Here is a 139,735-nt window from a genome sequence, read left to right on the forward strand (position 1 = left end):
TGGGAACAGCTGCGGCTCACACTCTGGAACCAATGTCTGTGCTTTATAGTTAGAGCCACTATCACTAAAGGCAGGAGGTGGGGCGCTCGGCAGCCCCTTAATTGGCTTTCGATTTGGGTGCCTCCCTCTCCTCCGCTGTCACACACCAGCTGGAAGTGTTTACATAAGAAAGGCAGAGAAAGACGGTGCTGAAGGGTGAGAAGGCATCTCAGGGTCTGGCCCTGCTTAGGGACTGGCCAGCTCAAACATGGCCCTCACATCCCTGGCGCAGTGGGGGACAGCCTTCCCCTCTTCTCTCTTCCCTGTGGCTAATTAGTTATTAGGAGACAGCTTGCTTCTTTCTTTCCCATCTTCCCCCAGGGGTGACATCTTCATAGCTGGCGTCAAATAATGGTTTTAAGCAGATAATAAAAGGGTGTCGCCTATTTTGGGGGCAAATAAAAGAAACCACATAAATGTGCTCTTATGGTTTTTCAGATCTGTTGCCTAATTCCTAGGACATATTACAACCCTGTTTTTCCTATTTAATTGATTAAAAACAATGCTTTTCAAAGTGAGCTTTGTTGAGTCATAATAGAGTGATATGCACTCACAGTCACCATCCCTGGGACTTGAGAGAGAGCTTCCTGTATTGTGCTTCCTAGGGTGGCCGGGGGAGCATGGGGGTAGGAGGAGGGCTCATTCAACTGAGTCAAGAAAGCGAGGGGAGGAGACACATGCCTCTGGACTCCACAGGCTGGGGCGGTGAGTCTGTTCTCTTGGCGGCTGCCCTGTGACGTCCAAGGGGGAGCTCACCAGGGGTCTCTCTCGCCCTCTGCACTCGGGCCGGGCAGCTGACTTCCACCCCTCCTGCAGGACATGAAGGCACAGCGGGCTTCCCTCTGGCTCCTGGGCACAGTGTTCCTCCTGAGTGCAGCGTACGCCCGGGGTCTCAGGAGATGTCTGATTGCCATGGACATGCGCCACATAGGAGAGAGCTTCCAACAAATCAAAGGAACCATCGTGAGTACGGGCTCTGGGTGCAGGAGTGGGCAAGGGCGCATGCCTGACCTTACATCCAAACATGAAGAACAAGTACCTGCTCATTGTTTGTTCGTGTCTCCGGAAGACGTGGGATGCTCCTCACGTGCGTTCGTTCTTATGTTTTCCTCCCCAGCAAGCTAAGGACACCTTCCCAAATGTCACCATCCTGTCCACATCGGGGACCCTGCACAGCATCAAGGTATGGCCTGTGTCTGCTCTTGCCTGTGTTGTTATTTGTACGGTGAAGCGGCCCTGGGCTGAGAAAGAAGTCCTCACCCTGTCCCCGTCTCTTTCCTAATCTCGTGTGTCCTCTAAGTGCTCCCAGCTTCTTATAAATCACCATTGACATTAGGGCACACTCATGACTCAGGCACTCTGAACCCTGGGGAGCTACCATTCTGTTGTCTGTATCTGTGAGGTTTGTTTGTTGCTTTTTGTTTTATATCCCCATAGATATAAACCCACGGAGTAGTGGTTACCAGAGGGGGTGGGGTGGGGGAGGACAAAGAGGGTAGAGGGGGTCAAATGTATGGTGACGGAATGAGCTAGATCTTGGATGGCGAGCACACAGGTGTCATATTCTACAGTTGGACACCTGACATTTATATAATGTCATTAACCATTGTTACCCCAATACATTTAATTTTTTAAAAAAGAAGCCCCTGGAAGGAGTTAAAGAAGCGCCACTTACCCAGAGAGTGAGTGACGGGCCACGTGCTCAAAGGGGGCAGGATGTCTGCGGCTTAGGGTGGTTCTGGAAGCTTTCATGGGAAAGCCGGGAAAAGGAGCAGTGACCTACAGGCTGAGTAGGCCGCGGGTTAGTGGATAAAAGGAAGGAAGGGGTTTGGGCTGCATGGGAGAATGGGTGTACACGATCGATGGGTGTGTCAGGGGACGGTGAGGCAACCAGGCTTGTAGCGCAAGGGACAGGAAGGCGAGAGAAAGAGGATGAGGTGGAAAAATACACTGGAGTCATTTTCCCAAGAACCTTCCATGACAGGCTAAGCCTCGGGCTTATAGCAGAGGCAACAGGAGTCGCTGTAGGTTTCTGAGCCAAAGGCTGTATGACCACAAAACTTATAGGAAGGTGGTCTGATGGGGGTTCTTTGCAATGGACAGACCGAGGCAGGAAAGCCCGTGAGTCCCGTCCAATGGTCCAGACCAGAGCTGATGAGAGTGTATTACAAGACTTTTGAGGTGATCATTCACTTTACAGAAGGGGTCACTGAGAAATGCCTTTAAAAGTGAGCTCCTTCAGTTCTTGTAAGAATTCTAGGAAGATCTTATTTTTCAGTATGTATGTGGCAGAGAATACATTATATCTGCAATGATTTACTATTTCTCCTCAGGCTTCTCTGCACCGGATAATTCTTCCAGTCAGTACTGGGCCTGGTTTATTTGTGGTAACAGATGTGCAGCCTTTTACTGACTACTATTCCAGCCAGCTGTCCAAAAAACTCATTAGATATCACAGCTGGAAATGACCCTAAAGATTACCTATTCCGAAACCACAATTTTCAAATGACCAAATTGATACCTTGCGAGGGAGAATGACAAGTTCCTGGTGGGCCAGGAATAGAGCCCCACGTCTCATGCCTCTGTCTCCACATTCTTCTCTCAAGGTCTAGAAATAGCTGATGGGACGTGAGAAAAGGGTCCATGAGGATTCAGGTCTTTATCACATTTTTTTGTGTGTTAACTTTTAAATTTGTATTGATTTCAGAGAGGAAGGGAGAGGGAGAATCATTGAGAGGCTGCCTCCTGCACTCTCCAAACTGGGGATTGAGCCCACAACCCAGGCATAGGCCCTGACCGGGAATCGAACCATGCCCTTCTGGTTCATAGGTCCATGCTCAACCACTGAGCCATGCCGGCCGGGCTTCATCACATTTTTGTCTCCCTCTTTTCCTCCCTGATAAAGGAGAGGTGCCACTTTAGCCCCTTCGGTTAAGGGAACTGGCAGGGGTGCTGGAAGAGAAGCATTTTGTGTGTGTGTGTGTGGCAAGTAGAGTTTGCCATCCAGGAAAAGCTACCCCTGGGGCCAAGGAGGTTTTGCTGCATTGATGCTAATGCAGATGAAGGCTCTATCTCTGCTGTAGACCCCTCCCTCCTCAAACTCAGAGCTATAAGTCTCCTGCAGAGTAACTCACTGATCTCAGGCTGCTAGAAGGAAACTCAGCCTGGCCAGCTGCTCTGAGCTGTGCTCTGGGAGTTCAGGAGCCCTTCCTTAGAGAGATCTGCCCTCTGCCAGCTGCGGACCTGCCCAGATGCAGCATTGCCACAGCGGTCAGTTTCCATTCTTGCATATCCCAGTCCCATCAAATGATCCCTGCGGTTTAGAAAGGACAGACTGCAGGAGAGCCGAGTATTGCAATAGAAGGAATGCCATTGCGACAGAAGGAATATGTGCCCAGCATATGCCTGGTAAGCAACAGTCATTGAATAAATCCAGGTTGTCCGAAGGGAGACATTACAGAGGGGCAGACTTCTGCACAATATAAGGAAGTGCTTTTCAGGAAAGCTGCTTTCAAAAGATGCCTGGTTCCTGGAGGGGTCCAAACAGAACTGAGTGATAACCTGTTGGGGATGCTGTACAGAGAATCTAGTCTCTGACTGGGCTCCATCCCTTATTAATATATCTCCTGGCCCTATACAAAGAGTGGGTGAACCACAATCTCTCCTCAGTGCCTTCATCATTAGTAGCTTCAGTGTGCCAAGGGATGGACACTCTGAAACCAATATGAATTTAAAAAAATAACTTTTAGTTATCTTGGTCCTTGCTGCTCCTATTCAATCAAATAGGCCACGTTGGTCTCCAAGATAATAAAGAAGAGAGGACCCTGGACTTCTCTGATAATTCATATCTGTAGCCCTTAGATGTGTGCTGTGTGACCAAGAACCTCCTGGCGTTTTACGTGGACAGGGTGTTCAAGGACCACCAGGAGCTGAGCCCCCAGATCCTGAGAAAAATCAGCAGCATCGCCAACTCTTTCCTCTACATGCAGAAGGTTCTGCAGCAATGCGTGAGTCCCCACATCAGCACTCCCAGCATCTGCGCGCTGTCTGCTGGGGAGAGCCCAGGATGTGCTGGCCCCAGTCACCTTCTCACGTGGTTCCCTAAGGCAAGGGACATCCCCTCCCTCATCTGCCATGGGGAGACCTGTCAGGAGCCTCTTCCAGTGGTCACTCCTTGCCCAGGCGTCCTCCCTGCCAACACCTTACCAGACCCGAGTTTCCTTAAGGAGAGTCCTCCTGGGGTGACCACTTATGTCAACGTATCACTTAGGTGACCCCAGGACTGGCCTGTGAGAGGGGCATTCCAGTCTTATCCTAGGCCAGTGATGGCGAACCTATGATACGCGTGTCAGAGGTGACACGTGAACTCATTTTTTTGGTTGATTTTTCTTTGTTAAATGGCATTTAAATATATAAAATAAATATCAAAAATATAAGTCTTTGTTTTACTATGGTTGCAAATATCAAAAAATTTCTATATGTGACACGGCACCAGAGTTAAGTTAGGGTTTTTCAAAATGCTGACACGCCGAGCTCAAAAGGTTTGCCATCACTGTCCTAGGCACACCCCTGCTGTCTTTGTTTCTGGCCCTTCGGGGTTTTCATAACCTCTGGGTAGGTCCCCGGTATAGCCTTCCCCTAAGGATCCCCTGTAATTCATTATTATCTATTAAAATCAAACATCAGAAATAAAACCAAACTCAAATAAACCAACGAAAACGTAGGACAGCAGAAACCCTGGGCTGTAGCCCCATCCCTGCCAAGGGTTTCCTGTGTGATTGGTGGCAGGTTACTTCACCTCTGTGTGTCAGAGTCTAAAACTTAGGAATCATGACCCCTGTCCCACTTACAGTAAGATTCATTGAGTCAATTATTTAATTAACGAACCCAACAAATATCTATTGGGTGCCTGCCTTGTGGGGCACTGCATTCAGAGTGGGAACAAGACGGATTTGGCACCTACTCTCCTGACTCTTCCAGTCTGTCAACCCAGAGGAAGCCAAAGCTCTGGTCAAACACAGGGTGACTACAAACAGGCCTTGCTCCCCTGCTGCTCCACACTGAGTTTATTTACCTGGCGCTCACCTTGGGCGAAAGGAGAAACATCACAAGAGGGGAGGCGGTTGAAAGGGTGGGCCAGGATGGGAAGGTTCTCTCATGGGTGCTGCCTCCATTTTATCAGCAGGAGCAGAGGCTGTGTCACTGCGGGCAGGAAGCCGCCAATGCAACCAGAATCATCCATGACAACTACAATCAGGTGAGGACGGGGAAGAAGACGGGGACGATGGGGATGACAAGTGGGCGTGCACCACCCTCTGCCTCCACTCCACTCACACTCATCCACTCACCAGCAAGTATTTATCGCAGGTCTCCCGAGCTGTGTGTGTGGCTGAAAAGGGAGTGTTGGTCTGACCTGATTTGCTAAGGTCCTGGGCTCCCCTCCCCCACATCCCTCCCCTGTCTTCTTACGCCCTCACATATCAGGTCTAACCCATGTTAAGTTTGGGGGGAAAGCACATACTGCTTAAGATGGGGGTGATCCGGAGGAAGCGAGATCTCCAGTGAATTGGAAGCTGTTATGCATGAAGCATGTTACCTGCCAGGTGTCAGTGTGGCCAGGAACGGTCATGAGCATTCTGTGTGGTGCAGAAGAGCACCCTGCTCATACACAGGTGGAGGTGGAAGCGATGCTTCTTATGTGCATCATTTGGAGATTTTTGTGAAAATGCAGATTCTGGCTCCATTGGTTTGGAATGAGGCCCGAGATTTCGCATTTCAACCACACTCTCTAGAGATGCTAGTCATTGGAATAGCAAGGAGGTGGGGAGAGCTGTTAAAGCTCTGCTTCCTTATGGAGAGGCCCATAGGATAATGTTATAACAATGGCTAAGAGTCCTACTGTTCTTGTTATGAGTCAAGTATTGTTCTAAGCTCAGTGCTGGTATAAACACGTTTGGTGCTTACAACATTGAGATGAGCTGTTATCGGCGTTTGACAAATTAGGAAACTGAGGCACAAACAGGATAAGAAACTTCACTAAGTTTATATTGCAACGAAGTGGTGAAGGTAGGACTCGATCCCATGCCTTCTGGTTCTACAGGATATACTTTTAGTCTGCTGAAGAGGAGATGGAGGAGGTCAGGAGACTTGGGTTCTAGTCCCACTACCGGTTGTGTGACTTTGGGTAGGACACTACTTAGGGACTTTGGTGCTTTCATATGTCCAAAGGGGAAAACAAGCTCTCCCTACTCACTGCACAGCACCCTGGGATCGAGACCTCTTAAAGCTAATTTGAAAAAGCAAAAAGCAAAAGAACTCTCCAGAAAGGCAATTTTTTTCCCCCCGTGAAAAACAGGAAAAAGTCTGGCTGGCATGGCTCAGTGGTTGAGCGTCAACCTATGAAATAGGAACTCACAGTTTGATTCCTGGTCAGGGCACATGCCCAGGTGTGGGCGCGATCCCAAGTGTGGGGCATGCAGGAGGCAGCCTAGCAGTGTCTCTCTTTCCTCATTGATGTTTCTCTCTCTCTCTCTCCCTCTCCCTTCCTCTTTGAAATCAATAAAGATATCTACTTAAAAAAGAGGAAAAAGAAAAACAAGGGGCAAAGAATGAAGAATTTTTAATTTTGATAAGTTTCTGAGATGATTTAACTGTTTGTTTGTGGCAAACAATTTGGGTTGCCTGTTGGGAAAATTATTTGGGGTCTGTATACTCTGCAAATATAACGGATGAACTAAAAGAAAACCTCGTGGGGACCAGAACATGGGGATAGTGGTTTGAAATGATTATAGGGTCTGAAAGGCATGTTCTCATGGTCTCCTTGGTTCCAGCTGGAGGTCAGGTCTGCTGCCCTCAAGTCTCTGGGAGAGCTGGACGTCTTCCTGGCCTGGATCGACAAGAATCATCAAGGAACTCCTGCCGCCTGACACAGAGAATCTGGTTGCCCAGGTGAACAGCTTGGGAGGTTTCCAGGAGACAGCCTCAAGCATGTCAAACTTGTGGCCCGGGGGCCTCATGCCTCGTCTATTTGGCCCGTGGTAACCTTTGAGTTTGACATGCTTGGCCTACATTGAAGGGCAGGGAGATGGGGATGACCCCATTTTAATGCAAATGAGCATGATTTTGAAGCAACTTCTCTGCAGATTTGGAATTCTCTCCTCTGGGGCTGAGGGATTGTAGGGCAAAATCTAGGTTTGGACGGATCTCACCCTGTAGCCGGGAGTCCCAGGCTGTCTGACCCCACCTGACATAACCTACTAGTCTACTGTCATATTTATAATGAAATATGTTCCTTTGAAAGGTCTCATGGGCCATCCTGGAGGAAAAGGGCTGGCTTCCCCCTAATTTATTGTGAGCTTGTTTATCCCATGTCCGTGATGTGAGCTGAGCGATATCCTGTAGTGCATATTGTACTGACTGATTTTTCTTAATAAACTCTGTTTTTTTAATCAATTACTGAAAGTGACTTCTGATTGGGGTGGGGGGGGGGGAGCTCAGTTAAGGAATCATAAATGGCAACTATTAGAAATGAATGGGGCCTTAAAGAACATAACGAGGCCTAGAGAGGGATGAGACTAGAGAAGGGTTCCAAACTGGGTCTCTAAAGTCTCCATCCAGCACCCTGTCCTCTGCATAAGGATCGGGAAGATGGATGGAGGGCTTCTGACCACCGACTCCTGGACATCACTCTGCTTTTCCTCCTCTTTCTCTGTGTCATTGCCTTTTCTTTCTGCCTGACTTTGTCTTTGTCTCTCTCTGTCCTCTCTTTCTTACTGCTCTCAACCTAGAAACATCTTCTCTGACTCTAAGTCTCCATGGGTGTATATGTCGGGCTAGAGAAGAGTGTTTCTGACAGAGGGATGGTTGTCATGGTGACAAAGCTGGGGTATCCTGGGTAGAGGAGTTTGAGCCCAGGCTACAGTGGAGAGAGGACAAAATGGGCACCAACTTCTAGATGGATCCTCCTCAGATGGTTAAGGACAATGACAGCTGACACTTACTGGGCATCTGTCACGTGCCAGTTGCTGAGATAGGCACTTTATACTCGCCTTTCTGGGTCGGTATCTCTACTGTGACCGGTTGGCCGAAGCATCCTTTCTTATTCCACCTGAGAAGGAGATTTCACAGAGTGTGCTTTAGTGGACAGGGCAGGATTCCTGAAGTCAGAACAGCTTGGTTCCAATCTTATTGACTTTGAGCAAATTACGTATGCCCTTAAGTTTCCGGGTCCTCCTCTGTAGAATGGAGATAACACACCAGTCTCAATGTGATTCTGTGAGCACCAAGTGAGGAGAAGCCCCTCAACCACATGCCCCCCACAGTAGCCCCAGCAGGGGGAGGCTGCCTGGTGTAGTGTAAAGAGCTTCTGTCCTGAATTGATGGGGGCAGGTCACCTCTGAGTGCCTGGCACAGTCCTGCACGAGCTATGGGCTCCCTCCCCCTGCACCTTGGCGGTTAAAGGTGAGCCCTAGATTTCTCAAGGGTGCTGCTAGGAGCTGATGGAGGATGGAGAAGAAATGGTTTGGGAAAGAATTTTACACTTGGCTCCTTAGCAGGTATTTATTAAGCACCAACTCTGTGAAAACAAAAACAAGAAACAACAACACCAGTAGCTGAGTGTGGACCTCTGAACCTGGTCAGGGCACATGCCTGGGTTGCGGGATGGATCCCCAGTAGGGGACAGCCTACTGGCATGCAGGAGGCAGCCAATCAATGCTTCTCTCTCATCATTGATGTTTCTATCTCTCCCTCTCTTTTCCTCTCTGAAATCAATAAAAACAAACAAACAAACAAACAAACAAATAAGAAACACCACCAAAAACACAACTCTGTGGACAATCAGAGTCAGGACACATTCTTCAAGTCTGGATGGAGGGAAAGGACAGGTAGACAAGAGAAGTGGGCAAAGTGAGGTAGGCAGGCAAGAGATAATCCTTCCTCCCTCCCCCTCTTCTTTTTCTCCTCCCCCCTCTCTCCCCCTTCTTTGCCTTCCCTCTCCTCCCCTTCTCCTCCTCTACAGCCATCCATGTAACAACCTGCCCTTCATGCAGGCACAGCTCCTTCCACCAGTAAGGCTCCTCCCTCCCAAACTCCCATCATGCATGCAAGATGAGCAGGCCGCATTGCATCCTGATGGAGGACCCAGGCTTTGGAGCAGGACTCCCTGAGTTTGGAACTATTAAAAGGTAAATGGAGGCACATCAAAAACTTTACAAGTTTATTTGAGCAAATCAGTGTTTATTGGAATCAGGCAGTGCCGGACCAGAAGGAGCGCTCTGCCCACAGGATCCAGGAGAAAGACTCAGAGAGAGAAGGTGCAGAAGCCAAGAAAGGAAATTGACTGGCTACAGCGTAAAGCCCGAGTGGCTGTCAGGGACTGGCTGCCCTTGATTTCATGACTTGAGGCATTGCCAGGCTTAGGTTATAGATTGCTTATCAGGCTGCCATGGCATTAGCCTCACCTCAGTCTGACGACTTCCTTGTTTAATTTCACAGATCCCAGTTCCATAACTAGAGCTGTATGACTCTAGGTGTGTCGTTGGAACTTACTAAGCTTCACACTTCTTCATCCATTTAATTGGGCGGCCTTTACCTTATTATGAGGAGTAAAGGAGAAGGCGTGAGCAATGTTTTCACCTCAGTGCCTGGCGCATTCTGAGCGTCAACATGTGTACATTGTTGTTGACACTGTAGGTCCAGCATGTCAAACTCAAAGGCTAACACAGGCCAAATAAACGAGGCATGCGGCCCGTGGACCGCGAGTTTGACATGCTTGTTGTAGTTCATTCTGGCACTGTTATGGATTCACTCAGCGAGATAGACCACCGACTCAGAATTTAAATTTAAGAGCCTTTATTAAGCTGGCCAGCTGACTACAGTTACAGCACCCTGCCGAAGCAGAGGCTGAACTGCAGCGCTGACTGCAAGAGTTACATTTTATTATTCAATTCTGTGGAGGCCCAGAGAAAAATGTGTCTTTCAAATTCTGGGCCCCCAATATGGAGGAAACTCTCTTTATTTATACTTTTTCCAGTCTTTGGTCTCCCAAATTTGGAATGAGACTTCCGGGCCTTCTGAGAAAGAAGGCCTGCATGCTGGGAAGGGGCCATGAGACCATATCTCAAGGCCTGGCCTGATGTCAGTACCTTCCTATCTATGTGTTTTAGGAACAGACAGCACAGCATGACCAGTCTGGCCAAAGCGCCAGATATGCAGCCCAGCACAGCACCAGGTTGCCTGGATTCGAAGCCCCTGGCTTTGCTGCTGCTGAGCTGTGCGACTTCAGGTAAGTTATTTAACCTCTCTGTGTCCCAGTTTGGGGGACCCTGCTATGTTACCGGAATTCTCTGGAGAAAGAATGACAGCAGTGGGCCTATATACTACTGACATGTCTAAGTTGTAAGGAACATAATGATATTTTGGGGTGCCTGAAGCAGCTGGCATAGGATAGCAAATAGCTGTATTTCTAGCAGGGACAGGTTCACAGGTGCTGCGAATTCTATTGCGGTTTATGTTTGTTTCCCAGCCACATAATGGAAGGAAATGCTGTGAACAGAGGTTAGTGGAAAAAGCAAAAAAGGATGATTTTTTTCCCCATCCCCCTTTCCCAGGCTAAGAACCCCTGCGTTAGAGGGTCTGTTCCCCTACCATGCTCTGAGGTCCCAAGCGCCCATGTCTTGTCCACTTTGGTACCTTTGGGCCATTTTGTTCGGTGCGGGCACACGGAGAGTCTCCTTGCTTGTTTGTGGAATTAAAAGGAAAGGAATTGCCTATAGCCCCATCTTCCCAGGTAAGGAAAGTGCTCAATCAAGGCTAAGGCTGGAGTTTTGTTCCCAGACTTCATGTCTGGGAGAGGATTTTCCAGGGGCTCCCACTCTGCAGCTGGAGCGGGAGGAAGTGGCCAATTCTGGGGACTCCGCTAAGTTACAGGAATTCTCTGGAGAAAGAATGACAGCAAGTTGAGCTGGTTAAACAGAGCAAGATGGAAAAAACGCTGGAAAAGGAAATGACGTCACTCATTCTGTTGGCTTTGAGCACGGGGAACCGAAAAGTACGAAAAGTACACTCCTGATAGTCCGGCTGCTCCACCTATCCCCGCCCTGCAGGGAGGTGGCAGGGCTGCCAGGCAAGGCTCCCAGTGAGCGAGGTCCTTCCTCCTCAGAACGAGGATGCCAGGGTTTCCCTGCAAAGTGATGCAACTGGCAGGCAGCTCAGATGCCAGCAACGATGATGCCCTCCATGCAGACGGGGAAGACGCTGAACTGCGAGCTCAGGACTTGCCGTGGGGAAAAAGGAGTGGCCGGGCTTCCTTGGTTTCTAGACAACTGTTTCCTGCCCCAAAATGCCCTGGTGAGGAAGCCGAGTTTATTTCCTAAGAAGGGACTCTCCTTTCTCCTCCGCCCAGCTTATCTTTATAATTACCTGGCACTGGTTATAGGCTGACCCCCAGTTTTGAAACCCCACTTCCTAAAGTTAGCTTCGTGTGCTCACGAAATGCACCCTTATTTCTCCGCCCCTGCCCCCCCCCCCCCCCCCCCCCCCGCATCTCATTTGAGCCGTTTGCTTCTGCCACTCACAGGGTTTGCTTCTGCCACTCACAGGCAGACATTCGTTCACAGCTGCCTGGGGAAGGCCAAGCGATTCATGTGCCAGGGATCCTGCTGGCATGAGCGAAGCAAGATTCGGATAGGGTCAAGGGACAGTCCTCCACTGGGAAGAGTCTGTGATGGAGGGAGGACAGACTGCAGGAGAGCCTGTCGGAGGGGTGTCTGAGCAGCAGGGAGAGTCAGGGAGCTGCCTGGAGCCTGGCTGGCCGCACAGAAGCTGCAAGCGCCCCCAGCAGGGACTTGGCCCAGGGCCTCGTAGGGGTGCAGACCTAGAGGAAAGCTCTGTTGGCCTGGCCGGTGCCTTTTGCTTTGTCTCACTGGCTAGTTCCCACAACAGTGTTTCTGGGAAATAAGATTAGAAAAGTTGAGAATTATTAAATAGTAACACCATTTTTTTAAAAAATTAGAGATTGTTTTATATGTTCCATATACTTTGAAAAATATGTTTTTATTGATTTCAGAGAGGGAGAGAGAGGGAGAGAAAAATAAAACATCAATAATGAGAGAGAATCATTGATTGGCTGCCTCCTGCACGCCGCCTACTGGGGATCGAGCCCACACACAACCTGGGCATGCACTCTGATCTGAGTCAAACTGTGACCTCCTGGTTCCTGGGCTGATGCTCAAGCACTGAGCCACACTGGCAGGGCAACGCCATTTCTGCTAATCATTTCCAGTGCTGAATGAACTGGTTCTTAGACATGATGTGATTAAAATTAATTGTCCAAGGAGGCAGTGAATTCCATTATATTGGGAAGTTTGAAAACCTTCTGATTTCAGGACTTGAGGACAGGTTGCAACAACTCATTGTTTGCTCCATGGACTCCATCACTGCCTGAAAGTGCCCTGCCTAGCAGATGGATGCTTAGGCAGCTGGGTATTGCTTATGATAGGATAGAATCACCCCAGTGATTCCGGATTGCCGGGGTCCAGCCCCGGGGGTCCAGGGATTCCCAAAGGTGTGGATGGAGTCAGCGAAGAATGTTTTACACGGAGACAGCATTCAGAACTCCCATGGATCTTCCTGTGCCTGGCTGAGGCCACAGAGAAAGATCCGGAGGCAATCTGAGCCTTTATTTTATAGTCAGAGGTAAACAAGGTAGTGGTTTCCAAAGTTACACTGTTCTTGTGAGTTTCACTTGTTTTCACTTGTTTTTGTTCTTGTTGCACTTTCCTCAGCCCATTAGCTTCCCAGGTAAGATCTAGGGAGCGTCATAAGGTCAAGCCTAATTATGCTTAAGAGGACTGTGGCCGAAACCGGTTTGGCTCAGTGGATAGAGCATCGGCCTGCGGACTGAGGGGTCCCAGGTTCGATTCTGGTCAAGGGCATGTACCTGGGTTGCGGGCATTTCCCCAGTGGGGGATGTGCAGGAGACAGCTGATCGATGTTTCTCTCTCATTAATGTTTCTGGCTCTCTATCTCTCTCCCTTCCTCTCTGTAAAAAATCAATAAAATATATTTTTTAAAAAAAAGGAAAAAAAAAAAGAGGACTGTGCCCTTTAAGCTGGGACTTGTTTGTGACTTTGCCAACAGGTCAGTCCAAGGCTTAATCCTATATCGGCTCCCCACACCAGATTCCTGGGAGGATGATGGAAAGTGCTAGGTTCTTCCTATTATTATAGATTCAGTGTGAATTTCAGAGTTTCTCAGACAGATGAGATGCGTAGTCTCTTCTCACTGAACAGACTGTTGGGACTCTTATAAGTAGGCCCTGAAATAGAACGAGGAGCCCTGTTTCCTGGCACCCCCATTCCCACTGCTCTTCTAGGTCCTCTTGTCCCTGAAGACACACAGTTTAATGCACAGAGTAATGAATTAAAAATCAAGAGACTTAGATGGAAGTTTCCATTCTGCCACTAACTCACCTTAATCTTCATGTTGCCCCCTGGGCCTCGTTATCCTCACATCAACGGTAGGAGGAGAGGTTATATTTTCAGTACATTCCGTTACTACTGGCTGGGTGAACTTGGGCAACCCATTCAACTATTAAGCTTATGTTTCTTTGTCAGAAGATTGGGCTATAAGACCTGTCTCATAGGAAAAAAAATACCTGTCCCATAGAAAGAACAATATATTTAGCATACATTTATCCAAAACTTACCATAGACTAGGACCCATTCCAGGTGTTTGTAATATAGGGGTGGTAAGGCAGACACACTTATAGCCTTAAGGAGTTTATGTTCTTAGTGGGATTTTATGATAATATCTACATTAAATATGTATTAGCGTATATACATTATATGTTATATACTATATATACATTATATATTATATACATTATGTTATATACTATATATACATTATATATTATATATTATATATACATATATGCATACATTTATATACATACATATATATACATATACACACACATACACATACACATACAAAAATGATTATAGTGTACAGAATAATTAATAGTTACCCCAGGTACCAGGTTCAGGAAAATCTATACATTATTATAATAATTTTAGGTTGAACCATATGACAGTGCCAATATCAGATAGTTCTGACCTACACAGATGGAAAATGCATGTGGTCAGTCTAACTATATTTTTATGCCGGGCTGGGGTCTCTTCTCCGCGTCCCGCATTTATATACATACATATATATACTTATACACACACACATACACATACACATACAAAAATGATTATAGTGTACAGAGTAATTAATAGTTACTGGAGAGAGAGACATGAACCGGTTCGTTTAAGTAGGAGGCGCTTTTGGGATTAAAGAAAAATGAAAAGACAGACACAAAAATAGAATAGAAGCTTGGGCCGGGTGTGGCATCTGCCCTCTGATTCGAGGGACAGACAGAGAGAGAGCCTCAGCACCGCAAGCAGATTTATTTATACTCGAATAACAGGAAGTTACATCACATCTAGGTGGGCCTTGATTTCCTGGCAACATCATGAGATCCATCCCCTTAACACTGAGCGGGAAGGTTAAACTGAGTGGTGTCTCAGTCTGTTGACCTGGTCTGCCCTCAGGGCGTGGCTCTGCCTTCACTCTGTGTTTCAGCTGGCATAATTAAACCGAGTGTTTTTTTGCCAGCGGCCCTTAACACATACACACATATATCTATATACATATAAAAATGATTATAGTGTATAGAGTAATTAATAGTTACCCCAGGTTCAGGAAAATCCATACATAATAATAATAATAATAATAATAATAATAATAATGTTAGGTTGAACCATATGACAGTGCCAATATCAGATAGTTCTGACCTACACAGATGGAAAATGCATGTTGTCAGTCTAGCTATATTTTTACTTTCCTAGATTCCTCCTACATGTTTAATTGGCCTCTATTTTTTAAAAAATGTACTTAAATGCTCTTAAGTTCACCCACATCACTCTCTACTACCACTCATTGAGGCTATAGTTAAATATCTTTCTGGGAGGAATCATTTTTGCCTTGGGAATTGGTGGTGGAGATAGAGAGAATGGTTAGGGTGAGGTAGGAAAACTTTTATAGAGGAAGTGTGTGGAGAGCGGCTTCAGCTTTTGGACAGGTTAAACCTGGGATTAATGAGAGGGCAGGATCCTTTCTGGCAAAGCCACATGCAAGTCCCAGCTTGAAGGGCAAAGCCCTCCCAGCACAATTATAGCCAAAGGCTATGGTTGTAAGCTTGAGCTTATGGTCCGAACCTGTGGTCCCACATGGCTGAGTGATGATAGAGTTCAGGTGCATATAATTGAGTAGATTAGAACATTGTTAACATCTTGACCACACCCTTACTTTGTCTCGTGGAATCTGGCTATAAAATAAAGACTTGGCTTACATGCCATGATGCTGTCTCTCCATCAGAGAGGGCATCGTCCCACCCAGCCTCAGCTTTTATCTCTTGTCTGTCTTTTCTAAATCCTTCATCACCCCCTCTCAGGTTCACCCATGGCCATGCTGGCTCAGCACAGAAGTGAACAATAAATTGCTGTCTGTACGGAGAATGGAATGGGATCTATTCAATGGATTTTAAAAGAATAAAGCCTTTTGATACAGGAAAAGGAGACAATTGGTTATTCAAGTTAAATTGGGGGGATTGAACATGAATATGTTTAATTAATCATTGCAAGTAAGTTAACATAAAGCATTTGGGTTCTTCTTGGCTAATGAAAAGGAATTGACTGGCATGGGTCCTGCTTATATTTCCTGAAAGTCTTGATTTAAAGTATTCTTGTCAGATCATGTTTTTCAATTTTACTTTAATCACTTATGGCTGATCAAGAGAAATTGTTCACTTATCACCAATGATAAAAAAAAAAGACAGAGGGGAAGGTAGAGTAGAGGACTGGATGAAAGAAGGCGAAGGAGCCAGGTAACATATATGCATAGCCCATTGACACAGACAACAGTGTGGTCATGGCCAGAGGGAAGAGGAGGGTAGTAGGAGGTAGGCAAAGAAGGGAAAAATGGGGATATCTGTATAGTATCAACAATAAGAAATAAAGTAAAATAAAAAAAATAAAACAAGTATGAGCTCAAGAGATATTTAGATTAGATGTTCACACATATTTTTAATGTGTATCAAACATTAGGATGAAAAGTTATGGTCTTCATTTTGAGGAACTTCAGGAGACATTAAAAGACATGAAAGAGAGTGCCCTGACCCAAAAGGCAGAATAACAAAGAATCATGGTGACATTGAATGTCAGAACTGGAAAGGAATTTATACATTATCTCATGTACAATATTTTATAAAACATTATAAAATAAAATATTGCTCTCATTTTACAGATATGTAAACTGCAATCCAAAAAGATGAAATAATATGTCAAAGTCATTCTCTAAACTGTAGAATCCTGGGACTCAAATGCAGGACTTTAGAGTCATAGATATTGAGTAGAAAATAAGTTGGAAAGGGATATAGTATAATAATCTCTACCATCTTGAAAAATTTTGAAACATTAAACTGGATAGATTAGTCCCTGTATAAGAAAACCTTTCCACGTCCTCAGGGAGAAAAGGCGAAGGCCCATGAAACAGAAGGCAACATCACACTCTTTCACGTGCCAAAGAAAAACCTGCTCTTGGCAGTCAGAGAGGAAAGCGGTCGGCGTGGTTTAAAGTAGTTTATGAATAGTAGTTTATGTTGAGCGTCGACCTATGAACTAGGAGGTCAAGGTTCGATTCCCAGTGGGGGCACACGCAGGAGGCAGATGCTTGATGATTCTCTCTCATCATTGATGCCTCTATCTCCCTTACCCTCTCCCTTCCTCTCTGAAATCAATAAAATATATTAAAAAATAAAGTAGTTTAGGAATAAAGAATTGGGGCCCACTCTTTAATACTGAATGGAGAGAAACAAGGGTGGCCATGGTTGGAGGGAAATGGGAGAGAAACAAGTGTGGCCATGGTTGGAGGGAAATGGGAGAGAAACAAGGGTGGCCATGGTTGGAGGGAAATGGGAGAGAAACAAGGGTGGCCATGGTTGGAGGGAAATGGGGGGAATAGCAAGAGTAAAGGAGGAACAGCAGGAGGCAGCCCACCATGTCTGAGGTTGGGGAGAAGCCTGGTTAAGGAAAATTGGAATTAAAGGAGGGCAAAAACACCTTACAGTTCTGTAATTCGGTCATCTTTTTTTTTAGCCCTAATTATCTTTAGAAAGAAACCAGGAAAAAAAGAGCATATCTTTTATCCAATAATTACAACCAGTAACCTCATAAGAAGTGCTTTTTGGAAGTGTTGAGGTAATCCAGCCAACAATTAAACTGTCTTTGGATGGGAGGAAGTGCCATGCATCAGAGAATTTCCAAGGGAGTTTCACTTCTCACCTATGGGAGCTCACTTCCTTCCTGTGACACATCTATAAATAATTGGAAGCCTCTTAGCTTTGAAACAGACTCCTAGGAGATCAGCAGCAACAGCCGGTTCTGAGTTCAGGTAAGAGAACTTGCCCTCTATCAACACCATCTAACCAGCCCAGTTCTGCCAGTCATCTACCTCGATGTGTACAAGGTCACATCTAAAGGAGCCCTTTCCATTAGGACAAAATATACCCTGGAGGGTGGGAATTTCCATGTTTATCTTTGTACTTCAGTACCTAGCACAATATTCAAGACAGTAGGTGCTCAATAAATACTGGTTGAATTGTTTAATTTATCATATATTTACTATACACTTACTATGTTCAGGGCAAACTAACATCATTCTTTATTTAAAACGAATTAACCACTCACTATAGGCAGGTGTATAAATTAGGCTTTATTTTATTTAAATGTCAAAACAAGTTTCTGGGGTATGTTTAATTGTCATCATTTTGGGGCTGAGAAAACAAAACTCAGAGAGGTGAATGGACTTGCCTAAGGCCCAATAGATGTAGGGTGACTCACTGGTCCGGTTTACCTGTGACTTTTCCAGTTTTAAAACTGAAGTCCTGTGTTTTGGCAACTTTCTCGGTTCTGGGCAAACTGGAACAACCTACACTGATGGGAACTTGTAGGGAGGGACATGAACCCAGTTCTCTTGTCTCCAAACCCAGAGTTCTTTCAGATTTTGGGGGGTTCAGTTTGTTTATTTCTTTTGCCTACATTTGGCTGTATCTCAGGTGGACATGGATATAAAATATACCTGGCATATTGCCTGGTACATAGGAAAAATTCAATACGTGGTAATGATGATCAGTGTGTGCCAGCATATGGGAGCCTAAGGCAAGAGGAAAGATGTACACCCCATTACATATGTTTTTATGTGTTTTATGGATGTTATTTTCCCAAAACATTAAAGTAGTTGAAAAATATTGAAAAATTTAAAAGTAGCTATATTACAACTCACAACATTATGGTAAATTTAAATATTTATTTATGCCCCATACATAATTTATTATAATTTTACTTTCTTGGTGAAGACTCATCACCTGTATTTTCATCATATATGTACTTCTGGGGAAAAATTAATCACGAAAGATACATAAAAACATGTAGTGTAGCCTGGCTGGTGTGGTTCAGTGGTTGAGCATCGACCTATGAACCAGGAGGCCATGGTTTGATTCCCGGTCAGGGCACATGCCCGGGTTGCAGGCCCAATCCCCAGTAGGGGACGTGCAGGAGGCAGCTGACCAATGATTCTCTCACATCATTGATGTTTCTATCTCTCTCTCTCCCTCTCCCTTCCTCTCTGAAATAAATAAAAATGTATTTTAAAAAGCATATAGTATATATTAAGTAAATAGGAGTACTCATCTTCCCTTCTGTCTTGAGTTCCAATAGGGCTCAGCTTGGCACGGTCAGATTCTGTCTTTATTTAAAATAGTGATATTTTGTTTATCATGGATTTTTCATTAATTTTGATGTTAATATAAATTAAGTATATTTATAAAATTTAATTTATAAATATAATATTAAATATAATGATTAAAAGATTACAAGTATGATCCTAGATAATAAAAGCATAATATGCAAATCGACCAAATGGCTAAACAGTGGAACAACCATCTGGACGACCATCCGGGACCACGCTATGACACCCAGTGGCGCCAGCCAAGGCAGGGTGGATGCGATTGGTCAGGGGCCCAGCCATCGCCCCATGATAGCCCCACAGGGTGTGGCAGGTGGGCGGGGCCTCCCTCTGTGAAGGAAGCCCAGGTTCCAGGTACAGGAGGGAAGCCGGTGCTGGCATCCAGAGGAAGGAAGGCCTACTCTTGCACGAATTTCATGCATTGGGCCTCTAGTTATTTATATAATACTAGAGGCCCGGTGCACAAAATTTGTGCACTTGGAGGGGAGGGGGAGTCCCTCAGCCTGACTTGCAACCTCTCGCAGTCTGGGAGCCCCCAGGGATGTCCAGCTGAGGGCTTAGGCCCACTCTGGCAGCCGGACATCCTTAGCGCTGCTGCAGAGGCGGTGAGCCCGGCTTCTGGCTGAGCAGCTCTACCCCTGTGGGAGTGCACTGATCACCGGGGGGCAGCTCCTGTGTTGATATTCTGCCCCCTGGTGGTCAGGGTGCATCATAGCAACCAGTCATTCCACTGTTTGGTCAATTTGCATATTAGCCTTTTATTATATAGGATTAGGAGCCCAGCGTGCAATTTGAAATCGCACTGCCCCCCCTACCGTCCGGCCCTGCCTCCCTCTCTGGCCCTTGAGGCAGCTGTGGCTGCTGCTGATCAGGCCCTCCCCCAGCACAGGTGTGCGGAGGCCCCTGCCGCCCCACCCCTGATGCTGCATGTGCAACCTCCTGTCCAGTTGAACCGTTTCGAAGCCCCGGTTAATTGGCATTTTCTCTATTTTTTATATATATGCAAGCAATACTAATTTTCCACTTACATCAGAGACAAAGTTTCCTGTTTAAATAAATTTTGGGGTAAAATCAAGAAATGCGGAAAATATTAACTACTAGAAAGCTGGTACACAACATTTGTTTACTGAGGGGGAGGTGTCCCTCAGCCCAGCCTGAGCCCTCTCGTATTTCAGGACCCCTCAGGGGATGTCCACCTGCCGGCTTAGGCCGGCCCCTTGCCGCAAGCTGGGCTTCTGGCTGAGCGGTGCTCCACCCTGTGGGAGTGCACTGACCCCCAGGGAGCAGCTCCTGTGTTGAGCATCTGCTCCCTGGTGGTCAGTGCGTGTCATAGTGACTGGTCATTCCACTGTTTGGTTAATTTGCATATTAGGGTTTTATTATATAGGATTAAATATAATGATTAAAAGATTATTTAAATCTCAATTTATTATTATTGATATTTCTGAGACTTTCGGTGCTCCCTAACATTTTGTGCCTGAAGTAAGTGCTTCTTCACTCTAATCCAGCCGTGGGCAAACTACGGCCCGCAGGCCGGATCCGGCCCGTTTGAAATGAATAAAACAAACAAACAAAAAAAGACCGTACCCTTTTATGTAATGATGTTTACTTTGAATTTATATTAGTTCACACAAACACTCCATCCATGCTTTTGTTCCGGCCCTCCGGTCCAGTTTAAGAACCCATTGTGGCCCTCGAGTCAAAAAGTTTGCCCACCCCTGCTCTAATCCCAGCACATTATTATTTCTTCGTAAAACTCAGCAAACACTATAAAGTGCCACTACAGAGCAAGGCTCACCCCAAGAGGAAATTAGTTTTCTCCTGCCTTTTTCCTCTGTGTTTCAGATCCTACTTGATCTTCACCAGGAGTTAAAGGGCCAGGAAAGAGTGTGCTCTTGGATTCATCCCAGTTGTGCCTGACTAAAGTCTTCCTGCAGAGGGCGCTGGGGAGTCAACAGCTCAGGAGGGTGGAGAAGTGTTAGGTGGACTTGGGATGATTGCCTATCAGATCTCGCCTTTCCCTGGCAGTAGAATTATTATGAAGTCATTGACTTCCTATTTGCCTTCGGGGCTGAAATAAATCTGCTATCCTCAAATAACTGAGCTGATCTCAGACAAATGCCAATCAGAACTAAGCTTCTCTGCCCTGAGGTGGCCATAAAATTGAGACAATTTTCTCCAAGTGTTTTTGGTGGCTCAGCAACAGCTTCTGTGAGTTCTGGTTTTCCCTGCGGGTCTAGGGTGAGCTACACTGGCATCCTGGAAGCGAAGATGATTTACATCAAGGCACCCAAACAAGTTTTGACATTTTCCCTGAGATGCCATCCTCTGTCTACTCACTACAAGTGCCTGCTGCTCCAGGCCTTACCTGCTGGGCAGTGACGATGGGGCTGGGCTGGGAACAGAATAAAAGAGCTGGGAACTGTAGCACCAATTCACACTCAGACCTTGAACGAGCACCTGAAAGCTACTCTTTGAGGAGGCTCAGCAGTTTTCCTTAGTAAGTTAGATGAATGCATCCGACTGTCAGAAGTCAGATAAAGCTATGAGGTTTCACCCCCAAGAGACATCTGGGGGAGGCCCGTCCCTGATGACTAGATTGGCTTCTGAAAGCATGAGATGGGAAATCAGTAAGTCATGCTCTTTCCTTTGAATTCCTAGCTCCTGTGGTTTCCAGATTCTGGCACAAGATGAAAAGTTCTTGTCTCCCCCTCTGCCTTCTCTTGGCTGTGTTTTCTCTCTTCTGGACACCTTCTGCTGGGCTGAAGACACTCCATTTGGGAAGCTGTGTGATCGCCACAAACCTTCAAGAAATGCAAACTGAATTTTCTGAGATAAGGGACAGGATGGTATGTGAGGGAGGCACCCTCCCAATTTGTGACTGCTTCTCCCCTTCTCTACTTGTCTTTCTCTGTCCCCCAATAGTGTGACCATAAAAAGAGACAGGTTGGGGACTCCTTACCAGGAGGATGCATTCCCAGGAAACATCTGTAGTTCATAATTTAAAAGTGTTTTGGAAAGGGACACTGTCTGAGGGTCACGGCAAGGAGGGGCTAAGAGGTCTCTATGTCTAAGACCCTGACAGCCATCACTGACGGGTCATTTTCTTGTCTTTTTCTGTTTAGCAAGCCGAAGATGAAATCATGGACCTCAGAATCTTGAAAACTGAGTCCTTGCAAGACACAAAGGTATGTGTTTGGCCCATAGAAGTTCTGGGAGGAAATGTGAGCCAGGGGCATCTCTATTACTCTTGAGTCTTGTCCCTGGCCACCTTCTCCCCACCAACATACTAGTCTTCTTTGTAGCCTGCAGATCAGTGCTGCCTCCTTCGCCTTTATCTGAGACTCTACCTGGGCACGGTATTCAAAAACTATCAGCCCCTTGACCAACATACCCTCCGGAAGCTCAGCAGTCTCGCCAACTCTTTTCTTACTATCAAGAAGGACCTTCGGCTCTGTGTGAGTAAGGGTCTTGGGTAAAGGATTAATCTTAGTACACAGCTTCAATGACTTAGCAACCAAGCTCTTTTTTTTACTCCCATTAATAGATGGAAAAACTGAGTTCAAAAGTTCTAATAGTCTGTGTTGAGCCGTGTGACTAGGTAATAAGAACTCAGTTTTATTGACTTTTGGGTATAGGTTCCATCTAAAAAGTCTAAAGAACTATAAAATGCTAGCTATTGGATGTTAATGACAATTATCTTTTATCCACGAAATTAAGGTGAGGTATCTGATGGTGTGTGTTCTAGTACATCCGGGGTCCAGGCAGCCAGTCATTAGGCCATTGGACTCAATATCAAGATAGGGCCTCAGTAGGATCTAGGAATCCAACTCTTTCTTTCCATAGGGACTCTCTGGGAGGGGAGCAGACTAGAGCTGAGTAGGGGGTACAGGCCAGATGACACTGTGATCACAAATTCCTTCAGTGTTACTTGTTTCTAAAAGAAGCAATGAGCTCTGTATTTGAGCCTAAAGAGCTGGTTTTCTGATCTACTGATAACTAGGTTAATGATCTCAAATGATGAGGTTTGATAAGACTTGTCTATGAGAAAGGAGTACCTATAGAAAGAGTAGAATTCCCACTTACTTCATGTTAATGGCAGATAATCGAATACTTATAAAACCTATCATTCTTTGGCATTCTTTTCAGCATGCCCGTATGACATGCCCTTGTGGGGAGGAAGCGATGGAGAAATTCAACCAGATTCTGAGTCGCTTCGAAAAGGTATATGCAATTTTGGCCTTGGTTGGGATGAGTGTGTTTTCAGAACTGAGATCATAAATGAGTGGGATGGGTATTCACACTGGGAGAAATCCTGTAGCCCTCAGGGTAATAGCTCTCTGAAGTTATGTGGTCTGTCCCTCTGCTCTACCCCAGGGACTCCCAGGCAGGCTTAGAAGGGTGCTTTCTCTGAAAAATGCTTTAAGAATGAAAAGGGAATGGCCATCAAGTCACTTCAGAGACATGTGATCTTCCAGGTGCACGAAGGAGAGTCTATAGTCTTCCAAACATGCATGCACTCACACATGCCCTCAAAAACAGTCACTCACAATTTCACCGGTGCCCACCCCATGCTGTTTTTCGCCTCATGCCTTTGCACATCTGCTACCTCTCTGAGTTAAATGCTGTTGTCCTGTGTGGACTCCATCATTTATTCACCATGCTACATTTTAAAAAAATATATTTTTATTGATTCCAGAGAGGAAGGGAGAGGGGGAGAGCGATAGAAACATCAATGATGAGAGAGAATCATTGATCAGCTGCCTCCGGCATGCCTCACACTGGGGATTGAGCCCGCAACCCAGGCATGTGCTCTGACCGGGAATTGAACAGTGACCTCTTGGGTCATAGGTCAACGCTCAACCACTAAGCCAAGCCGGCCGGGCACCACACTACATTTTAACTGCCTGCTTCTGCCTGTCTCCTTCACTAGACTGTAAAGGCCCTGTGGGTAGAGGATGTACAATTCATCTCTGGATCCCGAGCCAGCCCAGTGCTTAGCACAATACATATTTGTTCAATTGAAGTATGCAGAGTAAGCAACCCCTGTGTGCATGAGCGCACGCGCACACACCCACACCCGCACACACCCACACCCACCCACACACACACCTTTAAAAAAACACAGCCAAATTACTTTGATCTCTGTGATGCAAGAGGCTTGGGCTATAGTCCTAATTCTGCTACCCCTCCGGCCTTAGTTTCCCTATTTGAGACCAGGGTGATGGACTCAATAATTTTCCTTCCTCTTGTGAGATCTTGAAGTTCCATAACTTCTTCAAGCTCTTCCATCTTGAAAAGAATGCTCTGCTTGTGATCCCCAACAGAACTGCCAATGAAAAAAGAGGATCAATCTTGGGGCGCATGTTGTCTCCTTTTGATTTGCTCATTACACAACTGTATGTCTTTCAGCTTAAACTTCAGGAAGCGGTGGTGAAAGCTTTGGGAGAGCTAGACATTCTCCTGCAATGGATGGAGGAGATGAGATAAGAGCAAAGTGATGATATCACTGACAGTATTTCTGGCCGAGTCCCGTCCTGAAAACTGTGGAGACATGACCCCAAACCACCATCTCTTTGCTTCATCATTTAGTGCTGGTCACTGTGTATATTACTTATTTAATATTTATTTCCTTATTGTAATTGTTTTCCTTTCTTAATCTACATCATGGGTTTATGGTTTGGGTGATATCTTTTGTACTGTTGGATGTATTTATTCGTTAATTTATTTATTTATTTCTGCTATTTAATCTATTTATTTTTGTACTTGTGCATGTCTTTAAAAATTCGTAGATAATATTTATGACTAGGGCACATTATATACTTTCAAACCGTGAACAAACTATAACTTCTAGACAAGTGGCTGGGGTGGGTAGTCACTTTTATTAAATTAAGGACATATTTACTGACTGCCACAATGGTTTTGTCAATGGAAACAATGGTTACTAAGTGGGAGCTGTGGAAGAAGTTCCAATGAAAAATGACAGATGTGCCTCACAATTACTGACCACCCCACCCAACTCCTCAACCCCATACTTGTGTATCTTCCAGCTGTGGCATCCTGTATGGTAAAAATTGTATTCTACGAATAAAGTTTTCTTTGCCTAATATTTGGTTGGTGTTGAAAAATGCTTCAGGAACAGAAACAATGACGGGGATGAGCTTGAATCTCATATTGCGAGGGACTGCTTGCTCCTTTGGGGAAGAAGAACGGAAGTGGGGACCCAGGCCTTCTTTCTGCTATGGAATACCTTCCCAGCTCTGATCTCTTAGTTCACTCACATCTCTGATCTCATGATTGTACCCTCCACATAAAGTGACTGTGACTGGAGGAGGGGCTTTACCCATCCTTACTTTCACCTTATTGGCTTGAGCAATGTCCTCTCTGTACCTCGGTTTTCTTCCTCATTTCAGGTTCCCATACGCTTGAGTTAGAGATCTTGATTACACCACAAATTACAATGGGCAGAAGTTTCTATTGTAGGTTAAGAGCACACACATGCGAGAGATAGTGATTGAGCCTTGCCCAGGAAAGTGCATGAGCCCTCTTTTGAGGCCGTTTCTTTTTGGATTCTGTCCACCCCAGGATCTAGGTTATTCCTGGATCAAGTATTTGTTGTCATGACCAACTAGTAAATCAGTGTTATTCAGCTTGAATTTCCCTGGGCTGTAAGGAGCCGGAATCCTGGCCTGGGCTGCTTGCATCCTTTCTCCCCACCTTGCTCTGAAAGGAACCTGAAGCTTAGGAGTTCAGTGTTTCCAATTTCAGAAACAGCAGACAGGCTGGTGCCCTGGCTTCTAGAGAGAGCTCTGCTAACTGCCTCTGGTTTCTGCTCCAAGCCCTCAGCCTGAGACCTGGTTTGTTTAAATTACTTTACTAGTTTTCTTCTTTTTTTCTTCTCATTATACAAGTAGCAACTACCTAATACAGAAAATTTGAAAAATACAGAGAAATATAAAGATAAATTAGAATCATCCATTAGTCTACTGCACATAGGTAACTACTCAAACATTTTGGTATCTTTTCTTTAAAAAAAATGTCTTTATTGACTATCTAGGAAGGAGGAGGGAGAAAGAAATAGAAACATCAATGATGAGAGAGAATCATCCATCAGCTGCCTCCTGCACACCCCTACTGTGGATCGGGCCAGCAACCCGGGCAAATACCCTGACTGGGAATCGAACCATGACCTCCTGGTTCATAGGTCAATGCTCAACCACTGAGCCACCGAGTCTGGGCAAGAGAAAGTCTTTTATGCTCCTCTGAAAACAAGGCACCTTCTGCTTTCATGCTCCCCATTGTAATCACCCATTTTCTGTGAGATTTTTCCTATCACCCTTCTTCTATCAGATTTTCTAGTCACATGTCTCTTGGTTTTCTCTGACAAGTCTGACGAAAACTTAGCTTCAACTCTCAAGAAAGAGTGGAGAAGTCAACTACACTGAAGTCAGTGTTAAAATTAGAAACACCACTTCTAAAAGACATTGGATGGCAATGAGGAGGCAGGTTTTACCTGCCAATGGGGTGAGTCTTCCAGATGGGCGTGTCTGAGGTTGGCGCACAGAGGTGAGGACAAAGCTCCTTTATTCATTTTACTGGGCCTTGCCAATAGGAGGCAGCGGAACAAATGGTGAGAGAATGACGCCGCTATTTCACTGGAAGTTGGGAGGAGAAAAGGTGACACTCTCTGTTCAGCCCAATTGTCAAGAGCACGGTGAGTCAGGCCTTAACTGGAAGAGGCGGGGCTCGGAGGCCAACAGGCAGGAAGCTGTGGATTACAACTGGGAGCACTAACCCCTTTCAGAGGGCATTGCTTCACTACTTGTTAGAAATGAGGGGAGGAACGTTCAGATCACTTTACAGTAACTCGGGTTCAGAGAGGGAAAGTGACTTGCCAAAGATTACATAGTGAGTGACGGCAGAGTTGGCACTGAAACTCAGGTTCCTATATCTCCAGGACATGAAACCTCAAGTCAGTGTAAGAAGAAACACAAGTCATCCTGGTTGGAAACGAAGAAGTAAAACTACCTGTATTCATAGAAGACATGCTCATCGAGGTGGGATCATCTGATGGAATTTACAAAAAGCTACTAGAGCCCTTACCGGTTTGGCTCAGTGGATAGAGCGTCGGCCTGTGCAATGAAGGGTCCCAGGTTCTATTCCAGTCAAGGGCATGTACCTTGGTTGCAGGCACATCCCCAGTAGGGGGTGTACAGGAGGCAGCCGATCGGTGTTTCTCTCTCATCGATGTTTCTAACTCTCTATTCCTCTCCCTTCCACTCTGTAAAAAATCAATAAAATATATATTTTTAAAAAAGCTACTAGAACTATTAAGGAAGCTCCATTTGGGAGCAGAATATAAGCTCGAGGTACACAGATCAATTGTAATTCCATTTACCACAAATTGGACATTTATTTTCTAAAAAAAGACTATAATAGCATCAAAGATTTTACATACTTGGGCATAAATTAGGGACAAAAGATGTGAAAGGTATCTCCACATCAGAAACTGTAAACCACTGTTGGGAGCAATGAAAGATGAAGGAATAATGAAGAGCTTTACTGCAAGATTCTTGGGTTGGAAGTCTCAGTATTATCAAGATGTCAGTTCTCTCTGAATTGATCTATAAATTCCAAGCAATCACAATGAAAACTTAGCAACCTTATTAAGGTAGAAATGGACAAATTCACTTTAAAACTCATATTAACATGCAACAGACCTAAAATAGACAAAATAACTTTGACAAAGAACCAAATTGGAGGATTAATATTTGATTTTAAGATTTATATAAGACTATGGCCATCAAGAAAGTGTGGTATTGGTGTAAAACTAGACAGATCAATCAGTGGGACATAACAGAAAGTCCAGAAAAAGACCCACACATGTATGAGCAACTGGTTTTTGACAAAGGTACAAAGGTGATTCAGTGGAGCTAGAATAATCTTTTCAAGAAATGGTGCTAAAATAATAAGATAGCATGGGAGGCAAAAATGAATGAATCCCCACCTTATTTCATGTGTAAAAATTAACTCAAAATGAATCACGAATCTCAATGTACAATCTATACTATAAAACTTCTCAAAGAAGCCCTGAGCAAATTCATTTGTGACTTTGAGTTAGCCAAATATTTTTGAGATATGACAGCAAAAGCACAGGCCACAGAAGAAACAAATCGATTATTTGAACTTCATTAAAGTGAAACTCTTCTTCTCTTCAAAAGACAGGCCATCGTCTGGGTGTAAGTATTTGCAAATCCTGTTTATGATAAGGAACTAGAGTCCAGAAAATATAGCGAATACTCAAAACTCAGTTATGTTCCACCTCCTATCAAAGTGAGTTAGAGTGGCTTGTAAAGATCCATGCAGAACAAAAGAGGTAAGGAAACGAGGGGAAACCCTTGGAACACAGACAATACCATGAAGCTGAACTAAGATTGTTCCACAAAGGACAGATGATAAGGTTCTGAATCATAAGTTGTTAGAAGGATCAGTATTTGGCTCTGAGCTTTTCAGAGTCTGGAACAAAGAAGAAAACTACGGAATCCACTGAGCACATCATCTAGGTTGTCTCACTCAGTCTTTACAGACCTGCCTGGTAGGTCTGTCTTTCCTTCCAATGGCAGAGTCCAGTGATTTTTCCGCAGCTGTTAGGGACCTGGTGAATGCGCAGAAGGATTTTTCCTCTTTACTCGTTTGCATGAAGGATGCTATTTTATTTCATTTGATTGATTTCAGAGAGAAAGGGAGAGGGAAAGAGAGCTAGAAACATCAATGATGTGAGAGAATCATTGATAGGCTGCTTTCTGCACACCCCCTACTGGGGATGGAGCCTGCAACCTGAGCATGTGCCCTGACTGGGAATCAAACCGTGACCTTCTGGTTCACAGGTCGATGCTCAACTGTTGAGCCACACTGACTGGGCTGAAGGAGGATTTGAAATGAAACTTCTCATTGAGAAGAAATCAAGAAAAGTTGGGGGAAAATCAGAAAATATGAAAAAAAAAAACCCCACACACCTGCTTGAAGATATTAGAGATATCAAGACAGGCATAATTACAGGGCCGAGATATGGGAGCCGGAATCCAGAGAAGTGAGCCCAGCATTGGGGACAGCTTTTCCCTGAGGGAAGTTACCTAAATTTAGAAAAGTTGATAAAAGGTTGGGAGATTGAGAAGATGTGCAGAACTTTCCACAGGTTTACAGGATCCGGGCAATAAAAATCAGTGTTCAGAGCCTGCTGAAGGGGGCCCTAGTAACCTCTCAGACAAGCTTCCTGTTGAAATCCCAAAGTGCTACCCCCTGGCAGTCATGGTCATCCCTGAATATGCCAGCCCCAGTTGTGGGCTCAATCCCCAAAAGGGGGCATGCTGGAGGCAGATGATTAATGATTCTCATCATTGATGTTTTTCTCTCTCTCCCCCTCTCCCCTCCTCTCTGAAATCAATAAAAATATATTTTAAAAATTGTGGAAGTGCTTTGTAAAATACTACACAATGGTCTGGCTTTTGGACTAGAACTGAGAGCTGCCCCTTAGCCCCCAACCCTCATGACATGTGAATTCTGGTCTCATGTTACCGGAAACTGCCCCAAACCAATCACTATGGAGGCACGTGGACATCCTGGGGCCAAGAATTGTTCTGAGTGTAAACTGGGAAAGCTGTTTCACTGAACTCTGTAATCCTTTGGGCCCAAACACCCTATAAAGGGAGAATGTGACTTCGTAACATCTTTTGGCTGCAGCAAGTTGGCACCAAGACCTGGTGAGGGGAGTCCCATTCTCAGCATCATTGGGCAGCTGTTGGAGCTTGCAGCAGCTGGCTCGCCAGCCCTGATGGCGAAGGTCAGTTCACGGACACACCTATGGAGACACTCTTCTGGGGATTCTCAAAAGACTCGAGGGAGTGAACTCTTTAAGAGCCTGTGCTGTTTACATGAGCAGATGGGGCTTCAGAATGTTGAGGTTTTTAATTTGCAATCATAGGCTACTGCAACCTGGACATTCAGGCAATCCTATTCCACATTATTATTTTATTGTGGGAAAGCAGAATTAACCAGGATTCAGCAATTAGATCCACTTTCTAATGGGACCATCTCTCTGGCCTGGGAAGAGGGATGGTGACTTTTCCAGGCGGTAAATACTCTGCAACAGGAAATGCCTTCTCTTCAATTTCATGAGCAATATTCAAGAGGGCATTTTTCGGAAATTGAAGGCAGAGTCTATGGAGAGAGCCCCGCCCACTGTGGCTGGAAGCAGCGTCTACTCTTCATCAGTCCTTTGACTTTTGAAGATCCCCTGGATTTGATCATTTACTTGTGGGCAAAGCCTGGAGATGAGGAGCGCCTCCCCCCCCCCCCCAAAAAAATGGTTAGGAGTGGTTCTCCACCTTCTGGCCCTTTAAATATAGTTCCTCATGTTGTGACCCAACCATAAAATTATTTTCGTTGCTACTTCATAACTGTAATGTTGCTACTGTTATGAATCATCATGTAAATATCTGATATGCAGGATGGTCTTAGGCGACCCCTGTGAAAGGGTAGTTTGACCGCCAAAGGGGTTGCGACCCACAGGTTGAGAACCGCTGGTGGTTCGGTAAGCCTTATCAGGAACAAAATCTCTAGTTTCTCAAGCTCAGACATATCAGGCCTTAGCCTGGTTTTCCTTGCCAGTTTTAAGATCCATACTAAGTAAGTATGTGTGGTGGAGTGTGATTGCGTGTGTGTGTGGGTGTGTGTGTGTGTGTGTGTGTGTGTGTGTGTGGCAGTTGGCTTGTTCAAAACATTTTGCTGGCATCTGCTAGGAGAAGGGTCCTTTCCATCTCCCCTTCCGAGAGCACAAAGCTCTCTCTGGTAGGTAGGGTGTCAGACTCCCATCCACCCTCCAGTCTGGAGCTATCGTCCCCATTGTGTGACTCTCGAGTGACTGTGCTCCGGTTGCTGGATGTCAAAGTGGTCAGCCTCATGCCATAACCTGATCTCATCCTGCTGAATGCATCGTTTACATTGTGTTCAAGGAGAAAGCAGTTCTTTCCATCAAAGAAGGATTCGGAGAATCTCTGTGATTACAATGAGTTGTCTAAATAGCATATCGGATCACAGTTTTGCCTATAGCAGAGTCTGAATTCATTATCTGAGGTTTCAAAGGGATTTTAAAGGGCTTTGAATCCTTCTCCCCACAACATTCCTTATGTATTAGTCAGGTTGGGCTAAGTTATGCTGCAGTAACAGATAATATCTCAATCTCTCTCAATGGCTGATTACAAGAGAAGTTATTTCTCACTTATTTTACATGTTCAATACATGTTAGCATGGGGGCTCTGCTCCTCTCTGATATTCAGAAACCCAGACTGATGGAAATCCTTCCACCTATAATGCTGCCATCTCCACACCAACAGGATTTGAGAACATGGCTTAATTCCTTCCACGTGCAATGACACATGTTTCTTCCACTTAGATTTAACTGGTCAGAATGGTCACATGGCCATGCCTAATTTCAGTGGGGCAAAGAAGTGCAGTTTTCCTGTGTTCCACGAAGAGGAAATGTGAGGAACAGTTGGGATGTCTACCATATTTTCAAGGGGAAAATCCAACCTAGAATACTTTCTGTTCCTTTGCTCTTTCAGGAGAGGGAGAGAGAGAGAGAGAGAGAGAGAGAGAGAGAGAGAGAGAGAGAGAGAGAGAAGAAGAAGAAGAAGAAGAAGAAGAAGAAGAAGAAGAAGAAGAAGAAGAAAGAAGAAGAAGAAAGAAGAAGAAGGAGGAGTAGGGGAGAGGGGGAGACGGAGAAGGAGGAGCGGGACGGGGAGGAGAAGGGAAGATAAGAAGAGGAGAAAGGAAGAGAGAGAAGGGGTGGGGTAGAGAAGGCAGGCAAGGGAAGGGATAAGATTTAGTGCCATACCCTGGCTGGTGTGGCTCAATTGGTTGTAATAGGTAAATTTTGTCCTAGAACATAAAAGTAATTCATTCACATATTGGGTCAGAGTGAAATCTCTAGAAAATTTAATATTATTTAAATCAGCTTTTAGTATCTAAGAGAAATAGGTGGGACTCTGTATATCCATGTAAACTCGTGATCTTCTCAGGTGAAAGCAAAGAGGTATTTATTTATTTTTTTCAGAAATGCTGAAAAAGGCATCATATAAATCTATTACTGACAAGTATTGGCAGTCCACAGGAATAGCAAATAATTGGTTATGTAAATTTTGAATAACAGGGTGTTTGAGAAGATTTATAGCTATGAGATTATGTACAAATCTTCCACCCTTTCCTATTGAGTTTCTTTACTGGAAGGATAGGAGAATTACAGGAGCTCATACATGGAATTATAAGCCCCTTTAAAAAAGTGATCGTGTATATTGGGCTTAATTTCATCTCATGCATAAAATTATATTGGCAACTGGAAAAGGCCTGAAGTTGTATTGGAATGTCCTGTAACAAATGTTAAGTTCCTCTTGTGGAGAAATGTTTCTTTAAAATCAATATTTTCCCAATTGGTTCAGTACCTTATTTGTTTACTTCTAAATACATTTCACTTTTCTGGAAAAAGGATATGTGGGCATCATTAGTTTTAAGAAAATTTTGCCCTATTAAGTGAATTGGGGCATATTTGATTAGCAAAAATATATACTGCCCCATATCATCCCCTAGTTGGAAGGAAACAGGTTCTGATTGAAAAACAGACATTGGTTGATTAGATCTCTCTACCATTTGTACAGAAGCTTCCCTCTGGGCCAACTTAGTTGGGTGTGCATGTCCCAGATGAGTCACGTAATTAATTGCTGGGGTTGGAATTCCCTGTGGGGCTCCTGCACGTCATGGGGGCATGCCCCCTGACACCTCCACAGAGATTCTCTGTCACCTAAGAATACCCGAGACTCAGGCTGGAGGACGGGCCCCTCATCTTCAGAGACAAGTGAGCTCAGGCTCTCATTTATCCAGCAAAAGGGGTTTGTTCAGACTCCCAGAAAGCGATTCTGATTAAAAAGCCAAAGTTAAAAACCAGGCACCCATTTTCCTCTCATCATGCCTTAGCTTGGGTTCTGTCAACCCTTAACCCTTAGTTCCACCTCAAGAATTAAAAACAAAGAACAGCTCAAATAAAATCAGGATCTCGTACCTTAAATCAGGGCAATGAATATTAAGAAAGGAATTTTATGTATAAACATCAGAACTTAATTATGGGACTGTGCTTACCCCTAATGGTTCCAGGGGTGGGGAAGTTCCAGCCGTATAAGGCCCAAGAAATCATGTGGTCTGGCCCTGCCAAGGCACTAGGGGTGAACTAATTAAATGTTTGATCAAATATAGCAGGCTTATTTTTAAGTTGATAATTTTGTATGGTCTGCAAATGATGTTATAAATATCCAAACAGTCTTTGGCAGAAATAAAACTTCCCACCTTGCCTAACCCAACAAGGACTACTAAGGATATTAATTCAGATAGAAGCTGAAATGGCTCTAAAAACATGGCCCTCTATAACCATTGCTGAGGCACAGGAAATTTACTTACAAAACTCTCACCTTAAAACCTCTCCCAAAACCTAACCGGTTTGGCTCTGTGGATAGAGCGTAGGCCTGCGGACGCCAAGGTCCCAGGTTCGATTCCGGTCAAGGGCATGTATCTTGGTTGTGGGCACATCCCCAGTAGGGAGTGTGCAGGAGGCAGCTGATCGATGTTTCTCTCCCATTGATGTTTCTAACTCTCTATCCCTCTCCCTTCCTCTCTGTAAAACAAATCAATAAAATATATATTTTTAAAAAAACCTCAAATCCTGGCCAGTGTGGCTCAGTTGGTTGGGCATTGTCCCATGAACCCAAGTTTTGGGCTCGATCCCTGGTAGAGGGCATGCAGGAGGCAGCCGATAGATGCTGTGCTCTCACATCAATGTTCCTCTCTCTATGTCCCTCTCCCTTCCCCCCCCCTCTCTCTAAAGAAAAACAAAAACGAAACAATAAACTATTCTTTAAAAACAAACAAACAAAAAAGCAACACCCCCCCCCAAAAAACAACAACAACAACCCTACAACAACAACAAAAAACCCCACACAAAAACTCACCCAAGTTCACCTGATGCAAAACAAGGAGCCAATGGCACACAATGGCCCCTGCTGGTGCCTAGCACGGGTCTGGGTCTGCAGGTGGTCCAAGTAAATGTCAACGTAAGAAACGTCCAAATCTGTAAGAATTTTATGAGTTTATGTGATCTAAACTGACCACCATTGCTGGGAAGCAAAATCTCAAAGGATTAAGAAAAGGCATCCCCAAATGGCAGTTTTACCACTTATTTTATACATCAGAGTCAAAGGGGAAGATGTAAAAGGGTTCCATGAAGTCCACTGGTGATAGACTACAGAGTCAGGAGAAAGCAAAGTGGGGAAACCTCTGGGATTGAATAAAAAGTGGAAGGAATAGACATATGCCTCTTTTACATAAGCGGGTACACAGGCTAGTGAACAGTTGACAGCATGGTGATTGTGCTCTGAGGGCTCTGGAGAAAAAGGAATTGCTTGATATTTGAAAGGTATGTTACCAGATATGCTATCTTAGATGCAAAAAGACAACCGACAGGCTCAGTTGAGGTGAAGGTTGGCATTTGTTAGGGAACAATACCTCCCCAGGACAGTGGTCGGCAAACCGCGGCTCTCGAGCCACATGCGGCTCTTTGGCCCCGTGGCATGGCCCACGAAGTTTCAATTGGTGGTATTTTGTGGAAGAGCCACACTCAAGGGGCCAGTTTGCCCACCACTGCCCTAGGACATGGCTACCCTCCTCGAACTGCTTTGAGTTAGAAAGTTTTCATTTCAGACCATCCTATGTGCTTATTGGAGGTCTCTGAGTTTGTACGGCCACCACGCAGGCCTCCCCTGAGCTTGTCAATGGCCCTTTTTGTGTCCACAGGTGTTAGTCAGCAAACGAGGGTCCTGGAAAACGTAAGGGTAGCCCCATCAAATGCTGACCCGGAACCAAAGTTCTAAGAAGAGTTCCACATGCTGGTGTAATTATGCAAGTGTCGGAGAGGATTGTCATAGCAGGAAATAATGAAGACATTTCATGTTCAAGACCAGCAGATCTTTACCTCATCCAGTCAACTTCCTTTAAACGTCTGGCACTACCAACACCTCCCCCTGTCCTTATGCTATGTGAAAGAGGACTGGACGTTCTGGATTTAGAAAGATCTCCTCAACCCTCAAGATGAAGAAACCCGTGCAGTTGGCAGGCTGAAAAGAGAGTGTTCTAGGAGGGAAAATGCTGTTGGCCAAATTGTTATCAGTTCTACCGCTGCCACTTCTGATCACCATCATGACAATGTCAGGTATGGCATTTCAAACGTAGAGTGTGGGGAGCCGGCACGGCCATGGCATGCTCATGCCAGCTCAGCCTGGTTCAGTGCCCCTGAGTGGGGGCGATGAAAGGCTTAGAAAAGACAGACAAGAGAATGAAAGCTGGGTCTCGGTGGGACGCTGCTTCTCTGAGAGACAGCGATGACGCCCACAAGCCACGTCTTTATTTTATAGCTGATGCCACGAGGCAAAGTAGGGGCGTGATCAAGATGTTTACAACATTCGCGTGGGTTTCGAGCCTACTCAATTACATGCACCTGAACTCTATCAAGCCCACATCACTCAGGCACGTAGGGCCACGTGTTCGGACCATAGGTTCAAGCTTACAACGACAGCTGTTGGCTATAATTGTGCTGGGAAGGCCCTGCCCTCCAGCTGGGACTTGCACGTGGCCATGAGACGACTGTGCCTTCTCATCAGTCCAAGGCTTGAACTTGTCCAAACACTGTAGCCGCACCCCACAATAGAGGCAACAGGTGAAGGGACTTCAGATGACAGGCCTGTGGGAGATGCAGCTTCTTTAAGACGACAGATAATCAAACGAAATCGATGTCTACCACTTCTAGAAGAGGAGAATAAAGAACATGCTAAAAGAGAGGTGGTCATGTACTGTTTTCAATTGCTGTAGCATTCTGGCCTCTGCTGCCTCTGGTTTGGCTGCTAGAGGTAACCTCAGCTCTCAAAAAAATATTGTCTCAACAGCTGGAAATATAAAGAATTAGCAAACTTCTTTGTTTCTGTATCTGCGTTATATGCTGCGTTATAGTCCACGCTCTGAAAATGAACTTCTTCCAGAAAATCGGGGGGCGGGGGGGGGGGGGGCCTCATCGGTGCAGAAGTAAAGGTACATTGTGTCACTTAGCAGCTGCATTCGCTTTTAACCAGTTCTGCAATAACACCTACTTACACTCTCCCTTTGCACTTTTGTACATAGCCTCTGATTTGTTTTTTAAAAGGAATTAAATTTTTTTTCCCTCAGCAGTCTGTACAAGTACTTCTCAGAATGGGGGAGGGGTAGAGAATTGACTTAGAAAAGTATCTGTAAAAGAAAACAACTTGATTTCTCAAACACCATTCAACAGTTTTGTTAACAGACATGTTTGCATCCACATTTCAACATTAACACTTCTGAAGTCATGGTCTGGTGTCAGGCCACTTTTATTAAGAGAATTCTTAACATTTTCAGCAGTTAGAGAACACGCGTTGTCTTTACCCCCAAAGAAACCCTGGACTCAGGAGCAGTCACTTCCGTTCTGCCCACCCACCCAGCCCCTGCCTAACTCCAAGCCCCAGGCAACCACTACTCTATTTTGTGTTTCTATAGATTTGTATTTTCTGGACCTTTTACATAAAAGTTATTATAGTAATTTTTTTGCATAGCCTCTTCTTTTTAAAAAATCAAGTATATTTTTATTGATTTCAGAGGGGCAGGGAGAGGGAAAGAGAGATAGAAACGTCAGTGATGGGAGAAAATCACTGATTGGCTGCCTCCTGCATGCCCCACGCTGGGGATCAAGCCCACAACCCGGGCATGTGCCCTGACTGGGAATTGAACCGTGACCTCTTGGTTCATAGGCTGACACTCAATCACTGAGCCATGCCAGCTGGGCTTGCACAGTCTCTTCTGACCCTCAGTGGGTGCTTAGGAAATATGTGTTTAGTAAATGAATGAATGGATGCAAGATTGAAAGGTTGCATAGAAGAGTGGCACTGGGGAAAGAATACTGTTCTAAAAGCCAGAAGACCTATACTCTAGTTCTGATTCTGTCATTTATTTAGGTGACTTGGGAAAAATTATTAGACTTTTCTGACTCTCAGCTTTCTAATATACAATGAAATAATATCGCAAAGGGTTATGGTAAATAGCAAGTGAGAAAATTCCCTTGGAAATATTTCTATAACTGAGCATGCTGTGCAAGTGTAAGAATAATTTGTGTTTGGTTTTCCTTTCATCCTTTGGAATGCCTGTAATAAGTCATTTAATAGACCAATGATGGAGGAGAAAGAGGCATGGCAGCATGCAAGTCTAAGGGGCCAACCGGTGGACATACACCTCTCCTCTCTGCTCCTGGAACAGTGGCAGCTGCTGTTATCGGTCAGAAGAGATCCCCACCCCCACCTATTGTTCATGGGAGTGGAATTCTTACGATATCCCGATAAAAGGAATTTTCTGAGACCCACACAGGAGGATGAGTGACTTTTATTTGCGTGGAATTAAATCCCTGAGTTGCGGTCCCATTTCCCTTTGTCACTCCAAGGAAGACATGTAGCTATGGCTCTCATTAGGGCTGGAATTCGAGCCAGTGTCCGGAGTTTCCGGTCCATGTTGATGCAGTTCAATCCAGCATCAGCCTAGCATAGTTTGTGTTTCCAGCTGTAATCCATCAGCCCATGGCATGCGGGGTTTGCAGGACTACATGGCTGTGGAGGAAACATGGGCAGGAGCAAAGCCAAAGGAGCCAGAGAGCAACCAGAAGGAGAGAGAGTACCTATTTTGAAGGATTATGTATCCCCAAATTTTGGCCGACTTGCAGTGGCCGGCCCACTTGGCCAACCCATGGTTCCCTAGGCTAGATTGACAGGCACCGTCCCTAACTTCACTGTGCACGCATAGATGTCCCCTTTGTGGGACCCTCTCCCCCAGTGTTTTGCAGGGAATGGGCCAGTGGTTCCCTGGGGAGTGTGAAACTGCAGCTTCCTGGTGAAGTTGCCCAAATGACCACGCTTCCAATGTCTGGCCTCGCTTTTGCTCCTTTCCTATTATGAATAACTAGCTCATTACAACGGCATCGCTACTATAATGAAAGGGGTTGACAAAATGCCCAGGTATCCTACATCCATGACTGCATGCGTTTCCCAGCCAAAAGGAAGATAAAAATCTCTTTTAGAGTGAAGATCAAAGTTAATGCACTGGAAGAAATTGATGATGTAACTTTCTTTTATCTCTTGGCTCTCAGGAAATCTTAATTAATATGTTCATCACTTCTTTTCTGGGTGGCATTTCCATCAACCAGAAAGAGGGGGCATTCAGATGTAAGAGTGAGCTCTTGATTGCTTCCCACAGCAATGGACAGCGGCCCTTCTCCATCTGTGTCAATCCCTTTCTCTAGACCAGTGGTTCTCAACCTTCCTAATGCCGCGGCCCTTTAATACAGTTCCTCATGTTGTGGTGACCCCCAATTTCATTGTTACAAATTGAACATAATTAAAGCATAGTGATTAATCACAAAAACAATATGTAATTATATATGTGTTTTCCGATGATCTTAGGTGACCCCTGTGAAAGGGTCATTCGACCCCCAAAGGGTCGTGACCCACAGGTTGAGAACTGCTGCTCTAGAGGTTCAGGGGAATTTGTAGGGGTGTGGGGCGGTAATAGATTGACTTCTCAAATGTAAAATTCCTTCTCTACAGATAGATGTACATGACAGAGGTGGCATGAGATTATCAGAATAACAGCCCGAAATCTCACAAGGGGCATGTTGGGAAAGAAAGTGGCCCTGTGAATCAAATTTATCCTCAGAGCACCTTTCTCTCACCCAATATGTTTGCAAAGGAAATCCCCCAAGTTCCAGAAGATTCAAGAGATTGGAAGAGCCTCAGGTTTTAGTCTGGTCCAGGATGACGTTTGGATAAAAATATATGGGTCTGGACTGGCTCCACTTTCTCCAGCCTCGAAGGCTGGATGTGGAGCTTCCCCAGGGGAAGCCAGGGGTCAGGCCTCGCCCATCCATTCCCACCCACAAGCATCTGGGCACCGTCTCCCCAATTTCTATCTTGTTTTTCCACTCCCCTGACCATTGCACCAGTCCGCTGCTCCTTTCCCTAACGCGGTTCCCTTCTTATCCTTCTCTGTTCCTATTTCACTCTTTTCCCCACAGCCACTGCTTTCCTCTCATCCAGGATTTCTGAGCCCCTGCACTATGGGCATTTGGGGTCACATAATTATTGGTGGTGAGGCGCCATCCTGTGCCATGTGGGATGTTTAGCAGCATTTGTAGCCCCTTCTACACATGTCAGTAGCACCTTCGCCCCACCCCCACCCCACTCCTCAGTTATGGCAACCAGCAATCTCTCCAGGCATTGTCAGAAGTCCCCTGGGAATGCCCCATTGAGAATCACTGCTCCAGCCCTTTCTTTCCCCTTTCACTTGAAGCTCTCGTTTGTTCAGCTTTTTACCTCGTGGAAGAAACTGGGTTAAATGTTTCATTTGTTTTATGTAGATGCTTCTCAAATTTCAATACACATGATCATCTGGGGAGTTTCTTAAAACACATTCTGATTCAGTCGTTTCGGGGGAGGGTTTGAGATGCTGAGTTTCTCACAAGCTCCCAGGTTGTGTTGGGGCTGGTCCCACAGACCACACTTTGAGGAGCAAGGCTCTATGTCATTGTGTCCTGGTGGCCCAGGGAGGACTTGATTTCACAGATGGGGAAGCTGAGGCTCAGAGAGCTCGTAGGTGGCTCAGTCACACTTGGAACCCACGTCTGCCAGCATGCAGAGCTGGTCCTCATAACCAACAATCACAGTTGATGTTGTGCCAAGGGTCTCGAGTTCTCTCCTCAGCCTCCCTTCCCAGGTCATCGTGTTACGGTCAGCTCAGTAGAGCCTGAGACTCAGGCACGTGTTTGCCTGGAACGTCCATGCTATATTAATCCTTCCTTAGACAGAAGGAGCTACTCATGATGCCAGGTGGATATCCTGGAGCCTAGTGAGCTGTATCCATGACCTCATGCCTCTGTTCTGGCCTGCCCTGCTAACAGCTCGTCCCTCCTGCCTAGCAGTAGACAGTCATCTAGGATTGCAGTCGCCCCCGAGGCTCAAGTCCCTCTCAGCTTCCTGATTTCACTATCTGTCTGGTCTTTCCAGCCCTCTTCTGCCTTCTTCTCATTTGTTGCCCCAACACTCTGACTTTGTCTTCTTCTTCTTTTGCTTTGTAAATATATTTTTATTGACTTCAGAGAGGGAGGGAGAGAGAGATAGAAACATTGATGATGAGAAACAAGTATTGATTGGCTGTCTCCTGCATGCCCCCTACTGGGGACGGAACCCAGGCATATGCCCTGACTGGGAATTGAACTGTGACCTCCTGGTTCAGAGGAGCCACACTGGCTGGGCTGACTTTGTCTTCTTTTCTGTCTTCTCAATACCTCTAGGCATCTTCTTCCCACAGTGGTTAGGGATTTTTAGTAATGCCCTCAACCCTGAAGGGGAAAAAAAGGGTGTGATGTGGGGCCCCACCTACACTAGAGGGCAAGACTCAGGCCCTCCCAGAGCAAAGCAAAGGACTCAAGCTTGGTCCTTGTAGAGGCAGCAGGAGCAGGCCAGGCTGCTGGCTGGGGACTGCAGATCTCTGTGTGTGATGGAGGAAGGGTGAGAGTGCCAGAGAGACTGGGAAGAGTCTGCCAATTGGAGAGATTGGGAAGGGCTGCTCCTCCCAGTGTCTGTCTTCTGCACTGAGCTGGAGAAAGTTCTCCTGCCCCTCACAGCACACCCTACTCCTAGACCGAGGTTTAAGAATGTTTGTGCAGGAAGGTGATTTGGAGCAGGGCTCTGCAATCTCCCCCTATAAAGGGCCGGAGAGTAGATATTTTAGGCTTTTGGGGCCACACAGTCTCAGTCACAACGACTCCTCTGTGTCACTGAAGCACGACAGCAGCATAGATCAGTGAACAAATGGGCATAAACTGTATTTATGAACACTGAAATGGGAATTTCACAAACTTTTCACGTCACAGAATATCATTCTTTTGATTTAAAAAAAAAGTATCTTAAAGTCTGAAAACCAGCACTGGCCAGTGTGGCTCAGTATTTAGAGCATCGGGCCCACATACCAAAGGATCTTGGGTCTGATTCACAGTCAAAGGCACATACCTGGGTTGCAGGTTTGATCCCTGCCCATTGAGACGTGTGCGGAAGGCAACCAATCGATGTGTCTTTCTCACATCGATGTTTCTCTCTCTCTTTCTCCTCCTCCCTCCCCCCTCCCTTCCACTCTCTCTAAAAATCAATGGAAAAAATATCATTGGGTGAAGATTAACCAACCAACCAACCAACCACAAACAAACAAAAATGTATAAACCATTCTTATATCACGGAGCTAAGCCATTCTTAGCTTATACTTGGCCCGGAATATGCCAAGTATAATAGACCCTGATTCAGAGTCTAGTGGTTTTTTTTTTTTTTTTTTTTTTTTTTTTTTTGGGGGGGGGGGGGAGTCTAGTGTTTTCCCAACTGTTTCCAAGGGGCGTGGTCAAACACTCAGGGGAAATGCTGGGCTAAGCAAAGCTAAACACCCGGCCTGGCCCTGCCCTCATGGGACTTCTCAGGTCAATATTCTCAGGAGCTGAACAGGTTTCCCAGAGAGGCTGGCACAGGCCAGGCCTCTAATTTACTGACAATGAATCTCTTGTTTTGTGGAGTGTCTTATAGATAAGCATCTCTCGGGGCTAGGTTCTGTGGAATGTGCTTTGGGAACTCTCTGCAGTCCACCCCTGTGTGTCTTGCCAGCTGGACATACAGTCAGGCCCTGTGACTACACTCATGCTCTGACATGCCACTGCGCGTCCCTGGTACAATCAGGCCCCGTGACTGCTTGATGCTCCTGACATGCCATTACTGCATCCTCTGAGGGATCCCAGCAGAGCAGCAGAGTCCGAAGCTGGTCCACAGGACACAGGTCTTTAGGTTCTGACCCAGCCTTGCACACACAGAACCCGGCCAACATATATTGGTTGAGTGTTTGTCACCCTGGTTGCATGTCAGGAAATCCCCCTAAAATTCCTGTCCCTGATCCATTGAAGAAGTACTTATAGGCTACCCTTAGCCTCTTGGCTACTGTCCCGTCATTAAAGGGCATAACTATTGAATGATTTGAGCAGTGAGGAGGCTGGTGTACTCTACACAGCAATAACGTACTTCCACGTGTATAGACTTTACAAAGCACCTCTGTGTCATTTGCTCTTTACACCTGCCTCTGGGGGAAGTAGGGCGGTTTCCTTTTTTTTTTTTCCTTTTTTCAAATTTTATAGGTACAAAAGCTGAGGCTCAGGGTCCCTAGGAGACTTGCCCCTGGTCACACAGACAAGGGCAAAGCCAGAACTCAGACCCAGATATCATCTCACCTCAGGGGCGACTTTCTCCTTGCCCCATTGTCTTCGAGTGAAGGGTGACTAGGCAATGAAGTAATTCTCTAGGAAAGCATGACCAATTTCCCTTTCTCCGCCTCCCTCTTCTTCCTCCTCCCCCCGCCCTAGCCCCCATATATATATGAATCTTCACAAAACTGGCCTGCACACCTTTACTTTTGAAATGACTTCCACAGCCCAGACAGGAACCTTCCACCCACAGTGACATCCTGACTGGTGAGTGGTGAGGGTGCCTCCCAACTTCCCCCCTCGGTAGCAGGAGCCAGACACCTCCAAACAGCGAACCTCAAGCATCGACTCCAGCCTGGAGGTGAGTGATGTGGGAATTCCTGAGTGCTTGGCTTTGAGCAGCTGACTGCCGCCTCCCTGGGAATGGGGGTTGGGATGGCAGTGCCAACTCTTTCACTGAGTATGGAAGGATAAGATCTAACCGTGGATGTGGTGCCGCCTCTTCTGATTTAACACCAAGAAGAATTTAGGCCGGATGGGAAGAAAAGCAGGAGGAGTATGAGGCCCAGAGATGAATTTTCCAGAGAGGCTTTGAAGTCTGTGGAGTTTGAGAGAACAGAATGGAGTTTGAGAAAGACCCGAGGGCATTGCTGAAGCTCAGACTTGCGTGGCGGAGAATACTGGGCGCTGGTCTTGGGTCCCACTACCCTGCCCGTATGTTGGCAGTCATTTCAGAAACAGGCCTTCTCCCATCTTCCTGTCCAGCCTTGGGGTGGAAGAATGAGTTTCTTCAGGTGGGAGACCACTGCCTGGAATATGAAAGGTTCTTCAATGGTTGTGGAAGGAAGGAAGAAAGGAAGGAAGGAAGGAAGGAAGGAAGGAAGGAAGGAAGGAAGGAAGGAAGGAAGAAGGAAAGAAGGACAGATGGAAAGGAGGGAGGAAGAGAGGGAGGGAGGAAAGGAAGAAGAGCAAGGGGCAAAGAAGGGAGGGAGAAGGAATGTTGTGGGTACACGTATGACAAATAGATAATGGTTCGCCTTTCTCTAGCTTGGGGCCTCTTCATAGTCATTCCCAATTGGCCCTCTAGTGCAAGTTTTCAAGGTGAGTCATCCAGAAATGTGATTCCTCCCTCCTGTTCAGTTACCTAAAAAGCCAATTCTTAGGGTCAAAAGTGAGTCGTCAGTTGAGGTAGCAGAGTGAGGGTGTGCCAGGATTAATCCCTCAGCTCCCTCGTGATGAGGAGTCAGAGGTGGTCTGGAGTGAGAAAAAGACCTGCCCAGATGTGCCTGGTGCCTGAGGGGCAGAACACAGGCAAGCAAACATCTAGTTCAGCTCTACCCTTGAGTTTGGGCTCCCTATACATGTTCTTTGGCACATTGTAAACACCACCCACTGCCCCCTCCCCCTGCCCATTTCTTCACTCTTCTTGGTCAAATTCTGACTAGCAGGTTGTTGGCTAGAGAGAAGGGTATGGAGTAAGGAAGAAGGTGCCCAGTATGTGTGACGTGGATGGGCATGAGGGGGTGGGCAGATAGTGAGACAGTGAGACCAGCGGGTATGAGATGAGGGGCAGAAAGACCCTCACCCCACCTTTGGGGCACCACATGTTTGCAATATTCTAACTCTAGCAGCCCACCGTAGTCTCAGGTTTCCTATCGGTTTGCCAGGCTGGCGAGGCAGAGCCAAGGAGCGTTATTTCTGGGTGTACCGGTCCTGGGCCAGAAGGCCGACCTCAGCGGCCGGTCTCCCTTCCTCCCAGCAGCATCCTCCCGGTCCTTCGTCTGCTGCAGATGAGCTCTCCAATGCAGAAGACAGCCCTCCCCTGCCTGAGTCTCATCCTGCTTATCTGGAGCCAAGGTCCCGGAGCCCAAGGCCAAGAATTCCAATTTGGGCCCTGCCGTGTGGAAGGGGTAGTTTTCCAGGAACTGTGGGAGGCCTCCCGGGCCGTGAAGGACATTGTGGTGAGTGAAGTGTCCCTCTGGACCCAGCTGCTGGGGTTACTGTCATGGAAAGGATAATAGTTTATGATTATGGAGCCCTTTGTGCCTTGCTAATCATCACCCTGGAATAACATTGTGAAGTGAGAGACATCGCAAGCGCACATTTCCTCTTGCACATGGGGAAACTGAGGCTCAGAAAGACATGGTCAGTCCATAGGAAAATAAACAGCTCACGAGGAATAAAGAACAGAGCCTGTTCATCCAGGCGGCCAGGAGACTCCAGCAATGGGAAGTCACGGGAAGTCCTTTGAGTCCCAATTACTGGAGTTTTCACCTACTGTTTAGCCAGGATCCTGCTAGTCTGCCACCACCTGCTTACACTTTGGCTAAAGGTAGAAAGAATGGTTAATGCTGAGTGAGGGGGCTGCTGGTGAAATGTGACCGGATTTCTCTTAGGCCTGCTCTAATATGTGCCCTCACAAATGCACTCACCTCCTTAAAGGACAATCCAGAGGCAAGGCAGAAAGTGGGCGCTCAATGGGGCAGCCTGGGAGGGGAGAGTGCTGCCCTGGAGACAGGACCCCTATGTGTGATCATGACCTTGAAACCAGCCCATAAAGTACCCTCATCCCCATCAGTTTCCTTATTTGCACAATGAGGATGTGGGACAAAGGAGCTCAAAAGCTCCTTCCTCTCTCGATGATTCTTTGAATCGAAATCCAAGAACTGAAATGAATGAATGTCTGGGCTGCAGGGAATGCCCCGTGGGTGAGAAAAGCAGGATTTCCCCACCTCTTGGCAAAGGGAGGTAAAATCTTGCCCTTAGGGGTTCTCAAACCAAATAGGGTTATTTCCTCTTGTCTCAGAGGAATCAAACAGGTTCCTGATCAAGGCTCTAAGAACTCCTGGGATTGCATCTGACCTTGGGGGCCAAGTTTAGTGATTGTCTGTGGCTGAAACCTGTATCTCCACCCCATGCATTTGCACGGTTGGTTTCTATGCTGCCTCCGAACGGAGACATCTTTTCTTCCTGTTCCCACAGCAAGCTCAGGATAACATCATGAGTGTCCAGCTGCTGCGAAGGGAGGTTCTGCAGAACGTCTCGGTAATCACACCTCCTCGGGGAAGGAGCATGGCTGGTCTTCTGTGGGTGGGGGTGAGGGGTTGTCTGGGGAGGCTGACAGAAGACTTCCCTTCTGCCCCCGGCTGGGCCTACCAGGACAGGGCTGGGCAGTGAGCCAAGGAAGTTCATGCACGGGGTTTGCACCCAGAACCTGGGTTATGTGGGCTTGCGTGTGATGGCGTGAGGCGAGGGTGGAGACGAAGGCTTGTAAACATCTGTCTCCACTTGCTCAGAGAGTCGCCATCAATCTTTCTCTTTTGCATCTGCTTGGGTCTCCTCCCATTTCCATCCTTTTTCTCTCACCCATCTCTGTCTTCTTGTCACCCAGCTAGTCAGCCAGCGAGCACACAGATACTGCCCCGATCCCTAAGACGCTGAGCTTTGCTCTGGGGCTCTCAAGGGGGCTGGAGTGCAAGCCCTGTGTTCAAGGATGCTGTTTTCCCTCCTCATTTCTTCTCCTTCCAGCCCATTTTCCTGCCAATTCACAACCACCAAGTTTTGGGTGCTTTTCAGGGTCTATCACCCCACATGGCTATTGAGCAGATGTTGGGGGCGGGGGGGGGGTCAGAAACTAGACCTGTGTGTGCCACTGATCAGCTGTGTGACCCTGGGCAAGCCCTTCTCTCTGGGCCTGTGGTTCCTGCCAGAAACCAAAGGTGCCACTGCCCATGCTGGTGAAGGCTCCTTCACGTGTAACGTTTAGCAGCATCTCCTGGAAGACCCCTGCTTCCTTTGTGCCTATCTTGCGTCGGCGACGTGTGGGTCATTCATCCAGGGCCAGGGTGGGCAGAGGCCTCGGCTCCCTCATGACCCAGACCCTCCTCAGGGCGCTGAGAGCTGCTACCTCCTCCGTGCCCTGCTGAACTTCTACCTGAATACCGTGTTCAGAAACTACCACAAGAAGGCAGCTGAACTCAGGATCCTGAAGTCATTCTCCACCCTGGCCAACAATTTCATTGTCATCCTGTCGAAACTGCAGCCCAGCGTGAGTAGAACAAAGCTGGGACCAGGCACCATGGGAAACGGTGTGTTTGGAGGAGACTCCGCTCCCCTTAGCTCAGCGGTTCTCAACCTGTGGGTCGCGACCCCTTTGGCGGTCCAACGACCCTTTCACAGGGGTCGCCTAAGACCATCCTGCATATCAGATATTTACAATATGATTCATAACAGCAGCAACATTACAGTGATGAAGTAGCAACGAAAATAATTTTATGGTTGGGTCACAGCATGAGGAGCTGTATTTAAAGGGCCAGAAGGTGGAGAACCACTGCCTTAGCTGGTCCTGGCTTTTACACCACGACAGGGAGTCGTGAGAAAAGAGCACAGCAGGCTTTGGACACCAGCAGTTCTGGGTTCCAGCCTAGCTCTGCGTCTAGCCAGCTGGTTGGCCCTCTGCAGGTTTCTTATGTATAAAACGGGATGATCGCCCCTACCTGGCAAGGCCGCTGTGGGAACTGGAGGCGGCCCTGCCACGCGGTGGGATTCAGCCTTGGCTCCTTGAGGACATGGACTCAGCGCTGTCCTCCGAGGCCCCGGGACCCTCTGGCATCACTAGGAAGGAGTGGGAGGGGGCTTGCCTCTGCCCCCACCCAACACCCGGCACAACCTTTTTTCTGTTCTCCAGCAGGAAAATGAGATGTTTCCCATCCGCGAGAGCGCACGCAGGCGGTTTCTGCTGTTCCAGGCAGCGTTTAAGCAGGTAAGCAGGGCTGGGAGCTCAGGGCTTGCTTAAGCTGTCGCAGTCAGATGCCTCAGAGACCTAAAGCAAATGCAATGCAATCGCCTCCTCCAGGCTTGCCCCAAAGCCACCTGACTTAGCAGGAGCACAGCCATGTTTACATGAAGTAGCATTTACTTTGCATAAACACCACAAACGACATACTATATTTTCCTGCCAGTTTTCAAATGAAAACGCTATTCTCTTTCCCTAGGGGATGATTTCACTCCTGAGCCCTTTTCCTGGGCAATTGGAGTCGGGAGTGAGGGAGAAAGAAGGGAGACTGGCTTGCACCCCCCCCCCCCCCCCCACACACATCTCCATATATCAGTGGTTCTCAACCTGTGGGTCGTGACCCCTTTGGTGGTCGAACGACCCTTTCACAGGGGTCGCCTAAGACCATCCTGCATGTCAGATATTTACATTATGATTCACAACAGTGGCAACATTACAGTTATGAAGTAGCAAATAATTTTATGGTTGGGTCACAACATGAGGAACTATATTTAAAGGGCCAGAAGGTTGAGAACCAGTGTCATACATGGTATTTTCCATAATGCTTATCTGGTTTAATTTGTGAGGAAAAACATCATGGGGAAATATATTACTTTTTCCCAAATTAATACAACAAAGAAATGCCAAATGTCATCCCCAGCTCCCCATCCCCAACATGGATGATTTTGATGACCTTTTGAAGGAACAGATACATCAGCCTAAAAATAAATGGAGAGCAATCACACACAAAGGAAAGGGGCCACCCAGGCCTCAGTGTTGGCTATACAGTGAACTCAGGAGGTGGACCAGACCCACCCACACCGGGATTCTAGGGTTCTTGTTGGCAGGGGCCACAGATGCTTTTCCCTGGCTCCTGACTCACTGTTACCCACTGTTTTCAACCCGAAAGTGGGCAACACACAGAGACGGGGGACAAGTGATGGGTGGGTGAGTTCCTCAGAGGCCATCCCAAAGGGGCTGCCGCCCTAAGGTGGAGTCAGCCAGGTCCGGGAGGGGTGGTTGGAAGGTAACTACGCTTGCGGCTAAGATGGCAGATCTTCAACTCTTCTTTCCCTTCAGCTGGACATAGAAGCAGCGCAGACCAAAGCCTTTGGGGAAGTGGACATTCTCCTGACGTGGATGCAGAAATTCTACCAGCTCTAATTTCCCAGACAGGAACGCCCTCCTCATTCTCCTTGTCATTTCAAGAGTGCCCTCCCTGTGATGTTCTCTGGGCACTTCCCACTCCGAACCATTCTTGGTCCAGGCGTATCCCCAAAGACTTCATTCTTTAAGTGGACCCAACAACAGCCACGGAAGTCTCCCTCGGATGCTGTGAAAAAGCTACAAAGCAGGCTCCTATATTTATTACATCTCTATTTAATTCCTGTCAGTGTTTTAACTGATGTTATATATTTATTTGTTTGACTAAGATCTGGGAAGACACCAGAGACAACGCCCCATGCTTCTCTTTTGTCCTCCATGATCCTTGGAACAATGTGGGGCAGTGATGGTGCTCAGTAAAGGCCTAATAAACTGGATATTTTTGCCTGTTTTGAATGGTTGGGGAACAATGAGGGATGCTGGGATATACAGTCGAATGTTTGGGCATGACTATCTCATTGTCCTGACATCTCCAGGAACAGAGCCGTGGGGAAGGGGTGAGGGGCACCAGTTTGAAATGTAAATGAGAAAAGATCTAATGCGTTAAGTGCCCAACACAAAGCAAACTCATGAAACACTGCATTTCGTGCCCACACTCCCCACCCCACTCCACCATCCGTTACCCTTGGGTGCCCTCCTTTCTTATCCTACTCATGCTTCTCTCATCTGCCACCAGAGAGGGTGCCAGGGGCAAGCTGACATTGCTGATGGTGTCATGGTAGCTGGGTGGACTCTCTGATCTGTGATGCAATTCCCTGCTAGTAAAAGGCAGGGAACTCAAGTCTGGCAGCCTTTCCTTTCTATTTCTGGACAAGGGCCCAGTGAGGCTGAGTTGTGTGTCTGGGAAAGACCTTCTTCCCAACGGCAAGACTGGGCATTCTCTAGTCTCAGGCTCTGGCTTGTCTCTGTAGTTGACATCAGTCTAAAGATACAATGTCTGACCATGCCCTTGCGCAGAAGACTTAAGGGTAAGAGTCTGTGGAGGAGATGGGATGTCTTCCTCCATGACTGAAGTGCTGCTGCAGAGCCCATGGCCCTCCAGGACCCCAGGCCACTTTCCTTCCCCACCTTGCTGGGTCCACTTGGAACTGGCCAAGAGATAAGGTGCATTTCTGAAAGCCGAGAGAGGTAACGGTTTGGATGGCTAAGATAGAGCCATGTTAGGATAAGAATGGAAGAAGGATAAGGAAGTGACACAAACGATTTTTAGAAGACTGCATATTCTGCAGCTTTGGGGTGAAATGTTCTATAAAAGTCAATTAAATCCATTTGATCCTGTGTGTCCTTTATTTTTTTAAAAAATATATTTTATTGATTTTTTTACAGAGGGGAAGGGAGAGGGATAGAGCGTTAGAAACATCAATGAGAGAGAAACATCGATGAGCTGCCTTCTGCACACCCCCTACTGGGGATGTGCCCGCAACCAAGGTACATGCCCTTGACTGGAATCGAACCTAGGACCCTTCAGTCCGCAGGCCGATGCTCTATCCACTGAGCCAAACCGGTCAGGGCCTGTGTGTCCTTTAGAGTCACTGTTTCCTTTGTTAATTTTTTGTCTGGAAGATCTATCCAGTGATGTCAGCAGTGTTAAAGTCTCCTACTATGACTGTATTGTTGTCAATCTCTCCCTTAAAGTCCTCTAGAAGTGACAAAAACTATATTTAAAAGAGGGGAAATGCTAGGGTTAGGATCCTTATGAGCATCAAGGAAGGGAGACTTAAAGAAGATTTAGGGACATAGGGAAATATATATGGTTCTGAAAATTTGGAATCCTTCATCACATCAAAATTAATGCCACATGGTCTAGAGCTGAGGCAGCAAAAACCCTGTGATCAAAGAGAGTCTGCAAATCCCACAGCCTGTTATAGGGCTTGAAAGGGAAGCAGGTGGCATCGGGACAAATGCCCTGCATGGCCAGAAGCCACCTGAAGGCCACAGGGGTTTGCAGAAGAGCCATGGGAACTGAGCTATGCTCAGGGCAATGAGGCAGAGACAGGATGGAAGGTGGGATGTGGGATGTCACGAGGGGCTCTAAAAGTAGACGAAGCGAGTGTTGGAAACCAGCAGACAAACCAGACTCATTGGCGCAGAGGCCTGGGCCCAGGGGGACAGCTGGAGGGGTGAGTCAGGCAGTAGATATTGACGTATTCGTCTGAATCAGCATCCCCCATCATGGCGGCAGGCTGGCGGTAAACGGTCATATATTCACAGCTGGTCTTCAGAGACGGCACGTGGGGCCAGGGAGCTTCCGACACCTGGGAAAACCAAGGAAGCATGACTGGGTCTGGGTAGAGTGACTTGCTATTTCTCCAGCTGGATTCCCACAGCGGGCAACGGCGGGCATGCAAATGGTTGCTGACTTCCAGAAGGCAACGACACAGAGGTGGCTGCGCTCCATCAAGCAGCTCCGCCCTGGGGATTTTCGGGGCGGCATCTCACCTGAGATAACTGGAAAACACTTAGATCTAACGTGGGCAGGAAATGCCTTACATGGGGCTCCGACTACAGTCACGTGGTTAAGCACCCGTCTGGAGGAGACTTGCCTGCCAGAGGAGTTTCCCCTCTGGGATTGGATGCTGTGACTTGTGGAATGAATATACATCCTCAAGGGAGTTATTCAGAGGCAGGTGAGTCACCCCTGCGCCTCTGGAAGGCTCGGAGAGCCAGTGACGTGATGTGACAGAACATTCCAGGAAGGCGCTGGGTGGTGAAGGGGAGAAAGGCAGCAGGACCTGTGGGCACAGGGGTGCTCCTTTCCCCAGAATCACCTGCCTTCAGGATGGGTCAGTTCTCGGGGGACAAGGCTGAACCATGACCCAAGAAGGCTGTGGTGGTGATGGGCCACATGTTTATTTATGTATTTATTTTAGATATATTTTTATTGATTTCAGAGAGGAAAAGAAAGAGAGAGAGAAACATCAATGATAAGAGAGAATCATTGATCAGCTGCCTCCTGCACACCCCACTCTGGGGATCAAGCCCACAACCTGAGCATGTGCCCTTGCTCAACTGCTGAGAATTAGAAGTCCAGCCCCCTGAACACAGTAGGCACTCAGTAACTGCTCATTGAAAAGACCTGCTACTTTTGGTACTTAGCTCCCATTGCCTGTTATAATTTGCCATTTGAGATTAATTTGTCTTTAAAAATTAAAATATTCCCTGTGAAGGCTACAATATTCAGTCATTAATCATATACACCTTATTGAGAACTTGTTCCATCAAGATTTTTGTCCCTAATGGTAGGAATGAGAGTTTCAAGCAAGGAGGAAGGATAAAAGTTGAGCAAGCTGATGAGGTGAGGGTTGTATGGCCACAGGGCAGTTCTAGACAAAAGGGTGAGAATAAGGGTAGAGTGAGTAGAGTCTGGGCACTGCTGGACCTGCCTAAGCTACCGTGAACCCTCTCCAGCAGGGGCGAGTGACCGCAAACTCAAGAAGCTGGAGGTGACTGTGGCAGAGCTGTCACTGGCTGTTGGGCATCGCTCTCCCCTTTTTAGCACATGATTGCCCAGCCAGTGACTACATTTCTCAGCCAGTGGATGGGAAGGAAGTGATGCGTCTTAAAGAAGCAGGGTTCTTTTCCTCCCTCTATGGGCTGGAATGTGGCTATTGAGCACTGACCATGGTCCAGGCAAGACACCAGGGGTGGGGGACCAACAAGACAGAAGGTGTTTTAGTCCCTGGACGGCCGCCTGCCCTTACTTGGGAGGAAACAGGTTTCCATCTTGTGAGCCCTCTGGTTTAAGGTCTGCTGCTTTAGATTAGTCTACACCAGCGGTTCTCAACCTGTGGGTCGCGACCCCTTTGGGGGTCGAACGACCCTTTCACAGGGGTCGCCTAAGACCATCGGAAAACACATATATAATTACATATTGTTTTTGTGATTCATCACTATGCTTTAATTATGTTCAATTTGTAACAATGAAATTGGGGGTCACCACAACATGAGGAACTGTATTAAAGGGTCGCGGCATTAGGAAGGTTGAGAACCACTGGTCTACACCCTAATTTATAAAACAGACTTTGGCCACCCTAGCCAGTTTGGCACAGTGGATAGAGCGTTGGCCTGCGGACTGAAGGGTACCAGGTTCGATTCTGGTCAGGGGCATGTACCTTGGTTGTGGGCACATCCCAGTAGGGGGTGTGCAGGAGGCAGTTGGTCGATGTTTCTTCCCTCTCCCTTCCTCTCTGTAAAAAAAAAAAATCAATAAAATATATTTTAAAAATAAAAAAAGACTTTGGCCATGCTTCGTTTTTCCTGGTCCCTAAGCAAATAGTGTTTTAGCTACTGTGGGCTACTTTAGAGAATAAAGTCTTTTCCTCCCTGACTTTGGGAAAACAAAGATGAGTCGATGGTTTGCCCACCTGCCAATGGCAACGGACAGAAACCCGAGTTCCTATGTCCATTCCTAGATTTCAGGAGGAACCCTCCTCACCCCAGGTGTTGAGTCCTCTCTACATCTTGCCAGCAGGTCATCCTCGGGGCTTCACTGCCTCCAGGGATGGGTAAAGAACTCCTCTCACCTTGGAGAGCCCACTTGGAAGTTCTCCCTCATATTAAGATGAAAGTGTGTGCTTCCACCCCCTTCAGGCCTCCTAGAAATCGAATCTCTCCCCCGAGAGCCCCTCGTGTGCTGGATTACCACCCAGCAGCCTCTACTTAGCACCCACGGAAATGCTAGGCTAAAAGCCAGGTAACTAAGTCTACCCCGTCGTTGGGCAGGCCCTGCACAGGCACTGAGACTAGTTCCCGGACTCCGCGCCGGAGCAGCTGGGAAAGCCCAGCCCGCGAGCGACACGTGGCTGGGGCCATGGCGCTGGGTCCGCGCCCAGCTCTGGGACCGCCCCGTCGGGCCACCGCGGCTGTTCTTACCTGGGCCGGGGCAGGGCGCACCTGCGGCGGGGCGGGCGGCGCCGACGCTCCGGGCCTTGGGGTCGGTGCCTCCAGGTCACCTGGGGGAAGGGACCCGAGGCCGGGATGAGGGTGTGGCCGGGGGTCCGGCCCCACCCTAGCTCTGCGACCAGCCCTGGGGAGGAGGAGCCGGCCCTGCCCTCCAGCTCACCCGATGGAACGCTGGGCCTCGCAATCCTGCCCTCATCCGCCCCACCCCCCACTGCCCCGCACCCACCCCCTGATCCCCGTACCCACCCACCCCCCCATCACCGTGTCCTCCCCGCTCCCCCGCACCCCCCCCTTACCCTGTGGTCCCTCTGGCCCCCCGCCAGCCAGCTCACCCACCGCCCCTGCTTACCCGCAGCGTGCGCCTCCGGGTCGCGCCGGGGACAGGCGCTGTAGACGTTGTTTTGGGAGCGTGGCCGCTGGGACACGCGGGGCCGCTGTGCCTGGGGCCGCTGGGAGGCCGCCAGGGCGCTCATCCTCAGGGCCAGTCGGCTCGCCCGCCTGGAAAGGGCTTCTCGGCAAAAAGCCCCGGGGAGGGGGGGGGCGGGGACGGCTTAGGGTTCGCGGCGCCGGCCTACCCTCCACGGAAGGCCAAAGCGCCCCGGCGGCTGCGACCCCACTTCCAGGCGATTCACTCCCCCCCCATCCCTGGTTCCCCGTAACCCCGGACGCTCATCGAAAGCTCCCGGGATCCAGCGGGGGAGGGGGGGTAGGGGTGGAGGGAGGGGGTGCTCTGGGCTCTTTGGGCCGCTCAGTTCTCTCTAACCCAGCCCAACCGCTCACCTTTCTTCCTCTGAATGATCCTGGTCACCAGCAGCCCCAGAAGGGTCAGCAGGATGAGGCTCAGGAAGGTGGGGATCAGGAGATGAAACCCCTGGTCTTCCATTCGGGACCCCGGGCTGTGGTGGGAGGCTCTGAGGGGGGCAGGAGAGGGAGAGGGGAGAGGGCGGGAAGGGAGGAGGCTTAAGGAAGCACTTTTGAGTGGCCACTGTTTGGAGATGGTTCAGGTTGTCCCTTTGTTAACCGATTCCCCCCCCCCCCCCAACAAAGAGCCTTGTTTCTGGAGCCAGGAAACCTGGGTTCAAATTTAGATTCAGATTTTCACTGGCTGTGTGATCTGGAACCAGTCTCTAACTTCTCTGAGCCTCATTTCCCTGTCCATGGGTCTAGTAAAACCGATTTCACAGAACCGTTTAAGGGCAAACCACAGAGTGGATGAAAAGAACTTCACGCACCGGGTCCACGCGGCAGTCAGCAAATGTCAGATTCCCTTTCTGGACCTCAGTTTCCTCAAGCTTATTGCAAATGTTCAATGAGTTAGTTTCTTCTCGTTGTGGGAAAGAGGATGTTGTTTTTTATGGTGCTCCCTCTGCCTAGGAGGCCTCCCCTCTCTTTCCCCTGCATGTGGAAATTTTACTTTCCACAAGGAGCCAATGGGTTAAGTCCTCTTCCCTGAACATGGCAAACCAGAACCGATTCTTTTCTCCCTTTTCCTAATTCTGGTGATCATAGCCTTTACAACCTTTGTCACGGTCAGACTTGCATTAGTGAGATAGGACCTATATACCGCACGGCTTCGTTTTTTCTACATCTTCAGGACATAGCGCCATGCTTGACACATAGTAAGAAAATGTTGATTGACTTGCCTTGAATTCTTCCCTAAGGAGGCTGTTGTCATTTCCTGAACTAATAATCAGGAATCCTGGTTCCGTTTGAAACTACTTCCCTCTCATGGTCTCAGTTTCCTCATCTATACGACCTAAGTGAAGGTCCCCTTTCTCACTCACATGGTGATCTTTGCTTAGGTAAAAATAATTCCGATTATTGTAGCTTTTCCTTGGCGGCTGCTGTAATACTGCCCCCTAGTGGTCTATTGCAGCACTTTCTTAGCATCTATTCTAGCCTTTCTAGCAGTGCTGTCCAGTAGAAACATAGCGTGAGTCATACATGTAATTTAAAATTTCCTAATAGCTAGATTGAAAAAGTAAAAGGAAACACGTGAAAGTAGTTATAATCCTTAGTAGTTTAGTCGTTGATTTTATTCTCGTTTAGTTTCTCCCCATCGAAATAGATGTGAATGAATGCGGAGGGACTGAAAATTTGGGGTCTGGCTTCTACAGGGTCGCCTGCTGGGGCGTTGGCAAGTATATTCATGTTAAGGGCACTAAAGAGTTAATGTGCTATACTCACAGGTCGTCTGTGTCACAGTGGCCTTCTAGAGACAAAGCCAAGAAGGGCCTTGGTTGGTAGACATTTCAGTGGGTCTCCGAATCCTAGACTATTTTGCCTGGGTTCTAGCCCATCCCGGGTGGTGGAGGCCTCTCACCTCTGCCTGTGAAGCCTGGTGTGCTGGTTGTAGCTGGCTGTCTGGGGCCTGAGCAGCCTCTCCAGGGCTGAGGTCTTTGAGCTTGTGGTGGATGGCAGGCGGGTTGTGGGCTTGGCCGCCACCACTGCCGAGGACCTGGAAACTCGAGGGCGGTGGGTGACTGGGGGGGTGGGGGAGGAGGGGTGTGCTGGAGGGGCCTCTGTCCTTGGAGCTGGTGAGGTCACTGCAGGAGACAGAGGGAAAAAGTGATCTTCCGTCCACACTCTGGTCTCCAGCAGGGGTGGGCTGTGACCACCTCTTTCCTGAACACACTCCCCTTTCACCTAGGCCAGTGGTCGGCAAACTGCGGCTCGGCAAACCACGGCTCGTGAGCCACATGCGGCTCTTTGGCCCCTTCAGTGTGGCTCTTCCACAAAATACCGACTTCTGCGCATGGGCCACGAAGTTTCAATCACACTGTACGTGCGCGCCCACACGTGGTATTTTGTGGAAGAGCCACACTGAAGGGGCCAAAGAGCCGCATGTGGCTCGGGAGCCGCGGTTTGCCAACCACGGACCTAGGCTACCTTTGTTCTTGCACTCCTCGGGGCCTGGAATGCCTTCCTAGCATTCTTAGTGCCGTCCACACCCAGTAAATTCTACCCAGATTTCCTTCAAATGCCATTTTCTCCAGGCAGCCTTCCCCGACTTCCCAAGCAGATCAGCCTCCCCTCCTCTGAGCATGGAGAAAACCTTGTGTTCTGCCATGTGCTTGTCTATTCTCCCCCCTCCCACACCTGTCAGTCACAACCAGGGGCACATAATGAGCTCAGCTGCACTCTCCCTCTTGGCACCCAGCAGGGTCCTCGAGTGACACCATGTTCAATTAATGTATCTACCCCACAGGGTAGACGGAATGGCAATATTGCATGTCAAAATGCATTTAAAACAGGGAAATGATAGAGAATGTAAAGGTATCATTAGTATAATCATTCTTTTTTCTTTTCATTGCAAAATAGAGTTGTTAAGATCACTGTATGCCAGCAAGTATGACAGCCCTGTGGGCAGCAGGAGTCATAATGAGCTCCAGCTGGGAACCTTCTGCCCCATTTCGGTTTCAGCAGTCATTCATAAAAGGGCTGGATTTTGTGAATGGAGCACAAACTCCATTGCTTGCGTTGCCACCTAGTGGTGATGTCAGTTCTGCGACTAGAGCCGAGTGTCCAGGCTGTAGGCTGGGCTTGAAGGACACAGAAACAGACCTCAGGATGGGTACCCTCTCCTGAGTTAGGGAAACACACATCGGAGACTCCGCTATGCTCTGCCAATCACTCTATGAACGAACACAACTTCCTTCCCTTCTCACAACACCCTATCACCTCCACCACCCCTCCCACCCCAGCTTTGGGGAACTGACCTTGGGAAAGGACTTCGAGGGAGCTGGCAAGTACAGGTTTCTGGAACCAAGGGAGCATCTCCATGGGTGGAACTCTCCATGGTGGAAACGGCTCCTCTTCCCAGAATGGGTCATACTCTGCTGGAGGCATGAGGAATGCACTGGTGGGCTCTGGGAGGAGCCGGAAGTCTGGGGAAGGGGCAGTAGTAGGAGCTGAAGCTGACTCAGCCAGGATGGATGGCAGCGAGGGGATGAGGGCAGGGTCCCCCAAGAGGAGCAGAAAAAGAACCCCTTTCACCCCAACCCAATTAACCCAGAGGCCTCTGGGTTTCTAGGCTGTTGAATTAGTGCTGCTGGCGTGTGAGGGAGTCGGTGGAGAAAGACAGGACTCCGCAGAAATATGGAAAGGATCAGATCCTAAAGCAACACGTTTGGCCTACAAATGTGGCTTGAGAAAGACTGTCTTTCCTTTATATTCACCCCTGATATTTCTCATGGGAGAATTATGTCTCTTTGTTCCCAATTTCCTCCACTCTCAGAGCCTCTCCTCAATCTCAGCCCCTGCTCCTCCCCTCATGCCCTGGGTAGGATGGGTACAATTCAACACAAGGAGAGCGCCAACCTTGCTTGCATAGACAATTCTGTGGACCCTGAATTTAGTTGACTCTACAGGGTCCACCAATCCAAATCCAAGTTATTATTGGACTGACTATTATGGCACTAGCATAGTCTGGGGGACTGCCATAGTCCGATGCTGTCCTAACCTTCCTGAGTGGAAAGGTTTGCTGGCTGGGCGGAGCCTCCATCAGGTCGGGCACCTACCACTGTGGACATCCAGGGTGACTTTCTGGGTCTTGCCCCGGTCTGTGTGCAGGCCTGTCCCACAGGCATAGACTCCGCTGTCACTCTGGGTCAGCTCTGTCACCTCCACTAGGAACAGGTTCTGGTCTGGACACAGCTTCAGGGTGACACGGCGCTTGTATTCCTTCCTGACAAAGCTCATGCTGGACACCACGGTGAAACACGCTTGAGATTTGTCTATCTCGCGGCACAGATACACTCTCGTATACGTTTCAGGAAGCGGGCACTCAATGGTAATAGATCCGCCCAGCATCCCCTCCAACTTGACTTCTGGGAGCACCAGGGCTCCAGATACTGCAGGAAGAGGGAGTTAATGGACAGGAAGCCTCATCTCCAGCCATACTCCCACCTCCATCCCTCTTTCCAGCCCAGGCCCCAGTCCAGCCTCGTGCCCTTCCCCAGAACAGCCCATCCCCTTTATCAGCCCGGGCCTCGGCCAGCCCTCAGCTTCAGTGCTATCCTCATCTCTAGCCCTAGCCTCATCCCCAACCTGTTCCCAGACCCTCCCCTCTTTTCATCCTCAGCCCTACTCTATGTTCATCTCTGTGTCCAAACTTGTCTCAGCCGCGCTTCTCCCCAGCCCAAGCCTGAGCATAACCCTCAGCTCATCACCAAACCCATGTCCACCAGGACACCAACCCCCTAAGAATATAGTAAAAAAATACTGCACTCCAAGGAGAGAGAATATTCCATGGAAATCGCAAACAGCACGTAACCCCCAGGTGACTTCAGTGTGGCATTGGGAGGCATGGAACCATTTTGCTGCAACAGGTTTGTCTGTCTAGTTTTGCTTTGCTCAGATCCAGTCAGCCGAAACAACCATCCCCACCCAGTTCTAGTTGTTAAATCACTCAATAAGCATGAATTGAATGCCTTTCAAGGGACAATAAGATAGTTGATATTCCTCCCCTCACAGAAAGACTCATTCAGTAGGTGGTACACATGGATAGCCACTGCCTGGCTGGTGTGGCTCAGTGGTTGAGTGTTGACCCATGAGCCAGGAGGTCACGGTTTGATTCCTGGTCAGGGCACATACTTGAGTTGTAGCTTTCATTCCCAGTAGGGGGGGGTGCAGGAAGTGGCCGACCGATGATTCTTTCTCACCATTGATGTTTCTATCTCTCTCTCCCTCTCCTTTCCTCTCTGAAATCAATAAAAAAAAAAGAACCTTGATCTCTTGACTGCAACTCTATATTCTTCTTAAAATGAACAAATCCACACAAATGGACAGCCGCTATAGCACAGTGTCAAAGATCCCACGAAGAGACAGACCAGTTAGCAAGATGACAATGACCAGACCCCAGCTCTCCTTGGAGTTCAGAGTAGCTTCTAACTGTCATCCAAGGCTTAGAAAAGCAGATATCCCCAACAGAAGAAAGATAGATGTACTAGTAACTTCCTGGTTTAGAACTTATGCACAGTGTGCTAAGATTCATGTGGAGAGGACTTGCAGACAACCTTGATCCAGGTTGGGTCTAGGCACCTGCATGGTAAATAAGCATCCCAGCTGTCCTTAGAGTTTTGTAATTCTGGGCTATAACTATATTTCCAAATGGTTCTTGGGAGAAAGGGAGGGGTGCAAGAAGCTATATAAAGGAGCCAAGCTGTTTAATGGCATTTTAGCTACTAAACTAAGTAAGTGACATTAATCTATAATTTGGCAACTTGACTTATAGTGGCGCTGTAGGGGAGGATTTCAAAAGTTACTAATTATATAATTAGATATAAATGGATGTTTGGAACATGAAAATAATATAATTTTCATAATGCAAAATAAGGTAAGGGGTCACATGGCCTTGGCTGGTGACGGAGCTCAGGAGATAGATTCTGGATTCCACAAAGCGATGATTTTCAGGGGCAAGGGGTGATAATGAGGAGCTTATAACTCAAGCCATAGCAGAATCTCTGAAAGAAGGAAGCTCGCCTGAGACATTTACGTTTATAAGATAGAGCGTGGCTTTGTTAAAAGGATGAGAAACATCCAAATCAACTTTTCACTTCCGTGTACACTAACCTATGTGTGTCCAGGCCTGCAGCCTGCCCTTCGTGCCTTCACAGTGAATGGAGTGTCCCCCTTCCTATCAAACGCTAGTGCCTTCATCTGTACCCTGAAACCCATCCTGCTCACCTTCCCCAGAACCTCTCTCCTGCAATTATCCTTTTCTCTCCCTGCCTCTTGCGCTCTCCTCTTCCCACATCGGCGTGGCTTCCACACACGCTCCGTTGTGCCGTATTGAAACCCCTCGGTGACTTTTGCCTCCCCTTCAGCTGCCACCCGTCTCTGTTCTCTTTCTCAAATGAGCCATCAAACTCACTGAATCCACTTCCACGCCTCCCAGTTCCTCTTCTACCTACACCTGTCAGAATTTTGTCTCCAATACTCCACTGAAAGTGCTCTAATCAAGGCCACCCAGCGTCTTCTATTGCCATGTTTAATGGCCGCTTCTCTGTCTTCCTTTTACTCACCCTCCTGGCAGCATTTGATGAAATTGAGTCCTTGAAACACTTTCTTCTCTTGTCTTCCCTGACACCGCACTCTCAATAGCTATTCTTTTTCAATCTTCTTATTTACTTCTTCTCTACTCACCTCCCAATGTTGGGCCACCCCGGGGCCTCATACTTGGGTGTGTTCCTTTCTCTGTCCTCCATCACTCTCCCCCCACACACACTAGCTTATTTATTCCTGTTGCTTTTCATGACAACTCTATACAGAGTTCACCCAAACATGTATCTCCAGTCTTGTCTTTATCTCTGGGCTCTAGAATTGCCTTCCCAATGTTTAAATTTGGATTCCATGTGAATGTCTACTATGTGTTTCAAACAAACAATGGCAAAAAAGGACTCTTGATTTCTTTTCCAAAACCCATTTCTACCCTTGCCTTTTGGGTCAAATTTATAAAATGTTTTCTACAACCAAGGTCTATAAGTTTAGTACCTATGTTTCCTATGTAATTTATTGTTTCAGATCTTATATGTAGGTCTTTGGTCCATTTTGAATTCATTTTTTAGATGGGGATAAACTGTAATTTAGTTTCATTCTTTTGCATGTGGGAAGTAAAGACAAAAAGAAATGAATGGAACTATATCAAACTAAAAAGCTTCTGCAAAGCAAAAGAAACCAACAACAGAACAAAAGGGCAACCAACCAAATGGGAGATATTAGCAAACAATAGCTCAGACAAGTGGTTAATTTTCAAAATATATAAAGAACTCATACAACTCATCACCAAACAAACAATTCATTTAAAAAATGGCCAGAGGATCTGAACAGACAACTCTCTCAAGAAGACATACAAAAGGCCAACAGATATATGAAAAGATGTTCAACTTGACTAGCTATTAGGGAAATGCAAATCAAAACTACAATGAGCTGCCACCTCACACCTGTTACCAACAAGACAAGTAAAAACAGGGTTGGGGAAGTTGAGAAAAGGGGACCTTTTTCACTGCTGGTGGGAATGTAGAATGGTACAGCCACTATGGGAAACAGAATGGCCATTCCTTAAGAAATTAAGAATAGAGCTACCTTATGACCCAGCAACCCCTCTTCTGGGTATCTACCCCCCAAATTTGAAAACCTTTAGTCACAAAAATACATGCGCCCCTATATTCATTGCAGCATTATTCACCACGGCCAAGACATGGAGGCAACCAAAGTGTCCTTTGATAGAGGACTGGATAAAGAAGATGTGGTACATAAATACAATGGATACTACTCAGCCTTCAGAAAAGATGAAATACTGCCATCTATGACAACGTGGGTGGACCTTGAAAATGCTAAGTGAAATAAATCAGTCAGAAAAAGCTAAGAACAATATGATTTCACTCATATGTGGAATATAGAACTAAAATTCGTATAAACAGATAAAATTATGGTGGATACCAGTGGGAAGGGGGTGGGAGAGTAGTGAGTGGGGAAAGGGGGCTCAATATCTGGTGAAGGAAGATGATTTAACTTTGGGTGGTGGGCACACAGTGCAATATACAGATCATGTATCATAGAAATGCACACTTGAAACCTATATGATCCTATTAACCATCCCCCAATAAATTTAATGAAAAACAAAACAACAGTAAAGAACAAAACAAAACTGATTTCTTTATAAGCTCTTCCCATCTCAGTAAAGAGCACCAACATTCATCCAACTGCTGAAGCCCAAAACTCATTCCCATATGAAAGAATCAAGAACAAATTGTAGGGGTGTCGTGTGTGTGTGTGTGTGTGTGTGTGTGTCTGTGTGTGTGTGTGTGTGTGTGTGTGTGTGTATTGGATCATAACATCTAGTGTATGCATGTATTATTATTATTATTATTGTTATTGGTAAAAATGGCTTGAAACTCTACACCTTGTGATACTGCCTTACTTTACTAGGCAAAGCCACCTAAGGCTTCAGGCAGTGTGGCCTGTAGCTTGGGCCTCATGCATTGGGCCCTGGGGACCAGGACCTGGGACATGAATGCAAATAAAGGCCCATATATTATATGTCTAAATATTTTAAAGGTATAAATAAAGCTAATAAACTGTTAAATAAAGTTTGTTCTATCCCCTTCTCTTTACAAATTCACACATTCCTTGGATATTCACTCTAAAACATGGCTATAAGGTAAAGGAAGGCCCCACGTCCCTGTCTCAGCCTCTTGCTTATCTCCCTGCTTCTCTCATCCCTGGCTCCTGCCACCATAGGGTGCTGGTATATACACGATGGATTCCCCAGTTTGCAGGTATAATAAGCTCCATCTATCTCCGTTCCAGGCAGACTCCTGTGCCGCCCTTTCATAGGCCAAAGGTTAGAAGACCCTGAGATGGAAGTGCACACAGTCATTGAAAGTGTGCCTGCAGACATTTGGACAAAGAACTCAAGGCCTAGAAGAGGGGGTTAGGGGTGAGCTTGGCATGGACACATCCCATTGGGCTTGTGAATTCCTCACCCTGTGGGTATGGGCACAAATGGGGAAGAACCAGGCCCAGAGCCTGGACTCCTCTGGCCCAGAGAATGATGGTATTGCTTAGAACAGATGGCCGTGGTACAATTTACGTACCCTTCACTCCTGGAGGCCTTCCTTTCCCACCCAACCCCTCTTCCCCCTGAGGTCTGAGTTTAATTTTACTCACATTGTGCTCACTTATGTTCCACTACCTCTCACCCAGTCTGACGCTTCATTAAAACTCTGTTCCCTTGGGCTTTTTAGGGGTTTTTGATCTTCAACTTGATAAACATTTGACTTTCTTCCATACTCAAGCCATCAGAAAGAAAGCAAGTATGAACAAAAAATCCAAATTGACCCTCAAGGACAGCCGTAGGCAAACTATGGCCCACGGGCCAGATCCGGCCTGTTTGAAATGAATAAAACTATTGAAAAAAAAGACCATACCCTTTATGTAATGATGTTTACTTTGAATTTATATTAGTTCACACAAACACTCCACTCATGCTTTTGTTCCGGCCCTCTGGTCCAGTTTAAGAACCCATTGTGGCCCTCGAGTCAAAAAGTTTGCCCACCTTTGCTCAAGGAGGTTACCATTTAATCAATAAAATGAGGTGGGCAATACCCCAAACCTCAATACAAGGCAGAATGGGATCAGCTATTGGGTTTCAAAAGAGAAGGTTCTGGAAAGTGTATAGGAAGGAGGCGATGGTTGAAGGACCCATAGAAGGTAAAGGTGAGCAGAAGAATGTTCCAGGCAGAAGAAATGGGATGATCAAGGGCTGGTGGCAGTAAGTCCAGCACATGCTCAAGAAATCCTGTTTAGCTGGAGGTTAGGGAAGTGCTGGGGAATGTATAAGCTCAGAAATACAGAGAAGCAGAAGGGAGAGGTATATAATTCAGTAGGCAGTGGGAGGACAACCCTATGATTGGAGTCAAGCTTTTAGGAAAATTAATTTGGAATTATAGGTAGGCCAAATTGCAGGAAGAGGGAAAAATAGGTACGAGATGACTGTGTGTTCTTTTCTTTTCCATTCCTTCCCCCCCTGTTACGTCTCTAGTAGAGGCTGCCATTGCTTCTTATCCCGGTACATGGAAATCTGGAAAGCACATGAATTGGCCATTGATTGTATCGAAGTATGGCTGGGGACAAATGGAAAGAGGTTGTGAAGAGCCATTCTAACATTTTGCAGCTCATATCAGTGATAGTTTAGAGAGATTAGCTGGTTTGGATGGTGACCAATGAAACAGCTGTAAACTGAGATGCCGAGTTTGGGAAACGGACTAGGCCTACTGAATGGATTAGGGAGTCTTCAGTTAGAGTTGAAAGTTAAAAATCAGGAGTGAAGGAGATCCAAAGAAAAAGAGTGAAGAGGTAAGAAGAAAGAACTTTGGTGGCACTTACTATAAGGTTCCAAATTAATAGGCTCTACATCTGGGCAAAGTGACACTTTCAGCCCTTGTGAACCCAACAGGAGATGTGTCTGGAGTGGAGGGAGGGGCGCTAGCAGGGAGTGGGGAGGTTCTCCAATGCCTCATCTGGCTTCCATCCATGTCCTGCCCTAGTATTGTTCTGCACCTCATTCTGTCTAGAAACCTCAGAGCTGGAGACACCAGCCACTTCTCTACCCATGGCCAATTCAAACCTCATCTGACATGTAAGCTCTTTCCCCACAGCACTTACCTGTGGGCAGGAAGTAAATTAACCAAAGCCAGGGGTCCATGGCTCCTTCCAGGACAAGGGCCCATTCAAGAGCCTCAGGAGAGGGGGACAAGGATCCACTGCTCACCCAGGAACTGCCACAATCTGGGGTTTGAAAGAGATTTCTGGTCCATGTGAGGATGAAGACTTGAAAATGAGGAAATGACTGCCCCTCTTATTTGCTTGCTAGTCTTAGACCAAAAAAGAAAACATCAGCAAACCACACCGGAAGTCAGGAGTTGAGAAAACATGTGTTGCACGAGATTGGGTCACCAGGGTTCAAAGTGCTTCTACGCAGATCCTAAAGACCACCAGAAACTATCAGTCATGATATTTCTTTGTCTTGGGCACTTTCTCTTGGAGGGGCCTCCCATGCCTTATGTGTATTCATTGATGCCTTAGCCAGAGTCCTTCTACTTTTTTCTTGTCTTCAGGATATAAGAGCCTCATCACCACTTTTCTTGGTCTGAGGGAGGCTGTGTGGACAGAAGCTTGTGCCTGAGTCAGAGGTGCTGGTTGTAGCCCTTGAACTTATTTGACAATTATTTGAGCATCTGCTATATGGGAATACTATGGGTTTTGAACCTCGATTTCTTTATCTCGAAATGAAGGTGGGACTAGATGATCCCTGGCATTCCCTCCAACAAAACATTGTTCCTGGGGTCTTAACCTCACATCAGCCACCCTTCATATCTCCTATATCTCCCTAAGGGGCTGGCTCTGGCAGGAGCCCAGGTAACTGTCCAATGACCTCAAGGTTGATGACAGGAGAGGGTGTGAAAGGTCACACAGAACTCTGCCTAAAGTCACAGCAACTTGGTACAGCTATACCTTCAGGACCTCAAGTGTCCAAGGGCACAGCCCAGGAACTGAAGGTAGAGACACTGAGGTGATCAGCCACGAGGTATCATGGGTTCCAGTCAGAAGTCCTGAGTTCTGGTCCTGCCTTGGCACTTTCTAGCTTTGAGCCTCAGTTTTGTCATTGATAAAATAGGGATGGTCCCTGCCCTGCCTACCTCACAAGCTTTCATGAGACCCAGCAGGAACCGAACTCATGGAAGGGCTTTAAGAGCCCTTGAACATGGCAATGTGCGGGGCTGTCACTTATCAGAGAATTTCCAAAACTTCATTCCTGGATGTTGCATCCCAGGTCGGTTCCCAGGGCCACGCCTCTGGGCGCTGCTGCCTCTGGTGCCCACAGGGGACTGAGGCTTCTTCCCACATCCTTCTGGGTGGATGTGGCTCACGGCCTCCAGGCTCCTCAGTGGTCCTGTGCACACCCCTCCCCCTGGCCCCTACACACCAGATTTATCACAAGCTCTCCAAAACACAAAACAATGACGTCCGTAGTGGAAATCGAGAGTGAGGCTCAGAGCAGGTGCAGAGGAAGCGTGTGTGGGGGCGGGCAACCTGCCCCGCCCACCCTATCTGTGTCTCCACCGGCCCAGAGCAGCTGTACTCATGACTTCCTGCAACCACACTCGGCCAACGTGTCAGTGGGCAGCCTCAGGCCTCTGATTAGAGTGAAGGCCAGAGGCCACAGGTCCCCTTAGCCTCCATTCTTCCTGACTTCGAGGGCTCTGCCACATAGCTGGGCAGCTATGGGTTCCATGTCTGGGACTGCCTTGGAGAGAGAGAACAAATGAAGGAATGTGTCGTAGGTGTGATTGTGGGCGTGAGTGTGTGTGAGCATGAATGTGTAGTGTGTAATGTGTGAGAGCTGAGTGACATACAGCTGTAATGTGTAAGTGTGTGACAGTGTGAGGTGTGCAGTGGGAATGTTATGTGTGATGTTAGTGTGTGAATGTATGATGTGTGGCATAATGATGTGTGTGTGTGAGATGTGTGAATATGTGACGTGTGGCTGAGTGTGTATATTGTGTTGTATGACACGTGAATGTGTGCTGTGTAGTGTGAGTGTGTGATGTGTGAACATGTGGTGTGTGAAGATGAGAATTGGCTTTGCTGTGGCTGGGGCCTGCCAGGAGGTGCTGAGGATGTGTGGGATGAGTGGGTAGGAGAGATTTTCACATCTTGTGTGGCCCAAATAAAACCCTCAGAAAAACCACATTGGGGTGTTATGAGCAAGAATTAGGGGTCTGAGGACATGTAGACAGGAAGTGAATGTTTCCAGTCTCAAAGCTTCGAGACCTTGGCTTGTCCAGTGTCTGCCTCCACATTGCTGCCCCAGGGTCTCAGGGTTCAGCCCCAGGGAAGGCTGGTGCCTGGCTAAATTGCAAAGTGGGAAACACTGTTTTTCTCTTTCCCCTCTCTTATTTATCTCCCATTTAACCTCATTTCTCCTTCCTGATTCAGGGCTGCCGAATTGCCCTGGTGCTCCTGCTCCCAGGAGGAGATCTGATCAGCTGAAACACACTAATGGAAGGGGGCTCGATGGTCAAACATCCTCTAGGAGCAATGGGTGATCAGAAGGGATGGACAGGATGGAAACATTCAGAGCCGGATGACAGGTAGGTGGAGGCAATAAATAATACCACATACACTGGTACCGAGGACTTCGAACACTTCTCCTCTGGTCAAATTAAATCTTTAGTAACTTAGGCTTCATTATCCTTCCTATGTTACAGATGGGCGAAGAAGAATATTTCTCAGAAGGTTGTTGTGAGGATTGCATGGGTCAGCATTGCAAAGGGCTTCGCACGGGGCCTGGAGTAATGTCTGAGAGCAGTGGAGGTTAGCCATGGCCATCAGGTGGAGATGGTCGGTATTGGCTCTGCTTGACTAATGCATCACCCTGCTTTGGCCTCCCTGTGACCAGGCTCCCAAGGGCCATCTTCTGGGCCTTTTCAGACTGAAGGCTGAGGTCCTCAAGTGGCCCTTTCCATGATCCAGTCAGAAGTCCTGGTTCTGGTCCTGCCTTGGCACTTTCTAGCTTTGAGCCTTATTAGTATCCCAGGTTGGCTATTAACCCATTTTCTTCTTCATTGAAGGGTTTCTTTGTCCAACAAGCTGCATAGAAGCAAGTGCACTTTGGGGAGTACATTGTTTTACTTGCTATCACCTATTGACAGTATTAGTCAAGAATAATATAGGATTGCCTGCAGCTTTAGCGACATATCTTGGCTTTTGATTGTAGGGACTGATACAGGCTGCACAAGCTTAGGATTGGCTGCAGGTTATTGGCATTAATACGGAAGCTGCACCTTAAGCCTCTGGCCCAGTCATGACCCTTTGGTGAGTCAGAGAGCAGTTTCCCAGGGGTAAAACTGTGATAGGGTTTGACACACACCTGTAGCATTGGGGCTCCAGGACTGATTTGCTCTCATTCCGGAGAGGCTAGGTATGTATTCCCGTTGTAGAGGACAGAGAAATATTCCAGACAACCACCCCTCCTGGCCAGGGAGGAGCCCAAGGCTCAGGACTGGGCACTGCGGTTGGTGGGGCTGGAGGGGAGACGAGGAGGACTGATGTCTGAGTCCTGTCAAGGGCAGGCTGAGGAAGCATGTGGCATCAGAAGCATCATGTTCAAGGCCTGGGTGGAAGCGAAGGTTGTGCCCCACCTCAGGCAGGATCGAAGGCTGGGAAGAACTCTCTCCCAGAGAGAACTCTCCATACACAGAGCCCGGAGGAGGAGTCTGGGCTGGTGTGGGGGCTTATAGGTTCGGACACGTTTCAGTGCTAGAACCTAGGAATGGCCTTAGTAGACAATGGTGGGTTTTTGGTGTGTTTTTTAATCTAATCACTATCCTCCAAGTGACTTTGGATCAGCTATTCTAAAAGCCAAGCTATTCTTTAAGTAGCTTCTAGGTGATAGTCCTGTGGAGGGAGTTTACTTATTTGGTAACTTGAGTTTTGATGAACGGTTTCTTGTTCTTGGAGGATACCCCATTAAGGTATGAAATTCAAGGTCAAGTATTCTAGGGATGCTTCACCAAGATTTTTTTTTAATGCCCAAGAGGAGCACTGATTGTACCTGCTTTCAGTTTGTTCTGTTATAAACAGTTTTAATTATGTTCTATTACACAGAGGTTTGGGGTCTTGACCATTGGTGGTGACCAAATTATTCTTTTATTGAATATAATCTTGGTCCCATTTGGAGGGAGTTTCATAGCCCTCCTCAGCCCAGTGATGGAGATAGAAGAGGCTTTGTTTTAGATACATGTTATGGGGTGCCTGAAAGTGGGGTCCAAGCAAACTGCTCTGAAAGTATTGTCTGGGAAACAGAAGGTATGGGGGACAAATGCAGTCTAAGGCTCTTTCATGGAAATCATAGTCTTTAATTATTAAGTCACATTTTTATTTGTTAGCAAGTGCCAGCTGGTTGAGGTACAGAGCTCAGAGGGAGAAAGACCTTAAACCTTAGCTCTTTGGAGACCAGACCCTCCCTTGGCACCATCAAATGCCCTCTTATCTTCCCTTCCACTCGGTACGCTTCTAATACAGGGGCTGTGAGTGTTGGACCATCCTCTTATCCTCTTAGATTCATGTGAGTGACAGAAAGGGAACCGGTTGTCTTACCAGAGGTGGGGCTTGGGAAAGACCAGCCTCCATTTGCAATTTTGTCTTCCTCCCCACCTCCCTCCCCTTCTGCTTGTTCTAGAATCCTGTTTTCACGAGGAGAGCAGGGGCTCTTGTAGAGAGATCCCTGGACAAGAAAACAGGAGTCACCAAATCAGTGTAACTCATTTGGTGCCCCTGAGCAAACCTCTTCACCTCTCAGGACCTCAATTTTCTACCCTGTAAAGTGTTAAGAACATGTATTTAAGGTTTGTTGTATATATGCCCATGATACGGGATCCCTAAGGCCTCAGGACTCCAGACATTTTCTGATTTGTCCCAAGGTGGACAGAGAGGTGAGTATACCTGATGAGGATTTAGGTCGTAGTGAGCACAATACACTGAGAGGAGCTGTGGCTTCCAAGGACTCAGTGATGTTTACACAAAGGCTGCAGGCTGGGTGTGCAGCATCTCTGTTCATTCTGCTCGATGCCTGGGTTCTGGTGAGGATTAATGTGTGTGTGTGTGTGTGTGTGTGTGTGTGTGTGTGTGTGTTTTCATTTTTATTTATTGATCGATTTGAGAGAGAGAGAGAAAGAGAGAAAGAGAGAGAAACATTGATTTATTGTTCCTTTCATTGGTTGCGTCCTATATGTGTCCTGTCCAGGGATGGAACCTGCAGCCTTGTAGTATCAGGATGACGCTCTATCCAACTGAGCTACCTGGCCAGAGTTCGTATATGTATTTTCAATGAAGGAAAGAAGAAGAGAGGATGGATGGGAGGGAGGGGATAAGAGATGAAGAGATGGAGTAAAGAGGAGAATCCCATTGACATCCCATAATAAGGGTACAGAGAAGCCCTGAATGGCCCTCCTTTCTAAAATTACCTCCCACCCTTCCTGAGCTATTTTTCTTTTCTTTTCTTTTTCTTTTTTTTTCTTTTTTCTTTTTTTTTTTTGAGGAGGCCCTTTCTAAAAATTCCTTCTCCTTCCACACCTTAGTTGTCTCATTAGAAAGAAGTTCCCTCAGGCAGGAACTCCTCACATCACCTCGCCCCCAACAGGAACAATGAAGCCAGGATTGGATGCCACTGAAGAGGGACTAGGCAGGAAAAGCCTGGGTGGGGTTGCATGCAGGCAGCGCTGAGGGCCCTAAGGATCAGTGTGATTCTGAAGGTGATTGTCAAGGGTGGAAGGAGGAGGCAGGGCGCTTGGCCTAGGCTTTGCTGGGGCCATCTTGGACGTTGGTCGCCATGTTGTTGGCCTGGAGCAGGAAGGCAGTGTGGGCCATGTCAGCTTCCTCCTTGGAGGACTGAGGGGGAACGAGAGAGGAGTCAGTGTTTGGAGAATTCGCTCAGCAGGTGGGGTTGGAAGGAGAGGATGGACTAAATATCCTGCGTCCATCATCCTGGCCCCGCAGCCCAAGCCTGTGTTGACTGCCTGTTCTTATGCCAGCCCCCATGCTTACCAACAGAAACGGAAAGTCACAGCTTCTAAAAATATCTCCCTCTGGTCTCACTACCTCCTTCCGACACATGGAGTGGAACCCTCTGCTGCCTGGGCCTGTCCCCGGAAGCTCTGCCCACACAGTTCATGAGGGCAGGGGGTCTAGGCTGGCAGCAGCCACATTGGGTGAGTGGTCCAGGCTTCCTCTACCCGCCCAGGGACACAACACAAGACTGGAGGGGAAAGGCTGTCTCCAGAACTAACTGGTTCCCATCATTGTTCCAAATGCTGGGCTTGGCTGCTGTGAGGGAGAGCAGACCTGATAAACGCTGTCAGCTTGGGGTCAGGGAGGCTGAGGGGAGGGTGATAGTGACCCAAAGGCAGGAGTCCCCTCTGATAGGATTTCAAGTGAAGTCGCACTTGGTTGGGGTGAGGAGGGACATCTAGTGACTATCAGATTGCCCACCAGCCTTAAATGTCTTCCAGGCCCAGGCAGAAGGCCCGTCATGAGCAAACTCTCAAGGGAGGGTGGGTGACATGAAGCCCATGGGCCCCCAGCCCAGGAGGAGCATCTGCCTAATCACCAGCCTTTCATATTTGACCTTCCCATGCTGCGGCCAAACTTCATGCACTTGCCTTGCTCCTCCCCAGCCTCCCTCCCTCCTGTGTGCATTCAGCCTATAAACATAGTGCGTCTACCTGCCCAGTGCCACGCCGGTAAAATGCGTCTCAACCTCAGGCATGTCTCCTGAACACTGCTCATCCCGCCTTCCCTGCTCTGACACAGCCCTACTCCGAGGTAGTTTTTCCTAATGTCTAACTGCAGTCCCTCATGCTGTGTTTCTTTGTCACCCAAGGGAGGCCTCCTTCCCCCTCCTCACCCTTACCCTCTTGGCCTTCTTGGGCTCTTGGGTCTCCACAGTGTCCTTGGTGGTGGCCGTGAACTCTGTGTGAAGAGAAGGGGGTGAATTAGCCCTCACTAGTCTCCCATTCCCACCCCACACAGAGTCAGCTCAAGTTCTTTTTTAAAAAATATGTTTTCATTGATTTTTAGAAAGGGAGGAAGGGAGAGGGAGAGAGAGGTAGAAACATCAATGGTGAGAGAGAATCATTGATTGGCTGTCTCCTGCACACCCCACACTGGGGACCGAGCCTGCAACCCGGGCATGTGCCCTGACTGGGAAGCGAACCAGCGACCTCCTGGTGCATAGGTCTATGCTCAACCACTGAGCCACACCTGCCGGGCAGAATCAGCTCTAATTCTTGCTCTCCCAGGGGTCAGGCATCCTCTCAAGTGAGGGACGTACCATCTTCTCCTCCGAGAGATGTCTCCTGAGTGATAGTGGTCATAGAGGCTCCCATGTTGTCATTGGTTCCAAAATCCCTGGAGTTCTCCAAGTCCGTCATGCTGAAGTCTGTCCTGTAGCTTCCAATCGAAACCCGGTCTGTCAGGGGAAAGGGGTTGATGTAGGGATGGGATTGAGGACATATGAGAGCAGGGCGTGCTGCTTCTCTCAGAGGGAGCCCCCCAGGACAGCTGCGGGGAGGGGCAGGGTCTCTGGCTGCTCATCTCTATGACCCAAAGCAGACTGGAAGTGTTATGAGTCTCCTCCCAGTCTCTGTTCATGAATAATCAAGACTCACTAATCCCTGGTCTGTTTGTCACTCTGAGACCTTTCTTTGCACAGTGCCTCGTGTTGTCTTCTCATCAGCCCTCTGAGGTGGTATGATGATCCCTGTCCTTAACCATGAGGTGTGAAATGGGACACCCAAAGTCACACATCCAATCAGTTCTCAAGTTAGGCTGGAAGTGCAGGTGCCCGAGCACCCTGCTGTCCTCTTTAGCAGCTCTGCCTCTGAACTTGGACCTGAGCCAGTGGGGTTGGCCTTCCAGAGATAGCAGCACTTCATGTAAGTTTGGGGCCCCTGCTCTTTCCCCACCCTGCTTCCCCCGAACCTCTTCTTGAGTTTATGAAAGAGCAGAGAACATGGTAGCCCCCCACCCAAGGGGTGGGAGGTGGGGGGCAGGGAGCATCCCAGGACTCACCAACGTTCCTCCTATGCCGGGCCCTAACCACCGCCACCGCCATGGCCCCCAGTGCTAGCACCAGGGCCAGGGGCACCAGCGTGGAGACCAGCACTGTGGAGCTGCCTCCTTGTCCCGCCGAGCTGGAAGAGAGATTGGGTGCATTCGTCATGGAAAAGGAAACCTGGGTGCCCGCGTTGTGCTGGCTTTGGCTAGATCTTCCTCTCAGGTTGATGCAGACCTTCCTCCTGATAGAACCCTCCAGCTCCATTGTGCTAAGAAACCTTCCCAGCCACGGCAAAGACAAGGGCTGGGCCTTCTCTGCATCCCAGGCCTGGGAAATTGACCTGGGCGGTAAACACTGCCCCAGTACCTGGAGAAGGGCTGAGACCACCAATGGCCTCTCCCAGGCACCACAGTGGCAGTGAGGGCTTCCCCATGATCAGGAAGCGGACAGGCTCTCCTGCTCAGACCTGGGGGCCCAGCCTCAGGTCCTTGTCCTCTGCGATGCTCTCTGAGTGAGAGCCCCAAATCCTTCCTCACCTGCCAGAGTCTGCAGATGCTTTGCTCCTGTCCTCTGGGTTTCCATTATCCTTCACTGGTTTGTCCTCTGCAAAAAGGCTGGGATCTTTAATGACTTGGTTCTCGATCACCTTGACACGTGGCTCTATCACCTTGACAGGTGGCTCTATCACCTTGACAGGTGGCTCTATCACCTTGACAGGTGGCTCTATCACCTCCTTGCCTGGAGCCGCCGCGTTCACTTGGCTGACATCTTGGGATGCTGGAGAGAGCAGAGTGGGGCTGAATTGTGGCTCTTTACCTTTGCACTTCTGAGGCTAGGGAGTCTGAGGAGTGGGACTTTATTGTGACTCACAGGGTCAGAGTGAGATTTCAAAGCTGTTAGGGTAGGGACCAGGATGACATTAGACGTAGAGGAATGATGGTCTCTTGTTTGTCACAAATGACCTCTGCCCCATTAATGCCAAATTCATTCTTAATTCTCATCTACAAGGCTCCGTATCATAGATCCAACTGTGCATAAGGGCTGACCCACCCATCATTTGAGGACAAGGAGATTTTTCACAGCTTTAAAACGCTGCCCAACGCCTCCTGACTGTAGGGCTGGGTGCGATCGTGCTGCCCCCTGGTGGGAGCATGGCACTTGGTTCCTCAGCGAGGCAGAACAGTAGGCCCCAGACAATTGCATTTCTAGAGGGACTAAAAATACCCGCGTTAGGGATAAAACATTTCAGGTGACATTTAAGACAGAGGTGTAAAAGGCAAACTTACTAGAAGAGGTGGCCTTAACTTTCTTTCTCAGACCTTGCAGGAGAAGGCATCTGGCTGTCTATAGAGACCCGGCTTTGGCAGAGTGTATTGCATATGACAATGACTTAGACATTTCTATATAAAAAGGAAGATCTCTACATATAGAAAGGTTTTCAAATGGCCCAGAGGGGCAACTATGGGACTTGTCTTGAGGTAAAATGGCAGGCCTGCTATTTTTTTTCTTGGTTTGTGTGTTTATTTGGGATGCCCCTTTTGGAGGGCTGAGACTCTGTGCGGGCTAAACCTCTTCTATCCCAGCCTCTTGGGGCCAAACCTGGGCCCCCACCCAGCAGGAGCCTTTCTCTGGGGTCCCGGGGGAAGCAGGCCTTGGCCTTGAAGACTCACCCTTCGCCTTCTCCTTGACCTCCACGTAGACAGCCACGGTGTCTCCGAATTGGGGCCCATCCTTCACCCCACACCAGTACCAGCCCGCATCCTCCGTGGTGACTGGGTTCAGGATCAGGGAGGTGAGCTGGTTGTTCGGGTCGCAGTTCACAGAGGCCTGCCTGGAGGCCTCGTTTTGGCTGGGCAGGACCTTGCAACCTTTGTTGCTCCACTTGCACCAGTATTTCTCGTAGGAGAAGAACTTGCATGGTGAGTGGCAGGGCACCTTGAGAGTGTCTCCCAGCCAAGCAATGGCTTTCTCGGGTGCCTTGAGGTTTGGCTCTCCTGGAGCAGGAAGGGACGGAGGGAGAGAGAAATAGGCACAGAAGTTGGCACTGGTGATGATGCTGCATGAAAATGGCTGTCGTGGGGACCTTGGTACAGCTCATTTCCTTTTTGGACAGCATTATAAATAATGGCATTATAAGACATGTAATTATGCACCCAGGTAATAAGTTTTAGGAGTGACCACCAGGAAGTAGTCTATCACAGAACAGAGAACCTCGCACACTGGCTTCAGTTGGCTTTCCTTGCTTTTCTTTCCTGTACTCAATACAAAGGCTGGGCTCACTTCAGGTAGGATGAGCCATGTGTGCGGTAGTCTGGAGTGAAGGCCAAGTGCTGGGAAGGGTGCTTACTGCAGGTCTGAAAGCATGACCTCTGCACAGGCGGGCTCTCTCCTGGGGTCTATCCCACCAGCATGGAGGTGGGTGAAGTAGAAGAAGAGTGGTAGGGGGTGATGCTATTGCTGACTAGAGGAGCCCTGGGCTGCCTCCCTTCCCACTTGCCCAGTTCAGCTCCTTTTTTTTTTTTTTAATCCTCATCTGAGAATATGTTTTTCTATTGATTTTTTAGAGAGAAAGAAAAACATTGATAGGTTGCCTCCTATATATGCCCCAACTGGGGGTTGAATCAGCAACGTGGGTATGTACCCTGACCAGGAATCAAACTCACTACCTTTTGGTGCCCGGGCTGATGCTCCAATCAATTGAGCCACCCAACCAGGGCTTACCTTCCACAATCTTGAGCTCCATTGTGAACCACCAGCGAGTATCACCGCTGGTCAGACACCAGTAGAAGCCAGCATCCTTGGTGGTGAGCTGGTTGAGAATGACCGTGTAGGTGCCATTGCCTGGCTCTTCGTGCAGGACGAGCCTGCCCTCGTAGGATTTGCTCTGCTCCTTAACCAGCCCCTCGTTGCTCACCAGCTGTGGGCAGCCACTGTTTTGCTCATTCCAGCGACACCAGTACTTCTGGCTATTTTTATCCTTAGGGTGGTAGGGGCAGAGCATGGCCACAGAGCCTCCTACCACACCTTTCATCACAGAGACAATACGCGGAATCGTCGTCTCTAGAAGGACAGAGATGGCATGGAAGAAAGTCAACATGATCTGAGCAGGCTCTTCCCTGGTCTCATTCAGGGTGAGGTTCATACTAATGACCTCACCTGCCCCAGAAAGTGAGAAAGACTTTCCTAATGTCACAGAGCCTGTAGCTGGAGTTGCCCAAACAGACCCCTGTAATCGTCACTGCTAGTCAGGACACCTTGCTCCTTCCCCCACCTTATTCTGAGCAGAGACTGGAAGGAATTTAAGGAGAGACTACCAGCTCCTCTCTTTGCCTTCTTACAAAATCTTCCTGTATATAACTTTTTGCCCGTTTATTAGCTTGCTCCACAGAAATAGTCTGACGCATTTTCTCCAAATTAAGAAATTATATTTAGAACAGTGTGATTTAAAATACAAACTCTGTAGCACAGATAAGTTTAATTATTGAGGACCCCAAGGGCCCTCCCAAAGAGAAAGACAGCCCTTCTCCAAGAAGTTCATGCTGAGGTTCAGTGAGATCCTGGGTGACTGGAGTGGATGAGGAATGTGGTAAGGACCCCACGCCGGACAGAGAAATGATGCCCAGGGAGTGTGCGCCCCTTAAAAGGCACAAGGGCAGTAAGTACTGGTTTGTTGTTTCTTATGAGGATAACTCCATGCAGAGTGCTCTGGGGTGAGAGAGAGCAGGGATTTAAGTATTTCGCCATATTGGTGGCTCACCAAAGTAGAGCTTAGTAAGCCAGATCTTGCTGAATAACAATTAATCCTAAGAGATGTTGGAGAGGAAAATTCAGAGGTAGGAAAGCTTTGAGAGCAAGACAAGCCACTGATTCTATCACCTGAGTGTAAGTCAGGAGGAGCCATCTGCTAAGAGTCAGGGAGAAGGGACAGATGGGCCTGCAAGCCCTGGGATGCCATGTTCGGTCCTCACTGTGGCTCTCTGAAGCCCAGCCAATCTACAAGTCTTGCTTTAACCAGGAGCTTCACTCTCCGCATTTCTATCAACCAGGGACAGCCATAACACGAGGCAGAAGAAGAGTGGTAGGGGGTGATGCTATTGCTGACTAGAGGAGCCCTGGACTGCCTCCTTTCCCAATTGCCCAGTTCAGCTCCTTTTTTTTTTTTTTTTTTTAAATCCTCATCTGAGAATATGTTTTTCTATTGATTTTTTAGAGAGAAAGAAAAACATTGAGGCAGAGGCTGTGTTTCCTAGTTGTCCTGTACAGCTGCCCACAAAGCATCCAGTTCAGGGCTTGTCCGTGAACAGATACTGTTGACTGACAGATGAAGACTGAATAGACTCACCGGGAGTGAGCTAGGCTCTCACCTGTGAGAGCGCCCTGCCTCTTCCCTCCCCCGCTCTCGAGTCTCACCTTCATTGACGAAGAGTTGCCAAGCCTGCATGGGCGAGCCTTCCTGAGGCTCCCCATCAGAGTGGGCTCCACACAGGTAGCTCCCAGCATCCTCTTTCCGCAGGCCTGTAATATGCACACTGAAGAAGCCCTGGTTCTTGAGAGTAATCAGGACCCTTCCATCAAAGGCCTGAGCCCTTGTCCCCAGGGTGTTGATGACCACTTCACAGGCTTTATCTTTGTTCACCCGGCACAGAAATTTGGGCAGACGTGCCATTTCGGGGTCCACGGCACAGTCAAAGGTCGCTGAGCCCCTCAGGTCTCCATAAAGTAGCTCAGGCTCAGGCTTCAGCACTTTGAGGTCAACATTGCTTTTGTCACCTCTAGAATCATCCCCAGCCTGGCAGACATACTTCCCGGCATCGCTGAGCTTGACTCGGTTGATGATGAAGCTGAACGATAGTTGGCTGGTGTCCTGAATAGTGATTTGAACTCTGTTGCTGTAGTCAGGGCTCTCATACCCAGTGGAGTCGGTGACTAGGACACACGTCTCGCCTGTCTTCTTGCACACAGACTTCCTCTGCATAGCATTCTCGGACGTGAAAGGGCAGTTGATGGTCACTGTTCTGCCCAGGTCTGCTGTATAGACTTGAATGTCGTTTTGGAGCCCGGGACCTGCAGGATGAGGAGCAGGAGGTGAGTTGTGATTTCACTTTCTGGAGACACAGGACTACTCAGTGTTCCCAGTGAAGGTCAGGGTGAGCCTGTCACCTTTACTGCTGTTTCCTCCGTGAAGCGTGCCCGCCCCCGCCCCCCCGCAAACTGGCATTAATCTTTCCATCTTCTGTGTTCTCCTTTTACTTACATCTATATCACATACATCCAGTCTTGTGTTTAGTTAATTATGTTCCCCACAGACTGGAAGTCCCTCGAGGACAGATGCTTTACACATGTTCAACTCCCATGCAGGACCTAGCATGATGCCTCTGTACAGTCAGTGTCCAAATTAACGTGCATTACAATGAGCAGAATGAATGCCAGCACAAGGGGGTGGATTTCAGTGTATTGTGAGAGAGTTTCTAAGCTGTACAGCAGTCTAAACAGGGAATGCACTTCTTTGTGAAGTACTGAATTTCTGCCATTTATAGTGCTTGACCGGTGGCTGCATCCCCATCGTCTCCAATGTTCTCCTGGCTGTCCTATATAGGGCCAACTTTAAGCTCTCCTTAGCTCTTAAGACTCGGATTTTATGAATCTCCACAACCACCTGAATTAACTCTTTATTGGGTCCACAGATAATACTAAGCACACCCCAAAACAGAAAAACATATCTTTGGGGATCCCTCAAAATGTCCTCCCTTAAGACCTTTCTCTTTTAATTTCCCTCCATTATCTAAAATGCCCTTGTCATTGAAACATTGCCACAAAAATCTTTTTTTTTTTTAATTTTCTCAATTAGAACGGGCTTGTTCAAAGGCCCGTCCTTTCAGAGCCCTGGTCTTTGGGAAAGAAGCGGCCATATAGTTTATGCTGAGAGTGTTGATGGACTATTGGGTCCTGGATAAAAAATGCATTTGCAAAGAAGCCTTCTGGTGACCTGAGGTCTTGATCTAAAGGGTGCACTAGTAGCAGGAATTTAAGGATCCCTCTGTATCTCTCCCTGCCTTTTCTACATCCCTCAGCTCATAGACCTCCTGTCCCACCTCACCAAACACTAGAGTTGTTCTCCTAATGTGCTTGGAAGCTAGGGCCTCAGTAAAACCCTAAAATGTAATAGGCCCCAAAGATCTAGAAAAGTCCATCTGCCCCCCCCCCCAGATAGGTGCCATCTATCTGTCTCATTCTCATGTTTTGTTACCAAAGGTCCTTGCCTCCAGAGGGAGGAGGACCCACAGCCTTCCCCACCTCACACTAGGCTACCTTTCCCTCTCATCACATTCTTCCTCCAGCCCTCCCATTGCACCTGGGATGATTCCCTCTCACTCTCCCACAGAAGCCCAAGGATCCTCACCTTGGATGACCTCCAGGTTCACATCAAAGTACAGGCCTTGGTTAATAATGCCTAAACCACACTTGTAGTGCCCAGTGTCATCCTTGGTGAGATGGCCAATGTCTACCACAAACATGTTGCTCTCTGGAAAATCAGTGATGTTGGCTCTGCCCTCATAGTCCTTGGAGAAGTAGCTGTCCGAGATGAGGGTAGTGCAACGGCCCCTGGCTCCCTGCTTGCACCAGTACTTCCGGGAATGCCGGTTGACAGAGGTGGCTGGGTAGAAGCATTTGATGGACACTGAGCTGCCTTCCACTCTGCTCACCTCCTGGGGGCCGAAGATGGGACTCTTCATGGAAACCACTGTGGGGACAGAGAACAGAGGCTTTTTGAGGCCGTGGGAGGTAAAACCTGCTGAAAGAATGCTGATAGCCCACCTTAAGGAGATGACATTTCCACCCAACACACGGGCCTTCAGTGGATTATTTGCCTGTACTACAGCTAGACAATTGCTGCTATTGGGTAAAATAAGTGATTAATCATTAAATTCTAATGATAATTTATTAATGATAATCATTTGAAGGACAATGAAATTTAAACTTATTTAATGACTAGAGACCCGATGCACTAAATTCGTGCAAGAGTAGGCCTTCCTTCCCCCAGCTGCCGGCACCAGCTTCCCTCTGGCACCCTGGACCAGGGCTTCCCTTGCAGCCCCAGCTTCGTCCGAAAGGACATTGGTCTAATTAGCATATTATGCTTTAATTATAGATATCCCTTGGTTATTTAAAAAAAACAACACAAACACTTGTAGGGTGCTAAACTTTTGCATTTACTGTCTGTTATTTCCTTATTTTCCTAAAAAACACATTCTAGATTATTTTTTTTTCTAGATAAAAATATTGAGAGCCAGGAAGGATAAGTCATTTTTTTCCCAAACCCCATTCATCTCATAGAGATGTTTGGCCCAAGGTCTAGGTCTTTTTTATAATTCCCAGTGAAGAGCAGACCCCTGGCCTTGAAGTGAGAAACTTCCATTTCTGTTCCTGATCCGCAATCTATTTCCCCCATCACCTGTGTGATCCCTTCTTGAGGGAATAGACTTTTTGAGAGGGGCATCCCTGGGGTGGGCCTGATCCCAGCATCCCCAGGGAACTGGATCCTGCAGGGAGTGGGCCGGGACCTGGCAGACGCACCTGGGAGAACAGCCAGCAGGCAGGCGAGGAAGAAGAGCGTCATCGTTGGTGGCTCCCTCTGGGCTGTGGGGCCCAGGCCAATTTCTTGCTTGGATGCTGAAAGACAATGACATGAAGGGATGAAGCTCCTATGCCTTCCAAGTCTACATGACCTTAGAGTTCCTGTAACACCAGTTTGGTGTTGAATCTCCAGTAATGGACATAAATCCTATTAAGAGAATGAATGGCTGCGCCTTTCCCATTAGAACTCAAAGTCTTGTCACCTCACAGTACTTTTCGTTCCTCCGAAGTCATCATGTATATTTTTATCTTCTCAGCTCATCTGCAACTTTCTCTGGGACAGGTCACAAGTGCCATTTCTTCCGTATTTCCGCCTGGAGGCACGGTCCTGAGCATGATCTGCAAGATCTCAGGAACGGCTCGCTGGATGGTTGGTTACTAGCAACATGTGGCCCCATCTCTCCATCTCAGCTGCCATCCTGGGAGGTGGAGGGGGGCTGCTATATTTTATGGTGTGTTCATATGAGTAAAGCAAGACCCATAGAGAAAGCTTAGTAAGGATTAAAGTTTCAAATGTAACAATGATGGGCATAACCACCATCAACTGTTTTCTTACATGTTCCAGGCACTGTGTGAAATAATGTAGGTGTATTGTCTCATTGAAACTTGATATCAGCCCTTATGAGGTAGGGATTCTTATCCACATTTTACATAGGAAGAAATGAAAGCTTAAAGGTTAAGTGCTTTTCTCAAGGTCGCACAAGGATCAAGTGTGTGGGTGGGTAAGGTGGGCGAGATTTGAACTCAGCTTTGCTGGACTCTCATAACCTCTCCCGCTGCACCGTAATTACACCTCAAATACAGCGGTGTGCTTATCCCATGAGCTTGTTCCTGTTATTTATGTATTTATTTTGGTTAATCCTCACCTGAGGATATTTTCCCATTGATTTTTAGAGAGAGTGGAAGGGAGAATGAGAGACGGAGAGACACATTAATGTGAGAGAGACACATGGGTTGATTGCCTCCTGACCAGAGCCGGGGAACCTGAAATCGAGCTATGTGCCCTTGACCAGAATCTAACCCAGGACCCGTCAGTCCGAGGGCCGACGCTATATCCACTGAGCCAAGCCTGCTAGGGCCTTACTCCTGTTATTTTAGACTCCTCATTGCTCTAAAGCCCTATCCTTTACACTATTTCTCTGAAGCTTCATAACTTCCCTTTAAATAAGACAAAACAGATAGAATTATAGCCATCTTATGCAGAAGAAAATCAAGATCTTGAGATGCTAAATGATACGCCCATGATTCCCCAGAGACTTGGTTCTTGCTATCTTGCCTGGAGCGCCTGGGCAGACGAAAGCCACTCAGAGGGTGCAGTGCACGTGGACCTTGTCGAATCTGTGGACACAGCCCAGAGCTGGGGAGAGTTGAGGGTCCCAGGGCCCAGTCTGACCACAGCTGTTTTTAGAACACAAGCTGCAGCCCAGGGGAGGAAGGGGAGTCCCCGCTTTCCCACAGACTCTGACAGGCTTTAAACTTTCCAATGAACTTGAAAGCAAGAGTGTTGAAGGAGGGAAGCATGTTAACTGAGCTTGGGCAATAATGAGCCACCCCAAACATAAGTAAGCTCAAGCAGTAGGGAGTCAGGACGGCTCTCCCAGGCTCCCCTTACTGCCCAGCCCTCGTTGCCCAGCAGCGACTCCCTTCGCTAGCCTGAGCCAAAGGCAATAGAGTTGTTTTTCTTGGTTATTTCTTTTCCTTGGGGGAATTTCCCAGCAAGGAACCTTTTTATTTCCTTGTGTAGATAAAGGTACTCTGTTTCTCCAGTTCTTTGGAAGAGGAAGGGGAGCAGGGTGGGGGGTTGGGGGGGTGGGGACAGATATGGGTGTCAGGTGGCAACTTGAGGTTCTTGATTCTGGTTAATTGCCCTGGACCGTTCACACCAGGCCAATGATTAACTTCTGGAGTGGGGCCTTAGCCAAACGCCACATCAGCCCCACCCTGGAGGGGCTCAGGGGACGCTGGCTGGGGGACCACCTATTTGAGCAACTGGAGTCACCGTGAGGGAGGCTCCCAGGTGGGAGCAAGTGTCAGAAGGCTGAGAAGTCTGTGTCCTCTGGGACACATGGCTGCAGAGTCTGGGGGAATCTACCACCTGCCATTTGCACTGGCCTTGGGTTCAGTGGCAGGTGGGAGGACAAACTGCCACTTGCCGTTTTAAGAGCCCACACCAGCGGTGGCTCTCCATGGTTCTGGTTCCTATTCTCTATAAGCCAGCTTCTTAATATTTCTGTGAGACTGGAGTGAGTCTTCCCATGGACTGAGCTGGGGTTGCAGCCCTCCTCGAATGGGTAAAAGCGATTGGCCCTGGTCACAGAGAGTCAGATGCCAGGGTTTGCAACCGGCATCCGATGTTCAGCCCAGGTTTCCTCTCATGTGTGACATGTTTGGATGGCTGTGGGTGTCCGGGTTTGGGGAGGATACACGCGTGTACCCGTGACTCTTTGCACAGCCATGGGCCAGAGATGCAAGCATCAGGCATGCACAGCTGGAAGGGCAAATCTGGCAGAGGGTGGTCTTGGAGAGGAAACACAGTCTAGTCCCAGGGGAGATGATGGAAGGGCAAGGGCGCCCACTCTCTCAGGAACAGGAAATCTTTGCCCAGAGCTAAACTAGAAGCACAATTTCTCTGCTAACGGCCGAAAGAAACTTGGGCTTAGAGAATTATTAGGGATCTCTTCCTTGTGAAATCAGACTTTCTCCCCAACCTTTGAGATTCAGGTCTCACTGAGGTCCCGGTGCCATGGTGTCTGGAGTTGGATTGAAAGGATTTGCTTAAGGAAGGAAGGAAAGAACATGACCTTTAGTGGGTACCTCCTATGCACCTGGTGCGTTTCTAGCCTCTTTTCTTACATGACTTCATCCGTCTCCACAACAACACAGAGGCAGATACTATTATCTTCATGTTGCTGATGGAAAATCCAAGGCAGGGGTCCTCAAATACGGCCCGCGGGCCACATGCAAATACAAATATTGTATTTGTTCCTGTTTTGTTTTTTTACTTTAAAATAAGATATGTGCAGTGTGCATAGGAATTTGTTCATAGTGTTTTTTTTAAAACTATAGTTCAGCCCTCCAACGGTCTGAGGGACAGTGAACTGGCCCCCTGTTTAAAAAGTTTGAGGACTCCTGATCCAAGGGTAGCAGGGGTGGGCAAACTTTTTGACTCGAGGGCCACAATGGGTTCTTAAACTGGACTCAGAAGAAGGAGCTGCGGCCGTGTTTCCCGACGTTGCCATGTTAACACTGCTGCTGGTGAAGGAGTGGAGGGGAGAGCAAGAGACCCCTCCGCTCTTTCGGCTCCGCGGGCCGGATAGAACAGCCGAACGATCTGGCCCGCGGGCCGTAGTTTGCCCACGGCTGGGTTAGAGAGATTCTTGGCCCCAAGACCCATAGCAGAATTGGATCACTACCCTGTTATCACTCCTTGCATGAGCAGAGGGGCCTGTCCTTTTGGGATATACATAGGCTAGTATATCACGCATGAAAGTACCTTTCTAGTCCTTAAAATAGGAGTTGTTTTTCACTGCTAAGGCTGGTGTAATCTAGATCATTCTCTTTTTACCAAGCCACTGCCCATGATATATTCATAATATAAGTCTACACAACTGTGGAGTGGGGCATGGGTATGTGACGTGCTGGAGAATAGTGATTGTCTCCGTATGAAATTAACCTAGCTAGCTTCTGTTCAGTTAGTATAATTAATTTTTTAAAAATATTTATATTGCCGAAACCGGTTTGGCTCAGTGGATAGAGTGTCGGCCTGCGGACTGAAAGGTCTCAGGTTCGATTCCGGTCAAGGGCAGGTACCTGGGTTGCGGGCACTTCCCCAGTGGGGGATGTGCAGGAGGCGGCTGATCGATGTTTCTCTCTCATCGATGTTTCTAACTCTCTATCTCTCTCCCTTCCCCTCTGTAAAAAATCAATAAAATATATTTTAAAAAAATACTTTTATTAATTTCAGAGACTAAGGGAGAGATAGAAAGATCAATGATGAGAGAGAATCACTGATCGGCTGCCTCCTGCATGCCTCCCTTTGGGGATCAAGCCCACAACCAAGGCATGTGCCTGACTAGGGATCGAGCCGTGACCTCCTGGTTCATAGGTCGATGCTCCACCACTGGGCCACACTGGGCAGAATGACTGATCTTCAGCTCTCATCGCTTGAGTCCAAACCTTTGTCCATCCAATGTTAAGTTTCCTCCCTTTTTGGAGGGAGAGGGGTCTCCTGGACAGGTCCTGGCTTGGCCGCTGCTGAGCTACCTGTCCTTTAGCAACTCTGGGCTCTTCATTTGTTTGGTATACAGGAGAGGGCCAGGGGAGCCCTCTCAGGGGTTTTCCAGGCACTCCGGTGCAAGGCCCTCTGGGGATGGAGAGATTGGTATTTCAGAGGGGCTTCAGAGGGGACAGAGAGCATGCCCTATGGGGACTTAAAGCCAAGTGGCAATGGTCCTTGTGAATGTGAACTTGGAGCAGAAAGCTTGGCGCTCAGAGGAGTGAAGAGAGCTGGCCTGGCTGGAGAGGGGGCTTCCCTTGGCCTGTACTGAACAACCCCTTTCCCTATATTCCCTACTCTTGAGTCTCATCTCTCATGGGTGCAGGGGCCGAGTACAGACCAAACTAGTGGTTCTCAACCTTCCTAATGCCGCGACCCTTTAATACATACAGTTCCTCATATTGTCGTGACCCCCAACCATAAAATTATTTTCGTTGCTACTTCATAACTGTAATTTTGCTACTGTTATGAATCGTAATGTAAATATCTGATATGCAGGATGTATTTTCAGGGGCCGTGACCTGCAGGTTGAGAACCACTGGCACCAGATGGAGCCCAGAAACCACAGCACCACTAGGGAGGGAGAGCAGTCTGTGTGGTTTGGAAGGGCCTTAGGCTTGTGATGACAGGTGAGAGCTTAGGAGAATTTATATAGTCTATGGAAGCTCTAGAGCAGCCGTGGGCAAACTATGGCCCGTGGGCCGGATCCGGCCCATTTGAAATGAATAAAACTAAAAAAAAAAAAAGACCGTACCCTTTTATGTAATGATGTTTACTTTGAATTTATATTAGTTCACACAAACACTCCATGCATGCTTTTGTTCCGGCCCTCCGGTCCAGTTTAAGAACCCATTGTGGCCCTCGAGTCAAAAAGTTTGCCCACCCCTGCCCTAGAGTGTGGCTGTCTCCAAGTAAAGGCGATGTCGAGGGAAAGGAATTGGAACTCCAGAGGGCAGGTAGATGGAGAAAGAATAGCTGAGGGGTTTGAAGAAGGTATGAGCTAGAAAGATCCAAGACTTTCTGGTCCTTTCCCTGTCTAAGTGGCCTACTATCAATGGGAGACTAAAGCAGAAGTTAAGCATTTGAAATACCAGCTCCATGAAGCTCTGGGAATAAGCCTTTCAACAAAGACTTAGAACGTTTGTTATTGGCTCCAGCCCACTCTACCTTGATGTGTCGGTATTTATCTCATCCACCGTGCCAGAGAGCAGCTCCTTGAAGTCAGGGGCCAACTAGACCAATCTCTCTATCCCCAGAGGGCCTTGCACCAGAGTGCCTGGCAAGGACCAGCTGCACAGCAAAGGCCGATGGGATTGGGAATGTTACATCCTCTTAGCTCCTCTTTGAGAAGGAAAATGTCAGTATTAATTTCTCTCACTTTGCCAAATGCTTTCTTGGTCCTGGGCACTAAAGGGACAGTAGCGTGAAGAAGAGCCTGGAGGATGGAGGACAACCCAGAGGCCAGAGCCCTGCTCTGTCACAGGCTACAGAAGACCTGTACCACTGTGCTCCACTCCCTCAGAGCTCCTGACGCTTCTAGATCGAAGGGCTACCGTGGGATGGGGAAATAGGGAGGGGGATAGTGGGACAGTGTATATGGGGGCAATTTAAATAGTATGAAGTTCTCTTCAGCTTTAAGACGTTGCAATTACTCAAGCACAGGAGGACTGGGATCCGTGCACTTGACTTTCACGGTTGCTGTGTCCTTGGAGAGTGGCACAGAGCATGGGCTCATCAGCTTGGCTCTGAGCTCTCTCCTTTAGTGGCTGCATGATTTGGAGGCAGGGTCTTTAAATTATTTAAGCCTCAGTCCTCACCTGTCAACTGGGGATAATTGTACCGAGTATAGAGTTGCTGTAGGGATGAAATGGAACAACATATGTAAAGTCTTTGGTATGGTGTCAGAATTTAAAAAGTGTTAGTTTCTTTTCCATCTCCTCTCTAAAATCAACACAGTCTCCTGTTTTTCTCATCTTAGAATGAGAAGAGAATAGAATTCTATTTACTGAGCATCCTTTATGTGTGTGTCTGTGTGTGTCTGCGTGTGTGCTGCTCAGATTGGGGCCAGCATGGCCTGAAAGAGGAGACATGTGTTATGTACTAGGATCGAAATGGGGGACAGTATTTACAGTTAGCACACACTGAGTAATTTCCTACTGCTTTGCATATGTTAACTCATTTAATCTTTGCAGACACCCTATGAGGTAGAATTAAACGGGCAAACTCATTTCACAGAGGCACAGAGAAGTTATAATCTTGCCCAGCTGGTAAGTAACTGCGATGGGATTCAAATGCAGGTACTCTGGATCGAGAGTCTAAGCTCTCTGTCACTCTGCTATACTGCGGGGCCTTGAGGTTGAGGGGAAACAGTTGGGAGAAGGAAATCCAATCGTAGAGAAGTTAGTTTTGTTCTCTGCCCTCCACCTTTCACAGAAGACTTAGTTCCAGCGGAGGAACACCTAAACCCAGAGGTAGCTGCCAATAAGATGTTTCTTCCTGGAAATAATAATGGCTGCTATTTATTGGGCACCTACCATGTGCAGGGCATGTTACAGTTGTTTCCTGTAACCAGACACTTGCCTCCAAAGCTTCTCTCTACCATGTCCTACTGTGTCAAGTCGCCTACTGGGCGACTGTGGCCTCAGCCCACTCAGAAGGGCGAGACACAGATTCGGGGAGTCTCTGCTAAGCACGTGCCTGGGTCATACTACTTTTCAAAAGTTGGTTATTTCGTTTCTCAGGTGATGTCAAAATGTCCCCATGACCACATCAAATGACTGGGCCAAAATGTCATCGTTGGTACATGTGGGTGACCTGACACCACTCGCACTAGCTCACGGAGTCTTAGTTTCCCGACTATAAGATGCGATTGTGACACCTACCCTGCCTACCTTCCGGGTGTGTTTCAGGCGGGAATGAGATTAGAGCTGTGGGTAGGTGGATTCACTACGTGGAAGTTGCTGCTGTCACTCTCTTTACAAAACAAAGCCACCAAGATCGAGGGCTGCCCAGGGACAAGCAATGACCGCAGAGCTTAGATGCTCTCCTGGCTCCTGGTGCATGGCTCTTTCTGCTGCAGCCCCACATCCAGGCCAGAAGGAGGCATGCAGAGTGCAGAGCTGCTCCGGGCAGACCAGACAGCGGCCTTCTACCCTATCCCGGGAATCCACGCATCCCCTCTCCAGATGCTAAGGAACCTGTCATTCCCCTCATGAAGGGGAGAGGGACGGCTGTGTCCAAAACAGAGCCAGCAGCTCGGGCGACCCCAGGCCTCAGACAGTTGCAGGAAGGGAACTGGGGTGGCGAGGATGGAGCTTGTGCTGGAGGCGCAGGGCTGGCTTGGGGACCCTGTCAGGATGGGCAAGAGGAAGGGCATGGAGGAGAGGCCTATGTCTGCAGAGCCAGGCGTAGCATCGGGATGCCAGAACGCCAACTGTCCTGGGGAGCGGGTTCTATCCACCTTACTCGCTCACCCTGGGAGGATCTCATCTTCCCCACCTTAGCAAAGGCAGAACAATATGGGGCTACACCTCATGGAGCAAAGCTGGGTTGAAATTAGGCTCTCAGAGCTTCCTCGAAGCTCCAGAAAAGGGGCTGCATGAGCCCTCACCAGGAAGCTGGAGGAGGAGAAAGCGCCAAAGGCTAGAAGAGTCGTTGCTATGTGCCGCGCACTTTATACGCATTATCTTATCCAGGTCTGTCTGATGCTCACAAGTCCTTGAGTAACTGAACTAAATTAAAAAAAAACACCCAATAGTTGTTACTTTTGCTCGGGAGTTTTCAAAGCAATTTCCCACATATTTGAACCTCACATTTCAACCTCACATCCACCCTACGTGATGGCTGTTATTTTTATCCACATGTTACAGAGGAAGACACTAAGGCTCAGAGAGCCATGAGGGGACTTGCCTAAGGCCACACACTACACCTGTGGAGGGGTGAGCAGGGAACTCAGGGCTCAAACTTGGAGAACAACCACATGTGCTGAGCACAGACATCCCTCTTCCCACCTGCAAAATTCCACAGACAAGGGGTGGGGGCCTCCACACACGTGCGCCCCTACCCATCTCTCTGGGATCTGCACCTCTACTCCCCAAGCAGGTGCTCAGTCCGGCGCTGGGAGGCTGAGAGCTGCAAATGTAGGGGTTTGCCAATGCCACCATCCCAGACCCTTCCAGCTGGCATCCCATCTGGGGATCCCAGAGCAGCCACACTTACTTTTAGAGACTTGCTTCTCTTGCGTTGAGTCAGTTTCGGGGGAACAGCCTGCTGGCGAGTCCACAAGCCCTGCCTTCCTAGGAGTTGCCAGCAGGACACTGGGCGCTGCTGCTGCCCAAACTGAAACTATGCACAGTGCTTGGCCCACACCTGGGTTCTTAAAGGGACACTCTCACAGGCGTGGCAGCCAGCCAGGGCCACGTGACTCCCACAGATCCTTGCTTTCCTTCCCCTTCAGCTTTCTGGGCTGCCTCCACTGCTTCCCCTTGACCTTGGGGCGACTGTTACCTGGGAAGCCCCACATCATTGCAGCTATAGGGTTTGAGAGCATAAAGGGCCCTTCTGCCACTTTCTAGCTGCCAGGCCTCAGGCACGTCACCTTCATATTTCTTTTCATATGGGAAGTAGGGACAGGAACACCAAACCTGAAGGTTGAGGGTATAACCCAGCCGTGGGCAAACTACGGCCCGCGGGCCGGATCCGGCCCGTTTGAAATGAATAAAACTAAAAAAAAAAAAAGACCGTACCCTTTTATGTAATGATGTTTACTTTGAATTTATATTAGTTCACACAAACACTCCATCCATGCTTTTGTTCCGGCCCTCCGGTCCAGTTTAAGAACCCATTGTGGCCCTCGAGTCAAAAAGTTTGCTCACCCCTGGTATAACCCGATGTTAGATGTAAGACACCTGGCCCAGGCCGTGGTATGATATTGACATGCATTGGATGGGGCACAGATGGCAGGGATCGGTCTCAGCTCCCACTCACTCGTGAACACTGCCCCCCAGTCCCTAGGACACAGCCTGGATTGAGCGCCCTCTACACATCTTCTGCGGAGCCCCCTGACCAGCGTCAGTGCTTCCGGGATCTAGGGGGACCGCGGCTCTTCCCTTTCCACTCCTAGAGGAATGAAGACGCTGGCTGCTGCCGGGCTCCCCTAAAATGGTGAACCTCCGTGTCTTGTCAAGACCTAGGCTCGGGGCCACATCAAAGAAGGTGCCGATCTGTGAGCTGGAGTAGAAACCTCCTTCTCCACCTCAGCGAGTCCCTCGTGGCCTTCGGGTCATGACCTGGTCAGGACTCCCAGGTGTTCCCCAAATGATCTTGGCAGCCCTGGGTCACACACTGAAGCCCCCTCCCCAACACACACACACATGCCCCCACCCCTTACCCCACGCCACACAGAATCCTGCCCCTTTCTACCTGTGCAGGGTTGGCCCATGCTCTCCCTCCGGCGTCCTGTAGGCCAAGCCCAGAGGGGAAGGAGAAATAGAGTCCCGGAAAGCACAGGGTGGTCAGGGCCTGGGGGCTTATTTTAGCTCACCACTCACTCACAGGTGGGAACCCACCCACCGTCATGAATTTGGATGGCAAGTAAAGAAATTGTATTTTCTATTATGGAGCTTAATTTCTGACCCTAAATGCACAGTTTGACTAATGTAAGACTGAAATGACCTAGTCACTTCCAAGCAAACTGGGTCCAGTTCAACGGTATCTCAGTTACTTCGTTCCCAATTTAAAACTCACTCTCATTCTAGATGTTCTTTCCCTTTTGTCTCCTTCTCTCCTCTGGGAGTTATGTTAAGTCTGGGGTAAGTGGGCCCACGGAATACTAGGACAGAGGTTAAGTGAGTGAGGAGGGGAGGACGAGAGGGGAGGGCAGGAAGCTTATCCATGAAACTATTGCTTCTCATGCTGTTTCGGGGGGCCCAGACCTTCTTCCATGTGCTTGTACTCTATGACGGTGGGGTTTCCTAGATCATGACCCAGCGTGTGTTCCCAGGAGTCCCCAAAACTATCTTAGCGGACCGTGTCAGACACACATGTGTGCGCACGCACACACACACACACACACACACACAGATATTCACACACGAGCACATAAAAGCACACACGTGTGCACACACGCATGCACAGATACACACACATAAAAGTACACATGTGCGCGCACATACACATACACACATGCACAGATACACTTCTAAAGCCCACCTGTTCTATGACCCAGCTTAGGGAAAGGGAAAATGAGAAGTAGAACCCAGGTAAGAACCAGGAAGTCAAAACCCTGCATCTTATTTTGGGCTCAGCCACATGCTGTGGTGTGATTGGAGTCCCCCAGCTTCCCCTCTCTCATGGTGGTTTCCCCATCTGGGACTCGGTGCCCCTAAAAGTAACCCTTGCATCCCATTCCTGGGGGAGGAGGAACTGGCCAAGAGGCCCAACTGCCCAACTCAATAATAAGGATAGTAACAGTAGTCATTTTCCTTCTAAAACTTACTTCACGTGCTTAAACACTTCCTTCTCTTTTAAAATAATAGTATGAGGAGCATATAATAAGAAGTACAGCTTCTCAATTGACTTTCATGACTCGGAACTTGGCATGAGTCAGTGTGGGGACACGCAGAGCCCTGGCCTGGGGTCAGAACTCCTGGGTCCTGGTTCTGGCTCTGCCTGCAGTTTGCTGAGTGGCCGCTGCCAATCGGTCCTCCTTTAGGGCTGTGATTATTCCAGCTGCTAAATGGGAGGGCTGGGCCAAGTGGTTTCCCGGGCTTTTCTACTTCTAGGATTCTGTTTTCACTGAGCACCGCTTTAGGGTCCTGGGGCTGCTGCAACAAGTCACCATAACCTCCGTGGCTTAAAATAACAGAAATGTATTCTCTCCATTCCGGAGGACAAAGTCAGAACCAAGGTGTGGGCAGGGCCGTGCTCCCTCTGGAGCAGTGGTTCTCAACCTGTGGGTCGCGACCCCTTTGGGGGTTGAACGACCTTTTCACAGGGGTCGCCTAAGACCATTGGAAAATACATCTATAATTACATATTGTTTCTGTGATTAATCACTATGCTTTAATTATGTTCAATTTGTAACAATGAAAATACATCCTGCATATCAGATATTTACATTATGATTCATAACAGTAGCAAAATTACAGTTATGAAGTAGCAACGAAAATAATTTTATGGTTGGGGGTCACGACAACATGAGGAACTGTATTAAAGGGTCGCGGCATTAGGAAGGTTGAGAACCACTGCTCTGGAGGCTCCATGGAGAATCTGCCCAGGCCTCCCCTGGCTTCTGGCGGCTGCTGGCATCCCTTGGCATTCTTTGCCTGGTAGCTGCTTGTTCCAATCTCTGCCCTTGCGCTCCTACTGCCTTCTCTGTGGCTGAGAGGTTTCTCTGCCTCTCTTTTCTAAGGATAGTATTTGGGGTCCACCTGGATAATCCGAGGTGATCTTATCTCACAATCCTGAACTGAATCACGTCTGCAAAGACCCTTTTCCCAAATAAGGTCACATGTACAGATTCCAGGTTTCATGAGATGAACATGTTTTTGGGGTGGCATTTTTCAGCCTAGCATGGCATCTATTATGTTCATGACCAGTTCAAGGTCCAGGCAGATTTGAGACATACAGGAATGGGCATCCCTGTTCCCCAAGGGCATATGGTCTAATTGAGGAGTCATTATGTCGCCGCCACCACCAAGGAGAACAGTCAGGCGGCAGCCAACATGGAGAGGCGGGCAGCCTGTGGAAAGCTCACAGGCTCCAGGCCCAGCACGCCCAGGTTCACCTCCAAGCCTGCCACCTGCTAGCTAAGGGACCCTGGACAAGTTATTTATAAAATGGGGCTAATTATATTTACCCGGTATGTATGTTAAAAAAGATTAAGTATAACGTGCATTGGCTGGCATCTGCTAGGTGCTTATCGATCAGCTTCAATAAATGGGGCAGCATAGGCTTCCAAAGCAAAGAGTTATTCCCCACTGATCCATGAAGAACCAAGGGCAGAGAAGTGGAATGACTTGCCCAAGTTTGCACAGTGAGGCAATGGCGTAGATGGGGGGAGCACCAAGGCCTCCCAGCAGTGGGCATTTCCCCTGCTTCTAAAACCTTTTGAATTGTGTGTTCACAGGCAGCAAAGGACTCTCTCCTTTGCCCCTTTGATTGATCTTCGAAACATTGGAGAGGACCAAACACACAGGCCCACACAGGTCCAACCCTTCAGGGTGACATCCTTAGTTTGATGCTTCAAGACCCTGGGTTGACCCAGCAACCAACAGAAGGGGAGATCACAGTCATACAGTTCTTCCCCACATCCCCACTGCCCTCCCACCACCCTTCACTGGGGAAGGTTCCTGTGAATGAGGTATGTGAATGAGGTAAGAGGACAGATGGAATGCCCATCACTGCTGTTTACTGCCAGCTCTCTGCTCCCACATGCACATCTCTGGCTGAGTCAATGTTAAACCCCTGCCTGGGCTCAATGTTTAACCTCTGTCGGGAGTCAATGTTTAATCTCTGGCCAGCCAGCCCTGAAACCCAGCATTCCTCAGTAAACTGATACTATAGAGTCATTTTAGTATCCATCACTGTAAGACAGAAGTGTGACAGTGAATCTACCAAAGCTAACTAGCCAGCCCCCTCCTCCATTTTTTTTTTTTTTAAGGATATTGACTGTTTGGGATAATCCATGCCCAAATAGTTTCACCCTTGCCGTCAACAGATAATGATCTGGTATTTCCTCACTCTACTTGTCATCCATTGGCGGGAGTACAGCACCTACTCCTCCTGTTCTAGTGTCAACTTTTGGGCTGGGGGAGGGCATGGGATGGGGACTACTGCCCTTGTTGCTCAACTCAGTGCTGCTGGTTGGCCTTGTGGTCCCTCGTGTGGTTGCTGTTTAGAATCCACCTGAGAGAGTGGGGATGGGAATAGCACATTTGGTTGGCTGGACTTGGGTAAACTTTTAGGGAGTTTCTGAGTCCAGACTTGTGTTCAAAAGCGGGAGCCTTTTGTCAGGTGAGCTTCCCTGTTAGGGGGTAGGTAGGAAGACAACTGGCAGCATGTGTCAATGCCAAGAGCAACCTTAGTGAGGGACAAGTCAGAGGAAGACAGGCTGGTAGTGGGCATGTGGGGGTGTGAAAGAGGGGAGAGGGCTGTGGCCAGTTTAGCAGTTCTAGTCACTGGATAGTGTTGGAGAGCATGACATAGTGGCCAAATGTATGCATCTGAGCCTTAAACCATTTTTTTACATGAACTCACTGTATCACCTCCTTCTCCCTGACCACCGGCCTCCCTGTGTCACAGCCCAGATGTCCAATCCCTCGCCTGTTTTTCTAGCTCTGTTGACTCCCAACCAGAGAGTGAAAACTACATTTTTTCTGGGACTTCCAGGATGAGGAGGTGTCTGTACTGTTTATTCTTTTGGCTGGTGGAGGAGTAAAGGCAGAGATGGCTGTGTCATGCTCTGAGGAGGCTGTCATTTGTGGAGAGCAAGGAGTGAGGGGTGGAACTTGAGAGCCTAGCAGTGGAGAGCTGGCCTTCGTCCACGGCTCTCCCAATTCCCCCAAAGCCAGAGAGAGCTTTCGAGACTCTGGTTCTAAGAGGTAAGAGCAGATGAACCAACCCTTTCTGAGGTTACCAAACCACCCTTTTGCCCTCTCCTACCTCCATCCCTGGCCGGGGAGGGGAAGAAGGAGGAAGATTTTTGGAGCAGACATCCAAAGTCAACAAGTGGAGTGTCAGGTAACAGGGCCCACAGCCCCTCTCATAAGCCTTCAATGTCTTCCTAAAGACTTGCTGTTTCCTTGTTCCTGGTCTAAACCTGGCCTCTAGCCCAAGGTTTGCTTGGCAGGCAGAATATTGAAAATATCCCATGATCCCCTGCAGCCAGTGCCCACCTGAGCTGCAGCATTCCCATCCGTACAATGGTGTGCAATCCACTTCTCTCTGGGGATGTATACCGTAATGAATTTTGAGTTGTCTGTACCACACAGGTGAAAGAGAGTGCTGGCAAAATGAAGAGCGTAGGCAGGGGTGGGCAAACTTTTTGACTCGAGGGCCACAATGGGTTCTTAAACTGGACCGGAACAAAAGCATGGATGGAGTGTTTGTGTGAACTAATATAAATTCAAAGTAAACATCATTACATAAAAGGGCACGGTCTTTTTTTTCAATAGTTTTATTCATTTCAAACGGGCCGGATCCGGCCCACGGGCCGTAGTTTGCCCACGGCTGGTAGAGTCTTAGACCCTTGCAGTCCTCCCCATGCCAGGCTCCAGAGAAACAAACTCCCTGACGCCCCTTTCCTGAACATGAAATACAGACGTGAAGTACATCCTCTTCAGACAAATTGTGGGGCAACTTAGAAAACAACTTGGGTCATGGCCGTCCTGCTTCTCTTCTGCCTCCCTAAGACATTCAGGGCTGGGGAGCCAGAAACTTGTAACATTAGGGAAAGAAGTGGCCCTTAACTGAGCCTCTTGGCTCAGAGCAGAACTGTAGATCTAGGTCTAAGCAGCACATAAGCGGAGGGTGGGGACTCGGCCAGAGGCTAGGAGAAGCAGGACACAGAAGACTCCTGTGATAATTAAGGAATGAGTGTGTGTCTGCAACAAAATGGGACCCGGGGGCAAACGGTGGCCTCCTGGCCCAGAGCCTCAGTGCTCACTAGTGTGGCATTGGGTCCTCTCCCGGAGTGGGCACCTCTCTGCTGCCTATTTGGGTTTCAGCTGAGCCCTCGAGAGTGGACCATAGGTGCCAGCTCACCCTCTTGCTGACAATAGAGGGAACAGGTTGGCCTGGGAGGGCCTGTGTAAGACAAGCTATGTCACTTTATGAGGGCGGCGAGCTTTGTGGTGCTTCACGCAGGGTCACCCACAGAGTCCGTTTCCTTTTGTGTAGAATCTCCATTCTCTAGTCAATATTTGTCAAGTGCTTTGTCTTGGAATAAGCTGTACCAATGAGAAACAATCACCTTATCCATGTTTACTTGGCTGAAGTACATGATGGGTCTTTCCGTGGAAATACCTTCCTCTTTGCATCTGACTGAAGCGGCTATTAAACTGAGTCTGTATTTCCTGGCGTCACTGGCTGCTGGAGGAGAGGAAGAACCCACCCTCAAGGTCTAAGTGGAGAACAAGGAACCATTGTCTGGGGGTCGGGCATCGGCCCTGAGTTACCTGAGAAAGATGGACCCCCGCAGGGAACGAAGATCTGAGCTCGGTTTGTACAAACCCAGGAAGGACCTCAGGGCTGGTGACTGAATTTTTAGCTGTCAGTTCCAGCTCCCTGAGCTTTTACATGCCACTTGGCCAAGACAGGAATATGCCAGTTAGGTGACTGAAGAGAACAAATTACTGGAAATGCCTATGAATCTTTCTACACCTGGGCCTAAAAGGGGAAAGCAAAGGGGGCTTTGGAAACCTGAACAGGAAAGGACCTGACCAGATACCCAGACCGTACCCACACATGGAGGAAGGCGGTGCGGCCTACTGATCAAAGATTTAAGCCGTGGGGGTCTATCACTCACGTTGCGTTCCATTCCCAGCTTGCTCTTTCCCTATGAATGGAACTAGTTAATGTCTCTGGATTCAGTTCTCTCATCTGTAAAATGGGAATTATTACACTTACCTTACAGAATATGAAAACATCTATGGTGGTACCTGCTAGGTGGACTCACTGTAACAGTGGTGGTGGCATTAAACATAGAGGGGAGAATGGAAGAGCCGTGCCCTGAGCCAAAGAACCTGCCGGATTCATAGAGAAGTCAGTGGTTCCTGGGTCTGGGATTAGAAATCGTCATGGATATGTCCTGACTCCAGCCTGGTGGTGGATGTCTCCCTGCCCCCTGTCCCCATGATGTGGCATCATGCCAGCAGGAGATATACAACGAAAAACAAACCACTGATAGTACCGAGTAGTGGCATTGGCTGGCTTTGCCTATTCTGAGTCTGATCCTTTAAGTCAACCACTCCTGCCCCATTCCATGCATCGATTAGTCCATAAAAAAGAAGCTATAAACACTCAGGGCTGCCCCACTTCCGTCCTGGCAAAGCTTTCACGCAGATCTTATCTCTGCCCAGTTCCATACTCGGCCCTGAGACTCTGATCTTGGCTCTGTTCTGGCCCTTTGAACTTGTACTGGCTCCCAACCACCCGTGGACCTCGGCTTTACCTATCACACCTTACCTTGGCAGCCTTTTTTACTTCTGGGAGCTGCTCCTGACTTCAGCCACCTGGCCAACACCCTTGCCCGGCTGGTCGCCTCCTTCCCCATAAGACAGGTGGTCAGGCAGGGTGTGCTAACTGCTGAGTCCCAGGCAGAAAGTATTAGAGGAGTTGGGAGGAAGGGGAAGTTCCTATGGAGCTTTTGAGGAAGAGTGGGGTCTGGTCCTTCCCACTGGAGCAGGAGTAGGAGAGTCTTGTTGGTTTTATGGCTTAGTGTAGGAACTGGCAAATTCCTGCTACTTGTGTCTGCAAATAAAACGTTGTTGGAAGACAAAGTCAGCCCTTCATGTATTGTCTCTGGCCACTTCCTGTGCGACAACAGCAGAGCTGAGTGGTTGTGATAGAGGCTGACTGCCTACAAAGTCTAAAATATTTACTGGTTGGCCTTTGTTAAAAAAACAAAATTCAACTGAGTAAATTTTAAAGATCTTGGCTTTACTCAACAATTCATAAGTCGGGCGGGATCCTACCCAGCAAACAGCAAGGAGCTCCAAGGGACTGTGCAAAAATGACAGACTTTTACAGGCAGAAGAGAGAGGGACAGGTAAGTCATCCCAGCAAAAAGTGAATTGGCTGTGGCAAGGCCATTGTCCTTAGGGGAACGGCAGGGATCTAGCAGGCAGATAGCCTCACTACTGTTGACAGGCAATTCCTGATTGACTGATTTAAGACTCCATTTCTGGGAGAGGCTGAAACTATCATTAAGTCTCTTTTTGGTGATATAGGCCTTAGCATAAGTGACTCCATCTTGGGCCTGCTGTTTTGTTTTTAACACACTTAACTTTTTTTTGAGAGCAACCTTATTTATAATAACCAGACCCTGGAAACAATGCAAATGTCCACAATAGGTGAATGAATAGTCCAAATTGGGTATATGCATATAATTAAACATTCTTCAGCAATAAAACAGAATCAACTATTGGTACACACAACAACCTGGGTGAATCTCAAAAACATGTTGAGTAAAAGAAGTCAGACACAAACAAATACGTATGATATAATGTAGGCATAAAGATAGACATAATGATGGAAATCTGTTGAATAGGAAGAAGGGGAAGAGGGGTTGCTGGTCATTGTTGACTGTCAAGGACACTGGGGGTGAGGGAAGTGGTCTACATACTTTTATTTATTTATTTTTATTGAATTTATTGGGATGACATTGGCTAATAAAATTATATAGGTTATAGGTGTACAATTCTATATTATAACACATCAGCTGTATATGGTTTTGTGTGTTCACCACCCGAAGTCAAGTCTTCTTCTATCACCATTTATCCTCCCTTTACCCTCTTCTACCTCCCCTTACCCCCTATACCTCTGGTAATTACCATATTGTTTTCTGTGTCTATGAGTTTTTGTTAGATATTTTTTTTCTTAATCCTAAACCTAACCCTAACCTTTTTCACCCAGCTCCACAACCCCCTCCCTTCTGACAGCTGTACAAAAAAGTTTTGCAGATCCCTGCTTTAGTGCATTAAGCTTTCCCTCAAAAGGGGTGATCAGAGGAACCCAGTTTTGTAAGATTACTTCATCAAAATGCAACAGTCCAAAATGTTGGGGAAACAGATATAATGCTCCCACCTCCTGGGGCTATTCACAATGCACTTTAGTGTATTGGAAGCTCTAAAACAGGGGTCTTCAAACTACGGCCCACGGGCCACATGCGGCCTGCCGAAAACATCTATCCGGCCCGCCGGGTGTTTTTGCCGCCGCTGTGTCCATAGGAATTTGTTCATAGTTTTTTTTTAAACTATAGTCCGGCCCTCCAACGGTCTGAGGGACAGTGAACTGGCCCCCTGTTTAAAAAGTCTGAGGACCCCTGCTCTAAAAAATCCTATGCAGAAGAAACTGTTTGTTGTTTAACCCTCATTTGCCAAACTTCGTTGAGTTTCCAAATCTGCTTTTCCTCAGAATAGCTCTTAACAATCCTGAGAAGCTAGCATTCTGCGGAAAGCCGGATAAATGTTAATTAGGTAAAACGATTTTATATTACCTGGTTCTCAGCCCGTCCCTGCCTCTAACGAGCTAAGTGACCTTGGCCGAATTACATATCCCTCAGGGCCTGCTTCCTCATTGGCCGAGTGGGATAATGTTGGCTGTTCTATCTCTCTTACAGACTTTTTTTTTAAGCAGGTCACTCAGATAGTGTGCATGAGAATGGCCTGGAACAAGACAACTTGGTGTAATTGGTTTTTTTGATTAGTTTTGTTTTGATATATTGTTAATCATGGTGATGGTGGAGAAGGCACTAAATTAAGGTTCTGAGTTCCCTTTTCTGGTGCTCCCTCCGCCATTACTAACTGGGTTAACTGAGTGACTTTGAACAAGTCGCTTCCCCACAGGGCGTTAGTTAGCTCCCAGGAGGCTGAGGGTTTTAGAGAGGTCAATCTCTAAGGACCTATTAGCTTGGAATTTCAATGATTCCCTTTGGTTACATGCATACAACTTCCCTACTTATCCAAAAACAATGGGTCTCTCTCTTGCACAAACCAGGAAGACAGCATCTCCTTGATTTTCTTAAGAACGTGTCCGGGTTCAGACTCAGCTATGAGGAGGCATTGATAAAGGGCCTCTGGTGCGCTGACAGCTTAGGAAGCAGGGCTAACGCATCTGGGAATGTCTATCTGACAATTCTCATTCGCTATCAGAGTCTTTCTTTCCCTGCTCTTCAATTGCCCAAAGGCTTCTCTGCCCAGACATGAAGCTCAGGCAGCTGGTTAACAGATATGGCAAAATCAAAAAGCAGAGGTAACTCCTGCAAAGACAGTGGGACCAAGGATGGAGCAAAAGTGCCCCCAGAGGCATGAGATGAAGTGGTTATAAAAGCAGAATTTACATAAATTCCATTTGGCCGCTTTCTCTCTTACTCCTTCCCCTGCCCACCTCAACCATTTTCTAGCCCCATCAACATCCTGGCTATCAAGGGTTTAGAAGCAGTGGAACAAGAGAAGCTTTGTGAAAAGGCGAGAATCTACTGAAAGATGCCCTCCTCCCCCACAGATTTAGGAAAATCCCAGAAAATCTTGACTGGGTCAAACGGTCTACAGCATGATGAGTATGGGGCCAAATGGGGAGAGATGATTTGAGGACTGGCTGTCCTTTTGGTCTCTATGTAAAAACCACCAGGGCACTCCTGAATGAGGGGACAGTCAGAGCATCTGCATGAGTAGGATCCCTAGAGGCCACTGAGCCTGTGCCCTTGCAGTCAGCTATTCAGTCACAAATATTTATGGGGGGCGGGGGGGGGGCTACTGGAATGGAAGTTCTCTGGGGGCATCGTGAGATAAAACACAATTACTGCCCTAAAAGAACTTAGAATTTACTTGAGAAAGCAAGGCTAGTTACATGAATATAATTCAATGTATGCAGTAGGCTGAATGCTAACAGATGTCAGAAAAGAGGGCAACTGGTATGGGCTAGATGTGATGGTTGAAAATTTCTAATTCCTCACACTGATTGAAAACCTCTTACATTTTGAAACCTCCAAGAATGGAAATTTCACATTTTTCCTAGGTGACCTCCACCAGTGTTTAATAAATCCTTTCTTGAAGCCTTTTTTGAGTCACACTGTCATCTTTGACTGTGGCCAATTCATGACTTTTATAGGTCCAAGGATGGTCAGCCTTTGCTTCCCCAATAAAGCACCAGCTCCATTCGCTTCCTTTTGTACCGGAGGAGGAAGGATGAGAAGGGGTCATGGTGTTTGGTCCTGGTTATCCTTCCATTCCTCAGGGTCCAGGGTCCCTCTCTGGGACCGTCATGGTGGCACAGGCAGGAGAAGAACCCTCTTGGAGTATCTTCCTCTCCACATGGGGCAGCTGATCTGGCTGGAGGCTCAGCTCCAGCAAATGTGTCACCTGAATCAAGGTGACTCCTGGGGCCTTTTCTGTCTCCTGAGCTGCAAAGACAGAGACACTGTGAGGGCAGTGGGTACTGAATTTGATTCCTCAAGAATCACCCCCATCCACCACAAGCTTTCAAGAGCATCCTGAGCCCTTAGGTTGACACAAATTGGGTCTGAGAATCTTAGCTTCCTCCACTTGCTCCCCCAAAATCTCACCCTTTCTTCGCCAGATATAACACCACGAAGTTTAAACTCATTTTAGGGGTATTTAAACCTGAGCAGGTTGCTGTAAGAGACTTTCAGATGAGCCATGCCGAGGGTGCAAATGTAGTCTGGTCCCACATCTGAGCCCTGCACTCCTGCTACCTGTGCTGGGGTTGCTCATATGGTTCATACGCCTATGGTTGCCATAGGTCTTGCCATCTTCAGAAGAGCTTCTCCTTAAGCTCTGGGATGCCACTGAGACATGAGGTGAAAGATGATTTCCCTGTTTGATAAAGAAACCAAGCCCCAAACCCCTGGCAATGGGCTAGGAGACACCTGATTGGTGGTGTTGCTCTTATATCAATCAGGGGCAAAGCAGATGTACAGTTCTTAGTTCATCCTAGCTTGATGTCTGTGTTGGTGGCCAGAGCTGTTTCATGCCTGAGGCACATAAAATAATAAATAAATCATATATATATGGCATGATGCATGAAATTTGTGCAAGAGTAGGCTTTCCTTCCCCCCCTCCCCGCCACTGCCGGCACCTGCTTCCCTCTGGCACCTGGGACCTGGGCTTCCCTTGCAGCCCCGCTTCATCCAGAAGGTCGTCCTGTCTAATTAGCATATTGCACTTTTATTATTATAGATATATGAAGCCAAGACCAAGAATGGTTAAATGGCTCAGGCTAGAACTTACCATTTCTACATCTAGAAGTCCTGGCACCAACTTTGACCCAACCCTGTCCTGAGGGTGTCAGATGGGAGCAAGCCCCCTCCTCCCCACCCTTGGGGCTACTTAAACTCAACTCACAGGTCCTCTTTCTCTGCAGCTTCCTTTGCAGTAGAACAAGAGCCACAAGCGCGAGTGGGCACAGCACCGTGGAGACAGGAGTCAGCATCCGAGAGATGTTTTTCTCCTCTGGAAAAGCGCTGGAGTGCAAGTAGCAGGGGTGGGGAGGAGAAGAGCACCGGATATGTGAGGTGAGAGCTGACTAAGAGGCTGTAGACCATTTGGCCCTCAACCCTCATTTTAGAGTTGAGAAGCTGAGGCCAAGGTGAGTTGGCTGTTCTCATTCCCATGACAGGTTAGTAGCAGAACTGGGACCAGAAGCCCTGTCTTCAGGTTCCCGAGCCCTGACTCCTTTTCCCAACTCCCCCACCTTGTGTGGGCCCCTCTACTGAGCTATAGTGGGAAAGAGGATTGGGTGAGAGTCAGGGAATCCAACCTTGGCATTTGGCTCTGCCACAATTTTTTCTTGTGGTTTCAGCAAGTCACCTCCTCTCTAGAGCTTTTGTTCCCACCTTTTAAAAAAAGTCCCACCCTAACATGTGTGGCTCAGTTGGTTGGGCTTTGTCCCATGCACTGGGAAGTTGCTGGTTCAATTCCCAGTCAAGGCCACGTGCCTGGGCTGCGGCCTTGATCCCTGGTAAGGGGTGTGCAGGAGGCAGCTGATCGATGTTCTGCTCTCACTCAATGTCTCCCTCTCTCTCCCCCTCCTTTTCTCTCTTTCTAAAAAATCAATAAAAACTAATAAATAAATAAATAAATAAAAAAATAAATAAAATTTAAAAGTCCCAAAGTTTTCATTGTTTAGATTTTTCTTGAAAATACTGATTCTTCTAGCATGGACCTCGAATGAGGGAGGGTGGATGATTTTCTGTCCCTTGCTTTTTACTGCCTTGTGGTTACAGAAGGAAAGAAGTGAGTAGATGGAGACGGGCACAGGAGTCAGCTCACTGAGGGGTGCGCCAGAGGAAAGGGCAGATGTGGAACCCCAACCGACAGAAGGGCCTGGGGCTTTACCTCTTCTTGGAGGACCCCCTGCCCGGGGGCCTTAGGGATCCTGCTACCAGGTCCTGGCTTGGTGCTGTTTGGGGACCACTGCCTCCAGCAGGCATGTCTAGGTCCCCTTCAGTGCTCCCTTCGGCAGATGACATCTCTGTGCTGGTGGGCCCCCAGGCCCACACACCTGCAGCTCCAGTAGTCCCTTCAATGGAGCCCGGGGCTTGTGGTGTAGAAGCCAAGCTTGCTTCTTGGCGGGTTTCCCACACCAGTTTTTCTGAGGCCAGTGTTGATGGCCTGATGGACTTTATGATGGTCCAGTCTGTAGCCAGGGCTATTTTGACCCTTTCTGCTTCCTCTCTTGGCCTATTGGCCTCAGTGGTTGTCTCTCTCCCTTCCTCTCTGGCCCCAGCTCTGTTTGTTGCTGAGCTCCTGGTGCCCCACAGCCAATCACGTTCCACTGTATCGGGCATCCTGCCGACTGCTGAAGCTGGACCATCCGGAATAGGGATGGTGGCCCAGCTGGAACTCTCTACCTGACTAACTGTCCCTGCAGCTACCAACCCAGGGCTTCCTGGGGTTTGCATTCCCTTAGCTGAAGCTGTTGTTCTTTTGCTGGTTTCTGGAGTCAGAGCAGCTCTGTCCCATTCTGTCTCCTGCCTTTCTGTAGTCTGGGTGGTTCCTGGGGCCCATCTGTTGGCCGCTGGAGAGGCTGTTCCGAAGGATCTCCTGATGAGCTCACTGGCAGCTGACATTGCTCTGGGGCTGGGACTGGGAGAGCCTGTGTGAAGAGCAGAAGGAAACATGGGAAGGCTCTCTGCGGCCACAGGGTTTAGCAAAGGATGCCAGGCTGCAGGTGTTCGCCACATGCAATGCAACCTCACGAGGTGATACGGTCTTTGGCCAATCTGTTGGATAAAATTAAAATTTGGGAAAACCAGACATATCCTCTAGTCTGTTGCAAATATTGACATTTGATGGTCCTATCTCCCCTCTTCTGCCCACGGCCGTAAGCAGCCGCATTATCCAATTCATTACTTTCTCGGAACTCTCCCTAAATGTACAGGCCACACATTGGCGGGGGGGGGGGGGGGGGGGGGGGATGGCCAATGTGCATCCAGTTGGGCAGTTCTCCCTGACAATGCCTTCCTTCTGCTGGTGGTTTCCTTAGAGATGAAGCCTTCTCTCAAAGTCCGTGCCTCGCCCCAGCTTTCCCTCATCACCCCCTTGTGGTTGAAGCCCCCTGGGACCCCTTCCTTCCCTTACCCCTGTTTCCTGGCACCCGCTTCATCAACCTTGACTCACCCATTCCTGCGGAGACGGCCAGGTTCATGCTCAAGAACAGCATGTCGTTTCCGTTTCCGATGCCACAGCGGTAGGAACCCCCATCCTCCGGGGACAGCTGGGCCAGCCTCACCACAAACAGGCCGCTGTGCGGGAAGTCCGCCAGCGCCACGCGGCCCCTGTAGCGACCGTGCGTGTAGTGGTTGGTGGACACGATGGTGTGGCAGAGCCACGTCAGGGGGCTCAGGCGGCACCAGTACTTCCGCTGGTGCCTGTTGATGGATGTGGGGGTGTAACGACACTGGATGGTGACAGCGCCCCCAGGCTCCCCAGACACCAGCCTCGGGCCCTTCAGCGCGTTGGCAACTGCAGGCAGAGAGAGCAAAGTCTCAGGAGAGGGAGTGTCATGTTCAATCCAGCTCCACACTCTGCAGGATTAGGGGGCAGGTGAGAAAACGCCTCCTTAAAAGTGAGGCAAGAAGAATCAATATAGAAAAGTCAGAACTTAGCCCCCGGGCAAGGAGTCATCTCAAGATCTGGCATGAAGCCACATCCAAGGCCCCATCTGAGAGATGAGCACACAAGAAGCACCTTAGCCACCACTTAGCCCACACTCCTCGTGCGCCAGGTGTTGGCACACAAGTCCGTGCAGGGCCTGGCTTCCTTCCTCTGGGCTCAATGCAGACGTTTAAAAGGCTGCCATTTAAGCACACGTAAGAGGGCAGAGGGGACATCTGGTAGAGGACTGTGGTGTATTTGCATGAAATGTAAAGAGAAATGTTCAATAGTAAGATCAGATCAGCGCGCTTTCTGCTGAAATGGGGGCGGGGGGTTGGGCGTGGGGAGGGGACTGAAACACAAGGATTCTGGGCGGCATGGCGGGTCTCTCCCCAGACCAGGGGTTGCAAACGTGTTCACACTGGCCTCCTTTTTGTAGAAACGGACACAACCACGGCCACGCCAAGGCCCAGAGGCCGGTAGTGTGACTACGTCGGCTTTGGCAGTAGGCGTAAACCCCAGTCGAACCACCGCATGTGGCCTGTTTACTGAATGCCTTAAATTTGATCGGTGCCAGCAGAAACAATGCTTATTCTTTCTCTTTCTGCCTCTTCATCCTCGCTCTGTGGAATTCTCTGCTCCTTGATACAATCTCAGGCATGCTTTCACGCACGGTGGCTTTCACAGTCTCACCTAGGTGGGAGAAGCCCAGCCCAGACTGGTTGCATATGTAAAATCATGGAACCAGTCCAGTCCAAAGACTGTTTCCACCTCCACTCTCTGACCCACCTGAAGCTTTTCTCTTTCTTTCTCCCAGTTAGGATTGGAGGTCTGTGTGGAGGCAGGGGACCTTTGGGGGTCTCTTGCTTTGCTCTACCCCCAGCTGCTCTTTTAGGCCCCTCTGGGAGTGGATATGGAGGAGAGCAGAGAGAGGGACAGTGGAGGTCTGCTCTGGTGCCCTCTGGACATGCAAATGGCCAGAGCAGCTTCCTTCTCTGCTGCCTCTCAGGTCTGTCCATGCCTCAGGCTGCAGTCCCTTCCTTGTGAGGCTTGTCTCTCCTGCTGGCCCCCTGGGACTCCACCACCACCAAGCTTACGACTTCTGGCCACCTGGGACATGTTGTGGGCAGTCTCCTCTGGGCGGCCCTCTTGGTGGAGGCCCCAGGCCAGGTCTTTTCTGCAGGTCCCACGTGTGCTCACAGGAAGCACACCTGTGTCCTGCTGTCAGAGGAAACGTGGACATATGACAAGCTTGTGGAGCGCCTTTCTAGAAGTCCCTTCGAACCTGGTTTCACGTGGCTCCCACGGTGAGCTCTTCTACCCTCAGATGGCTACGTGGTGGCTACTGTGGGAACAGCCAGCTTTGCAGTCTCTCTCCACAGTCCGACACAGCGGATCAACATCTATCCATTGATCCTATGTCTTTAGCGCCTCTGAACCCAAGAAAGTTCAGTTTAACATCCTGTTGCGAGGACTGGCTATATAATTTGCAGGCCCATTGCAAAATGGAAATATAAGACCCCTTGTTCAGAAATGGCAGGGTCCCATGTGACTGCACAGGGCATGTGCCCATGAAGCAGGCCCTGTCCGTTGCATGTGTCTTGAGGAATAATCATAGGAAGAGTCAAGGCCATAAATGCTATGGACGCACCAATAGTCAGTGTAGGTTTAACACTAAACGATCATCTATCAACTATGCCCCTATTAATAAAATTAAATGGCAATTTATCATTAAAAGGCAAGAAAATTCACAATTACAAACAAGGACCTTCTCAGGACAACAGTGATGGTGTCCTGATAAAGGGCTCCTCCCCCAGATTTCAGGAACTCTCGTGATCAGCACGTGGCATGTGTGAGAGGCGCTCTGCCCCGTCAATCAGCAGGATGGGGTGGTCCGACTTTGCTGTGGGAGGCTGATTAAGAATCCTGAATCTGCCCTAGCTGGTTTGGCTCAGTGGATAGAGCGTCGGCCTGCGGACTCAAGGGTCCCAGGTTTGATTCCAGTCAAGGGCATGTACCTTGGTTCGGGCACATACCCAGTAGGGAGTGTGCAGGAGGCAGCTGATCGATGATTCTCTCTCATTGATGTTTCTAGCTCTCTATCCCTCTCCCTTCTTCTCTGTAGAAAATCAATAAAATATATTTTTAAAAAAGAATCCTGAATCTACTTGGCAATGAACACTTTTTCTTTTTTAAAATATATTTTATTGAATTTTTACAGAGAGGAAGGGAGAGGGATAGAGAGTTAGAAACATCGATGAGAGAGAAGCATCGATCAGCTGCCTCCTGCACACCTCCTACTGGGGATGTGCCCACAACCAAGGTACATGCCCTTTACTGGAATCGAACCTGGACCCTTCAGTCCGCAGGCCGACGCTCTATCCACTGAGCCAAACCGGTCAGGCAACACTTTTTCTTTTAATAATACTGAATGTTACTGGCCCTTAACTCATTTGGTGGATTACTGATGAGTAGCTCTCAGTTATCTATAATTAAGGTATTTGGGGTTTTCTTAATGGTCCCCTGTGAAAATTAAAGAAAGGGCTAGTGTTTCAGTAGGAGTGGGGTGCCCACTTGGGGTCCCTGATGCAAACTCTCTGCCCTTCAGGGGCAGAGGTGCCCTGCTCTCGTTCACCCACCCTTTCCCAGCAGTTGTCTGTAGCTGTGGCTTCTACTAGGGAGGATGAGTGAGGCCTGTAGTTGGAGGGAGGCCCTGGACTGAGCAGGACTTGGCCTGAGACGACGCAAAAGGTCCATGGGGTTATCCCTGCACTGGTTCTCTTCTCCCACCAACAGAGGTGTGAGAAATGTGTGCGTGTGTGTGTGTGTGCGTGTGTGTTTCCCTGGCCAGGAGGTGCGGCCTGGAGGGAAGAGAGCCAACCCACGGCCATCTGAGATGAGGGTCTGCTATGTGAGGGGCCACAGCAGAACCTGAGCACAGGGAGGAGATGGGCCAGCAGGGGCCATGTAAGGGTCCACAGAGGCACCTCCAAGAGGAAGGGTCAGCTCTAACCCCCTCCCAGGCCATCCCATCACCAGAGTCCCTGCCTCTGCCTCTCCTCCCTCCTGCCGCTGTGACCCTGGTGGGGTCCAAGTGGCAGCTGCCAAGATGGGGGGGAGGGGGAGGGGAATAGAGGAGGAGGCCACCCCAGCCCCCTTCCTGCCTTTCTGACCGCAGGCTTTGGGCGCATGAGGAGCCATATTTCTGAATGAAGATTAAAATGCTGACTAAGATGTCTAGCTGGCCACTTAAAATTATTACATTTAGCATGTTTGAAACTTAAAGGAATGAAGTTAGGACTATTATCTACATGTCAGCAGAAAAATCATGGGCTGCCTGAGTTTTCATTTGGGGACATGGGGAGTCAGTTCCTCCTGATAAATTAAAGGGGGCGGTGAGAGATTAAAGAAATGGTATGATTTATCGGAGAATTCTTGCTCAAATATTAGCTACCTTTGATTCATTAAAACTCTGATTTGTTTATAAGCCAAAAGCAGTTGTTAATTTTTTGTTGGCATTACCATAACATTTTCATCTTTTCTTTCGTCCAGCAGTTACTTGCTAACAATTTGTGAGCATCTACCTGGGGCCAGGTTCTAGGTACCAGACACTTTAGGCACATTCCTTAATGGCTCCCTCTTGCCATCAAATAAAGTCCAGAAACCACAGCATGACAACAGGCCATTCATCATCTGAGCCTGACATGTACCTGGCCAGCCTCACCTCACCCCCTTTAGGGCAGGGACTCTGCTTACATCCATTTGTCCCTAGTGCCTGGCACATGGCAGGCTCTCTGTAAATATACATCGACCAAGTAAGTATTTGCACAGACACAATTTTTATTTATCTATCTAGGTTTTTTTTTATAGGCTCTAACTCGTTTAGAGTAGGACAGGGTCTTTTTCTTTATGTCTCTTGCACTGGGCCTGATTGTAGAGTAAGTGGTCATGGAGCAGTGCTAGTCTTTTTTGCATACCCTGGAACCTTGACCTTGCAAATGCAGCCGACTTCCAGTCATTACGTTGAATGAAAGAGGGCAGAGAGTAGGGAACATCAGAACAGTGAATATTCTGGAAGCCATCAAGTCAGCTTCCTCGCTCCCCCAGGGCCCAGATCTGACCACCCCCTGGGCCCGCTGCATGGCCTTGGATGCCAGGAGAGAAAGCCATGGCGGTGCCCTAACTGCCGAGGCAGCACTGACTGCCACTGAGGTGTCCGCCAGGAGTCTCCGTAGTCTAGAAGGCTCAGGTCTGGCTTTGCAAGCTCTGCCTCTGGGCTGTTTGGGACTCACCTTGCAGCAGGCACAGTATGAGGGCCACCTGCATTTTCCATCCTGCCCTCTGGTTGGCGACCTGCAAAAAAACACTGCAAATGAAGAGGCCTGAGAAGGAGGAAGCGAGCAGCTGGGGTGAGCAGCAGTGGGCCTGGGTTCAGCACCTTCTCGCTTTGGGGGCTCGATCTGCTCAGTGAGGGCCGGGATGGACATCTCTAAGAGCAGGACAGGGGCCGCCCTCTCTGAGCAAAGCTGGACCCTGTCTTCACACGGCCAAGCATGCATACTTGGCCTGGGCCACTGCCACCAAGGCTACCACTTCCCTACTTGGCCATTTCTGTGTTCAGAAGAGGCGGAAAGCCCTCTGTGGCATTCCACCCTCTACACCCACTTGGCAGTGGGAGCTCTGGGTTTGGGGAGCTCTGTGTGGGGAGCTCTGAGTTTGGGGAGCATGGTGCAGGGGAAAAACCATATGCTGGAGGTTTAACCCTTAGTGGCCCTGTGGGAACTGGACAAGGTTACTCTGTGTCAGGGACTGGTCCCTCCAGGGAAAGAGAGCGCTCATATGGGGTTGTTACATGACACCAATGAGATTGTGTTGGAAGTGCCCACAGTGTGCCTGGTACAGAGCAGTGCCCTCCCCTCTCCCGTCCCCTTCTCTTTTGTGGAACAGATTTCTCATGGGAAACTTTCTGCCCCTCTGATCGTGTGCCTCTGGTCGGTAACAAGGAGTTAAAAATGAACTCTCAGCCCCAGGATTGTCTGCACGAGGGTCTTATTCTGTGTCTTCTCCACAGCTTCTAGAAAGCTCTCCCTGTCCCCCCATTTGCACCTATCTTCCCTGTGGTGTCTCCCACTGGCCTGGGGAGCTCCTTGCAGACAGGGCTGGGTCTCCTCTGTCCACCTCCAGGCTCTGAAGCGGGATCCAGCTCAGTGTGGGCAGCTGCTGTGGAAAAGACCCGACCACTCTTGATAGACCCCATACTGAGCATGGCAATGGACTCTTAATGCCTGCCGATTCAGAAGACAGTGTACATGGTACTTCTTTTGTACCCTCCTTGGTTTTCATGGATGCTTTTCGATGAAAAATCTGGTCTTTGACTCTATCTACTGCCTGGGACCTACCGATAACAAATAAGGCAAACTGCCCTGGCTGGTGTGGCTCAGTTGGTTAGAGCATCATCCCACAATCCGAAAGGTTTCGGGTTCAATCCTCGGGTGGAGCACATATGGAAACAGCCAATAGATGTTCTCTCTCAGATTGATGATTCTCTCTCTCTCTCTCTCCCCTCCCCCCTTTCTCTGGAATCAATGAGCATATCCTTGGGTAAGGATTTAAGAAAAAAGACAAACTAAAGAGCCATTGTTTTCTCCTTCCTGCTCTCACATCCCACACTAATGCTAAGAACAGGCTCTGCAAGCCCGCAGCCTGGCCCATGGGCAGGAGCCTCCTCCCCCCCCGCCCCCCCCCCCCCCGCCCCAACTGAACCTCTGAGCTACACGAGGTCACTGGCCAGTCCGGGACACAGGCTATAGGAGGAGAAAAGGGAATGGAGGAGAGGGGACAGGAAGAAAATCAGAGAAAATAAGAGCAGGGGGAGGGGAAAGGAAGGGTGGGAGTTGAAAGAAAAAAGAGAGGAGAGAACATGAGAAAAGTAGAACCCTGGGTTTGCCCTATAGCTGCACATTGCCACGGCAGCTTGGCTCTGCCGGCCTATCCAGGTAGAGCCCCGAGTGTGGTCGGATTTGGAGAAGTCTAGGGGCTCCTCGTGCCCGCTCTGTGCCCTCCTTCAGCAGCCCCCCTGTCTGGGGCACAGCCTTGGGCCTCCCCTGCCTCCCAGAGCTCCGGCTTCCTGCCCTGGCCTGGAGGCTCCCCCAGGTGTGCCCGCACCCAGTCCATTGTTTGATTAATGTTCTCCGAGCTCAGGCTCATTCTGAGGCTGGCACCGGGCCCCCAGTTTCCCTAAAGAGCTAAGTGCTGACGCTGCACGCATTGGGGCCAATTTCTTCGGGGGCACAGTGGGGCCGCGTCTCTGCCTCGGAGGGGCAATGAGGAAGCACAGCGTAGAGATTAAATGTCCCTGGGCAGTTATCAGCCTTGATTGGAGGCTGCAGGATAACGCAGCACCATGTCGTGGACCCTGCCAATGACCTCCAGGCAACCTTTTCCTGGGCACGGAGCCGCGCTCAGCAGCGGGCCGCGGGCCTATGATGGCGCACGGCTTCTCAGGCGACGAGGGATGGTCAGGGCCTCTCTTGTCTCCCAGTCCTGCTGGGAAGAGCATCTAGCTCGCCTGCAGCACAGGCTGGTGTATGGCCCCCCACACCCCCCCGCCCTCCTGAGAGCCACTTCTCTCCTATCCTCCCAGCCCTGGGACAGCACCCAAGGAAGGAGGGAGCCAGTGAGGTGTAGATGGAAGCGAACAGAACACAACCAGGATTAAGGAGGGTCCGCCTTGCCCGTGGCTGACGGAATGGCCTTGCGCAATGCGCCTTCCATCTCCGCTGCTACAGCGGAAGAGCACTGATCGCAGGATCTCCAAGTTTCCTTGGCTGTCTAGCATTTGTTGGTTCTACATGATGCAAGGGGCCTCCAGGGAATCATGGTCTGGTGGGAGGGAGAGTGGGAGTGAGCAGAAGAGGAGGGGGGAGGAGGAGAGGCTGAGCCCTGAACTCCAGAGTCTTCCCTGGCCTTCTTGGGGGGATGGTGGGGAGGGAGGCCCAGCTGCTCTGGGAAAAGCACTTGACAGCCGCCCACTGCAGCTCAGCACCCACATTCCACACTCGGAGACCAGGCCCCGACCTCTGGGGAGAAAGCCTCATCTCACCTTTTGTCTTCCAGACGTGGCGGGGGCCTCTCCATCCATCTCGGTCTAGAAATAAAGTTCACTTGCACTTTCCTCTTTCTCTCTTTGAGATGCCAGCGGTTGGACCTCTTCTAGCTTCTTCTCTTGAGACCTGCAGACTGAGGAGGCAGCACGGGCTGGGACGTGGCCGGAGGCAGCCCTAGGGATGGAGGTGCAAGCGCAGCTCTGCCCTCACCCCCACCCTCGCCTCAAGTCCCTTCGCCCTGGGCCTCGGGTTTTATCCCATGAAGAGGGAGCCGGTCCTGGCCCCTTGGTCTCGCGGTCCCTGATTTCTGTAGAACTTCTGGAGCAGTGACAGTCGTTTCAAAGAAAACACACTGGTCATAGCCGTCCACCACTTGTCACCCCTCCAGTCCTGGGTCCCAGACCTGTCAGGATGCTCCAGCTGAGCTGGCCCATGCAAGTGATGCAACTCCCGGGCAGGAGAGAAAATTCAGGAGAGGAATTCCCCGGCTGACTGGGGGCAGCTGGTGCCTTCGAGCTGACCTGGCCCCTTGGACTCCCCTGCAGAGGCCGTTTGGGTCACTGACCAGTCCAGCTGCTCGCTGGCAGTGACTAAGTCATGCCCTGGACAAAGCCCCACACAGTGAGGAGATGACCTCGTGGAAAGAGGGCACTAAGTGTGGCTTGTCTGGCTGGATGACACGCTTGGAAAATCCCCCAATATTTCCCTTTGGAAAGATTTCATGGGTGGGTTTTGTCTCCTACAAGATGTGACCTGCCTGCTCTGCTGGTGTTAAGCTGACCTCTCAGTGGCGGGCACAGCCCAAGCCCTCAGCAGCCGAAGGGCTCCTGGGATGGAGCTGCTGCAGACTGGAGTTAAGGACTCTCGCCGACAACGTGCACCCTTGGGCCAATGAGGAAGGACCCTTCTTCCTTAAGAAAAAGAACTTGAGCGGGTACATTGCTGCACAATTTGAATAAACACAGTGACAGCGTGTACTCGCTAAGCATTTCCCCATCCAGGTAGGACGACAGGTTGGGGTGGGGGTAGGGGGTCTCTGAAATCAAGGAAAGGAGCAACTGCCCAGGACGCCTGTGCTGGAATGAGGTGGTCTCGTACATGTGTGTGCCCGGGAGCGCGCACAGGTGCCTGTGCTACTGTCTCGGGGCTTGGCTGGGCACCCCAGTCTGGAGCTCAGCCTCAATACTCGGCCTCCCATGGACATTAGGCCTCAGCTACACCATGAGCGGCATCCCCAGAGCGAGGCGCACTTGCTCAGGTGCAGGGCCCGTCAGAGGCTGTCCTAGGACGGAATGACCCTGTGCAGGGGGAGGAAGGCTTAACGCCTGGCAAGGTGCCCCCCTCCCAGCTCCTCGGGGAGCCGCCTGGCATTTCGGTTGATCGATCCATGGGTTGATCACTAGACTTTGGAATCAGACTCCCTCCAAGTTAATATCGCAGCAACCCTCCCTTTTTACTGAGAAAGTGATTAGAGTCAGATTGTTTACCCTCCTTGAGCCTTGTTTTCCTAATCTGTAAAACAAGAGGCGATAGCACCTACCTCATAAAGTTATTATGGGGAAGAAGTGTGATAATCAGAAAACATTAGCTGATAAAACGTAACAGTTCAGCTTGTAGCAGCAGGAAGCAGGTGTTTGTCTGGTAATGATCAAACCTTTAAAAAAAAAGTCCTTTTTGCCCGGCCGGCGTGGTTCGGTGGTGTGAGCGTCGACCTATGAACCAAGAAGTAACGGTTCGATTCCTGGTCAGGGCACATGCCCGGGTGGTGGCGGGCTCGATCCCCAGTGAGGGGTGTGTAGAAGGCAGCCCATCAATGATTCTCTCTCATTGTTGTTGTTTCTCTCTCTCCCTCTCCCTTCCTCTCTGAAACCAATAAAAAAAATATATTTTTAAAAGTCCGTTTGAAGGCTTTCATCTGTTCAGAAGCCTGCCACTTTCTTACATTTCTTTGTTCTTTTGCCATTTTATTATTTTGGCATTTGAGAGATTAAAAAGAAATCAATCGGGAACATGTCTGAATTGATTTTGTATATTAAAATATCTATCAGATGTGTATTATCTTATAAACAGTGCAGTCATTTTACACCCCTGAGGCTGTCTTTTCTATCTTTTTTACTTTTGGACGCTTTGAAGACTATTTAGTTACTAAAGACACCAGGTAACGCCAGTTAGTTGTGAAGCGCTGGGCCAGTTTCCAGGGCCTTGTCCCCGAGCCTGGACGGCTGAGCCTGGAGCTTTAAGGGCGATAACACTGCACTGGCTCCTTCTCCTGGGGGTACATCTTGCCCAGCACAAAGCCACAGGTGGCCTTTATTTTGTTTTGTTTAGTTTTATTGTTAACCCTCACCCAAGGATATTTTTTTCATTGATTTTTAGAAGAGTGGAAGGAATGGGGAGAGACACAAAGAAAGAAACATTAATGTGAGAGAGACGCATCGATTGACCCCGGGGCTCAAGCCTGCAACCAAGGTACGTGCTCTTGACCGGAATCGAACCGGGGACCCTTCAGTCCCAGGGCCGATGCTCTGTCCACTGAGTTAAACCAGCCAGGGCCAGGTGGCCTCTTTACAAAGGCTCATGACACTGTGATCTTCTGATTTCAGGTCCCAGACTCCAGGAAACGGCTAAGTAATAAATACTTAGACCAAATGCCAGCTTTGGGAAGAGCTTTATCCACTCCCCATCCCGGTTTTAGCAAAGGATTTTACCTGCTAAGTGGGCACACAAGGGTGAAAATCAGCAGGCAGAACACTAACCAATGCAAGGAAAGCCCTTTGTGGTATAAAACGATCCATATTGATCCCTTCTCTTTCCAAAATGTTTCCTGGTGAATAAATTAAGAGCAACGTACAGAGACGTCTTCTGCATCGACGTGGCTGGCGCTCAAAGCTTACATTCCTCCTTATACATCATCGCAAAGTTTCCTGCTTACTCTGCCCACGTATTTGAGCTTTTTTCTGTCCTTGTTATTTGTGGGCGAGATGGACCCCTCCCCCCACATCCCAATTCCTCACCAAAGCTCTGGTCAGAATACCGAATGCAGAAGAAAACACTGTTTAAAGACACTTGGGTTACTACAAGTCTTGATCATTTACTTAGAAATTCCTAGAAGAATGTAACTATGACACTTGTCACTCCTCCAAACGATATCAGAAGGAAGTATTTGTACAGCACAAATAATCATTTCAGAGTCGTCCCCCCCGCCCATTACCTATGATTTCACTTTTTGAGGTTCAGTTACCTGCAGTCAATTGTGGTCTGAAAAGATTAAGTGGAAAATTTCAGAAATAAACAATTCATACTTTTAATATATATATAGATCTCAGAGAGGAAGGCAGAGGGAGAGAGAGACAGAAACATCAATGATGAGGGAGAATCATTAATCAGCTGCCTCCTGCACACCCCCTACTGAGGATCCAGCCCACAACCTGGGCATGTGCCCTGATTCATGGATCGACGCTTAACCACTGAGCCACACCAGCTGGGTCAATTCATAGGTTTTATATTGCGCACCATTCCGAGGAGTGTGATGAAATCTTGCGCTGTCCTGCTCTATCGCAGGTGGGACGTGAATCCTCCCTGTGTCCAGTGTTTCCACGCCACAGACACTCTCTCCCAATAGTCACCTAGCATTTGCCATCTTGGTTACTACATGGACTGGCTAGGTATCAAAGTGCTTGTGTTCAAGTAACCCTCATAATAATCTAACGCTAAGTTCCATGCCTACGTCACTCACCTCACTTTATCTCATCACCTAGGCATTGTGTCATCTCACATTATGACAAAACTAGAGGCCCTATGCACGAAATTCATGCAAGGGTAGGTCTTCGTTCCCCTGGCTTCCAACATCGGCTTCCCTCTGGCACCCGGGACCCAGGCTTCCCTTGCAGCCCCGGCTTCATCCGGAAGGACTTCCGGTCTAATTAGCATATTACCCTTTTATTATTATAGATGAAGAAGGGTGAGTACAGTACAATAAGAGATTTTGAGAGAGAGACAAAGAGAGACCCCATTCACATAACTCTTATTCTAGTATATTGTTATAAATGTTCTATTCTATCATTAGTTATTATTGTTAATCTCTTCCCGTGCCCACTTTATAAATTAAGCTTTATCATAAGTATGTATGGGTAGCAAAATACATTATATAGAGAGAGTTTGATACTCTGTGGTTTCAGGCATCCACGGGGTGTCTTGGAACGTATTCCCCTGTGGATAACAGAAGACTGCTGTCCAACGGCACTCCGCAGGTTTGACAACCTCCGCCATCATGTGGCTGACAGTAAAGACTGCAGTCCAGCACCATTAACACCCCTCCAGACACAACAGGCACTCGGAGGCGGCAGGAGAGCACTGTGGTTTATGTCCACACACACGGCTGATTAAAGCACAGGGTACAGAACCCTAGCTCGTTTCCTAGAACACAGGGGCATGTTGTCTAAGACCTCAGCTCACACTCTTCTCCGCATGTTTTGGGGGACAATATTCAACCCAATAACAGGGACAAGAAGAGAAAAGAAACGAGCTGACAAAGTATCACCTGGAAAACGGTTGTTGGACACACCTGAGCAGTCTGTACCTCCCGACCTCAAGCTGCTGGGAGCAGGGTCCTTCCCAGGGTGTCCCCGAAAATGCTTGAAACAAGTCTGACTTTACGAGCTGAGAGAGGCCAGCTTTTCACAGCTGCCAGTACGGTCGTGCCATCTGTCCCACGACAGGGGACAGATCAGGTGATCCCCCACAAATCCTTGCATTTTAAGGCACCCTCGCAGTGTTAGCTTTATTTCCAGAGCTGTACTGGGCTACCCTAGGGACCCCTTTCTCTGCCACAGACACTGGAACCTCCCACAAGCTGCGGTACTTTTTCAACTGTGAGAAGATGCTGCCACCTTGTGGCTGAAAGATGCCATGGCTCCAGTGACCATGTACCATGGCTCAGACTAGGACACTTTTTTTTTTTTTTTTAAATATATTTTATTGATTTTCCACAGAGAGGAAGGGAGAGGGACAGAGAGCCGGAAACATCGATGAGAGAGAAACATCGATCAGCTGCCTCCTGCACACCTCCTACTGGGGATGTGCCCGCAACCAAGGCACACGCCCTTCACCGAAACTGAACCTGGGACCCTTCAGTCCGCAGGCCGACGCTCTATCCACTGAGCCAAACCGGTCAGGGCAAGACTAGGACACTTTTTAAAGTGAAAGGGGGCACTTTTAATCATTGTGGTGGGGCAGCAGGTGTAAATAGAAACGATCTTAATTGTTCACATTAGGGGAATGATCATTTTTTAAATTTATTTTTTGAACTTTTCCTTCTTCAGAGCTGGCCATTCACCTTCCTGTGTAGCCAGACTGCTTCACGGTTCCTTTCTTTCCGCATCCGCATCCGTTCCGTGACTTCTGAGAGCTGCATCCCAGCCGGGAGCTGGTTGTTTTTGCGGGATGTTTCCAGAAGGTCCTTTAAATTCACGGTTATGTCTGTGGGTCAGCCTTTTCCTTTCTTGCTCCTCCTTCCTGCTTCCCTATTTTGTTCCAAACTTGAGGACTTGACCAGCAGGGGGTGCCGAGTACCAGTGGCACCGGCTGGCTCTGCTCACAGATCCCTGGCTGCCAGCACTTCCCTTGGTTTTCCTTTTCTGTTCCTCAGCTTACAGACAGCTGCTGGAGCCCGAGCTGCAGTGGCCAGGCACGGTGTCAGGAGGGTTTCCAGGGGCCTCACCACGCCATGGAAGGATGGCCACAGGCCATACATGAGCACACGGCTTTTTACCTGAGTCAGAAAACCCTGGCCGGGCCTCCAGTCCCCTGGCCGGTGCAGGGAGAGGTTTCTCCTTGGCCATGATGCCATGGCCTCCTCCTCCTCACACACCAGGAGCAACTCCCAGCTCTTCCCACGTGCTCTGAAAGGCTGCATCAGAGCATGAGCTTGGCTTGGCTTGTTTGGAGCCGCTATGTAAAGAACCCCAAGAAGAGAATTAGTCAGCTAGGGTTGAACCTCTGAGACAGAGACACGTGGTCCAGGAGCACACAGCGCACCAAGAGATCCCTCCCGGCCTCTTGGAGACACAGGACGCGGCACTGTGCGAGCAGCTGGCCATCACACCATAGCAGGAGCCACGACAGGGAGCCAGAAGTCAAGGCTGAAGACAGCATCCCCCCAACATTCAAATAAATGGGCACGTCCAATCCTGGAAATGTTTCTGGGGCTTTCTCCTCAGTCACCCCTTCCATCTCCTGCGAGGCATCTCGGAGGACGAACTGTAGGAAACATCTGGCAACAAACATAGAACTGTGCAACCAACTTATCCATTACCCTGAGGCCTGGGGGGTCATCTGTAGCCAAATCTCCAACATATTCCAAAAGGGAGCCGGCCAGCGTTCTATCGTTGCTTTGTGTCCGGCTGCGAGACTTGGGTGGTTGTATTTCTGAATTTGCTCCACCCCCAAAAGCTGCTCTTCCACCGGTTTTCCTGATAATAAAGATTTCCGTTCCCTATGGGACTCAGGAGCTGCCAACGAATAGGCAGCTCGGTTCTGGCGGCTCCTCAAGCTTCCTCGCCCTCACTGTTGGCCTTTTCCAGGCGTCTGCCGCTGTTCTCCTAGGCTCTGACTCTCCTCCTCACTGCCTTCCTTAGATTCCAGGTCCCAGGGGCTCTCTGAGCCGCCACTGTCCCCTGCGACCCCCTCGCCCACCCCTTCCTCCTCGTCCTGCCCATCACGGGCTCCCCGGCTTTGCTCTTCCTTGACGTTCATCTTCCCGTCTCAGTAAGAAAGCAAACACCTGTCAACCCTGTCCAGTCCGAAGCCACCGCTTAAGTCATCCGCTGACATATGCTTTGGTTTCTTAATATTTTCATCCTCGTCCTTTCCAAGAATTTTTCGGAGTCCTTCAGCCTCCAGCCTCTTGAGCTGCCTCTGGTCCTGCCCATCCTTTTCCGCTTCCACCGGTCGAGGGCTGTGCCTTCATTCAGAGCCAAGCTCCCGGCCCGTCATGTCATATGCACCCGGCCTGAGGTTCTCCTTTTATCTCCGACTCGGGTGCTCTGGGGGCCGGGAGAGACGGCTTCTTTCCGGTCTTGGTCCAGCTTCCCCAGAGCATCTGCTCCTTAAACTCGTCTCTCCCTCTTCTCTTGCGTTGGCTTCGCAGTGAGCGCTTCAATCAGTTCTTTGTGACCTTTATCAAGGTCTTCTAAGGAGCTCGCCGCCTCCAAAACGGGCCGCCATCAACTTGACTCGGTAGGAGAATGATGACATAAAACACAGGACAGTCACTTGAGGGGGATACAGTCAATTACAATAATAACGGTTGTTGCGAGACATGAAGAAACCTTGTACCGTTGTAGCGTGTATGAATCTTACCTGCATACCCAATTGTGCCAAAATAGTAACTTAAATTTTCTATAGCGAGACGTACTTTCTTTCTCAAGCCCCTGGACCCTGTGTGTCCTGCCCCCGGTGTGCTCCAGGGGCAGATCCTGGCAGTTCCGGGCAATTCAGTCTTGTCACGCCCTCCTGCCAGCGCTTGCTTTCCCAAGCCCTGTGCCTGGTAGTTTGCCATTATCTGCTCTCGCTGGCGCCCACCGGGATGCCCACTGACTCCTCCCCTCTTTGGTCATTGGTCCCTGCAGAACCTGTGTGCCCTCCGACCCTTAATGCAGAAGTTTCTAGTCTGTACGTCTAGTTTATGCAGTTGGCCCTTGAACAACACAAGTTTGAACTGCAAGGGTCCAATTATCCGTGGATTTTTTCTTTCTTTTCATTTTAAAATATATTTTTATTGTTGATAGTATTACAGATAACTCCCATCCCTCCCTCATTCTCCCCTCCTCCCAGCCCCTACCCCTCACAACTCCCCCACCACCACCACCAGGTCTTCACTACCCTCATGCCCTTGTCCATGGCTATGCGCATAAGTAGGTAAGTTATTTGGTTTATTGCTTCTCGTTCCCCCAACCCCACAACGAGGTGTGTCCGTCCGTCCCAGGCCTTCCTGCTTGGGATCTTATTTTGTTGGTCAATTCATTTTTTTCATTAAATTCCACAAATAAGTGAGATCATGTGATACTTGTCTTTCTCCATTTGGCTTATTTCACTTAGCATTTTCCAGGTCCTTCCAAGCTGTCCCAAAGGGTAAGAGGTCCCTCTTTTGGAATGTTTTCAGTAAGTATGTAATCCGCCCTCCGCAGCTGTGGGCTTCGTGAATCTGGTATTTTTGATCTGCCGTTGGGAATCCACGGGTGCGGAGGGCCGATGGCACTGGGCTACACCATTTTATAGGAGGGACTTGACAAGCACTCGTGGGTTCGGGTATCCAGCAGGGTCCCGGAACCAATCCCACACAGATACGGAGGGCCCACTGAAGTTTGGGGGGAGTCAAAAGGTATTCGCAGATTTTTGGCTGCGGGGTCTGCCCTCCTAGCCCCTGCGTTGTTCAAGGGTCAACTCATCATCAAATGCCTCCAGGCCGTGAGAGGTTGTTGTCTCAGCTGGACCTAGAGCCACTGCTGCTCATGGGGGGGCCTCGGCCACACCCGTGACTCCTGCAGGCTCTTCTCAGGAAGATGGCCCGGCCTTGCTCAGGAGGCCCGGGGTGGCGGGGGGGGGGGGGGGTTGCGGGGGGGACTCACAGGCACCCTCCTTCTGCCTCCGCAGCCCTGCCCAGCTCAGCGCACTTGATCACATTTCTGAGGTCAGGAAAACTGGTTCTGGCTGTTTATTTACCTTCAACGTGTTTGTCTTTGGCCTGTGCCTCAGCTTTTGAAATGGAAAGCCCATTATTTGATGATTTTATTATTTGGTTCTGCTGCACCACAGCCTCAGATGTAAACGACAACAGCACAAACCACAGTAAGCATGCAAACTCATTGGTGAATGTGCCCCAAAGCCCACCACCAAACACTAAGGAAAGCAAACCCCAGAACGGCACACGCGGCGTCATTATAACCGTGTCAACATTATCTGTGCTTTCCTACAAAACTGTAAGGCGACATTAAGCTAGATGATGTGTTGGTGAGGGGAGAATTTGGGTGACTTGGGGGAAAACACACACATTTCCTTTATGTTTGCTATATGTAAATAGCAGCCATGTTGTTTGAGAACAACAGTAGATTATTTTACCTCTAATAAGACAGATTCTCCCGAGTTCCTGTGCTTCCCACCTGGGCTCCCATCCGTCTCCACCTGGCTTCTTCCCTCCAGGGAAGCCTGCGCCCTCACAACCCCCGCAGGCCAGCCTCTGTGCCTTCTCTGTGCCTTCGCTGAGCCCAGTGGTTCTCAAACACCAGGAGGCCTGGGCCCCACCTCCAGAGTTTCTGATTCCCAAGGTCAGGGGCGGGGCCCGGGAATCTGCATTTCTAACAAGTTCCCAGGTGATGTTGTGGGCTCGATCCCCAGTAGGAGGCGTGCAGGAGGCAGCCGATCAATGATTCTCTCTCACCATTGATGTTTCTATCTCTCTCTCCCTCTCCCTTCCTCTCTGAAATCAATAAAAATATATTTAAAAAGGAAAAAGAAAAAAAAGAAAGAAAACGAAACAATGCATCGCTTAAGCCTTAGGGACAGATGCATATGTGGATAACACAAAGAAAAGCCAGGGCATGACCAAAATGTGGGCTGGGGTCACCTTCAGGGGAGGGGGAGAGAGGGTCAGGGAGGGCCCCAGAGGTGTCAGAGGAGCCGCTAACGCTCTCCTGAAGCGTGGGGGCAGGTGAGCGGGTGCCAGTGGTATTACTTTAACAGAACACATTACCCTTTAAAGCGAGCATCAACGCTCTCTCCGTCTATCTCCAGTCTATCTATACGTCATCGATCTATGTAGATATACATACTCATCTATGTGTATGTTTCCTAATTTCTAAAAATTAAATCCCTTTTTCCTATTCTTACACTTAGCGTTTCCTAGTAGTCTGTGGCCTTTTTTAATGGCTATAATAAATATCGCTGAGGGTATTCATTGAAATATTTTAAGATTTTCCTTCCTGTCTAAGTTATCTGTTTGGTTACAATCCTCCCGCCCCTTGCGCACCCCCCTCACCTCCCATGGTAAAGGCTCCTCTAAGATATCTGGTTGTCCTTGGCTGTCTCTTCACATTTTAAAGCCTGAGGCTGGGAGTTCTGTGAACTTGTACTCACCTTGCTTCAGCCTGGGGAGCTGGGGAGCCAGTGGTTACACGGGGGGGTGGGGACATCTAAGTGCCACTGAGGGTATATTTTCCTGGGACGATTCCATTTGTCAAGGGAAAAGGCCCTTCATTGTTTTTGCCTGGGAGTCTCGTTTGTTTGGGTTTGGTTTAGTGCAAGGGTCCCGGGTTCGATTTCAGTCAAGAGCACATGCTTGACTGTTTTATTGTCCTGGGAGGTTGGTACTCGGCTCCTGCATGCTTTGGGCAGCAGGGTTTCAGCAAATCCCTTCTTTCAAGCCCATGCCTCATCCTTGGGTTCACTCCAAGGGGCGTTTCCCAGACCCAAGTCCGCTGGGCTCGGCAGGGCCTGGCGACCCCTGCTCTGGCCTGTCTCCCCCAGTCACTCTCTCCTCCAGGCCCTGGGTTCTGCTCGCAGCTTCACCAGTTGTCACTCCTCCATCGGTCTCATTTACCCACCTCCCCCACATAATTATTAACTTCCCTCATCTGCTGAAAGCCTCTCTACTGGTCTCTTCACTGCTCAGAGTTCACAGTTTCACTCTTTATTGTTACTTAGAGGAGTCTATTATTACTTGAAGGGAGAGAAGAAAATGTGTATAGTAAACCCGTCATCTTTAATCAGGAGTTAGGTTACCTTTAAAATTAAAAAAATAAGAAGAAAAAGAACCCATGTTTATTGAACACTAACTAAGGGCCAGGCACTGGTCTGAGAGCGTCGCCTGCATTCTTTAATTAATCTCCACAAGGATCCTATGAGGCAAGTGCTCTTATTTCTCTTCCCTACTTTACAGATGAGGAAACTGGGAGACAAGACAATAAACATCTTGCCAAAGATGGAAGAGATAAGCAAGTGGTGGAACCAGGCAGCCCCAGTGCAGGAGCCATGTCCCTAGTCATCATGTGACACAGATAGATAGGTGACAGGTAGAGAGACATACCACCCGAGGTCCTATAATCAATGCGGCACGTGGAAGACTCACAGCTCTGTCCCAAAGTGAAAGAGTAACAATCAGCTCAGAATGAGAAATGAAAAAGCAGCCCCACCCTTAATCGGGTTGGGAGGACAGACACAGACAAAACCAGCCGCAAAATTAGCAGAAACGTTGCTTCTCTCACAGTCACGCTGCGGATGTGAAGTGTCACCAAGAATAAAGAGCCTCCCTCTGAGTGAGCACAGCTTTCTCACCAGAGATACTCCCAGGCTGCTCTGCTCTACCCATCTATTGCTGGGGAGACCCAACTGCTAACGGCCATCCGCTCATGACGGCATCCAATCCAGGGGTGGGCAAACTTTTTGACTCGAGGGCCACAATGGGTTCTTAAACTGGACCGGAGGGCCGGAACAAAAGCATGGATGGAGTGTTTGTGTGAACTAATATAAATTCCAAGTAAACATCATTACATAAAAGGGTACGGTCTTTTTTTTTGTTTTGTTTTATTCATTTCAAACGGGCCGGATCCGGCCCGCGGGCCGTAGTTTGCCCACGGCTGATCCAATCCCTCATTAGATCCCTGTGTCTTCATCCTGCATTGGAAACAGCAATGAACTCAGAACTGAACCCCACTTCCCTGAGACTTTCCTCAAAAATGTTCAGCAGGAATCACCTCAGGCTCTTCCCTCCTGTTGAGCCTCCTTCTGAAGATCCTTTGGAATGCCCGCCCTCCCTCCGCGCACTGAGTCCATCAATGTGATTTTGTCAGACGACAGGTGTGTGCCTGGTGGTCTTGGCTGCTTCTGCTTGGACGTAGATACGTGCGTTCTTAGAGATTCGTTCCTTTGGCTTAACTTCATGAGCTTAAGTGCCAGGGAGGGAAGGGCAGTGGTGGAGGGAGGCCAGGCATGGAAAACCCATGAAAAACCTTGGGAGAGAGGGGCTTCCTTGTGGGGAAGTGGGAGGTTAGGACTTGGAAGGCACATGTAGCTGCTTTGTATTTTGTTCTCTGGTTGGCTTAGTTCTCTCCTTTTAACCTTGTCTCTGGGCACCAAATGGTCTCAATTTTAGGAGGCAGTTTCCATCCTGCCTGCCTGAGGCAGTTGCAACTGCTGTTTCTGAACTGATAATGATCTCTAGCTTCTTGCCCTCCCGACCTTTGTACTTACTTTTTGTTTTATTTTTAATTTTTTGAGAAAGAGAGAGAGAGAGAGATCAATTGGTTGCCTCTCATAGGCCCTGGCAGGTGAACAAACCCGCAGCCTGGGTATGTGCCCCGACCAAGATTGAACCTGCCACCTTTTGTCACTTACTTTAGCCAGATGGGACTTCAGGACAACTGTGTCGCAGCTAAGAGAGAGGTGGTGTAGCCTTCATGCTCAGTGCCATGCGGAAGCTGCCCTAACCTAGTGGGGCTGAGAGGGGCTGTCCTAGCCTTGAGTGTGGTGCATGAGGGCCAGGAGGGCAGCCTCAGCCTTTGGTTGGAGGTCTAGTTAAAGAATTCTCAGTGCACTGGCAGCCAAAGATGAGGACAGACTAAGTTATTATGACTGTTCTTGTTGTTGTCATTCATATTGTTATTAATACTTCTACACGGTATTGTGATCCAACTTCTCTAAGCACCGCCCCTCTGATCTTTCTCCCCGGGGAGGTGTACTCAACACAAGTGATCAGTCTCTTATTTTCTAGTCGAAGAAAACGAAGCCCAGAGAAGCTGTGTTGCTTGCCTATGTTGGTGACAGAGCAGAGGTCTAAAATCAACATCCTTTGGCCCCAGGCAATGGTCACTCCCGTTTCTCACAACAGGAGAAAAGACTATTGAGCAGTGAGTGTTGAGGGATCCACCTGAGCCTGGCGTGTTGGGTTGTGGATATGTGTAAACCATTGGGGCTTAGTGGGTTACCGGGACTGGAAGCTGGTTCTTATTTCCATCTCCGATCCAGAACCTTCCTACTAATCTCGCCTCCAGAAGCCACCCAGCCCCAAACAAGAGACTGGAGCAATGCCCTGGGCTCAGGTTATGTAAGTGGAGCTGGGCGCTGCCACCTGTCTGGGTAGGAAGGGGTGGAGGAGGGCCCTGCCTCTGCCCTGGCCTCCCCGGGGAAGGGGGGGGGGAGTGTGGGCACAGGAATGCGGAGAGGCCACTCTGAGCCAGGCCAAGTGGGTCTTGCCTTGCAGCCAGCTCTGAACCGACGGGCTCAAACCAGTTTGTGGCTTAGCCTGCACTTCAGAATGGGGTGGTGGCTGCATTTTTCCCCATCTGCGCCCTAACCCAGGCTGTCCATTGAGAAGGAAGCGTGGATGACACAGGAGGCAGTAGGTCGGACAGATGTGCTTTAGGAAGGAGAGGGCGCTCAGGGCTGGAGGCTGCGTCTGCTCTCCGAGCACCGCCCCTGAAGTCAGCGCTCAGGCCCAGGCACCTTGGGTCTTTATCCTGAGTGTTCAAGGCATCAGTGCTTTTTAAACTCAGTTTCCCTCTCCAGAATCCCCTCTTTCTCCCTTTCATCCATTCCTCACATAGCAATCAGAGTGAGCTTTCGAAAACACAGCCCTGATCATGTCATTCCCCTGGCCTAAGACTCCCAACGGTCCCCTGCTAGGCATCAAGTCCAGTCCCTACAGCATGGCCTGCCAGGTTCTGCGTGCGCTACAGCAGCCCACAGCAGCCTCGCCTTGCCCCACTGTCCTCACTGCTCCCAAGCTAAGCTCACATTCTGTGGAAAGGGTTCTGTGCTTTCCTGCCTCAGGACCTTTGCACCTGCTATTTTCAATGCCTGGAATGCCCACTGTCTTTAGATCCTTCATATGTGAGCTCAGTATTTGCTTCAGAAAAGTCTACCCCAACATTAGAAAATACATCAGAAAAAAACATTTGCTAAGATAAGTGTCAGAGAGTTACTGCCTATGTTTTCTTCTAGGAGTTTTATGGTTTTGAGTCTTACACTTAGATCTTTAATCCATTAGGGGTTTATTCTTGTATATAGTATAAGAAGGTGGTCATTGTTAACCCATCGTTGTTTAGTAACATGCTATTTAGCCTCAATGTGTTCGTGTGCTTTTTAGTTTTTCTTGTAATTGATTTCTAGTTTTGTACCATTGTAGTTAGAGAAAATTCTTGATATGATTTCAATCTTCTTAAATTTATTGAGGCTTGTTTTGTGTTTTAACATATAATTTATCCTAGAAAATGTTTCATGTGCACTTAAAAAGAATGTACTAGTGTATTCTGCTGCTTTGGGCTGAAATGCTCTGAAAATATCAATTAAATCCATTCAGATAGTGTGTTATTTAAATTGCTATTTTCTGGTTGATTTTCTACCTAGAAGATTTATCCATTGATATCAATGGGGTGTTACAGTCCCTTACTATGACTGTATTATTATTGATGTCTCCCTTCATGTCTATCAATATTTGCTTTATATATTTAAGTGTTCCTATGTTGGGTTTTTACAAGGGTTATATCTTCTTGTAGGGTTGATTTCTTTACCATTATGTAATATCCTTCTTTGTCTCTCTCTTTTTTTATATATATATATATATTTTATTGATTTTTTACAGAGAGGAAGAGAGAGAGATAGTTAGAAACATCGATGAGAGAGAAACATCGATCAGCTGCCTCCTGCACATCTCCCACTGGGGATGTGCCCGCAACCCAGGTACATGCCCCTGACCGGAATCAAACCTGGGACCCCTCAGTCCGCAGGCCGACGCTCTATCCACTGAGCCAAACCGGTTTCGGCTTCTTTGTCTCTTATAACCTTTGTTTTAATGTCTATTTTGTCTTATATGAGTATTATTACCCCCAGCATTTTTTTGTGTGTTTCCATTTGTATGAAATATCTTTTCCCATCTCTTTATTTTCAGCCTGTGTGTCTGTCATTTTGAGATAGGTCTCTTGCAGACAACATATATATGGGTCTTATTTTCTTATTCATTCAGCAATCCTATGTCTTTTGATTGGAGCATTTAATCCATTTACATTTAAAATGATTATTAATAGGTATGCATTTATTACAACTTTATTCTTTTTAATTATTATTTTTTCTTTGATGAAGCCACAGAACTAACTCTTGCCAGCCTTGTTAGTCTGTGGCTGGACTTGAATAAGGAATCTAAACTCCACAGACTCTTGTATTTCATGGTTCTTCTACTTCCTTATTTTGGGATTTTTGTCTTTTTTATACTTTTCTGTAAAATCCTTTGAAAATAATTCCAGCTTTAACTCAGCGAAACCAAGGAGAAAATGAAGATAGCCTACACCTGGCCAAGGGCCCCTGGAGGACAGGAAGACAAAGGCCAGGCCTGGGGGTGTGGTGGCCACTTCATCAGATCAGTACAGAGTCATGTGAGGAGCTGGGACCACTGGTGGGGTCTGCCATTCTCCACACCTCCTGGGTTTTGTATGTACACGTGTCTGGAGGATGCTTTGTCTAATGGCCGACAGCAGCCCAGAGAGTTGGAACTTGAACAAGAGAATGCCGTATGGTCGTCAACGAGGCCATCCTACCAGGAGGCAACGCCAGCCTCAAGGTCTCCATCTTGCATCTAGGATCTTCGAGGCTATGCATAGAACCCAGCTCAATCTGTGCACTGCCCTGCTTCTCTTCTCCCCATCAGATTACATTCTCCTTTGGGCTGCTTACCATGCCTGTAACAGAATGAAATGCTCACTCTCTAACTCTATCTTAATTCCAGCCTACATTTTTCCATGGGCTTCAGGCAAGTAGCTTCCAGCTATAGATTTGATAATTATTAGAAGAATTCTACTGGAGGCTTGAGCTTTTGGTAAAGCTTTGCAGGAGCCCCAAGACAGACTAGGATCAGCAAGGGTAAATGGGAACAAAACAATTCAGGGATTTCGAACTCTTCCTTGGATTTCTGCTGGTGCCCAGATGTCACACACCTCTTGCTCTGCCATTCTCCCTTTTCTTGACATAAAAGAAGCCTGAATTCTAGGCTTTCTTAAGATGGATTAGTAGAAGCTTTAACTCCCTCTGTCTTCTGGAGCTGGTGCCTTCTAAGATCAATAAACCTTTCCTTACTCCAAACTCTGATGTTTTGGATATCGGCATTTTGAAATGTAGGGCACACAAACCTTGACTAGGTTACATGCCCCCTTCTCACGCACAGCCCTACAAGATGGGTCCAGTGAGAAGCCTGCCTTCTTCAAATCCTGCTGGATGCAGAGAAAACCAAGTGGCACTCACTGTGGCTCTTGATGAGGGAGCGACCAACTGTCAGAGATCCCTTCTTATCCCACCACAGTTCACCTCACATGCTCTCCCATTCCCTTCCCTCCTCAGCCTTGGAGAGAATGACAAGAATCCTTCCTTCTAGTTCAGCTGATTCTTCTATTTTCTTCTCCCCTCCCCAGAGCCCAGGTGTCATGGCTCCGCTTTCATTGTCCAGACCAAAGTACCAAGTCTGGTTGAGTTCCTCTGTATCCAGGGAGGTGGGGCACAGGGCAGGGCTGGAGCAAAGGAAAGGGACGGGCAATGATGCTAAAGGGGCAGAGAGGGGGGCACATTGATATGTTAATATACTACTTCTCTTTTAGTGGACTGAGAGTTTCCTACAGTGGCCCTCTCATGTCTTTGTTCCCAGTAGCTATTCCTTTCATGCACATGACTTTAGCCCTGTTTTTCTGCACTTAGTTCCAATTTGTGTGCAGGGTGTGTGTGTGTGTGTGTGTGTGTGTGTGTGTGTGTGAGTGTGTGTGTGTGCAGGGTGTATGTGTTGGGGTTGGGGGGTACCCACACCAGCAAGTAATTCTCAGACACCAGCTGGGTGTTGCAAAATTTAACTCAATTCTACCTGGAGATAGCGTCAGATTCCACAGGTTAAGGGCTCAGTTCTACAAGACTGTCACGCCCATGCTGCCTTCAGATACCAGTCACAAGCTTAGGTTGTTACCTGTGCTCTGAGCAACCAGCTAGAGACCGCAGGGTCCTATGACCCCTTGCATCTGTTTGATTCACTTTCTGGAGCAGCTCACAGGATGCAGGTTTATTATAAAAGGGTATAACTCAGGAACAGCCAGATGGAGGTGATGTATTGGGCAGGGTCTGTGGGAAGAGGGTAGAGCTTCCATGCCCTCTCCAGGCACACCACTCTCCCTGTACCTCCATGTGTTCACCAACTGGGAAACTCTCAAAATCCCATTCTTATGTTGTTGTAAATGACAGCTTTATTACACAGACATGTTTGATTAATAATTCATTGGCCATTGGTGATAGATTCAACCTCCATCCCTTCTCTCCTCCATGGAAGCTAGTTCGGTGCACTGAAGCTCCAACCCTCTGATCACTTGGTAGAGTCACCTGGCAACTAGTCCGCCCCCCTTCCCTCCCCCGCCAGCCCCCCCCCCCGCCCCCAGGTGATCTAAGGGCATTCTAGAAGTCACCCCATTAACATAACAAGGACACCTTTATCACCTCTACCACTTAAGAAATTCCAAGGGTTTTAGGAGCTCAGTGCCAGGAGCAGGTGGAAGACCAAATATATATCTTATTATAAATTACAATATCACAAGACCTAGCCATTTCTCCCACCCTTCCTGATAAAATCCTAATGGTTTTTCGCTTCTCTAAAGTGGTCAGAGGCGACCTCTGAAAATGGTTCGCTATCCACTTGACCCAGAAAACCCCACAAAATCATGCCAATCAGAAGGTTCAAAGCTGTGTGTTAACTTTAACAACACTTATGAAACTGCCCAGGCCATCAAGGGTATGCATACTTGCAGAGACACCGAGTATCTGAAGGATGTCACTTCATAGAAGCAATGTGCCATTTTGCCGTTACAATAATGGAGTTGGTAGGTGTGCCCAGGCCAAACAGGGGGGCTGGACACAAGATCGGTGGCCCAGAAAGAGTGTTGAATTTTTGCTGCACGTGCTCAAAAATGCAGAGTGTAATGCTGACCTTAAGGGTTTAGATGTAGATTCTCTGGTCGCTGAGCACATCCAGGTGAGCAAAACTTACAGAACTCATGGGCAGATTAACTCACACATGAGCTCTCCCTGCCACACGGAGAGAGAGGATCCTACTGAAAAAGAGCAGGTTGTTCCCAAACAGAAGAGGAGGTTGCACAGAAGAAAAAGATACCCCTGAAGAAACTGAAGAAACAAAAATATATGGCCCGGGAGTAAATTCAGCATAAAATAAATACTAACTATATCTCCAAACGGTCCAAACAATGGCTCTAATCTGTGAGCACAGGCCCTCCTTGCAAGAGTCATTCTTGATCAACTCGTCCTGAAACTGGCTGAACTTCACCTGACCCTTCCTCCAAAGCCCTGAAAACATTCCTCTCTCCTTCCCCGAGTTAGGAGGGAATTGAGGCTGTGCTCTTGGGGGAGGGGGGGGGTTGGGGGGTGGGGGGTGGGGGGCCCCCCTCTGGGGATGCCCCTTCAGAATGCACTCCTGGTGATAAAATGGTCCCGTCTGGGAGAGGGTCTTCTGTTTGTCCCCAGAAACATCTCCTGGGGGAAGAGAGGAAAGAACGATCATTCTGCAATTTGTGGAGGGACTTGAAAGAGTGTGCCAGGGAGGACGATCCTAGAATAGTGAAGGTGGGCCTAGCAGGTACCCTAGCTGGCCCAGGGCCCTCCCGGACCTGTCCCCGGGTGGATGGCCCCTCGCTTCCTCGAAGCTCACTGTGCCCACCTCTCACGCCAGCTGTGCTTGCTCGGCACCTCTGCTTCCCTGAGGAGCTGCAAGCACCTGCTGAGTTTTCCCGTTTAGATTTTGCCTTGGAAAGGTGATCAGCTGAAATAATTGAGATGAAGCGAGAAGCGGGGCACTGCACAGAGGAAGCCAGGCCTCTAGAAATGCTGGAGAGGACAGGTTTCAGTCCCAGAGTAGTGCGGATACAAGCCCTTGCTCTCTCTCCACATGGTTACCTGGCCCCGATCCTATCTCTTTCGGGGCAGGTGCAACATTCCTGGGTGTGAGGAGGGCCTTATCAGAGGGGAGCAGCAGAAGCTTGATAGGCAGGCCAGGGTCCAAAGTCAGCCCCGCGCTCGGTGCAGCCACACGCGTCTGGAGGACAAGGGCTTCCTCACCAATGCACTTCCTGTTCCTGCCTTCCCTGAATGGAATCCTAGCTTGTTTGCAGAGGGACGAGGTCACTAAGGCCAGGGTCCTATCAAAGGGCCTTTTGTCGCCTGAGCTAAACATTGGCTCATGGTTGCTTTCCTGCCTGGCCCCTCCAGAGGTGAGAGGCCACTCAGAGCCTCCAGTTTCGGTGTGTGGCTCTGAATGCAACGGTGCAGGAGGAGGAGGCTGGCCCAGTTCTGGGGAGAGGGACCCTGGGGCAGGCTGATGGGATGCCTCTGCTCAGCGCCTCCTGTCCAGCAATGACGGGTCCAGCTGGGCGCGTCGACAGGCTTGCCTTCCTCCAGGACAAAGGATTCTTACAGCTTTGCCTTCCTCCCTTATAAACTCAAGCCTGTTAATAGGATTCTTTTCCTCTCGCTTCTCAGGGGATGGAGGTGACCCTGCAGTCTCTCAAAGTGGAAGTGGCCCACACCACCGTCCTTTCTCTGCACATTCGCACTTTCCCGGAGAGCACAGGGTGGTCTCTGACCCCTGGAACATCCACCAAGTGGGACAGTTTTCACCTCTTTGAGAGAATGATTGAGACAGAACAATTTTAGAAAGTTTGTAGGACAGACAGAATTAATGCCCTGACACCACTTGTTAGCTGTGGAACTTAGGACAAGTCTTTTCTCCTCTTTATGCCTGTTTCCTCTCCTACAAAATGGCATGATACTGGAGTTGTGCGAGGACTAAACAGGATAAGGTGGGCAACGTGCCGAACTCTGGGTCTTGTATATATTAATTGCAGTCATGTTACCTAGAACTATTATTCTCATGATGGACCTCGGCACCTGACCCCAGAGTCTGCCCAATCTGTTCTCTGCTGCCCCTCAAGGCACATCAGCATGGTCTTGGGGTGAGGTTCTCTCTCTCTGTTTAGAAGGCTCCCCAGTATAATTCAAGGCCATGGGTAGAGACAATGTCCACACATTTGCTTGTCAAGCCTGACTACTAGGAGAACTACAAGGGACACCTGGTTATCTAACACCGGGTCCCCATATGAATGGATCATATTTGGAAAAATTAAAAAGAGGCAGCTGAGACGTGGTGGGTCAGACTTGTCTCACTTTTTGTTTGAGCTGTAGGAAAGATGAGCCTTTGTGGCATCCTGCACTCAATTTCACCATTTGTTTCCTTCCTTTAATTAACAAATATTCACTGAGTGCTTGCTGCTTGCTGGGAACTGTGCAATGTGTGGTCTCTGATCTTGTGGAACTTAGTCTAATGGAGGAGCAGACATTAATGTAATAGGTACGAGCAAGTGCTCTTAGGGGAAGAGATGACAAATTCCATTAACTGATGGGGTGACAAGCTCAGAGACGTGCAGGGGAGGCTGGAGGGATGGACTGGGGTTGTTTGTGATGGGACTTGAAGAGCTTGGAGTCCACGTTTAAGGTTTTGGTCTGTATCCCAAGAACAGTGGGGAAACCAGGCAGGTCATGACTATTTCAGCTTTCTAAAAAAAAAAACTCTTTCTTAAAATTTTTTATTTTAAAATAATTTTTGACTTTAAAATTTTTCTAAAATAGTGCAAAGTGTTCCCACATACTCTTCACCCGGGTCCCCCAAATGTTAGCATCTTACATAGCACACTTATTAAAACCACATGGGGATGTCCTTTTCTGGAGCAAAAGCCAACCTAGGATCTCACGTTGCATTTATAGTTCTTCAGTCTTTATCTTTCAAGACCATAGGGCTTGTGAAAAGTATGGACCAGTTATTTTGTACAATGTCTCCCAATGTGTGTTTGTCTGATGTTTCCTCTTTTTAAGTTCAGGCTGTGCATTTCTGCGATGTTGCATCCGTGTAGTGTGATAGGAGGTACGTGATGTCAACATGTGTCATAATTGGTGATGTTAACGTTTGATCACTTGTTCAACTTGTGCCTGTCAATTTTTTTCATTGCTAACATACTATCTTTTTTCCTTCTCAATGAGTAAGTATTTTCAGGAAGATACTTCAAGACTATGAAAATATCTTATTTCTCATCAAACTAATTAATTAATAGATGCACTAATTTTTGCATCTATTAATGACTCTTGCCTGACACAATTATTACTAATTTGCCAAATTGTGTTTATCTACTTCCACAACTCCTTCTACATTTATTGTTTAGAATTCTACTGTAATGAAGAACTGTTCCTCCATTTCATTATTTACTCAATTATTTATTTATATCAATATGGAATCATGTATATTTATTCTATGGGTCATTGTCCATGACTATCATTGGTTTTGTTACTCAGTTTATTCCTTATTTGGCTCTTAAGAGACTCTTTACTTTGACTCTTCTGTCCTTTTGACATTTATTAAAAATAAATAAGAAAATGAGAAAGGCTAGAAGAAACCCTGTGTTATTGGATTGGAATTGGAGGTACATTATTAATGATGTTCAATATGCAGGGTGTCCCCAAAACATGTATGCACACTTTCACAGCTGACAGCTCAATTGATGTTTCTCCCTTTTCAACCGGAGTAAGTTTTGAACAAAGGAAATTCATCTTAAAATGCTATTGGAAGTTTGAAAATGCAGTTGAAGTACAAACACTGCCTTTATAATTATTCACAATGTGTCTACATTTTGGGGGAAGGGGGGCGGGGACACAATTTAAAGCTGGTAACTCACTTAATTTTCACTCCTTTTCAGGTTTAACTGATTTGAAATAACGGATAAAGCCAGACTAAGCTTTGAACAAAGAAAATTTATCTACTAGACTTTTTTAATGGGATACATAAAAGATAAAGTTTATGGTACAAAAGAGGCAACAGTTAACTAATTGTGCTGACATGATTCTTGATGTTTGTGTTTCCATTGCTTTGCATTATCAGCAGTGTCTGGACAAGAACAACCATCAGTTTGTAAACAGATTGATGAAAAAATATATTCATTTCTGTAGATTCTTTTACATTTTGAAAATGAACTGTATGTTAATAAACACTGACTTTATAATCACTCAGAGGGTGTGTAGATTTTAGAAGGGGGATATAGATGAACATAGACAATGATATAGAAGCATGTGCATGTGACTAGACATCTATTTTCTAGCTCTGTCTGCTGAGAGGGCCTAGGAGGAATAGCACTCCAGTCCTATAGAGCAAATCTAGCAGCCAGATCTTGATTTCTAAGTATCATTTTATAACAAGAGAATCCAGAGTTCCTTGGATAATTGCAAGGTGAGGACAGAGAAAGAACAAATGGGCCAAAAAACATTTTCGTGGCAAAAATGAAGATAGTACCCAAAAAATGGTGGGGGCATAACAAAAGGAAAAAAGGGCCAATGGAAAGGGTCTCTCAAGAGCCAAATAGGGAATAAGCTGAACAACAAGATAAATGATAGTCATGGATATTAAGCCACAAATATACATTCTTCCATATGGATATAAATAACGATTGAATGGGTATTAAGGCTCTGGTTGAGTGGCTCAGTTGGTTGGAGCATCATCCCATGCACCAGAAAGGCTGTGGCATTGACTCTTGGTTAGGGCACATACTTGGGTTGCAGGTGTGATCCCTGGTCAGGGCACATGCAGGAGGCAACCGATAGATGTTTCTCTCTCACATCAATGTCTCTCTCTCTCTCTCTCTCTCTCTCTCTCTCTCTCTCTCTCTCTCTTTCTCTCTCTCTCTCTCTCTCTCTCTTCCTCCCTCTCTCTAAGTATATCTTCGGGTGAGGATTTAAAAATAACAATAATAAATTTTTTAAATGGGGGTTAAGAAACAATTCTTCATTACAGTAGAATTCCAAACAATAAATGTAGAAGAAATGATGAAAGTAGAAAAATCACAATTTGGCAAACACTGTAGGGATAATTGTTTCAGCCCAGAATCATTAATGGATACTAAAATTAGTGGAAGAAAGGATGAGAAGAAATAGGATATTTGTGTAGCCTTAAAGTATTTATTTCATTTCCCTTCTCTAACAGTGAGGAATCCGGTTCTTTTATCCAGAGATAGTTACTTATTTGTTTAATCTAGTAACACACATATAGTAAATTAAGAATGCTAACCTATAAGTATGAACAACACATTCAACATCTGGAATCTGTTTTGAGCCTTTGACAGCATAAAGTAAAAATACATTTTTTTCAAACTTACTTAGTTTAGGTCTTTTCTTCCCCACTCCCCTCAGTGTAGTTATGTCATTCTTTTATTTACTTTTTAATACAGTGGGTTTGTTTTTTTTACTCTTTGGTATTCCATTTTTGGATCCTTCCACCCTCCTCCTCTAAACTCACACACACTCTTTACACACACACACACACATCCTGGCTGTTATTTCTTTATTATTTATATATTAATTCTGTGGCCATGCAAAACATTGCCATGGCTCTAAAATCCGAACGCTACAAAAAGATAAGTTCAGAGACAGGCCATCCTCCCACTCCCTTCCACGATGTTTCCATTCCCTTTTCCTTCCAGTTTCTCCACCCACCCTCTGTAGGTAATCAATCACATTCGTTTTTGGTTGATCCTGCCTATATATATCTTGCACAAATGCACTAATACATGTGTACTTTCTTGGGTCCTTTTACTCTTCCATGAAAGGCAGTGTACCACAGATGCAAAGGTAATTCTGGTTGCTGGGTGGAAGGGGCTAGAGTGGCTGTAAAGAGAACACTTAGCTGCTACTCTGGTCCAGGAGCGATGGTGGGACCCTACGTGTGGCTGTGGTGGGACCAGAAAAGAAGGAAAAACTGTTTTGAGTGATGTTTGGGGGTGATAGTGCCGTGCTTTATAATTGTTTGCAGAGGGCAGGGTCATGGATGGTATTTTGATTTCTGGCTTTACTCATTGGGTGAGTGCCAGTCTTGCTCAACTGAGATACAGAACACGGCAAAAGGGTCAGCTATGGGAGGGGCCCCACGTGGGTCTGTGTTTGGACATATTGAGCTTGAAGTGCAAATGATGCAGGCTGCTGAGGCATTCAGCACTGAGGGGAGGTCTCAATAGAAATTTCTAAAGCTGTGAATTCTGGCCTGGTCTTCCGCACACACAGGTCCGGACATGGGAGAGCAGCAGCACAGAGAGCAGGATCCTCTGCTCAGTTCCAATGAGCATGGAGCTCCCCACACCACCAAGCAGGTCTCAGCACCAGCTGGGTGTCTTACAATTCGACTCCGTTCTGACACTGTCTGCCTGGAGGTAGCGTCAGATCCTACAAGTGGAGGCCTCAGTCCCACAAAGTGGCCTCCCCCTCCCTTCAGGTGCCAATTGCAAGTCAGGATTGTTACCTGTGCTTCTGGCCAACAGACTAAATCGGAGGTTCCCAGGACCCCCTCATTGGGTTTGATTCATTTGCAAGAACAACCCAAAGAATTCGGGAAACCGGTTTACTCACTGGGTTACTGGTTTATTACAAAATATATTAAAGGAAACTAATGAACAACCAGATGAAGAGATACACAGAGCGAGGTCTGGAACAAAGGAGCTCTGTTCCTGGGAGCTCGGGGTGGGAACTGTTCTGGTTCACCGACGGGGAAGCTCCCCGAACTCTGGGGTTTTTAGGGGGAATCAATCGGCGCGATTGATTCAATCACTGGCCATTGGCAATTAAACTCAATCTTCAGCCCCTCTGCTTCGCCCAGAGGTGGGGTGGGTGGGAAGGTGGGACTAAAAGTTCCCAGGTGGTCAGCCTCCGTCCTCAGGCGACCTTGGGGTTTTCAAAAGTCACTCATTGACATAACAAAACACACCTTTATCCGTCTCCTCACAGGAAATTCCCAAGGTTTTAGGATCTCTGAGCCAGAAATGGAGATGAAGACCAAATATATATTTCATATTAAACTGAAATCACAATTTCCGTCTCATGCAGAAGAAAAACCACAGACAAAAAACTTGGTCATCACCCAACCTCTTCTTGCAGGAGGCTGGCCTCAGGGCAGGGCAACCACCAGAGGATGCACTTTTCCAGTGGTGGGTGAAGTTAGAGGCACGGGGTAGTCCCTGCCTCTCCAAGTGGAAGCAGGGTGGCCGAAGATTAAAGCTAGAATTGTACCAGATTTCAAAATGATAATGATGCCATATTTGGCCTAACCCTCGGCCACTGTATGTTTTCAGTTTTTCCTCTCCCCTTCTCTCTCCCATCCATTCACCCATCCACCCATCTATCCATCCACTCACCCACCCATTTATCCATTCGTTTTTCTGACTATATTTATATCCACTTATAGGTATAATTCCTCTTCAGGTAGGAGGTTGGATTAGATAATCTAAACATTTCCTTTCAGCCCTTAGTTATAGGAGGTATCTTTCACCTTAGGTTATATCGTGATTCTTTTTGGCAGGGTGTTGGTCTTTCCAATTAAGTTGTTTGGTTTCATTGAAACATACATTTTTTAGTGAAGCTTACCTCGTCCTGAGCTTTGTCAGGATATCATTTTGACTCAGATTATTTTGAACTCGAAATACATGGCACGTGGTGAATAAGAACAACCATTCAGACAGGCAATGAGCAAGAGGGAAGGACGGCCTGGAATTAGAGCATCACCTGGTTTTTCTCACTTGTATGCTATGTCAATGATGACAATGATGGTGGTGATGGTGATGATGGAAGTGATGGTGGCAATGGCGATGATGATGATGAGTTCAGTAAATCATATGGCCCTTATAGCAGAAGGGATTTAGAGAGGTCATCCACTGTACCTTCTTGCCTCCTGTTAACTAATGCCTGATTCATTCCTGAAATATGCCTAACCCTATTTTTAAAAATGGCCCCAAGAATCTTGAAACCTTTTCTAGCCCCACCTCTTCCTGACTTTAGCCAGAGTTCCCTCCTGCTATATGTTTACCAGTATTCTTCCCCTTCATTTAAAAAACGATTGAAACAATAAATAAGTAAATGATAAATAAATAATGAAACATAATTATTGGATATCCTATAGTTCTTTGAACTACACAATGAAAGAAAAATTAAAAGGAAGCAAAGAGAATCAAACTATCTGGTCATGGGCTGCAAGAGATTGATGAAAAAGGGGGAAGCCGAGTTTGAGGATAGACAAGCTGGAAATAAACGGTTCAGCCTTCATGGAAACACAAACACCATATTGATGCTGATCTCTTCAAATTCCAGGAATCATGGTGTGGCGGAAGCTGAGTCACCTGGAAGGTGTGCCATAGCCTGGTTGTTACTTTGGACTTCCATTTGCAGAAAGATCTCCCGATTCCTCAGGGCTGCATCGAGTGTGCTCTTGGCTTCCTACCCTTTCTACATTTGCTCCCTGTGAGGAGGAAGGAATAAAATCCAGAAGACAATACTATCACTTATGGAGTTTCTACACCGAGTCAAGCACTGAACTTTATGCAGTTTATAGCACTTGTTCATCCCCACAGTTTTCAAAAGGATGGCATTATCCCCATGTCACAGACTGAGAACTTGAAGTTCCAGGAAGTCCCAGGGTTCCCTGATTGGGAAGGGATGGAGGTTGAACTGAGCCCAGATCTATATGCTCCATAGTCACTCCCATGAGAAAAAGGGCACGGGAGCATTTTACCTGAATTCCTTCTTGGATTCTGACTGAGATGAACATGAATTCTCTTGTCCATGCCCCAGGTCTCTACCTCCTCTCGTCTATGAGCCTCCAGCTTCATATTATGATAGTATGATCCTTTCCTTCCTACATGTATGAGCATGGATCACAGGGTGGAGTGGCTCATCTCACATACACATATTGTAGACCCTGAAATCTTCACCTCCAGCTCTAAACTCATATCAAACAGTGCCTGTTCTCCAGCCTCCCATCCGCCCTTCCTTCCATGGAATAAACACCAAGTTTTGCATACCTGCCTACCCCCGGGTTACAGGGAGGCCTCTCCAGACCATACTTCACACTGGGAAGAAAGGCATCTAAGACATGCCTGGGCCGTCCCCTGACCTCTGTGCAGGACTGCACGTAGGCCTGCCCCACCGAGTCACAGGGCAGAACTCCCAGAGTAGCACCTGAGTAGTGATTCAGAGGAGCAGCTGCCAGTATATCTGAGGGCACAGACCCCACGTGCCAGGCTGAGAGGCCTGTATTTGGCAGGTGGTTTGTTCCTAGCAGTAGCAAGACTGCAACAGGGTATAACAGAGATGCAAGGTCAAGTGGAAGTAGAGTTGTCACTTTGCTTTTTTAAATCAAATGACTGATTTTTATACACTTTCATCCAAAATCCTTCAAAAAGAGATAACAACAACCCTGAAGACACTCACCTCCCACCCAATCAGTTAAAGTTGAATGAAGAGCAATCCTATACAGATATAAGAGAGAGACACACATTCCACAGGTGGCTCTAAATCACCTTCAGGATGGCAGATGTCCTCATTGGGATCCCATTGCCCATCTTCAAAGTGAGGACAAATAGTCTATTTTTGAATCCCAAAGACCATCTATAGAGAGAAACATGCTCTTTGAAGGATGAGGACATGGGACACATGACATCTTTCAATAACAAGGGAAGGAAGGCTCTCAAAAGAAGAGAATTGCGGAAGTGGGCATGCCACCAGGGTGAGGCTGCAGGGCTGGAAGGCAGGCTGTACGTAACTCTGTTTGGTCTGGAGAGAAATGACCTCTCTCAGGGAGTGGGGATTTCGCAGGAAATACTCCTGATTAACCTGTGTCAGTCAGCCTTGAGTTGGGGTCAGGGCCCCAGATTCTTACCAAGGCTTACTTTACAGCGAACCCTAAGTTTCCCTATTTATCAGGGCAATTAACAAAAAGCAAAGTGATCGTTCCTCAGGTTGTGTCTTGAAATATACACATGAAGCAGATCAACCAAATACATCGTGTCCACTCAGTCCTCCGGGAGGGGGCCTTCTCCCTTTTGGGGAGTCTGAAATAAGACTTGGCTTGACCAACTGAGGGAGTTCCTGTGGGCTATGACAGACCAAGTCCTCAGCCAGGGCCAGGAGTAAGGCACCAGGCGTTTGGGTGTGTGTGAGAGAGAGTACACAGAAACCATCACACCCACACCCCGCATACCACAACAGGGTGGAGCGGGCCACTTGTCCTTACCTTAACCTTCTCATCATGTTCAGAAATGCTGAGCTTTGACTGTGCTGGGCCCCTAAGGATGCAGCCCCAAAATGCTCAGCCAACCTAAAGGGCACCTTTCCAATAAGAGCTTCCTTCCTGGATCTGCCCCTCACATCTGGGGATCCTGGACTCCAACCAGGTCACAGCCACGGGTCCCATTTATTTCCTAAGGGGAAGTAGGAGTCGTGTCTCGCCACGTCTGATCCCCAAGCCTGTATTCACAAGCTCACACCACCCACTCTGATTACCTTCTTTTGGCATTTTCTCAAATTGCATAACGTGGTCAGGAAATTCGGGGTTAATAATGACTTACTCTACTGTTGCTTCCCAAAGATGAAATAAAAAGCCACAACACTAAATATGACACGAACAGCATTTAATCTCTGATATTTCAGAAGACACTTTAGGA

At 48.1% G+C, this 139,735-nt stretch overlaps 7 protein-coding genes and 3 pseudogenes across 20 annotated transcripts in view; 5 read left to right on the forward strand and 5 right to left on the reverse strand.

The window, feature by feature from the left end:
* Positions 1–671: 671 nt before the first annotated feature.
* IL19 (interleukin 19) lies at positions 672–7,449 on the forward strand. Its single transcript, XM_059675420.1, has 5 exons — positions 672–1,002; positions 1,157–1,222; positions 3,894–4,046; positions 5,222–5,296; positions 6,870–7,449. Exons 1-5 carry the CDS (start codon positions 859–861, stop codon positions 6,963–6,965), a joined length of 534 nt encoding a protein of 177 aa, XP_059531403.1. The 5' UTR covers positions 672–858; the 3' UTR covers positions 6,966–7,449.
* A 10,043-nt stretch (positions 7,450–17,492) lies between these two features.
* Positions 17,493–24,990, forward strand: IL20 (interleukin 20). Of its 2 annotated transcripts, none has more exons than XM_059673868.1 (6): positions 17,493–17,538; positions 21,553–21,740; positions 22,017–22,079; positions 22,197–22,349; positions 23,041–23,115; positions 24,304–24,990. In XM_059673868.1, the coding sequence occupies exons 2-6, from the start codon at positions 21,582–21,584 to the stop codon at positions 24,379–24,381; spliced, it is 528 nt and encodes a 175-aa protein (XP_059529851.1). In that variant the 5' UTR covers positions 17,493–17,538; positions 21,553–21,581; the 3' UTR covers positions 24,382–24,990. The 2 variants fall into 2 exon arrangements, with proteins under 2 accessions (XP_059529851.1, XP_059529850.1); XM_059673867.1 differs by lacking the exon at positions 17,493–17,538 and adding an exon at positions 20,619–21,391.
* A 2,697-nt stretch (positions 24,991–27,687) lies between these two features.
* On the forward strand, positions 27,688–36,062 carry LOC132221089 (mitochondrial fission factor-like; annotated as a pseudogene).
* A 6,231-nt stretch (positions 36,063–42,293) lies between these two features.
* Positions 42,294–48,637, forward strand: IL24 (interleukin 24). 10 transcript variants are annotated; one of them, XM_059674615.1, is made up of 7 exons: positions 42,354–42,683; positions 43,970–44,283; positions 45,305–45,367; positions 46,212–46,370; positions 47,013–47,084; positions 47,800–48,044; positions 48,177–48,309. In XM_059674615.1, exons 2-7 carry the CDS (start codon positions 44,113–44,115, stop codon positions 48,184–48,186), a joined length of 720 nt encoding a protein of 239 aa, XP_059530598.1. In that variant the 5' UTR covers positions 42,354–42,683; positions 43,970–44,112; the 3' UTR covers positions 48,187–48,309. The 10 variants fall into 10 exon arrangements, with proteins under 10 accessions (XP_059530599.1, XP_059530598.1, XP_059530603.1 ...); XM_059674613.1 differs by having other exon boundaries at positions 42,485–42,683; positions 43,990–44,283; positions 47,010–47,084; XM_059674611.1 differs by having other exon boundaries at positions 42,485–42,683; positions 44,085–44,283; positions 47,010–47,084.
* Positions 48,638–49,591: 954 nt separating this feature from the next.
* FCMR (Fc mu receptor) lies at positions 49,592–66,597 on the reverse strand. 4 transcript variants are annotated; one of them, XM_059674607.1, is made up of 9 exons: positions 64,332–66,585; positions 57,683–58,015; positions 56,882–56,998; positions 55,486–55,708; positions 53,943–54,073; positions 53,512–53,670; positions 53,133–53,212; positions 52,373–52,447; positions 49,592–50,515 (listed from the first exon to the last, which is right to left on the reverse strand). In XM_059674607.1, exons 1-9 carry the CDS (start codon positions 64,369–64,371, stop codon positions 50,339–50,341), a joined length of 1,335 nt encoding a protein of 444 aa, XP_059530590.1. In that variant the 5' UTR covers positions 64,372–66,585; the 3' UTR covers positions 49,592–50,338. The 4 variants fall into 4 exon arrangements, with proteins under 4 accessions (XP_059530590.1, XP_059530588.1, XP_059530592.1 ...); XM_059674605.1 differs by having other exon boundaries at positions 56,882–57,049; positions 64,332–66,584; XM_059674609.1 differs by lacking the exon at positions 57,683–58,015 and having other exon boundaries at positions 64,332–66,597.
* Positions 66,598–69,714: 3,117 nt separating this feature from the next.
* Positions 69,715–88,572, reverse strand: PIGR (polymeric immunoglobulin receptor). The gene is made up of 11 exons (XM_059674604.1): positions 88,415–88,572; positions 79,861–79,956; positions 78,686–79,027; positions 76,696–77,349; positions 75,007–75,345; positions 73,956–74,279; positions 72,822–73,062; positions 72,300–72,421; positions 71,560–71,697; positions 71,140–71,198; positions 69,715–70,118 (listed from the first exon to the last, which is right to left on the reverse strand). The coding sequence occupies exons 2-11, from the start codon at positions 79,901–79,903 to the stop codon at positions 70,023–70,025; spliced, it is 2,358 nt and encodes a 785-aa protein (XP_059530587.1). The 5' UTR covers positions 79,904–79,956; positions 88,415–88,572; the 3' UTR covers positions 69,715–70,022.
* A 9,676-nt stretch (positions 88,573–98,248) lies between these two features.
* FCAMR (Fc alpha and mu receptor) lies at positions 98,249–108,521 on the reverse strand. The gene is made up of 6 exons (XM_059675016.1): positions 108,473–108,521; positions 108,327–108,416; positions 103,548–103,902; positions 102,274–103,017; positions 101,281–101,399; positions 98,249–100,319 (listed from the first exon to the last, which is right to left on the reverse strand). Exons 1-6 carry the CDS (start codon positions 108,519–108,521, stop codon positions 100,150–100,152), a joined length of 1,527 nt encoding a protein of 508 aa, XP_059530999.1. The 3' UTR covers positions 98,249–100,149.
* LOC132221450 (small nucleolar RNA SNORA48) lies at positions 100,779–100,923 on the forward strand (annotated as a pseudogene).
* Positions 108,522–116,345: 7,824 nt separating the features above from the next.
* Positions 116,346–121,327, reverse strand: LOC132221091 (nucleolar protein 14-like; annotated as a pseudogene).
* Positions 121,328–139,685: 18,358 nt separating this feature from the next.
* Positions 139,686–139,735, reverse strand: part of C18H1orf116 (chromosome 18 C1orf116 homolog) — an 11,952-nt gene continuing 11,902 nt past the window's right edge. The window contains exon 4 of the mRNA XM_059675728.1: positions 139,686–139,735. This exon is cut by the window's right edge and continues 2,863 nt beyond it. The gene's annotated coding sequence lies outside the window, so the exon portion shown is untranslated.

This window comes from Myotis daubentonii, chromosome 18 (genome assembly GCF_963259705.1).
Source record: "Myotis daubentonii chromosome 18, mMyoDau2.1, whole genome shotgun sequence".
Classification (NCBI taxonomy): Eukaryota; Metazoa; Chordata; class Mammalia; order Chiroptera; family Vespertilionidae; genus Myotis; species Myotis daubentonii.

Excerpts from the sequence above, each read along its gene's own strand:
- FCMR (XM_059674605.1), bottom strand. The coding sequence starts at position 64,371 with ATGGACCCCTGGCTTTGGTTAATTTACTTCCTGCCCACAG. Across the intron at positions 53,671-53,942 it reads GATCATTCAGAGGAAGAAAG|CCCTTTCCAGGCGGGCGAGC; the intron begins GTGAGCGGTTGG and ends TTTGCCGAGAAG. Across the intron at positions 53,213-53,511 it reads CCCGGAGGCGCACGCTGCGG|GTGACCTGGAGGCACCGACC; the intron begins GTAAGCAGGGGC and ends CCCTTCCCCCAG.
- IL20 (XM_059673868.1), top strand. The coding sequence starts at position 21,582 with ATGAAAAGTTCTTGTCTCCCCCTCTGCCTTCTCTTGGCTGTGTTTTCT. Across the intron at positions 22,350-23,040 it reads AGAAGGACCTTCGGCTCTGT|CATGCCCGTATGACATGCCC; the intron begins GTGAGTAAGGGT and ends CATTCTTTTCAG. Across the intron at positions 23,116-24,303 it reads TTCTGAGTCGCTTCGAAAAG|CTTAAACTTCAGGAAGCGGT; the intron begins GTATATGCAATT and ends TATGTCTTTCAG.
- FCAMR (XM_059675016.1), bottom strand. The coding sequence starts at position 108,521 with ATGTCCATCCCGGCCCTCACTGAGCAGATCGAGCCCCCAAAGCGAGAA. Across the intron at positions 103,903-108,326 it reads CATACTGTGCCTGCTGCAAG|TTGCCAACGCGCTGAAGGGC; the intron begins GTGAGTCCCAAA and ends CTCTGCCTGCAG. Across the intron at positions 100,320-101,280 it reads GCTGCAGAGAAAGAGGACCT|CTCAGGAGACAGAAAAGGCC; the intron begins GTGAGTTGAGTT and ends CTGTCTTTGCAG.
- IL19 (XM_059675420.1), top strand. The coding sequence starts at position 859 with ATGAAGGCACAGCGGGCTTCCCTCTGGCTCCTGGGCACAGTGTTCCTC. Across the intron at positions 4,047-5,221 it reads AGAAGGTTCTGCAGCAATGC|CAGGAGCAGAGGCTGTGTCA; the intron begins GTGAGTCCCCAC and ends CCATTTTATCAG. Across the intron at positions 5,297-6,869 it reads TCCATGACAACTACAATCAG|CTGGAGGTCAGGTCTGCTGC; the intron begins GTGAGGACGGGG and ends CCTTGGTTCCAG.
- PIGR (XM_059674604.1), bottom strand. The coding sequence starts at position 79,903 with ATGACGCTCTTCTTCCTCGCCTGCCTGCTGGCTGTTCTCCCAG. Across the intron at positions 72,422-72,821 it reads GCATCTGCAGACTCTGGCAG|CTCGGCGGGACAAGGAGGCA; the intron begins GTGAGGAAGGAT and ends TCTCTCTTCCAG. Across the intron at positions 71,199-71,559 it reads ATCTCTCGGAGGAGAAGATG|AGTTCACGGCCACCACCAAG; the intron begins GTACGTCCCTCA and ends CTCTTCACACAG.
- IL24 (XM_059674613.1), top strand. The coding sequence starts at position 44,113 with ATGAGCTCTCCAATGCAGAAGACAGCCCTCCCCTGCCTGAGTCTCATC. Across the intron at positions 44,284-45,304 it reads GGGCCGTGAAGGACATTGTG|CAAGCTCAGGATAACATCAT; the intron begins GTGAGTGAAGTG and ends CTGTTCCCACAG. Across the intron at positions 45,368-46,211 it reads AGGTTCTGCAGAACGTCTCG|GGCGCTGAGAGCTGCTACCT; the intron begins GTAATCACACCT and ends GACCCTCCTCAG.